Raw genomic sequence first — 144,179 nt, 5'->3', positions numbered from 1 at the left:
GCTGAAATCAAACGATGCTTATAACTGACACACTGTTCTTCATTGAATAAAAGTAAACCACCGAGTTGGGTAATTCCCAGTTACAAGACTGCTCGCAAGCAGTTGAACTATCCGCTTTAGATTAACATCAACAAATTCAGAACAGATAATTCGATAACAGTAACAACACCCACATCAGACTGACTTACAAGCAAGGAATTACATTGAAAGGAAAACTTAATTAATAACCCGCCAGAAATCGTATCAGTGTGTATCTAGTTAAAGTTCCGTTGCTAATAGGGAGATCTTCAGCGGTATCCCATTGAACATTGTGCGATAGACGAAGACTCCTGCTTGTAAACAATTTACTTCTCTTTTATATTTTTTAACAGTTATCAGCCGTACTGTATTCTCTGAAGGCTGGACTTATCATCATTTTAGCGCTTCTCTGACGTTAACAGGACGTTGTGCTCCTGTCCTGGATTTGATTATACTCTGCTGCTAAAACTCGAAAGCGTCTATCATTGCTCGTGGAACTCGTACATGAGGCCATCTTTGGCGATAGAATGTGCTCGTACATTGTAAATGTTGTGAGGCTGGTCTACGATTTTCTATTTTCTCAAGCAGTTCAATGCTGTTTTATTCAACCAAATAGCCTATCATGAATGACTTCATTGAGTTCATTATGGAAGTCTCTGGCTCTATACCATAGGAGTTCTTTGAAAATGAGTCTCAAGCATCTCTTTCATATGACTTGAAAAGATTTTATATTTGTCTGGTGTAGTGTGCCCCAAAACGAACTTCTGTATCTCATGGCCTTAATCATGTGTGCCTTATAAGGTCTTATTTTTGTATTGACGATCACGTTTTCGCTGTCTAGTAAGTCATGTAGGGCATCAATTAATCTGATCGTCTTCTCTTTCTTAACTTGTATGTGTAAGTTGAATATAAATTTATTGTCTATTAATACACCTGGGTATTTGACGTGGTTTGTCCCCTGTATCTGTGTGTTATTGATTTGCAGTCTGCCCCTCAGGTCTGGTCTTCTTGTGGTGAACAGGACTGAGCGTTTCTTACCAGCACTTAGACGCACCATGTTATATTTTGTGCTCTGCTCTCTGACAGATGCCTCTGAAGGCGGCCTATGGCTGTATTCACTCTGCGTCAACATCGTTTGCTAAATACCCCAATTACAAGTTTATAAATTGTAACAGACCGGAGACGACATGTAAAAGTGTATTATTTATTAGCTATCAGCTGTTATGGATATCGTTTAAACTTCTTTTTATTTCTTCTCTTCTTTGCACTACACGCGTAGTAACATAAATCGTATTCCGTATTAACTATTTGTTTGTCACAGTGTCTGGATATACTTTGCTACTATTATTTTATTATGTAAGTCCTAGGTGAAGACTGATTTTGTCACAACTATAGCTATGCTGTTTGGCTAGGTGGACGCTGCTGATAAAGAAAAACCTCGTAAAGAAGTGGAGGAAGGGGCAGCCGAGGATCTCAGCAGCCATGCTTCGGTTGCTGCTTCCAGCAACTGAAGAAAAGATTTATTTGTTCCAATAGTTCTTGTTTGTTTCGGGTTTTTTGTTCTCTTCGAGTTATTTGTTCAGTTTTGTTCCTTGTTATTGTGTTCGAGTTTATTTTTGATCAGTTTTGAATTTTCATTACCAATCTCTTTCTCATTTATATACAAAAAATTAATCTTTTGTTTTTCGTCAACTGTTGTCTAGATCTTTAAGTGTGTTACTGTTAAATGGTAGTTGACGAACATACTTTCTAAGAAGTTCATTTTCCTGTATTTAATAGCAATTAATAATATACTTTCTAAGAAGTTCATTTTCCTGTATTTAATAGCAATCAATAACATACGCTTTGCATTCTGGAAACTAATCAAAGATAGCTATTTAAAATAAAACAACACAGCCTGCTGTCAACCGAATGCCAAACACGTAAGCCCCTCGTCCACAGCACCAAACATATTGTCACCCCACGGCTGGGCCATTTTATGTAGTCGTATAGACGTCTGTATAGTATACTTCTCATTTCGTAGACAGCCAGACGCCATTCAGAGAAATAATATTCAGAGAAAGAATATACAACATCGATTCGATTTGTACTTGAGGCGATTGTGAAGATGGGACTAGTACCCCAAAAATCGATCATGGAAAGGTATATATATATATATATATATATATATATATATATATATATATATATATATATATATATGTGTGTGTGTGTGTGTGTGTGTGTGTATCCTTGCTGCCACAGGATACATTATTTGTAATTGATCACCATATGCAGCTGTATTACCACCAACCACTACGATGTGCGTTCAAGACAGTCTAAGACACTTGAAAACCTCAGTACAGTGCCATAAATAGGGTAAACACGTACCTCCGACAGTGGCGCATATTTTAGCTTAGTTTTCTATACCACGTTCACTTCACAATAACACTCTTCATAAGATGCTGAAAAGCTCAATTTAATTTTATAATTTTTAGAGTGGGTTCGATGAGTGTGTGTAATGAGGTGTAACACCATTTCTCCAATGACTATGGGTAAAATCATGGCCTGGAAATTTGTCCATACTTGTGAACAACTTATATGGGGGTATATAGCGGCCATAAGATGTTTAGGACTCCGTTGGATAAAACACTGATGGAACTTTTCGAAGAACTCTCATAATCTACTTTCTCCTACGAAGCTTACTTCCATGTAGCAGATGCGTACATATCTGAAGATTGCACGTTCGTACCGATATAAATCGGCGCCTTCAGTCTGATGTTTGGGAGATTTGTAATATATTTTCTGTGATTCTCCATACGCCTTCCAAGAGTTCCGTACCTTTCTACTCGTAGTTTGTTTAGGAATATTGTATACATGCTCTATACGAATTTCTCACTTCCATCTTCCGTTGATACACGGGGTAGCTACTTCAGGAAAGGCAGTTAGAACAAGTTAAACTGTTAATAAATGGCAAGCTCTCAGGGAAGAGGTTTGTCTCCCATTATTTTCAGCTATGGATAGCTGTATGGTTCAGTGTGCATAATACGTACGCGTCAATGTAAGAGTACAATTTTTATTCCCTATAGACATGGAGAGTGTTGGCTCTTTAACGTCAGTTTAGTTAATTGTACTGCATCTTGCCAAGATCATACCAAAATTGCGATTTTATCCTGTTTATGCAGCCATGAATATCCCCTAGTGCAGAACTGGGTCATAGGTCGGCACAAAATGATTTTAGCTCTGTTAATCCTGGCACTGCTTGATGTTTGTTATTCGTTGTGTACGCCAGCTGCACTGATCTCACATTATTCGTAACTTTGACTGAGGTCATTTGCGTAAACCTGTTCTGCTATCTTCACCCTACAGATACAGCATCCACTGAATGCGATCAAAACCTTCGGAGGAGAGGTAATGTAGCTTGGCATATATGACATCCGAACTGGCAACCTAATAGAGAGATGAAAAGGCCAACGCCTCTTGAACCGATATGTTTTGTCCGAACTGCGGTGGAACGTGTGAATGGACCACATCAGGGCGCAAAGTTCACATAAGTATCTCTGTCACTGAAATAAAAATATAAAATTTGGAGGAAGACTGCGATTAACGTTCTTTGAACTATTGGTTTGTTGATAGACACGTCTCACTTTTGCTACTCGAAATACGTGGAATGCATAGAGTGAATGTAAAAACTATTTCGGTACCAACATATTCCTGATGCGAAACTAATTCAGCAGACAAACTACTAAGCTATCAAAACACAGACTACATAGCTATGTGGTGCAAGGACAGAAATAAATACGCTACATAAGATAAAATTGTAAGGAGTCGTCCGTTTCGTCGGTCCGCAAGTGTTTGAAAGCACAAGAAAAAGTACGGTAGTTAAATGCTTTCTTAAATTATTCGTCGATTCAATTTGAATGCCATTCTTGAGTAACTCAACGAATAACAAGCGCTTCTGACACTTGGCAATGTATAAATAACCGCAGTAAATAAATAAAAGAACAAATATCACAAGAAATCAGTCTCTATCTCACAGTAAATAGTAATACCCCACTTCAGAAAAAAAAATCAATAGCTCCAATTGTGTCATGAGACTATTTGTCTTACAGTGAAATGTGCTTCAGCAACCAACTAAAGAAAAAGTGCCTGCAATTAGCCAATATATTGGATCCGAAATAAAGCCTTCTGTTATGAATCATAATAAAACACCCTATGCTCAGACAACCACGCAAAGAGAATGACAAACATTACAAGCAAATCATGGTTGTTGTATGTGCGAAATTTTAATGAAACGCAATGCATCAAAAAATCAATAGTTTCCAGTACTTGGTGATGCGTATGATGTTTACAGGAACAAACTGAAACAGACATTTGAAACTCTGGCAGTGAATGTGAGTATAGTGAGGTAGCAAACAGTTATCATGTCAGACATCCCTTACAGAAATCATCAAATAGATTCTTCTTGTGTAAAAGACATTCAAGAAGCAAGGCAGTGCGTAAAGAAATATTTGCCAGTCACTTGGGTATGTATGTTTTTTCTGTTTGCTTTATATCTCCTCTGTTAACTACAAATGCACGCTGATTGCTTCTTTCCTTATTCCATGGTGATACTGTAATTGACATTTTCTCCGCCAAATACCGAAGTGCATTTTCAGTGATTCATTAAATATGTAACGATAATGTGATATAAGTTATACCACTAGTTTTTTTGTTATTTTGTATTTAAGTGTAAATGAAAATGAAGTATTTTAGATTTTCTAGTGTTACAAGCACTTTGGACTGTATGCAGTTTACAAGTATAGAGATCGCTTTCGTCTAGCAGGAAAACGTTTATCTGTGCAAAATTTTGATAAGGAGGAATCGAAAAATGGTAGGGGTCAATCTCTGATGGGGCTCGGTAACGTAATGAAGAACAGACAGGACAAGATATTCAACCAGTGAGAAAGAGTGATAATTTCGAGAAAACTGAGGGAGTTTCTTTGTGACGAAAGTCACAAGATTTTATGTGGAGCATAGTATTATCGTAACGAGTAGAAGAATGCTGTTTGACCATGCAGAGACGAACAGAGTTTTAAGAATAGACACCGATGTTAAGGTTATAAACGAAGAAGAGGATATGCAAGACTAGAAGATTTCAAGCAAAAAGATACAAAGAAAAATTTCAAAAAAGGTGATTCAAGACTGTAAAATTTGACAGTGAATAAATGCATGAGAAAAGAAAAATCAAGCCATCAGAAGTTTGAGAAGAACTAGCAGTCATTACAGAACGCTAGCGTACAGTGAATTTGCTGAGGCTGACTACACTGAATAGTTATCAGCTTTATTTTGATTGAGGGAAGACTATGAACGGCAATAGTAATGTGGATGGTGTTGTGAAAAGTGACTGTTTAGCGGCCTACCATGTTTATAGAATTTGGTCTGAGAATTAACTTTCTATTAAAAAATTACCTGTAATGACGACCAAAGCAAACATTATTTGAAGAGTGTTTCTCAACACATATTTTGTGCAGACGTTAATTATAGTTAGAGACATTTAAAAGACTTTGAAGGTTAGGGAATGTTATCCAAAAGAACAATTGTTGAGCTGATATATTTTTATATTCACTGAAAGAAATATCTGTCTTCCAATTAAATGTTGCTTTCATGTTATTAGAGACTGTATGATTTCTGTATAGTCAATATTTTTCTTGTACTTTAAATTGCAACGGATGGTGTTGGTTAAGTCCTGCATAAAGTTTGCCCTCCCTGGGAAAATGAATAATTCTCAATTATTATACTGAGGTCGGGCTACTCTCAGTGACGATTCTCAGACCCCGACACTAGAATCGAGCAGTGTACTTTATATTTGATGTTTAAAATAGTCAGTTTGTCAGAAAAGCTTCAGGACAGGGTTTTTAAAGAATAGAAAACTGCGCTTGGCAAGTCATGATCCTAGCTCCGAACTAAGTAGTCCCCTTGGCTACCTACTAACGGTTACTAACGTTGCTGGAGGTCTTGGAAGCAAGCAGGGAAATTTTCAGTTGTGGTGCTTCTAAGTTCATTTCTCAAAGCTTATAGGATGTCTGCGATATCTTGATGCAACTTTCCATTCAGTCACCTCTTCATTCGCGGAAACAAGGAAAAAATCGGAAGGCGAGAGATCGGGCGAATATGGTGGATGTGGGATGTCAATAATAGAATGACTGAACAGATACTCGATAACAGATGAATCAGTGAGGTGTCTTGCGTTGTCATGCAGTAAGAAGCAGTCTTGTAAATGCCGCAAATTAGGGCGGCGATGTCGAATTGCTTGTCGCAAACCTTTCAAGACTTCGATGTAAGCAGTTTTGTTCACTGTTTGACCTTGAGGAACATACTAGAGGCGAACTAATCCTTTAGTATCAAAGAATGTGTTCGATATTGTCTTTGTTCTCGAAGATTGTCGTTTGCTACCGGTAGCACCAAACTTAATCACTAACAAAAAATTTTGACAGAAATGTGGACTGACTATCCAGTACTTCAGCAGAATCTCTTCGCCTTCCCTCTTTCTGTTCGTCTGTTAGTGTTTGAGGGACGAGTTTGCAGTAATTTTCCGTTTGCCTAAATCTTCGCATAAAACCTCAAGACACATCAAGATTCAAATTGAGTGATGTCACACGCACAGCTGCAAGTCGCTTGGAATAAAAGCCTTACATGCTCCTCGTTTGCATCGCTATGTACTGTAGACGGGCGACCAGATCGCGTTCGTCTTGATTCGAATCTCTGTCTTCGCGAAACCCTTTGTGTTCTTGAAAGTGCCTCGCCTGCATTTATTGCCCGGTTTCACTAGAGGTTTTCCAAAGCTTGATGCAGAACTTTACACTCACTCTTTGCTCATGATCAGTATCCATTGCGTTAGCGTAAATAATGTGCCAAAAACCCAAACAGTGTGTTGCTAAGCACACCACTGTCACATCGTTAGTTTGTACGGTAACATGGCCGAGGTCATTTCAAGAATGGACACATGCCAGGTAACATAAAAACAACATTTGTCCTTTTTAGTATTGCAAACTCAGAAACAAAAAACCTTGTCCTAGAATTTTTCTGACAAAGGGAGAGATTTAAAATATTTACTGCTGGTTAACTTTTCCTTTTATTGAAACATATTGAATGTTCCTAGGATCTAGCTTTCCTCTGATTAGCAAGATATGAGTAGTAGTTGTGCGTTAATAGATAATATGATTGTCTAACTGTGGCGAGCTTGTAATACCACAAAACGTGTAATCAGATTGATGCAGCTGCCCTCTCAATAAAGTAGCTTAATAATACAAAAAGTATCGCATTTCTGAATATTCATCATGGGCAACTAGTTCCGAATGAAATATAAATGGAATTGACCACGAGAGTATTTAACTTGTTACTTCCACTCAAGGCTTCGAAAAAAGCTTGTTTAGCAACGCATGGTGACTCACAAAAACTGTGCTTCATTTCATATTGGTATGGATTTGAAGTAAAACGTATAAGATTTATTACTTCGACTATTATTGTGCATCATATACACAAAATTCCCCATAGTGACGTCACCTAAAGTAACATGTATCACATGTTGTCCTTAGCACACCCCTACAAAAATCAGTTTGTCGACGGATATTAAAAGTCATGTCAGGTACAGCTTATTCGGTGAATGAAATACCAACTTGCTAAAGCCAACCGCAAGATAAAGCCATTTCATAAACAGAACGCAAGCTATTTCAAAGAATCGTATTCATTGAGAGTCACTCTGTCCTGAGCCAGACAAATTTGCACTAACCAACATGGCCTGCACACTGCCAGCATTTTGCAGTGCATAATGGTTAGATATGCCCAGGAGAGCTTTGTTCTTAATAAAATGTCTGACACCTACCAAGTATTGCTGATTCACCCCCTCCCCACACACACACACACACACACACACACACACACACACATATATATATATATATATATATATATATATATATATATATATAGTGTGTGTGTGTGTATAAAGAGACAAACCTGTTCCTGTGTGTATGTGAAAGCAGCAATAATTTCCATGTGTCATATATATTCCTCAGCATGTGTAAATGCAGGCACTTGCAACAACACATTATTTCACGCTATTTCATATCCATACCATAGTCATGGGCAGATGAATAAGAAGCCTTCATTATTGTTCTGCTTTTATATGGCCAATGACTTTGAAGTTGATTACCTGGTTGGCTGGGGCACTCCTGCGCTAGTTAACCTTATTATGTACAATATCACAGCAGATCACATACAATAGTCAATCAGTGGGTTCAAAGGCGAGAGAAAAAATCCCTAGCAGATAACTGATGTGAAACAAACCGAGTCTATAGAATTTGGCAAATATCCAAATATAATGAACAACTTTCATCAGACGCTCTTAAAACTGGAGAGCAGGCTTCAAACTTTTTTTATCAAGTAAATAGAAGAACACATTCCAAGTTGATCGCTTTTCACAACCTCTACCGCTAGGAAATCGTACTTATTCGCAAGTAGAATCAGAATAAAAATATTTCACTATCCACTATATAGTAGTTAATTTGTTTGATAAATAGTCTTGACAAATTTCTACATGTTCATCCTGTAATTATCATCAATGTCTGTGAGAGCAATTGTATTCTATGCTCTTGAGTAACAACATTAGTAATAATTTTATACATGTAACACTGATCTAGTGAAATGTAAGAAGTTTCTAGGAATGATACTTGAAGGATGTTACCCATATCGAAGACATGATTGCAATATGATTTACATTATTTACAATTAATAATAGAAGTTGTGCAAAACACTTAGATTGAAAAAGCTCTTGCATAAGAGGCAAATGTAAATCGTCACAAAAATTAAAATGTACATGACTTAGTCAAAGCTATGGCCTCATTGTTGTCGTGATGTAAGTGAACATCAACAGCTAATATGTGAAAGTAATACAAACTACAATTTATTTGTAGGAATCGGACTTCTATCAATACCAGCACATACACATATTTTCAAAACACACGATCACTAATAGTCAAACAGTAGGCCTACCCTTTGGTGTGGAAACTCCTAATGCTAGTGTCATGAGGTCTCTCACTGCTGAGTGTCACTTCATAATGCAGCCTAATTTTAAAATACTCAGTGAGTACAACTTTGTTTAACTGGCGAAGGGAGGACAGTTTGTGATATGTTAATTCAACTAAGGAAAACATCATTGCTTAAGTTCTGTAAAGCTGCTGTGAACAATTTTTTCAAGGGGTTTTCACATTTAAAATTGGTGTTTGATTTAATACTCTCTCATCCATTTTACAGATATAAACAACGTTATTCGATGGAATAGACAAGGTACCTGTGTTCTAATGTTCAAGACCGCTGCCAGTGGGACACTGGACATAGTACCAATTGGAAAATACTGCATTTAACTTTTTGACGAATTTCGTGGCCACAAATCCAGCAATGTATCCGACAACATTATTCAGATATCAAGTGAGATAGCTAGATGCATTATATAACCATGATCACTATTTATTAATGCCATCCCTGGAACAGCTGGCAACTGATTGCATTCAACTTCCTCATTTAAAGATTAGTTCATGTTACGCTGAGGATGGCGTCGATTGTAGAACAATTTGCAGTTGTAGGTTTTCCAGTTTGGGTGTGGACCAGAAGTCTCTTTGAAGTAGCTTCAAATTGCTGAGCTCTGGGTGTATAATTCTGACCCCCCACAAAATACCAGGTGATCAAAAAGTCAGCATAAATTTGAAAACTTAATAAACCACGGAATAATGTAGGTAGAGAGGTAAAACCTGACACACATGCTTGGAATGACATGGGGTTTTATTAGAACCACCCCATATTTCTAGACGCGTGAAAGATCTCTTGCGCGCGGCGTTTGTTGATGATCGTGTGCTCAGCCGCCACTCTCGTCATGCTTGGCCTCCCAGGTCCCCAGACCTCAGTCCGTGCGATTATTGGCTTTGGTGTTACCTGAAGTCGCAAGTGTACCATGATCGACCGTCGTCTGTAGGGTTGCTGAAAGACAACATCCGACGCCAATTCCTCACCATAGCTCCGGACATGCTTTACAGTGCTGTTCACAACATTATTCCTTGACTACAGCTGTTGTTGAGGAAGGATGGTCGACATATTGAGCATTTCCTGTAAAGAACATCATCTGTGCTTTGTCTTACTTTGTTATGCTAATTATTGCTATTGTGATCAGATGAAGCGCCATCTGTCGGACATTTTTTGAACTTTTGTATTTTTCGGTTCTAATAAAACCCCATGTCATTCCAAGAATGCGTGTCAATTTGTACCTCTCTATCTACATTATTCCGTGGTTTATTCAGTTTTCAAATTTATACTGCCTTTTTGATCACCCGGTACTTCCAACTGGTCTTGACTAAGTTTCTGTGCCAATAAAAATGTAATTCCTTGTGCAAATCTACTTGTAATGTAGTCATACACAACTAGCGATTAACACGAATGATCATGCATATAAACTCAATTCGTCTTGTGGAATGCACCAGTAATGGGATGAGAAGTTCCGCCTTATGCAAGACACCTTTTTCCTTTTGTTTCACCCATACATGTTTCAGCACTTTTGTGCTATCGTCAGTGGGTTCTATTTTCATTTTTAACTGTAAATTTGTTGTTAACATATTAACATTTGCGTCGTTTACAACATTATGCAAAAGTTGCATTTATAACTTAATTGGCGAAAAGTAACATACCTTACATTATGTTATTGTCCTCTTGTTTTGGTAGCTGTTATGCTACACAATACACAACTTGTCATCTGCAAACAGCAAAACCTAATTTATTTTCTGTTTGTTATGCATTTACGAACGGAAATAAGACTGTATCACGTTTTCTTTCTGTAACTTACAGTTTTGAAGTTGTGGTACGTATTCCTGTGTTGTTGGTGAAGTAAATAGGCTTACTTCTTTGCCTGTGTTCGCGTGGCAATGCAGTTTTTCGATTACTCAAAACATAGGCGAAGTTTTCGCTGCCATTACGTGTTGTTGTGGCTGTGTGGCGTTCATTTGTTTCGTAGCGTGTTCTGCTGGGTGAGGCGCGCGAGTTTGAATTGTATTTGGTGTTAGTGGTGTGTGGTTTATGTGGGTTTGCGTGTGTGTGATGAGTACTGATGAGTACTGGGGCAGAGAGAGAGAGAGAGAGAGAGAGAGAGAGTGTGTGTGTGTGTGTGTGTGTGTGTGTGTGTGAGAGAGAGAGAGAGAGAGAGAGAGAGAGAGAGAGAGAGAGAGACTGAAAGAGAGAAAGACGTGAGAGAGTGAGAGAGAGAGGATTTGTTTGTGTGTGTGTGTGTGTGTGTGTGTGTGTGTGTGTGTGTGTGTGCGTGTGTGTGCGTGTGTTACTTGTATAGTTCTTCTATTGTGGCGAAGAGAGTTTTGTTGCACAGTGATATGTATTCATTGGGTACTTTCTTTCCTTGGGCTATTGATTTTTGGATGTGGTAGTTTTCTTCTATAGTCAATTTTTGGTATAGGCTGCTGCTAGTTTTTAGGATGTGAAGGTCAGTTTCAACGTTTGTTGGGTGGTGGTTGTGTGCTACCAGGTGCTCTGCAAATGTTGAGTGTGTGCTATTGCTTTTCAGCATTGCTGAGGTGTTCATTATATCTGGTTCTGAAGGTCCTGCATGTTTGGCCCACATATACAGATTGACAGCAGTTGCAAGTAGGTTGGTAGATGCCAGACTGGCTGTATTTGTCAGTGTTGGTGGTATTTCTTCCGAGTCTGCTCTGTATTGTGTTGTTGGTTCTGTATACTCTGTTGAGTCCTTGTTTCTTTAGTATATTACCCACCCTATGTGTGATTTTGTTGCTGTGACATTTGTTGCTTACTGTCTGCTGATTTGTTGTGTGATGAGTTGTGTTTGTATGTGTGTGTGTTTCATGGTTATGTGCTATTTGTTTTTGTGATTAATTTTCTCTACTCTCATTGTGTCATATCCATTCTCCTGTGCAATTTGTTTTATTTTGTCCAGTTCTTGTGTGTAGTCATGCTTATTCATATGTATTTTGTTCAGCTTGTGAAGTAAATATCTGAAGCTGGCTTCTTTGTGGGTTATGGGGTGATTGGATTGGTTGTGAATAATGGTGCTGGTGAGTGTGGGTTTTCTGTAGATTGTGAATTCATGTTTGTTGTTTCTCTTGTGTATAGTGAGATCCAAGAAATTAAGTTTTTCATCTGTTTGTGTTTCTATGGTGAATTGTATTTATGGGTGGATGGAGTTATCTTATCATGAAGTTCTTTTATACGGCACAGTAGTTCATCTATTAAGCAAATTATGTCATCTACATATCTGTACCAATATATTATTTTGTACTGTTTTGGTATTACTATTTTGTCAAAGATTTGTTTTTCTATCTGGTTGACGAAAATGTCAGCTAGGAGGCCACTGATTGGGATCCCATGGGTAGTCCATCTTGTTGAGAGTAAAATCTGTTGTTGAATGTGAAGTAGTTCTGTTCTGTGATGAGCCTGAGTATGACTAATATTTCTTGTATGTTTGTTGTGGGTATGTTTCCTTGCAGTTGGAGGTTTCTTTCTATTATATTGATGGTTTCTTCTGTTGGGATGTGTGTGTACATTGAAATTATATCAAATGAAACCCATGTTGCTGTGTTTGGTATGTTTTCATTTTTTATTTTTTCTATTCAGTCACTTGAGTTCTTTAGACTTCTGTTGTCAGTGTATTTGTATATTGTCTGTAGCAGAGTGTGTGTGTGTATTTGGCTAGGTGGAATGTTGGTGCTTTGGTGAAGTTAATTACTGGATGTATGGGTATTCTGGGTTTGTGAACTTTAGGCAATGATTTAAGGGTGGGGGCCTTGGGATTTTTCTGTATCATTTTTTTAATCTGTGTTTCTATGAAAACTGTTTCTGTGTTTCTTAGGGTTTTCTGTAACTTACTTTGGTATTGGTTTGTTGGGTCACTTGTTAATTCTTTGATGTTGTTGCTTTGGATGAATTCTAATGTTTTGTGAATGTTTTCCTGTTTGTTTATGACTGCTATTGAATTACCTTTGTCAGATTTTGTGATGATTACATTTTCTTGTGTTAATTTATTCTGTAGTTTTCTGTAGGTTTTTTCTTCACGAGTCCTAGTGTTTTCTTTTATGGTGGTTTTGTTCTCTTTGATTATATTTCCTATTTCCTCAGCAACTAGTTCTCTTGTTAGGTTTGCATTAAATTCAGGTGTGTTTAGTTTTTGTTGTTGCTTTATGATGTTTTCAGTTTCTGTTACGATATTTTCTACTGTCCTATGTGACACCATTGTGTTAATGTTATGTTTGTGACCCTTTTCAAGTAGGCTGCTTTCTTGTTCAGATAATTTTATGTCTGTTAGATTAATCACTCTTTTGTGAAAGGTGTGTTTGTTGTATTGGTGGTGGGACTGGTGGGTGTTTGTGTGATTTAACATTTTTATGAGTTTCTTTTGTTGGATTGTCTGTTTTCTGCCTATTATGGTCTCAGTGTATGTTCTAACCCTGTATATTAGTTCATCAAAAAAATTGTGGGTATGTTAGGTGATTAGCTAATTCTAAATGTAATCTGTATAATTCAATATTTAGAGTCTCTTTTTTGGAATACAAAGACCAGATTTCTTGCTTTATCCACATGATTTCTGCCTTACGTTTTGTCTGCCGTGCTGCTGGTGACATGTTCTTTTCAGTTATTGTTACATAGTTAGGTACAATTTTATGAGCCATACATAGTTTATTGAACTTAGTGTTGAGTATGGTTTTATGAAGTCTGATGGTTGTGTTCTGATATATGGGATGAGAAGTTCCGCCTTATGCAAGACACCTTTTTTCTTGTGTTTCAGCCATACATGTTTCAGCACTTTTGTGCTATCATCAGTGGGTTCTATTTTCATTTTTAACTGTAAATTTGTTGTTTGAGTGTCACATATTAACTGATTAGCAAGTCTTTATGCACTCAAGAAACATACAACATTATTTGATCATTATGGCGTCGCGTGTAGAAGTGTGTATAAATAGGTCCACGGTAAACGGCTACATATCGAGTATAAATTGTATAAAGTGCAGTAACTACATCGCGAAAGGTATCAAGTTATGTGCAGTGTCGCAAAAATGGATTCATACAAAGTGTTTCGCGGGAACGGAAGAATGGGACGCAAAATGTGACTGTGGCATGGAATGCTGCGATCTAGTAACGGTAGCTTTGTCAAGATACGATGAAGATACGATAACTGCATAGAAGAAAGTGTTACTACATCGCTTCAACAAGACCTTGTGCTTGCAAATCGTTACGTAAATAAGTTAGAGGAACTGATAAAGCAGCGGAATTATAACGATTTAAAAAACGAGTGTAAGAAAACATACCGGCAATTTTCGTTCAAACAAAACTTCTGCTAGTAGTAAACGAAATTTTTCTGGCGGTATAACATCGTCAGTAAATAGAGTGCAAAGAAAAACGGGTAATAAGGACACGACGAAATGTGAACTCAGAAAATAAGACAAGTGAAAGTGAATCTAGATCATCTGTGTGTTCTAACGAGAGAAATGTTTCTCCAAAGTGTACTATAAAAACGACGGAACGAGGCACCTGGAGAACAACAAATATCAAGTCTGTGTATTAGGTGATAGTCATGCAAAGGGTGTGGCCCAAATAATAAATGATCGGCAGTCGCAATTCAGAGTAACAGCCATTGTCAAACCTGGTGCTCCCCTTAATGAAATAGTAAATAATTGTGAAAACTTAGTTAAGACTGGAACATGCTGTGTGCTAATAGGTGGAGCAAATGACATATACAAAAATGAAATCCAACTAGCGACAAGGACACTTCAAAAAACTCTAAAAAAAGCTGTCAGATCTAGATTTAATGGTTCTCGTTGTAAGTGTGCCACATAGACATGATTTAATCGAAGAATCATGTGTAAACAAAGAAATAAAGTCAACAATTAATAAATTCAGGAAGATCTGCTGTGCTTTTAAGTGTGCAACTCTTTTTTCGTTGAGGTGCTAAGTGCCTAGGAAGATCAAAAATTATATGTATGAATACAGCAACTGAAACATGTTAAATATAGTTATCAACTGTTTAGGAAAGCTGAACCAGTTGCTGTAGAGACCTTTGTAAACCTTATCAAGGAACAAGAGTGGCAAGATGTTTATAGTGCTGATACAGTAGACGATAAATATAATGCTTTCCTCAAGACTTTTCTCGTGCTCTTTGAAAGTTGCGTTCCGTTAGAACGTTCAAAACAGGGCACTAGCACAAACAGGCAGCCTGGGTGGCTGACTAGAGGGATAAGAATATCTTGTAGAACAAAGTGGCAATTATATCAAAACGTTAGAAACAGTCACAATATAAATGCAGCAGCCCATTACAAACAGTATTGTAAGGTGCTTAAAAAAGTTATTAGGAAGGCAAAAAGTATGTGGTATGCAGATAGAATAGCTAAGTCTCATGATAAAATTAAAACCATATGGTCAGTCGTAAAGGAAGTGGCTGGTCTGCAGAGACAGGTCGAGGATATAGAATCAGTGCGTAGTGGGAATGTCCGTGTTACTGATAAGTCGCATATATGTACAGTATTTAATAATCACTTTCTGAATATAGCAGGTGAACTAAATAGAAACCTGGTCCCAACAGGGAATCATATAGCGCTCGTAGAAAAAAGTGTTCCGAGACTGCTACCTGAAATGCTCCTCCGTGATACTGACAAGAGGGAGATTCTGTTAATAATTAAATCACTAAAGACCAAGAACTCTCATGGATATGACGGGGTATCTAGCAGAATACTGAATTATTGTTCTATGTATGTTAGCCCAGTACTTAGCCATATCTGTAACTTTTCCTTTAGGAGTGGTCGGTTTCCTGACCGATTAAAATACACAGTAGTGAAGCCACTTTATAAAAAGGGAGACAGGGATAATGTTGACAATTATAGACCTATTTCTATGCCATCGGTGTTTGCTAAAGTTATCGAGGGGGTTGTATATACAAGGTTACTGGAGCATTTAAATTCACATAATTTGCTGTCAAATGTACAGTTTGGTTTTAGAAATGGCTTAACAACTGAAAATGCTATATTCTCTTTTCTCTGTGAGGTTTGGGACGGATTAAATAAAAGGCTGCGAACGTTATGTGTTTTCTTTGATTTAACGAAGGCTTTTGACCGTGTTGACCACAAAATATGACTGCAGAAGTTGGACCATTATGGAGTAAGGGGAGTAGCTTACAACTGGTTCGCCTCTTACTTTAAGAACAGAAAGCAGAAGCTAATTCTCCGCAATATTGAGAGTGGTAGTGATGTACAGTCCCAATGGGGCCCTGTTAAGTGGGGCACTCGCCAAGGGTCGGTGTTGGGGCCACTGCTGTTTCTTATTTATGTAAATGATATGCCTTCTAGTATTACCTCTTCGCGACCCCTCTTCAATAGTCTGGGAATTCTGACATTGCCCTCACAGTATATATTTTCTTTAATGTCGTTTGTTGTTAGCAATATTAGCTTATTCCCAAGAGTTAGCAACTTTCACTCAGTTAGTACTAGGCAGAAGTCAAATCTGCATGTGGAATGCACTTCCTTGACTCTTGTGCAGAAAGGAGTGCAGTATTCTGCTGCATACATTTTCAATAAGCTACCACAAGAACTCAAAAATCTTAGCAATAGACCAAACACTTTTAAGTCTAAAGTGAAGAGATTCCTCATGGTTCACTCCTTCTATTCTGTAGAGGAGCTCCTGGAAGAGCTGAAAAATTAAGCAAATTCCAGTGTTACATTGTTGATTTTCTTTATTTAAACTTACGAATTGTCGCCTGAATATATTTCTTATATTTCATTTTATCTGCTTTCACTATCGTGTTATAATTTCACGTATTGACTCGTTACATGACCATGGACACTTCTCCTTAATGTGGTCCAACGCAACAATAAATAAATAAATAAATAAAATAAATAAAAAACAGATGTACGTATCAGCCAATTTCCGTTCACTTATTTTTAGAATAATTTTTGTTTTTGTAGAGCCTTAGCCCTTCCATTCCTAGGATAATGCGAGTCAATCAACATATTGTAAACATGATTTGCCTGCGAACAGAGCTGGTAGTCCGTGAGGGTCTTCGATTCTATTTCGATGCAATGAATCTTTCAGAACATTGACCTTTAGCTCGATTCCAAATTGTATAAAAGACAGTTTGACTCAAAAGAGACTTTTTAGCTCTGACGGTTGGTTTGGTTGACGCTATAACATTGACCGTCTCAAGCCACCATTATGAAAGGAGAAGCGTCAGATGAGTCGGACAATTACTTAACAGCTCGCAGCAGGAAGACGGAAATGACCGTTGGTGGCTATGTTGACAGTTGCAGCTGTACATAACTTCAGATAGCAATGTATTTTCGTTTTTGAGTAATAGAATGACTGCACATCAATGGGGGCAGTATTGAAGTGCGTCTGGTATATATTATTTTTGGTGGAGTCTGTTAATAAACAAGCATTACGTAATGTGTTTATTTGTTATCCAAAGATTAAGGCCAGGTTCTGATTCAAAATGGGCGAGAACTTGATTTTTATTGAATTTTTTGGAAGGTATATATGTCTTCAATGTTTGGACGAAACAGTTTTTTTAACCCGTGCGTATCGAAAGTTTCTACAGTCCATTGTTCGGAGCAGTGTCACTGCCGCCTTGGGACGCTCTCAGCTAGAGGCGCGCGGCCCCGCAAGAAAACTTGTCGAGTCAAGACGCACTTTCACAAAATACTTTGTATTACGGTACGCATGCAAACATATTTGCCAAAAAAGCTGACGAACAACTTGTGCAGACTGCCGAACGCAGCATATCCAACTCAGCCTAATCGGCTTTTCTCGCCAAGAAGACCGAGGGAATTGCTTTCCAGGAACAATTACAGTTAGAGGAAGGGTTGACATACTGTCCTGGAGTTGAAGACTAAACGCAAAGGGTTGACAGACTAAATGCAAGTTATGAAAACATCTTTTTTGGTCAAGTTATGGCCAAAATTGGTCAAAACAAAATTTTTAGTCCGCCGTATTGGTTAGCCATTTTGAATTTTAAAAATCGAACTTGACATTTGTGTTCAGCGACATCAAAAATATATAATAACATGTAGTTTTTATGCCAACGAAATTGATAATACATATAAAAGTTTTCTCTGAACTTTAAACAGACTTTTTTCTCGAAAAACGATGTTTCACATTGTGCGCAGCATACAATAAAAACGATTCAACCTATTAACTTACATATTTGACTCCCGAAAACCTTGGAAATTTATAGTGATAATATACGAAATTTGTTGATGTTAACTATTTTTTGTAATGCCATAAAGAGTGAAACAAACCCACGCAAACCGAACTCAAAGTTCGAGTTAGCACCATATCGTTACGTTAAAGATTATTTCAATTTGGTTGGGCATAATGCTCTCGCAAATTTAATGTAGTATGGACTGATGCTATACATTTTTGATTTAACGTAACTCCTGAGTGGCTACACTGCACGTAGTCTGCGTACTTCAAACTCGCAGTGCCTTGATCAAACAACAATTACGGGGGCCATTTTACTTTCTCTTGTTGTGAAAATCTAAAATAAAGTTAAAAGTATGATCAATCACAATTCCCAAACAGATCCTTTGTATGTCTTTTCGCTGTCTCAAAAAATGTTTCCAAATTTTTTCTAGTTTTTACTCGTTTGAATGAGAACCTGTCCTTAGTATCACGTCTGGCATCACACGGAGCCATGGATATGCAACCCCGGACAAAATAATAACAAGCAACCATATCCGCTAGCATTGTGGATTTGAGTATGTGCTAAAGGGGATGCGATTATATGTCAGAGTGTAGGCACAGGTAGGTCCCAAGCTGACGCTCAGAAGCGTAATCGCCATTGATATGTGCAGCTGTGAGACGCATTGTTGACTGGAAAAGAAGAAAAACTGTTCGGTAAATTGCTAGTCAACTAAATACGATGCATGCAAAATACGAGAGAAACTTTCTGTTATTCCGGAGTAGCGGATGATAAATGGAGCCAGAGTGCAGCTGTTGTGTTTAGTAACAAACCTGTTACTGAGTGTGGTAACATCTGATAAGGTACCGGGAACGTGCATCTCATGTTAGATAAAACGAACGAGGCAGCACCAACCTTTTGCTAAGGCCTTTTCCTTCTCCGTAGCTACACCTCGGAGAATTCACCAGGTGAACGCCGGAATAGCCCTTGCTACGAGTGTCCTGCAGTGTCAACCTGCTGCTATTTCCCGTGACATCTGAGCAACGCCCTCATTTCGGCAGACATGCGCGCCGTGCGTGGTGTGGTGTGGTGTGCGGAAACTGATGCATCTCGCTGATACATCCTTAATTAGCAGAACGCCGACCGCGCCCCGTTATAAATGTCCCAACAGGAGGACTTAGTTGGTATTTCCCGGATGGTATCATATAGTCGCGGATTCACAGAACCACTGAGCTCCTCTGTTCCTTTACAGCAGTCTGTCTCTGTGACATCAAATGAGATACGGCTAACTTCATCAAATATTAAAAAGGGCCGTAAAGTTGACAATACTGGACCTCTATACACGAATTTCCATCTGTTCGGCGTCGTCCCGAACTCCACCAAGTGAAGTGACACAGTGTTTGTGTGCAATTAGAAGAGCGTGACCTAAATTGTATCACTTTCAAGATTTTATTTAATATATCCCAAACAGTACGTTACAACATTATTTAAACAATCGCATCCTCAACTGCAGCGATCTGGTTCGTGGTATCTGATTAGAATGAAAATTCGCAGAAAAATAAGTACGCTACATTAATATACTAAATCTCTGCAAGTGGTAGAAATTACCAATTATAATAGAACTGTTTCACTTATTTCCCCACCAGTGAACCGTTTGAATGAATCCACATTTTGCATTTCGTGCATCAGATCATTTCTTCCATTGCATCTTGCTCGCACAAACCGCGGTACTACTCCTATATTTCGCGAATTGGTTTCTGTGGTGGTTTTCCCGCAAAGTCTCCAAAACACTTCCCATTCCTCAGGTGCAGCTGTAGCTCGAGATTTCTTCGGCTTTTCTTCGGTTAGCTTTTTTATCAAGGCCAACTCGTCATCTCTTTGGCTAGGTCTTGACGTTTTGCTTGGAAGTTTCATAATTTCCCTCGGATTCTGGGAGATTTCTTGGGTTGGACACATTCAGCCTTCTTTTCGCCTGCCATAGCTTCTGCATTGAAATTATGGCACAGTCTGTTTCGTTCTGCAACATGGAACACAAGTTTTCTTAAAGTACGACACGCTAAAGCCAAACATTATATCTGCAAATTTAAGAATATTCTCTTACAATTATTTTCACTTTCGTTGGAAAACACTTTTGTATCGCCATTTGCGATTTTTTTTTTATTTTCAGCATGCCTGCTAGTTATTGGCTTAGACAGACACTATATGCATGCGTCTTTAGTTGATCCATGATCCCCATTTAAACGTACTATTACAGCTGACTGCAGTTCATCTGAGCTCCATTTCCCGTAACGCCTTTCTGTTGCCGTACCGTGATACAAAATTATTGTTTAATTAATAACTTGTGATAATTAATGCATCTAAAATTCACCAGACCATTTCTACACATTATGTTGCATTAATAAAGCTAACCGCCTTTTTTAAATCTCATTATACGAGCACGTACCTTAAATTGTACCGGCACAATATCCGAAACTAATTGCGGTACGTCATAGGTGGTGTCGCCATTTTATCTTTGTCAGTTGCCTAGAAACGAACCACAACGAATAAAGGTTCTTGGCTGTCTGGAAACTAATATACATCCACCCATAAACAAAACATTATGTTGCCACTTGTAACAGTAATTCTCTTCGCCAATTACGCAAGAGGTTGGATGAAACCTACAATAGTTTAAACGCTGTCTTCAGAGGATCTGTTCCTCAACACACACAACTCATAGCTGACAATTTGGCGCAAAAAAATACAAGGTTCATGCTGATCTCACTAAATGTCGGATAGTACAACATGGACGAATATTATACCAATGCTACGAATTAGAATGCGGCACAATATATGCAACTGTTTACATACAACCACAGAATTGTCGCTTAATACTGGTATGGCGCTATTTCCAGTGTTGTACATATTCTGACAAGTCCACCTTAGTTCTAACGAACTGTACCACATTCGTCCGCGGTTCAGGGATAATATAAGAATGTCTTCCGTTCTCACACATTAGCCGGCCGCGGTGGCAGGTCGGTTCTAGGCGCGTCAGTTCGGAACCGCGCTGCTGATACGATTGCAGGTTCGAATTCTGCCTCGGGCATGGATGTGTGTGGTGTCCTTACGTTAGTTAGGTTTAAGTAGTTCTAAGTCTAGGGGAATGATGACCTCAGATGTTAAGTCCCATAGTTCTCAGAGCCATTTGATCCATTTTTTGTTTTTTTGCCGATACGGAGGGGCATGTGGACAGTACGTGTGGCGGCGGGCATAATTCGTTGATGATGGTTGTATAGTACGCCGTCCTTCTCACACAAGCCTGGCAACAATTTTTGCGGTCAGCCAGAAAGCGATGGAGATCATACTGACCATAGTTTCTAGTGTGCACGGCCACATTCTGATCCAGTCCACTGAAAGAAATGTTTCTTTTCTCTTTCTACTTAGCGGTATCAGGACTATGATTATAAATGAAGGTATAAAATTCTAATTCATACATATATTTAGTAAAATATCTCTCGCACAGTACTTTGAAAGTCACTATGTTCAGTTGACAGTAAATCTTTAAATCCTGAACAGCACTTTTATCAGTTCAGAGGCAACCTCTACAGCACGTTCCTATCAAATTGTCTTTCTCTCTGACTACTAATACTCAAATAAATGCTCACCACAGAAGTGGAAATAAGTCACCATTTGCCTCGAGGATTTGTAATTATCACGGACGACAAACTAACAGTTACTTTAGCGAAGTCTATGCGATCCAGGACGGTGTAGAGTCCTTGCGAGTTCACTATCAGTTATTACATAAAATACGCGTTTTGTCACAGTCCATCTCAGGCGTCCTCTGAGACAGAGCGCAATCCGATGTTTATCAGAAGCAGATCTTACAGTGGCTGATGGTTCAAATGGCTCTGAGCACTATGGGACTTAACTTCTAAGGTCATAAGTCCCCTAGAACTTAGATCTACTTAAACCTAACTAACCTAAGGACAGCACACACATCCATGCCCGAGGCAGGATTCGAACCTGCGACCGTAGCCGTCGCGCGGTTCCAGACTGTAGCGCCTAGAACCGCTTGGCCATCCCGGCCAGCTTACAGTGGCTGAGTGCGAAGTTAACCTTCTTCCTGCCTTCGCGCTGTATTTATATACGTGCCGCAAAGGACGGCCAAGGGAACGTCTTTTGTCATCTGCTTTACGCACACGGCAGCAACCTCTAAACGACCGCTTTTTCTGACACATAATGTCAAATAACAAAGGGGTGAATTAATTTAGAATCTTCTTAAGTTTTACCTGCATTCTGATAAGTTGTTTGAAATCATATAAAAAGTTTCAGCTTGCTTGAAAAATACTTTGCCTTCTAGAATTTTTATAGTGGAAATAACGGTAGATCGTTACCTCTGAACTATAAATTTAATAGAACTTATATTGTCTGTTATTAATAGTATGATTATAAAATTTGTTATAGCTCTATTATTTAGGAGGTTTTATCATGTGCTGTAACCAAAATTTTCTACTATTAAAATTACTGGTACTTAATCTTCTACAAATCGGTATACTTTTGTTACAAATTTGGTTTTCATTAAATTACTCAAAAACTATAAGAGTTAACTGAACGTAGTCTCTTAGTTATTATTTTTAGTTTGACATGAAGCATCACAGAAATTTTTACATTTCTAGGTCTAATATTTAGCGCTTTAAATTTTTCTTAAAAATGTAGATTCTGACTGTAATTTTTATCCTATTATTTTGAAACTTGCACCACTTATTTATGAACTCCATACGCACATTCTGGCCAAGTTCTGGCTTTCTAGCTTTGTTATTTAGCAGCACTTATTTTTTCTTAAAACTGTATTTTAGTGAGAGCTATCGATTTAATTCCCTTAAGACTTGATATTTAAAACATTATTACACTAAAGTACACGAAGACAAAGTTTGAATATAAAATGTAGACTTTTAGTTTTATACTTAATTATGGTCCGCAGTTCGTGCTCTGGCGGTAGCATTCTCGCTTCCCGAGCACGGGGTCCCGGGTTCGATTCCCGGCGGGGTCAGGGATTTTCACCTACCCCGAGATGACTGGGTGTTGTTGTGTCGTCTTCATAATCATAATTCACGCGAATTTCGGTCGGAGGAAGGCAACGGCTAACCACATCCACCCATTACGGTCGGAGGAAGGCAACGGAAAAGCACATCCACCATAACCTTGCCCAGTACAGCGGTGCGGGTCTCCCGCATCGTTCCCCTACGCTCTGTGAAAAAGCATGGGACTTCATTTCCACTTAATTATGATGCAGTGGCGCTACTAGTAGTGAAATGGGGTAAGTCTCGGCATACTCGCTCGCCTCTGTGTATGACACGCGATACAGCACTTGTTTCGCTTCAAGTACACCATTCTCTAGGCTATTGTCAGTTCTCGTGACCAGAGATGCTACTTCCCTGTCAAGTAGCTCATCAGTTGGCCTCGAAAGGCGCTGGGTACGCTCTCCTCGCCAACACCGCTCGGTAGACCCGGACGGTGTGTTGGACAAGCCTGACGGCGCATAACTTCGGTGAACGAAGGGGAAGTGGTGTTACAACTGCGGCAAGGCCGACGGCAGGTAACAGCATGAGGTTATAATACACTACTATCCATATTTTTATCGTATTCCGTCAATGGGAAAGACATTATTCATGGCATAGGAACAACATGATTTTACATAAATTAGACAAAGCTGGAAGTTCGTTGAGTAATAGATTGCTTATTTACAAAGGTCAAAAGTTATTGACAGCACACGAAAATCATATCTCCATAAGTTTTTTTTTTTGTAACGTTTTAATGTGTACATCTTAATCTGTCAATAATGTCACTGCACAGAAGTCCAGCGACAATTACATTTTGCTGCTGACACACTGAGGCTTAATTCATACGCGACAGCTGGATGCGGAGTACCTTGTTTACGTGATGTGAAGTGTTCTCAGAGAGGATTGGTGTTGGAGGTGCATTTTGAGTTCCTGTGTGTGGGAACAGAAAAATGGTTCAAATGGCTCTGAGCACTATGGGACTTAACATCTATGGTCATCAGTCCTCTAGAACTTAGAACTGCCTAAACCTAACTAACCTAAGGACAGCCCACAACACCCAGTCATCACGAGGCAGAGATAATCCCTGACTCCGCCGGGAATCGAACCCGGGAACCCGGGCGCGGGAAGCGAGAACGCTACCGCACGACCACGAGCTGCTGACTGTGGGAACAGAGCGACATCCTTTTGGTTGGACACGTTCTGGAAGGAAGCGGCTTCAGTTCGTTCCCTAGGTAAGGGTACACCTTACATCTGGCAGGGACGTTGTTTACTTGTCCTAATGCTCATTTTGCACAGCACCAGGGATCAGAATTACACAAGATGCACTAATTTTCTGCTCCAACACATGAGCGATCGCTGTTTATCAGTTGCAGATCACTACTTTGTTTTCACCGTAAAAAGACTCTAGCTATCTTTGCTCCTAGTTCATTATCTACTGCTGGCTTTTATATTTAGAAATTTTCTGTCCAAGCCATTATATTTACTAGCATCATTCTGATTACCTGTCATGTGCTTTTAAAAAGCTCATTTAACATACTTTTAGCTTTCCAAATATGATTTAAAATCTGGGCTTAGAATTCATATCATGACATTATTTCCAGTAATGCTACATGCACGTAAAGGTCAGATAAGAGAAAAGTCACTACAACACTTCCCTACGTAAATAAGATGAGCGCAAAAAAGTAAAGTACTTAGTACTAAAAAGTACTCAATTACAAAACAAACAATACTAATCAAAAAAGAGAAGAGGAAATAACCTCTAATTGCAAATTTCTTGTCAGCAATGTACTACCATCCCTGTTGCTCAGCTGTGTTCGTGGACGTGTACTACTGGTGTTTACTTCATGCATTTATTAGTAAATTATGTACATGCATGTGATCATGTTGTGTTCCGATAACATGACACACAGCTCAGTGTATCTGTAGAAATCCTTTCATGTCTTAGGGCGTTATTCTCGGCATATCATAATTTCCGCATTTTTTAGCTGTTCGTGTCCAACCTCTACATTCTTCACAAGGTACCTGTCGTAGATTAAAATTCGTTCAGCATACGAAGCATTCAGCAACATGTAAGTCTACGATACATGTTCGCACACAGAGAAAACAATCATTTACCTATACATATGAGAACACTTGACATTGTAAGAAACATAGAAAATCATAGATAAATGGAAGCTGGTAATGCAGCACACCTTCTTCGAATCAGTTCGGGCCAAATGTATACAAACAGATAAATACCACTCCATCTAGTGTACATTTTGTATCACTGATACGCAAGCGTGTTGCAAAACCAATGTTATTTTAAACCGAAATCCGGATATGTGATGCTTCATGTTTTTTCAGTTCATTCGGTGGTCAGTAGAACAAATCTTCTCGTAGCTGGTGCTTACCTTTCATAGAGTTTGTTTACAGTTTCTGCGTACACTGAAACTTCCTCAAATCTTTGTGTGGGGATAAACCCTAAATTTTATTGGTTTAGGATGCATGTGATGACATATGGTCCTTAATAAAATAGTGCCATCTTGCTGTCTTTTCATTTGAGCTGTGTAGATTGGCGGTGAGTTCTGAGTAAAACGTAATTTCCTACTTTATGGTGTTGCGTGTTTCTGAGATTGTCATAATGTGATTTTCTAAGATGTGCCTGACGAATGAGTGCGATTGAAACGGATATTGCCTTTTTCTTTGTAGAGTTCTGCTTGTCTTGGAAATTTCGGAAGAGGATATACCCACGTGTTGCTTTCTCTGACATTCAAGATCAAATTTCCAGGAAGGTACCACGTGTCATAAATAGGACGACGCTTTACAACCAGCTCAAACAAATCTACATACTGCACCCACCGTGTGTGTTGATTATAGGTGTAAGTGTGTATGAACCTGTTCAATTTGAGAAACACACGTTCGCAAGGATGAGCTTGCGTTTTAAAGTGTGATACTAAAATTATTTATATGTCATTGTCTTGCAAAAAATGTCTCCTTTTATAGGCAGTGAAGTAAGATACATTGTCCACGAGCAGTGACGGGTTTTCCTACTGTGGGGAATATAAACATTTGAGCTTATTTTGGTTATTACTGCAGCTGTAGCAGACTTTTCAGCATACAGCTTTACGGCATTCGCAAAAATGTAATACAGTACAGTAATATGTTCCATATCTCCACGAGCGGCGGTTCAAGAGCTGCAATATAAAGCGGTTTACTTGGCAAAATAGAGTGTAATACAGTCTTGCTTGAGGTACCGTAATGTCCCCAAGAATAATGAGTAACTCAAATAAGTTTATCTACACTTTCAGACGGTGTCCTGTTGAACATGACGTCATTTTTTGAAATACAATTCTATTTCAATTTGCCTGCGTTATTCTCTTTCAACTGTGTTCTGACCTTGTGAGAACGTGGATCTTCTTCCTGTAGTCCTTTCATGTTTCTGCACGTATCAGTGCAGTATTGGGTGTAACGATAGTCTTTCACGAGTAATATGAGACGGTGTGTCACTTGTTCCAGTGCTTCTGCATTTCCCGTAAAACCTTGTGGCAGTCTGGGTGATGTGTCAGCTACAATGTTTTGTGTTCCTGCTGTGTTAATTGCTTCAAATGAATACTGTTATAAGGCCAATGCCCAAGACGGTAAGCGAATGTGTAATAATTTCCACATCAAAGGACACAAAGCTTGATGATCAGTATACATTTTTAAGTTTTTGCCATAAATGTAGTAACTGAACATTTTGATGCCCACACAGTTGTTAGTGTTCCTAATTCTGTCACTGAACAAGAGCGCCCACAAACAGTGAGTGTTCACTCCCAGAGCTGTTCAATTTAACTTCATAGTTACGCTGATCTTGATCATTTTAAACAGACACCAGCCCAAACCTGTGTCTGAAGCATCTCTAGCGACCCAAAAATCTTTGCTCATTCAGGATGACACAAGGTATCAGCATTACCTAATGCTTCTACGACTGCATTAAAGTCATTAGTGCATTCTTGTGTACAAAGCAATAAAGCATTCTTCTTAAGTCAACCTCGCAATGTTGTGCTATTTTCTAATTCGTGTGGAACTAAATATCAGAAGAATGAGCTGAGTCCAAGGAATGGCTTTAACTGCTACTTGGTATTTGAATATGGGAAATTCTTGCTTGTGCCAATTTTATCAGGTCGTATTCCTTGTGACGGTATTATGCATCCTAAAAATTTAATCTCCTCTCTTGCAATCTTAGATTTTTATAAATTTTCCGTTACACCTACGTGTGCAAACGTTTCTAGTGTTCTTTCTAGAATGTGTAAGTGTTCTTCCCAAGTATCTGTTGCTATTCCATCATCGTATAGCGTTACACTTTCTAATAGTTCTGGATCTAGTACTGTGTCTAAAGCTGTGATGAATACTTCACAACTAACGTGAAGTTCGAGGCATAGCAGCCATAACTGGTAACTTCTGCCACAAAAAACAAAAGCCATATACTTGCTCGATTCTGGTGTTAATGTAACCTGCCAGCATGAACCCTTAAATCGATACTTGTAAGGTCTCTGACACCGTGGAATTTCATTAACTGCTCATCAAAAGTTTCATGTTTGGTGCATACAGGTACAATTATTTTATCTATGGCTCGTGGATTTTTTTTTTTTTTGGTCATCAGTCTACTGACTGGTTTGATGCGGCTGTGCTAACCTATTCATCTCGCAGTAGCACTTGCAACCTACGTCCTCAATTATTTGCTTGACGTATTCCAATCTCTGTCTTCCTCTACAGTTTTTGCCCTCTACAGCTCCCTCTAGTACCATGGAAGTCATTCCCTCATGTCTTAACAGATGTCCTATCATCGTGTCCCTTCTCCTTATTAGTGTTTTCCACATATTCCTTTCCTCTCCGATTCTGCGTAGAACCTCCTCATTCCTTACCTTATCAGTCCACCTAATTTTCAACATTCGTCTATAGCACCACATCTCAAATGCTTCGATTCTCTTCTGATCCGGTTTTCCCACAGTCCATGTTTCACTACCATACAATGCTGTACTCCAGACGTAGATCCTCAGAAATTTCTTCCTCAAATTAAGGCCGGTATTTGATATTAGTAGACTTCTCTCGGCCAGAAATGCCTTTTTTGCCATAGCGAGTCTGCTTTTGATGTCCTCCTTGCTCCGTCCGTCATTGGTTATTTTACTGCCTAGGTAGCAGAATTCCTTAACTTCATTGACTTCGTGACCATCAATCCTGATGTTAAGTTTCTCGCAGTTCTCATTTCTACTACTTCTCATTACCTTCGTCTTTCTCCGATTTACTCTCAAACCATACTGTGTACTCATTAGACTGTTCATTCCGTCCAGCAGATCATTTAATTCTTCTTCACTTTCACTGAGGATGGCAATGTCATCAGCGAATCGTATCATTGATATCCTTTCACCTTGTATTTTAATTCCACTCCTGAATCTTTCTTTTATTTCCATCATTGCTTCCTCGATGTACAGATTGAAGAGTAGGGGTGAAAGGCTACAGCCTTGTCTTACACCCTTCTTAATACGAGCACTTCGTTCTTGATCGTCCACTCTTATTATTCCCTCTTGGTTGTTGTACATATTGTATATGACCCATCTCTCCCTATAGCTTACCCCTACTTTTTTCAGAATCTCGAACAGCTTGCACCATTTTATATTGTCGAACACTTTTTCCAGGTCGACAAATCCCATGAAAGTGTCTTGATTTTTCTTTAGCCTTGCTTCCATTATTAGCCGTAACGTCAGAATTGTCTCTCTCGTCCCTTTACTTTTCCTAAAGCCAAACTGATCGTCACCTAGCGCATTCTCAATTTTCTTTTCCATTCTTCTGTATATTAGTCTTGTAAGCAGCTTCGATGCATGAGCTGTTAAACTGATTGTGCGATAATTCTCGCACTTGTCAGGTCTTGCCGTCTTCGGAATTGTGTGGATGATGCTTTTCCGAAAGTCAGATGGTATATCGCCAGACTCATATATTCTACACACCAACGTGAATAGTCGTTTTGTTGCCACTTCCCCCAATGATTTTAGAAATTCTGATGGAATGTTATCTATCCCTTCTGCCTTATTTGACCGCAAGTCCTCCAAAGCTCTTTTAAATTCCGATTCTAATACTGGATCCCCTATCTCTTCTAAATCGACTCCTGTTTCTTCTTCTTCGTGGATCTAACACGAGATAAATACCTCCGTTGGGCTTGGTTACCACTAACAACAGACTACAGTATGGTGATGTAGACGGTTCAATAATGTTCCATTCTCACTGCTACTCACTTTGACCAGGGAATCATACATGTGTTGTGGAAAAATACATCGTGGGGTTGGACTTCCATATTGCAAAGATACGTTTTAATGACACTTGGTTTTTATGTAAATGCCTGTAAATAATGTAATAGCGAATCATATAACGGGATGACTAACATTCTGACTGTCATCTTTGTGTAAGAATTGTGTACAATAAGTCTGTTACTGTTTGCTATGTTTTAACTTTTGTCTGTCCGGAATTACTTCAATAATTATGCCATTGTACGTCAAGAAGCTTTTTCCTACAGAGAAATCAGTTTCTCCCCAGAAAATCTACGCCCATCAGGCAGTCAGTAACTGAATGATCAATATTAGGAACCCAGCTCAATTCTCACAAAAATCTGTATCCTAGCCCCATGTGGCTCGATTCCAACTGCACTCATGATTCGGCATTTCTCGACAGTAAAATAATTAATAGGGCCTAATTCCCTCATCGCATTATACAACTTGTATGATAAGGTACATAATTTTGTCCCTGTATCTATAACAATTGTGTTTGGTACGGCACCCATAACAGCTTGAGTTGTGGCCAGTACCACTTTATTCTTAGTGCCAAAACATTTCGTGTTTTCTTCTGCTAACTCATGGCGAACATACGTGTTTTTCTTATATCTTAATAAGCCGATAGGATCTGTCTGGTTTTACTGCCTGGTTCATTATGGTTCTTGTAACTAACCTGTGACGAAGTATTTCCCCTTTATGATGCCAGTTGAGGTGCGTAATGTTTCATACTGTGCCCGTTCCATGATATTTATTTGTTACTAGTGGTAGATTGGTTACATTGTCTGCTGCACTTCAGAATGTAGCATGGCGTATCTTTGGTGTTTTTTCTTTTTCTTTTTTGTTTGTGTGTGACTTATGACAGTGCAAAGTCATCGTAATGCGAGTGACAGTTTGACTAATACTGGCAGTTATTTCGTTATTTTCTTGCTGCCATAGAGCCATGAATAAGTTTCCGTATGACTGAAATATCATTAGCAATAAAATCTTTGAACAGCGTTTCTGACCAGAGTAGTTATGTGTTTGTGTTTAAATAAAATGCTTCACAACATGGAAACATGAGAAATTTTTTTCACTGCCATTGGATAATAGCTTAGGTGATAGGACAGTGACTTGTTATGCTCTGATTCATGCGTTTTGCTAAACTGGTTGATGTTAGGTACAAAGTTATCAGTGCATGAAATTGTTGTAAAGGCATACACGGCTTCCAGATCGTAGGGCTGGTTGTGAAAAGATACATTCCTGTGTGTTAAATTGTTGTGGTACTTGGTTTCAGAGTGTTCTTGTAACCTCCGCCTCACTTATCGACCTTAATGACAGTGAAAAATTAAACCGCGTGTACCTAATCGAAGTCTGGGAAAAGCAATCGTCACCGAAGTTAATCTGTCGGTAAAGAGGGAGGAAAGGGTTACGTCTAAATGAAAGGAAAAATGCAAATGAAACTGGTGGAAATTAATTTTGAAAAGGGGTAAAGTTAGTAAAGAAAGTAAATGTGCGGCCGTTACGTTAACAATTAACTAGCGGTAATTAGATATTTGAGATTTGGGGGAAATTACGGTCGCCAGTCCTAAGGACAATTACTATAGTAACTGAAAAAAGAAAGGTTATTACACATATAATTAGCTCTAGAAGCGTGGCAACTGAAGGTTGACACGTGTAGTGTGAAAACTGAAAGTTTGTCAGAAGTAAAAAATTTCGCTACACTCTGACTTAATTTAGCAAAAGAATTAATAAAACCGGAAAATCGAAAGTTAATTTAGTGACTGAAGTTAATAGTGAGCTTTCTTTCTGAAACACATCGAAATTCAGTAAAATAAGGTTAGTCTTGAACTACCTCAACAATCATTTCAAAAGCTACTTGAATCTACGCAATTTAGAAATGAGAGATTTAACTTTGAACTTGAATTAAATTATTCTGAACAATTAACAATAGTAAAATTTAGTACGTACCAAGCTGACCTGCAGTCACAGGTAACTAAAATACGGTAACAAAACTCGCACTCTTAATTTGTGCTTGTGCAATCTAAATATTGTAGCCAGCTATGAATACCTTAAGTGAACTTTGAAATTAAAGCAGTGAAAGCGAATGATGCTGGCGTTTGAATTTAAACGACACTCGGGCTCATTTCGGAAAAGGAAGGGACCCTGCTTGGCAATGCAATTGGGACAATGAGCAACGAAGGCTCTTGCTAAGTTGCTGTAAGTTTGTGAAGCAACAATTTTAAAAGTTTGAAAAGCTGAGGTCTGCCATACAGTTCTGAAACTTAACGTGCTTCCACTCTTCCTTGTTGGCTGATTGAAGGTTTGAAGCCGTCGATCGAGGAGGTGGCGACAGTCACTCATTGTCGGCCGTCGCTGTTGCAGAAGCTGGATGTTGGCGCGCCTTCTTCTCGACACGGTCACCAGACGAAACGAGCTCTTGATGTGCGCCAGCTAATGCTTCCCGTCCGCGACACCATGTCAGAAACTATCATCGCGAGTCGAGCGCAATTACATGCTGCCAAACCCCGAAAGCGCGGCAACTCGCGGGAGCTTCACACAACACACCTGCTCCACTGCGCCACCCCAGCCAGACTCCCCTGCTCTGCCCGCGCTCCACGCGGCAGAGTTAACACTACCAAAGTTCCTAAACACTTTGGTTCTCCACACGACCTATCGATGTATTCGTTCGATAGCATAGTTTTCTCTAGGCCAGACCCAGCGTATAAATACAAATAATATTCACAAAACAAACCAACATAAATGCATAAATGTATATATACAAACAGTAAAACAATTACAATATATAAAGAGACAGAAATGTCATATCTTCAGGTGACAAAATAAGGAAAAAAAATTGCAGTGCAATAGGAGGATATGCATTTCCGGCGTTACATTCTTTCCTGTTTTCTAAAACGTTATTGAAATTTGTATACATGTTGTCAAATGAACCTAAATGAGGACATGTACTGAATGCATCGAACTTGAATTCATGTTGCATCGTGTTCATTAATAACGTGACATAGTACGGCCATTCCGGTACTTTTTATGTAAGTTCTTTTAAATTTTTCCAAAACAGTTACATTACTCATATATCTGACAAATTTATCTTGTGACAGTCCTTCATTGTATTTCGTTTAACTACGAATATAGTGTCAACATTTTCATTACAGAACAAGTCATCGTCTGCAAATAGCAAGACAGCAAACTAATTTTCTAGATTTTCTGCATTATTGCAGCCACCTGTCAGTTATACCCTGTCAAATAGTAGGGTAAAGAAATCATATATAGAGTTTTCTATCGGTTTACATACATTTGAATTTTATGCTGAGATATTTCGTGTTGCTTCTTCAAACTTTGTGGTCATTTCAGCCACTGCAAAAAATTTCACTGATTTCATCTTTGAACGGGATCATATCAATTTTAAGAGCGCACTTTTTTTTGTATTAGGGATGGGTATGTCACCTGTAGTGGTCAGTTTTAAGAGTCTGTATTTTAGTATTCACTTCACTTGTTATTTCATTCTTGGAAATGGTCATTTGGGAGGTCATCACATTGGTTAACATTTTAACAACATTTGTTTCAAATCGAGTCCGCTGAAAGCTCGTGCTGGAGGGAATGCAGGGACGGCTGAAGATCGAGCTATTCCGTTCGTCACCATTCGTTTCTCTGTGATAATTGCACATCTTGTTGCACTGTGGCATTTTCGGAATGTAAATTACTTTCACTCACAGCAGCGTTAATATCGTCCATATTTACGTTCATTTTGACTTTGTTGCTTTCTTCGTCGAAAGATGAACTATTAATTGGTTTCTGACATTCCGGTTTTTGCGTTTTCACCATAATAACAAAAGTTTAATGAATCGCAATAAAGCATTATATAGCAAATGATATTTACTAACGATGAAAATACCAACACCGCTGCTGAATAACCATAGCACGAATATCATTTATGTCGATAATGCGGTACGCAAGTACGCGCCAGACGCAACGAGATCTTACATCTTACACCAGCTAAACTGCATGCTGTTAAGATTATTAGTGCTACTGTATTGTATTATGTTGTATGACAGTATGTTACTAACCAAGCTACAAAGTAATAAACTACTGATGTGTTTAAATAACGAAGCATAAGATCGCAGCGTAGCACTCACTACTTCAAGCGGCAAAGCGCAATAATGAATTTTCTCTTACTTCAAATGCCTTCATCCTGGTCCCGGTTTCTTTTCATATTATCCTTTTTTATTATGTTGATTTCAGTTCGTTTTCATTAGGTTTATATATTCATGCAATAATAATAAACTGAGCGATCGATCGATGATGAGAACGATAAAGAATTAGTAGAATGAATACGATGACAATTACACACAATAAGATTTATCTATTAGTTATTCTATCACAGTCGCCAGTGTAAGATGGCTTCCTCAAATATTTTGTAATGTTTTACCAGAATGAAGATTGTGATCCCAGATTGGTGCTCGAAGCGGTGCAACAGAATTTGTGGTCGATTGAATTGTAGGAATCGTAATTTGCATATCACGATGGGGTAGTCGCTCTATGCTGTATGATTAACAACAAAAAATCTCGGACTTGTTCTCTGAATGACTGCAAATCATGCACGTACCATAGGTGAGAATGTATGTGTGGTGTCACCGCCAGACACCACACTTGCTAGGTGGTAGCCTTTAAATCGGCCGCGGTCCGTTAGTATACGTCGGACCCGCGTGTCGCCACTATCAGTGATTGCAGACCGAGCGCCGCCACACGGCAGGTCTAGAGAGACTTCCTAGCACTCGCCCCAGTTGTACAGCCGACTTGCTAGCGATGGTTCACTGACAAATTACGCTCTCATTTGCCGAGACGATAGTTAGCATAGCCTTCAGCTACGTCATTTGCTACGACCTAGCAAGGCGCCATTATCATTTGCTATTTATCTTGTGATGCATGTCCCGTCAGACCGATTGTGGATTAAAGTTAAGTATTCAAGAAACTACGTACTTTACTTGCTAGTCTCAATTACTTTACCTGTTCCAGACCTCACGCCAGCCTGCGTGAGCTTAAACGCGTGCCTTTCGGCTACCCGTCAAAGTGGATTGGCTGTCTTGCCAGTCCACAACAGTATGCAAATCAGTAATAAAATCACGCCAATGGCGAATCGGCGCCACATCGAAGTGTTTTATCTTCCCTGCTAGAAATACTGAAAATTAAAACTAATAATACAAATAATAATGAAGTTAAACATGTGGAAAGGAGGATTAATAATAAAGCAGCACTTAAGTAACTCAAACTAAGTTAGTATATTGTGAACTTACTACGACGACAGCCCACTATGTTATATTATGGAAGTTGAAAGAGGAAAGAGAAGTGCGAACAACCAGGGTTGTCCTAGGAGCTGTCAAAAAAATTTCAATGCTGCTCTTTCTTTTATTACACAGGTAATACAAATCTGAACATCGAGTCTTTGGTCGCAAATGTTTATACAAATTTTTATGTAAAACGTAGTTTTTTTACAAAGGGCTATGACAATTGATGTACTGTTTAGACAGTATTTTTATTGACTCTCCGTTTTCACATAGCCAAGTATGTACTATATTGATTAAAATTCTTTTGGGTATTATGCTGCGTCATTGCTAAAAACTAACAACAATAATAAACTAAAACCGACGTTTCGGCCGAATTGCAACGGCCTTCCTCAGGGCACGACTGGTTTTGCGTGGGGATGGGTGCTTCGATTTATTACAGACTATCGATGTCTGACGTCACTGTTGTAAAACTTTTAATTGGTCGTCTAATATGATTGGCTAGTCATGACGTAAGGGAAGATGGAAGGAAAGAGGCTATTCGTGGATGTCGATGTCGTCAACGATTGGTAGCTGTCCGCCAATCAGCGGTCGGCTTCTGATCGGAATGTTTTCCTCCTGGTGTGCGCGGAAGTGGACTGACAGTTGCTCGACAGCTGTTTGTGCGGCAGCTCTGTATACTTCCACATCCACACCGGCCGCGGAAGCCTACGTTATTATATGTAGTGTATTACTTACATGTGAACTAGAACTAAGCAAGAAATTATCTATCATCAAGCTTTTGTTAAAAAATAAAATTTATTTGCTAATAATAAGGGAGATTAAAGTCTTTTGACAGAACCTTACAGCACTACCACACTCACTATTCTAACCTTAAACAGGTTCATCAATAACATAACAACCAATACACCCTATACAATGATCTGAGATGATTCAGTCCACCCAGACATAAAAATACAGAAAATACAGTATGCGATTATGTTTTTAGCATTGGCTCTGACACATGTGAAATGCTTTTAGTTTTGCCCCCAAAGAACTTGCAACGAAGTGTAGATATATTTATAGTGGGGATCCAAAAGAAATAATAAGGCAATACAGTGCATCTGGTGGTGATCATAGGGTCAGTATTGAAACAAATAAGAACATGCAGCAATATTCATAATGCTTCCATTAAATCACATACGGTTATGTGCTGTAATATTGATAGTGACAGTCCTGCAAAACCAGTACACTACACACAACAGTGTATGACCACAAACAGTATAGCAACACAACAATACATCTTAATGATTTTAGTGTTAGTAGTAACACAAAAAATATAGAAAACATGGCAATGTTACCGTTTTCAAGGTCACTGCCAACAGAAGCAGTACAATACATGAAAGAATACGTGATAACATTTCAAGTAGCAGTGGCATCACAAGTAATATAGAATGTACAACAATGTTTGACAGTTTTTTTGGGGTTAAACAATCAACTATGCATTAATAATTTTAGTGCTAGTGCACACTAAAACAGTACTGCACATACAAGTGCTTCATAATGTTTTTAGTTTCAGCACAGAGACAAACAACCCAGGAATACAACAACTGTGAGAATGTTTCATTTGTGGGCTCTGACATAAGCAGTATGGAACCATAAAACGCATTATATTGTTGTTAATGGTGACACTGCACAACAATACAGAACATAAAATATTTAACACTATTTTTGATCCGAGAAACAGAACATAAAGTAGTGGCTCATAGTGTTTAAGCAGACAGAAATAATAAAAAATATATGGAAATATGTGATAGTGTCTTTAGTTGTGGCACTGCGATGAACAGCAGTACAACAACATGTGATAATGATTTAGCATCAATTTGTATATGAACAATATGAAGCTGACTAAAGCCATACAACGTATAAAACATTGTGCGGTAGCATTTTTAAATTCAGTATTTAGTATTACTGCCAAGATCAAAGCAATGAAACTGTGAATGATAATGCCTTTACTTTGGATCATGTCACAAGTAATACTGAGCCTGCAACAATATGTGATATTGTTTTAGTTTTGAGTCTGACGGAGCACATAGTAAAATATATCGTCACTGAATCAAAGAATACAGATTCACTATGTGAGATAATGATTTCAGTGCCAGTGCAAACTGCAACTACGCAGAACATAGAACATGTGATAATTTTATTGGTATCAATGCCGACATTATCTATATACAAAATGCCACAGTGTATGCTGATTTACTTTGTGTCAGGTACAACACTAACAATGCACTACTTGCAATGGTGTGTGACAGTGTTTACAATGCTGGCAACAAGGCAAACAATACCTCAATACAACAATGTCTTACAATGTTTTTAGTGTCAAGTTGAAGTCAAATAACACAGAGCATACAAACATACGTTGATACAGTTTTTGTTTGGCATTGACACACACAATAATGTTCTTATATGTTTTTAGTATTGACGTCAACATTAGCACTGCAACACGTACAGTGAGATGTGATAAGTTTTTCGAAAGAAACAAATCAGCAATTCAACGATGTTTGTAGTGTAATAAATTTATTAATATGATGTCAACAGCAACTTCAGTTCCACAACAGCAGTGAATATTCTTAGTGCAGGTACTTCATGACACAGATGGCACCTGCATCACTCGTGCCGATGCGAGCTACGATTTGCCTTGGGTGCACGTATTCCGTTCAGCAGCTGCCAGCAGTGTGTCTTCCGTGTCTCGATAGACACTCTCGTCAGACGTACCGAATACATACTCGTCTCCCATGTTGAAGCGCAATCTACACTCCTGGAAATTGAAATAAGAACACCGTGAATTCATTGTCCCAGGAAGGGGAAACTTTATTGACACATTCCTGGGGTCAGATACATCACATGATCACACTGACAGAACCACAAGCACATAGACACAGGCAACAGAGCATGCACAATGTTGGCACTAGTACAGTGTATATCCACCTTTCGCAGCAATGCAGGCTGCTATTCTCCCATGGAGACGATCGTAGAGATGCTGGATGTAGTCCTGTGGAACGGCTTGCCATGCCATTTCCACCTGGCGCCTCAGTTGGACCAGCGTTCGTGCTGGACGTGCAGACCGCGTGAGACGACGCTTCATCCAGTCCCAAACATGCTCAATGGGGGACAGATCCGGAGATCTTGCTGGCCAGGGTAGCTGACTTACACCTTCTAGAGCACGTTGGGTGGCACGGGATACATGCGGACGTGCATTGTCCTGTTGGAACAGCAAGTTCCCTTGCCGGTCTAGGAATGGTAGAACGATGGGTTCGATGACGGTTTGGATGTACCGTGCACTATTCAGTGTCCCCTCGACGATCACCAGTGGTGTACGGCCAGTGTAGGAGATCGCTCCCCACACCATGATGCCGGGTGTTGGCCCTGTGTGCCTCGGTCGTATGCAGTCCTGATTGTGGCGCTCACCTGCACGGCGCCAAACACGCATACGACCATCATTGGCACCAAGGCAGAAGCGACTCTCATCGCTGAAGACGACACGTCTCCATTCGTCCCTCCATTCACGCCTGTCGCAACACCACTGGAGGCGGGCTGCACGATGTTGGGGCGTGAGCGGAAGACGGCCTAACGGTGTGCGGGACCGTAGCCCAGCTTCATGGAGACGGTTGCGAATGGTCCTCGCCGATACCCCAGGAGCAACAGTGTCCCTAATTTGCTGGGAAGTGGCGGTGCGGTCCCCTACGGCACTGCGTAGGATCCTACGGTCTTGGCGTGCATCCGTGCGTCGCTGCGGTCCGGTCCCAGGTCGACGGGCACGTGCACCTTCCGCCGACCACTGGCGACAACATCGATGTACTGTGGAGATCTCACGCCCCACGTGTTGAGCAATTCGGCGGTACGTCCACCCGGCCTCCCGCATGCCCACTGTACGCCCTCGCTCAAAGTCTGTCAACTGCACATACGGTTCACGTCCACGCTGTCGCGGCATGCTACCAGTGTTAAAGACTGCGATGGAGCTCCGTATGCCACGGCAAACTGGCTGACACTGACGGCGGTGGTGCACAAATGCTGCGCAGCTAGCGCCATTCGACGGCCAACACCGCGGTTCCTGGTGTGTCCGCTGTGCCGTGCGTGTGATCATTGCTTGTACAGCCCTCTCGCAGTGTCCGGAGCAAGTATGGTGGGTCTGACACACCGGTGTCAATGTGTTCTTTTTTCCATTTCCAGGAGTGTATTTGCCTGAGAGCTCCACAAACAGCCAGAGAGTGTACTGGCTAGCGTAGCCACATCTTATGCCCGTTCAAAAACTTTCAGGAAGACCGACCCAGTGCCAACATACAGGGCGTTTATTGCTGGCATGTGTTATGTGCTCTCAGCAATGTTCCACATCTTATCTTTGTTGCTAAGACGTATTTCGATAGCAGTATTCCAGAAAAAATAATTCAGTGCAGTTGTAGAAAATATTCGAAGAAATCTTGTTACACTTCAGGTATTAAAGTGTTTCAGGAAGAGAAAAGGACATCAAAAAAATTCCGAGAGCAGGTCAGATCCAGAAGTACTTTCATTTTGTGAACTGTACTGTAAAATATTGAGACCAATCTCCTAAGCACCCATGATTATGTACTATTGTCAGGTACTGACAGATTGTAATAATACCAGTAAACTGAATATTGTTACAGAGAATGAGTGAAAGAAACTGTCGAAATGACACTATTTCTATTAAAGGGAATGGGAGCATTGAAAAAACGCGGTTTATGTCTAGCAGAGATTCTTAGCATTTATTTGAAACAGTATATGAAAAAATTTGTTCCAGAAGTTCCGAAGAAAAACAAAACAATACACTGAAGATGCAATTCAGCGGACATTTAGTGAAATGAAAGTGTTTCACGCATTATCATCCGAAATAAAGAATATCATTGTGATCCTCAAAAGTAACAGTCCGTGTGCAGCTGAAATATGTCCAGTAAGACGTTAACTGCTGTACTCCTTTAATGTGTAATGTTCCTTGCTACATGTGCCTTTCCGAGAATTTTCCCAGACGGACTGAAATACCTAATCGCTTTGCTTTTCTCTAAAGAAAGGTGACGCCGCAGGTACCAACAGCTGCAAGCCATTTCCTTTCCTTGCATCATTGTTCATAATTTTTAAGAAGGTAATGCAAAGTGTGTAGTAATGGCATACATTATCAATCACAGTCTGGGATTCAAAAGCTACTCTAATGAGACAGCTATTTACACTTAAGCTCAGCCCATAATAGACAGCTAGTATTTGCTGTGGGTTACTGAGAACATGTGACGATGATAATCATAATATTCTATTAGGCAAATTAATTTTTTACGGGATACTTGCTTCATCAAATGGGTGGTGAAGTTCCTAAGCAAGAAATACGCAAGAAGCTGCACTAGGATGTTCTAGTGATACGAACTGGGACGCCACATCATCTGCAAGGGGAGAATTCTTAGTGGTTGTCCCATACATTTTGGTCAGTAGTCACAAACAGCCCCTTCTGCAGCTAATACAAGCACTGTTCTCAGAGCGAACAAAGACGCATCAATAGCGAAAATAATAAATGGTGTTTTTGCCAAAGTTGTTATGTGGTTTTGCACAAACAAACTAGCTTTAAACTTTGAAGAAAAAAGAAATCACAGCACATCCAGGTTTATAGTGTGAAAAATACCTGCACTCACAGAAAGGTGTGCGTATTCATTATAAACTAGGAATAGGGTATACAAAACCTATTAAGACATTGCGGCTACGCTACTTCTCCGTAAGGATATTTGCCAACTTTCGGTTGAGTAACATTTCATTCATTGATGTCCTGACGGTTAATGTCATATGGTGACTCCTCACTTACATATAAGAAATTACTTGTAGAAAACACTGTAGCAAGAATTTCGTTCGCACACAAACTTCTGGCATACATCTGTTTAAGCAACTGAAGTTTTTATACCAAACCCATACACTATATTTAGTCACTGGTGATACTGGTAGTTAACAGTCGTAAAATCTAACGTTTTCATAATAGGAAGTGTGATGCTGTAAGTATTTTAGAAAGAAAGATTTCTTCAGTAATAGTGACAGATTTACAGCTCTCTTTTTCTTAAAATGAATCTAACGCGCATGTTTGCTTTCATGGGTGTCCTTTCATGAATACCTGCCACGTTAAATTTGACGGCCATATTATGTCTGCACACTGTCAGATCATCTTCTAATTGACCAGAAGTGGATGTCACACATCCTGTGGTACCTGAATGCGTGCAACTGCGCTGTGTACACGCAGCTTGATCGGTCACGAGAAACCACCCGTACACGGCAGTAGGAATCACAATTATAGCAATATCGTAATGGTGTAATTTACCTAGAACGACAAAATCACACACGACACCGCAGTATTGAAATTAGTAATCAGAATGACAACCAGCCAAGTTTTGTTTCTAGGGACACGAATAACCGAATAAAATTTCAGAAATATAGTGAGTCGACGCTTCATTGCTTCATACACCCACTTCGCATCCACAGGTGAGACTTGCTGCTTCTTACATGAACTCACTCGATCACTGCTGACTTCTTTGTCATATCTTGTTCATTTTAGTTTTCGGTGGAATGACTGAAGAATAAAACTAACGAAGAACTAGCAAAATAGTAGACACCGACAGCAGCTTTTACTGTTTGTAAAATCCGAGCAGAATTGTTGATACACTCTAAGAAAAATAAGACGGATCACGAAGGAATTATCCGAAACCGACCGAAATCGGTAGATGTGACATACATGTACAGACAAACAAAGGAATACAGTCTCAGAATGACTGGATGATTTTTTCAACAAAAGGACCTCCATAACTCGAGCAAGGCAATAAAGCGTTGGTCCACCTGTGGCTCTTACGCAGGCACCTATTCGGCTGGTCATCGGGCATCATTTTCAAGCGGGATTGATCAGCGAAGACAATTCCATTCCAGTCAGTGAGATTCCAGGCCAAAGACGTGTCTGGAGACGCCCAGGAATGCGGTGGGATACAATCCTCTCGCCCGCCATACGGCCCAGTAACCGTGAGTGATTGTCTTGGGTGCTATTTTTTCTATAGCAGGATCCTTTGGCTGTGATCTTCGACACACTTACCTCAAAGCGTTACATCGACGATATTCTACTCCCCGTTTTTTGCCCTTCATGACAGGCCACCAGGGCTTACGTTTCAGCAAGGTAATGTCCGCCTGCTCGTGGGAGAGTTTCTACTGCTTCACGTCGTGCAGCCAAACCCCAGCTTGGCGAGCTAGGTCACCGGATCTCTCCCGATTGAGAACGTTTGGAGTATAATGGGAGGGTCCTCCAATCAGCTCGGGATTTTGATGACGTAATGCGCCAGTTAGAAGTTGGCACGATTCCCTTTCTAGGATATCCAACAATAGACCAATGTGATTCTTGAGTATCTCCCGGCGTACTTGATAATCAAAATATCCACGGGTATGTTGCCGGTCTATAGTGTCCAACGGGCACAATATTTCGGCGATCATACATGTCGCCATCATCAGGTGAACTGACGGACTGAGCTCCTGTGAACGTGCCGGCACGGAGATCCGTACGCTATGGCTGCTCAGAGGGAACTGGGTTCGGTCGCGACGGCGGCCGATTTCAATACCCTCCGCCCGCGGCGCGCTCCCTCCGCCGTCCGCGCCTCGCACCACGGTCGCGCGGTGGAACAGATTGCGACGGCGTCTGAGATGACGTCGGTGTGATGGCTCTGTCCGCCTTGGTCGTCACAACTATACGTTTGCTCGATTTACTCTTGATTAACCCGATCGCTGGTTCCCAACCCTTGCTAAGATTATAGCCACAGTCACGGTTTATGAGGTCGTCATTGGTGCGAATTTCGATGGCCTCTCTAACAACGCTGTCCCAGTATCTCGACGTCTGTACCAGAACCTTCGTGCGGTCATACTCCATGGCGTGATTTTCCGACAAACAAAGTTCAGCGACCGCCGACTTGCTCGGATACATCAGTCGAGTGTGCCTCTCGTGTTCACGGCATCGATCCTCGACGGTACGCATCGTCTGACCAATATACGACTTGCCACATTGACACGGAATCTGGTACACGCCGGCCTTCCTCAAACCGAGGTCATCTTTGGCACTCCCCACCAGTGCACGAGTTTTATTTGGAGGACAGAACACAATTCCGACCCGGTGTTTCTTCAGAATGCGGGCGATTTTCCCCGAGAGTGCGCCTGTGTATGGAATAAATGCAGTGCCTACCTCCTCCTTCGTGACTTCATCTATCTCAACAGGTTGTGCTGCAGTGGTTGGGCGGAGAGCACGTTGAATCTGCCACTCTGTGTACCCATTTTTTCGAAATACAGTTCTCAGATGTTACAATACCTGGGGTAGACTCTCTGCGTCAGAGATAGTGCGCGCCCTATGTACTAGAGTTTTAAGCACCCCATTCCTCTGTGATGGGTGGTGGCAGTTGTCTGCGTGCAGATACAGATCAGTGTGCGTAGTCTTCCGATACACCCCATGACCTAGGGTGCCGTCAGCGCTTCTCTTGACCAAGACGTCAAGGAAAGGTAATTTACACTCCGTTTCAGTCTCCATAGTGAATTTGATGTTGGGGTGTATGGAGTTTAGATGTGTAAGGAAGTCAAGGAGGTTATCCATACCATGTGGCCGGATGACGAACGTGTCGTCCACGTAACGGAAAAAGCAAGTACGTTTCCATACGGATGACGACAGGGCTTCCTCCTCGAAGTTCTCCATGTACAAATTCGCTACCACTGGTGAGAGTGGGCTACCCATGGCGACTCCCTCCGTTTGTTCGTAGTATTCTCCACTAAAAAGAAAATACGTGGAAGTCAAGACATGCCTAAAAAGTTCAGTGGTCTTCTCGTCAAACTTCTGACTAATCAATTCTAGTGACTCTCGCAGGGACAAGGAAACGACGTCAAAACTCACCATGATATCTGACTCATGCAACCTGAAGCTATCAAGGCGCTTAACAAAATCCACGGAATTACGGATGTGATGAGGGCATTTACCCACATAAGGACTTAATATTCCCGTCAGGTATTTGGCCAACAAATATGTATCAGCAGTAAAGAGAAGGCGGCCATTCGTGATCTGAGGGAGCGCTCTGAAATTGTTGTCTTACCGGCTGACAAAGGCAATGCTACAGTTGTTGTCTCCCTTAAGGACTACACTGATAAGATGCAGAGCCTGCTAAATGACGAATCCTACCGGAAGATCAGCGTTGACCCTACAAAGAAGGTGGAGAACAAGACGAGGGCGCTTCTCAAGGACGCAGATTTACTGGAAGGTGACGCTAAGAAATTGTTACCCCAAGGTCCGGTACCGCCCAGACTATATGGACTCCCGAAGGTTCACAAAGAGGGGGTACCATTACGCCCCATTGTCAGCAACATCAGGGCACCTACATATTTGTTGGCCAAATACTTGATGGAAATATTAAGTCCTTATGTGGGTAAATGCCCTCATCACATCCGTAATACCGTGGATTTTGTTAAACGCCTTGATAGCTTCAGGTTGGATGAGTCAGATATCATGGTGAGTTTTGACGTCGTTTCCTTGTCCCTGCGAGAGTCACTAGAATTGATTAGTCAGAAGTTTGACGAGAATACCACTGAACGTTTTAGGCATGTCTTGACTTCCACGTATTTTCTTTTTAATGGAGAATACTACGAACAAACGGAGGGAGTCGCCATGGGTAGCCCACTCTCACCAGTGGTAGCGAATTTGTACATGGAGAACTTCGAGGAGGAAGCCCTGTCGTCATCCGTATGGAAACGTACTTGCTTTTTCCGTTACGTGGACGACACGTTCGTCATCCGGCCACATGGTATGGATAACCTCCTTGACTTCCTTACACATCTAAACTCCATACACCCCAACATCAAATTCACTATGGAGACTGAAACGGAGTGTAAATTACCTTTCCTTGACGTCTTGGTCAAGAGAAGCGCTGACGGCACCCTAGGTCATGGGGTGTATCGGAAGACTACGCACACTGATCTGTATCTGCACGCAGACAACTGCCACCACCCATCACAGAGGAATGGGGTGCTTAAAACTCTAGTACATAGGGCGCGCACTATCTCTGACGCAGAGAGTCTACCCCAGGTATTGTAACATCTGAGAACTGTATTTCGAAAAAATGGGTACAAGAATGGCAGATTCAACGTGCTCTCCGCCCAACCACTGCAGCACAACCTGTTGAGATAGATGAAGTCACGAAGGAGGAGGTAGGCACTGCATTTATTCCATACACAGGCGCACTCTCGGGGAAAATCGCCCGCATTCTGAAGAAACACCGGGTCGGAATTGTGTTCTGTCCTCCAAATAAAACTCGTGCACTGGTGGGGAGTGCCAAAGATGACCTCGGTTTGAGGAAGGCCGGCGTGTACCAGATTCCGTGTCAATGTGGCAAGTCGTATATTGGTCAGACGATGCGTACCGTCGAGGATCGATGCCGTGAACACGAGAGGCACACTCGACTGATGTATCCGAGCAAGTCGGCGGTCGCTGAACTTTGTTTGTCGGAAAATCACGCCATGGAGTATGACCGCACGAGGATTCTGGTACAGACGTCGAGATACTGGGACAGCGTTGTTAGAGAGGCCATCGAAATTCGCACCAATGACGACCTCATAAACCGTGACTGTGGCTATAATCTTAGCAAGGGTTGGGAACCAGCGATCGGGTTAATCAAGAGTAAATCGAGCAAACGTATAGTTGTGACGACCAAGGCGGACAGAGCCATAACACCGACGTCATCTCAGACGCCGTCGCAATCTGTTCCACCGCGCGACCGTGGCGCGGGGCGCGGTCTGCGGAGGGAGCGCGCCGCGGGCGGAGGGTATTGAAATCGGCCGCCGTCGCGACCGAACCCAGTTCCCTCTGAGCAGCCATAGCGTACGGATCTCCGTGCCGGCACGTTCACAGGAGCTCAGTCCGTCAGTTCACCTGATGATGGCGACATGTATGATCGCCGAAATATTGTGCCCGTTGGACACTATAGACCGGCAGCATACCCGTGGATATTTTGAATAGACCAATGTGTTTCTGACTTTTTCAATTTGTGAAGCTCTTTGTCTTGAATAAATCATTCAGTTTTTCTGCAGTTGTAATCATTTATTTTTCAGTAGATGTCCGTCCCATTCCGTGAGTTGGGTTCTTTCTTTCCCTTAATTTCGTTTTTCTTTCTTAGAGTGTATAGTAATGAAGTCATTGTGAACTTAACTGTAGGGGGATAACAAATAGTCCGCAGCCCGTGGTCGTGCGTTAGCGTTCTCGCTTCCCACGCCCGGGTTCCCGGGTTCGATTCCCGGCGGGGTCAGGGATTTTCTCTGTCTCGTGATGACTGGGTGTTGTGTGATGTTATAAGGTTAGTTAGTTTTAAGTAGTTCTAAGTTCTAGGGGACTGATGACCATAGCTGTTAAGTCCCATAGTGCTCAGAGCCATTTTGATAACAGTCGTTAGACTTTCGCCTATTTTTAAATTACTTTCGTTCCTAGCGCCTTATGAGGATCACATAGGAACTAAATTTCCCGTACCTCCAAACGACAGCAGGCCATGCGAATGGAAGTGCCCATTTGAAGAACGGAAATGGAAAAGTGTTAAGTGTCATTTTTTTCCACAAAACGCGTTTTCACTGCTGTCGTGTTCTCTTGAATGTCCTTAGACTTGTTCCAAATGTCAAATTACAGCGAAAATGTTCCGAACATTCATTAGTAAATGGCGCTTGGTCCTTTTATCAAGCAAATTTTGTAATTGGAGTTCCAAGTACCACCTGCGAAAGTCTCCAGAACGTAGCCTAAAATGGTTTGAAGAGATAATAGAATAGGTTTGGTGAATGGACCCAGAGATTTGAGCTTCAGAAGAAAGTTTGCAATTATACCACTAGATAAATGAAGAAAAGTAAGGAAGCTGAACCGATTCCATGTAATTCCAATACCTTAAACTGACTACTCTAATATTAAAGACGCTGTTGAAGCGTTATTGTCAGTGCAGGCAAAGATTTCCAAATGCAGTATGATCAAAGTATCTCAAGCTCGTCCACGTCAAATAGCTATGTAGAAGTTATTACTCTGGTACAGAAGAACGGAAAAATGTCAATTTCTTTGAAAGAGGGAAGATTAAGGCTGATGTTTGGCATACTGTACTTCAGCTGAAGTAACAGCCATCTTTATGAGTTGCAAAACGGAAAGACCAGTTGACGGTATTTCCATTCCTTCCTCAACAGTACTGGAGTTTTACAGTAAATTTTGCGGCACATGATCCCAAGAATGGAGTTGCGTAAGAAACAGAAGTCAATACATAGTGATTTTTCTTGAATTTAATTTTGTCTTTCTCTTGTGAAACCTGAAAAGAAACGTGAAATGGTTTTGATCCGCTACAGTTCCACTGCTGTATTTACTTACTTGTATTATAACAAATAAAACGTTTGCCTCTGTGTTAACGACACTTGAAATAAAAAGTTTCATGTTGGCATTTAGAAACACTCAGTTACCAGTACGGCACTTAGAAAGTTGTAATTATTACTTTTTCTTAATTTCTCTAATTAAGATTTGCAATGATGAGGTGGGAAGCATAATTCTGTAGTATGAAATACCTCTTCAACTTTTTTGGTGCAAATAAGTTATTTATAAAAAGATTCTCCTTACGATTTTGGCACTTGGAATCTTTTCCATTCCAACTCTTCAGCTGTGAGAGACGCACGGCATGGTTGTCCTATGTGACAAGAGACACTTGCCGATCGATCGCAGTGTTCGTCTTATACTGGCTGAAAAGCAGCGGTTGCAATACATTCTCCCTAATACACTCAGGTACTTTGTGTGAACAAGTACTCAAGCATTTCACGTAACAGCATCAATCACTTACCGGTGTCATAATAATCAAAAAGTTTGACGAGCAACCGGCTACTACGTTATTAGTGACAGAAATAATCCGAAGTCGCTAAAATGAACATGAACGAGAAAACACTGCTGGCAGCCATCCTCATCATGGGTAGCCTGGTGGAGCACGTGGTGTTATGACCGCTTACCCGTGAGCAGTGCTGTTACGAATTGAGCCAGGGACCAACACTGACACAGCAGTTTGCATGTTTTCTTTCGTGGAAGAGTTGAGTGAGTGTTAACTGCAGTATAAAGAGGTAACAGTGTGTCGGAGATCGTATTTTTAGTAGATTGGGTAGCATGCAGAATTACAGACCAGTCGCATAATTTGATCTCTTACTATAGTAGAGTCACAATATTTATTGTTGGTATCCGGTTAAATGGATTAGTACTTGCTTTCATGTTATTATGTAACTGTACACAGCAAAGGATGGATAGGGAAGGTCGTAGTAGCATGTGAATTCACGGGGGTTGTACGCTGTCTGGAAACAGAAACGACGTTGGATATGATTGGCAGGCTCCAAGGGTGTTTCCTTGTGTTGGAAGATTGCTCTGGCATCAACTGAGACTTCCTGACAGCGCTGCACATTCGGAAATTTCTAACGAACTAGTTCGTTCTCGCCCGAGTGTGACTAATGGAAAGCCGGCCGAAGTGGCCGTGCGGTTAAAGGCGCTGCAGTCTGGAACCGCAAGACCGCTACGGTCGCAGGTTCGAATCCTGCCTGGGGCATGGATGTTTGTGATGTCCTTAGGTTAGTTAGGTTTAACTAGTTCTAAGTTCTAGGGGACTAATGACCTCAGCAGTTGAGTCCCATAGTGCTCAGAGCCATTTTTTTTGACTAATGGAAACAAGTGGGGTCGTACACCCCAGGACTGTTTGATAAAGCGGCTACTGGGTGTTCAAGTGCCCCCTTACATTTTTGGTACCAATACAAAGTGTAGAACATTACTTAGAGTGAATATGTGCCAGAAAAGGATTCCTCGTCTGTTAGGACTTTGCTAATCTTCCTGGAAGCTTCTGAAAATTTTACGGGTGTCCTGGTCAGTACATCCTCTGGTGGTTTATGGAGCCCCTCAGGCAAATAGATGGCAGACAAGAGTGAAAGACGGGTGTGTATTCACTATGTCTGTCGGGGGTGTCGGCTGATGGGGGTGTCGTTCAAGACATGAAGGAGGCTCTACCAGCGGCTATTGAATACACTCGGTGCACCCGAAGCAAATCGTAGTTCGTGTCAGCATGAGTGACACCTAATGCCTGGGTTCTGAGGTTCTCCTCCTCTGTTCCAACGCTGCCCCTTGGCGTAACGGCGCCTGGCGTCCTTGCCCGCCACTTGTTGCACTTGTGGGCAGGCGCAGGGAATGTTCCTTTTTTCCTTTGAATCACACCACAGTACGTTTAAAACTTTCACGACACCTCCACGTGTGATTATCTTTCCTAGATGCAAAAAAAATCAAACACATAAAGTACACACAGTACATTTTATGAAATTATAGAATGACTATGAGATAAACATTATTCAAATTTATTGGGTAAGACTTTTGAGTAGGAACATACGAACATAAAAATAAAGCATCCAAGAAAACAAACAGGAATAGAAAGAAAACTCAAACACACAAACCACATAGAACACATTTTACGGGACGGCTTTGACACAAAAACATCATAAATTAATTGTGTAATATGCTTGAATAGAAACATAGGAACACAAAAGAAGCTTATCACCTAAGCAGGAACATAAAAAATAAACATGAACATCAGAAATATAGAAACAAATCTTTAATATAGTGAGACACTAGGCCCTTGCAAATTTCAGCAAAGTAGATCTATGTGTGGACGAATTCTTGACAGACAGTGTCCGCGTCGCCGATCATTTCAAGGAGCCAAGATCTGTAGTCAGATTTTATGTTCTTCGCTGAAGGGTATCCAGACTTGTACAAATAAGACGTTGAGAAGGACAGTGAAACAGGTGTTGCTTTATTCGCGGTGTCTGGATATTCACTTATGATTGAGATTAAAAAAAATGGGGAACATTTTCTTTACATTTAGATCTGAGGGCTGTATTCGATGGTATTTCGAAAAGTTGCTCTTTTTCGGAGCTGTTTACTTTTGCTTTTGACACGTTTTCCTCGCCAGAGGTAATCAACCACTTCCAGTCATTAGTCGACATCGAAGGAAAGTATTTGGATACATCTTCTTGCAACTCTGATAGGTGCCCTCTTATGTGTCCCTATATCTGATTTTTTCTTCTGTATTCAACTCAGTTGATGTGGTAACCGTAGCTGGAAAAGCAGGGCGAGTTTTTACTGAAGCTACCGAAACGATTTCCGCCCGTAGTCTTCAACGTTGAAGCCTCTCTATGTAAAGAGCAATGAGCAGTTACTACTTATGTGTTTTTGTTCTGCACAAAGTTAGAAACCTCTTTATATCTCCTGTCATTGTTGCAGCATCATAAGTACATATAGCAATGCAATCCGTCCACTTGAGTCCCTTATCTTGAAAGAAACCCTCAACAGCAGCAGATGTATCATTTCCAGTGGTTGTTGCTTTTAGTTCTCTACAAAACAGGCGTTGCTCAGTAATTTCAGGTTCGCGAACAGATCTCCCAAAAGATAATAATTGATCTTTTCCGTAAATGTCAGCGCTTTCATTTAGCTGTAGAGTAGATTGCGTGTTTGCCAAGTTCTCTACACTTTACTTGCAGTACCAGCTGACATGTCCATAAAACGGCAATAAACTTTATCATTTGACAGACGTACTTCTGAATTATGTTCAACCGCTTACCGTCCCAAGATGGTAGCAAATATTTCTTTACATGCCGGTAAAATTTTATGTGTTTTCTGTCTCTTGTCAGAAGTTTAAAATGATGTCAAAAGGGTTTTAGCTGAGAGCTTTATTCGTTTTTCCATCATGAGAGAAAATGTTTGAATGAAAGTTCACGGACGTTGAAAACGCACCCTTGGTTTCTGAGAGACATTGTAGTAGCTACCGATCAATTGTCTTTTTAGCTTGTTGGGTGCTTTAGAGTAATGACGTCTGTGTTTATTCCGGCGTATGCAGTGTTCAGATAATTTAAGAGCATGCAGCCGGATGGCGTCTACAACCACCGATATTTCGACAGGTGCACACCATCATATTCATCTTAAAGCTTTAATAGTAAATTCCGATAGGAATACACGTAGCATGATAAGCTGTACGCCAGTGGTTGTAGCATATTTTTTGCTGTGAAGAATTCTATCTAGTGACAGTACCTCAGATTCGAAATGAGAGACAGTGTGGGAGAAGATAATCGTCAAAGGAGGTCACCCATATAGTTTGATGCTTTTTTAGAGAACGTGCCTCAGAATCGGTACTGACAAAAAGTTTCAAGAAATTGTTGGAGAAAGTCGCGCGTAAGTTTTCTGTTCAATGTATGATAGTGGGTGAGACTGTAGTTAGCCAAAGTTTGTGGTAACCTGACGATGAAAGTTACTCCAATCCTCAGTAACAAAACTGTAGTGGCACTTCACACTGAGTATGCAAATTATAATCTACTTTCACAGAGCGAGGCCATAATTTGAAGATTGATGTAAGTAAAATTATAAAAACTTGTAAGGAAATTTTTATTGCTGTGTGATGCCATGACCCAGATGATTAGTTTCGGCCCCTTCGCCATCCCGGCCCACTCCCACTTCTATATCTTGTTAGGCCTGACAATATGCTCATGCGCTGACAACACTATCTGGCCTTTTTGGATTCAGACTGCTGCAGCTTTAATCATTTACGTAACCATTGATGGTATAAAGTGTAGGAAACAGCGTCTACATCGGACTATTTCCGCCAAGTGCTTAATTTTTTGTCAGTCACTGCAGTTGAGAAAATATTGTAGTAACAGTAAGAGTATTAACTATCGGCCTAACATTTTAGTTGCAATTCTGACGGAAGAATAGCTCCTTATGAAAGTTTCCAACGCTGGAAAGATCCAGCTGGTACAAGACAGTCCAACAAAAACCTCCAAAACTGACAACTGGATTCAACGGAAGTTTAATGGAGGTGGTATCACGAAACAGTCAAAATAAGAGTAAAAGTTAACTCATGAAACTGTAGTTTCAATAATATTCGTGGTTCTTTACAAAAGGAATCAGAAATTGGGAACTAGAATTAAAACCAAAAGAAAGCTGAATTTATTACCTGATTAATTGCTTTTATTTTATTTTAACTTTTAAACGAAATGCGCATAGAAATTTTAAACAATGAGTCAGAAACTTCAGTTTCATTAATTTTTTTGTGCTGAACAAACTGCCCTAAACGCTCGCATTCTCTCCACAAATCTAATTAAAAGCGAAGCCATAGTTTCTTTTTATTTTTTACTGTTAATGAGCTATAGGCGAACTGTTAAACGCCCATACCAGCAGCGAATGGCATAGTCTTTCTTTAAGCATGCAACATCCGACAGATATGCTTTGTCATCCATACTGAAGAAACCATTTCAGTAAACATTCTTCAACTCGCGGGAAATCGCTTAGCCGGATTAGTTTCCTTTCTCTTTATGATACGACTTCAAGAATCTTATTTTGTACAGGGCTGTGGATGGCGGAATCCTTAAGGTTCTCACTACATCCTCTTTTTTCCTTCTCTACATTCCACGCTGTTAACGCCCTCCTCTTATTCACTTAGAAAACAAGTGTTTCGAAAAGAGCCGAATGAAGAAGTAATGTATATTACTTAACAGCTAAGATCACCTAATTTCACTATGGGGTTGTCTGTCTAACGGCTTCCAGGGGCAACAAAAATTCGGATTTCAGTATTTCAAATAATTATATACCGTACTTAAAAATTTAAAAGCTCTAATAATCTACTCACTAGGTGAAACAATCTTAAGTGCAAAGTATAAAACAAAAAGTCAGATATTAATGGTAGAAAATGTGTATTTGTCGTGAGGCAGCGTAAAAAGCTACGCGCTTGTTGTACAGGATATATTCAGAAAGTGTTAGGAAATGAGAACGCTTAGCGACTTCCAACAAACTTTACATAAATTTCACGTCTTTTCGAAACCCACTGACACCTCTCAGAAAAAAGCTTTATCGCTTACTACATTTTCGCTGTAGTACTATTTTATAGCACCAGGTACGGCGTTTTAATTTACTGCTTCTTTACCACTGGCTTTATTCGTAACACGTTTTGCAGACGGTACAGATGTGGATCACTGAAAGCGCGTACAAAATTATATGACTGTATGACATGCTGATTCAGGGACATGCTACGAGTTTTGTAAAAAATATTGCGTAAAAAGGAAAGTTTAAGCTTAAAAAGTTTCCAAATACTAAAAATTATTTATGCACAATTTTACTAACACCACCCGAACCTTTACCTCAAATTAGTTTTCAGACATACGCTTTGTTCTGTTTTAACCTTTTTTGTTTCCTTGCTTATATTAAAAGTTTAAAGATTTATATCTTTTTAACATACCTATCATGTACATTATGAAACAGTTACCGTAATATTTGCACGGAATCCTATTGTTAAAATGCAAATTAATGTCTTTCAATTTATAACTTACTTTTTCTATGCTCGACTCTAAAATAAACGATTTGACAACAATATGACTTGCCTTTTATAACTTGCTTTTTCTATGCTCGACTCTAAAATAAACAATTTGACAATAATAGGTATTTGCGAAAAGGATCTTAAAGGAACATATACAGGATTTCCGAAATGAATTTTTCACTCTCCAGTGGTGTCTGCACTTGTATGAAACTTCCTGGAAGATTAAAACAGTATTCCTGACCGAGAATCGATGGCCAGTGATGAGGTACTGGCGGAAGTAAAACTGTGAAGACGGATGATGAGTTGTGGTTAGGTAACTAAGCCGGTAGAGCAGTAGCATGTGTAAAGCAAAGGTCCCAAATTCGAGACTCGGTCCAGCACACAGTATTAATTTGTCAGGAAGTTTCGTATAAAGGGGTTATCACTTGGTTTATCAGTTTTGGTTGCGATTTTTTAAAATCTGAAACCAACATAATTTGGGTTTTGGGTCCTAAGTGATATTGGTTTTGCTTGCTTAACGTTAAATATCTAACACATTAACGAATTTTTAAAGTAATCAGAAGTCTGAAACAATTTTATACACTGCAGTTCGAATTTTTATAGAATCGAGGGTGAGAAGATTACTCTAATTACCTAAAAAACTGTCAAAACAATTTGAATTTCCTAATGTTACATAGTAGCTGAGTTCTGATGGTAGAATGGTTGAGGGACGGTCTGTCATGACAACTATCTTGATTTATTGAGCATACCAAAACACGTATGTTTGATTTCACGAGGACTTTTCTGGTGACTTGGCCCCTAATTTGATTTAACGAAAAATGTGCTGATTTTCAAACATTACAATAGTAATTTTTCTAACAACTGACTATTAGAATCCGCCATTTTAAGATCTGTGATGGATTTTGTTTAGGCCATACTTCAACATTACAGCCTACTGAGTCAATCAGATGAAATTTATCTTGAGAATTATTTCATGCTAGATATTTAATGTATTATTGTGATGTAGCTGTGAGAAATGCAATCTAAAGTGATGTAAATTTGCAGTGAACAAAACATAGAAAATAGCTTAAAATATATATATATATATATATATATATATATATATATATATATATATATATATATATATATATATATATATATATATATATGTCAATTAATTACTTGTAATTGTTACTGAATTATATAACAAAGGAAAAGAATTACAATCTAAGAAACATGATTAAGTTAAAATATACAGTGCAGGTTTTCGTAATCTTATCTGGGAGGTTAGAACTTCAAAGTCAGTTTTCAGACTATTTCATATTCCTTTGTTCGATGAACAGCTTGTATTTGTCAATTTTGAATATTCAGATTTTTGAATGCCAGCAATGAAGAGTGTACAAGGAGGAGTTAATACTATGCACACATCAGGCTTGGCGGCATTTCGGTGTCGTTTGGTGTATGAGTAAAATAGTTTTCTTCTGTTCCTTCACCAGTTGGCAAAGGAAAGTGCAGAGAGTTACTGGAATGTGTTTAATCTACCAGAAGGTGAAGTCCTCCAAGAGATACTGTAAGTGCAAGTTAAATAGTACTTTAACTAATGAAACCTTACAAATCATTGCCACACATGTGTGTGGCCCTCTTCCTCGTTCACAGTCTGGAGCAAAATATATACGACCTGTTCTCAAAGCAGATCAAGCTACATGCTCTGGTAACAGCTAAAACTGCTGCTGTGATACGAATAATGGCAAACGATTACATCTCCAAAATTGGCGAGCATACAGCAATACTGTTTGACAATCTGCAGAACTCCACTAGCGTTAACTGGTGAAGCTTCTCGCATGAATATAAGGCAAGTCAAATACTAATCTCTAGGTTCAATCCACAGGCAATCCATGACGCAAGAACGATCAGAGAGCTGAACAGATTCATTAAAACCTGCTGTTCCACCAAGCGATCCATGTTGACAAGCGTTATATCTATGTTTGAAGAAATGGTTAATAATTTATCTCACATGTCTATTGGATGCATGCCTAACATGTTAATATTTCAGTAGAAAATAACGAATGAATAGTCCTGTGCGTGGAATCATACAATCACACTAACCCGGCCCAGGGTGCTTAGAGCCCCTTTCTCTAAGCGCACTTGGGTAATTCTCAGCAGGCGCGTCCATGTCGCAGGGGTGGGTCTGGCTTTCGAGCTGGTGGCAAAGTTCTGCTGGGGACCCAGTATCGCGGGGTGTAACGCTTTACCCATGCCCAGAGTTACGGGTGAAGACCACATCGGCAAGGAAGGCGAAAAAGATGGACTTCGGTTCGGCGGACTTGGCGTATGTGGCACCTCATTCCCAGAGGAACCCAAGGGAGGGATAGACAGAGTCCCTGAGCCCAGAAAGGCAATTGTCTAGTGGAGGAAAACCATGAATAAAAATCACCTGGTCCTCCAAGTTGGGGGTTTAGGCGTTGGATCTGCACTCCACCGTAGCAAAAGAAATCAAATGCAAAACCTCCCAATTTAGCCTCAGAACAGAATGGATCAAAACGGAGACGACAACAGGCACGAAAAAGGATAATGATAATTGCAACATGAAATACACAGGATATTTCTACAAAGAAACGTGAAGTCTTTAAAGAAATAAAGGGCCTTGATGTCGAAATAGTGGGCCTAACAAAAACCAAAGTGAAAGGGCATCGTACAGAAGAGACAAGTGATTACATATACATTTATAGTGGCGTACCAAAGGAACAACGAGCCAAACGTGGAGTTGCCATTGCCATAAAGAAACAACTCAAGAAAAACCTAACCACCTGGGAATATGTCAGTGATAGAATTCTGCAAGTACAGATGAAAATAAGGGGCCATCCTGTGGTGATTATTGTGGTCTATTCACCAAGCGAAGAAAGACTTATTCTACACTCAACTGACAAGATCTCTTGAAAATAGGGGGAATCGCAAAGAAGTCATTTTACTAGGAGACCTAAATGCCAGAACAGGATGGAAAGCTAATGTCAACAAAGTGGGACAATATGGCGAAGAAACCATAAATGATAATGGTGAAAGATTGATAGAATTCTGCATGCAAAATGACGTAAGAATTATGAATGGATGATTCAAGCACAAAGACATCCACAAATGCACATGGACAAAGCCAAGCGTTAACCTCAAGGCCATTATAGACTATGTCATAATAAAGCAAACAACAAAGCTACTAGTACAAGACGTGAGGGCTATCAGAGGTTCAGAGTGCGGATCAGACCATTTTATGCTAATGTGTAAGATATTATTCAAGTTTATCAAAGACACAAAAATTCAAGTGGAAGCCGAACCAGAGAAAGCCAATAATATTCAATATAATTTACAAAGCCTTGACCATAGTTCTACCCGCTTCTTGTACCAGCAAAGGCTAGCAGAAAAACTTGCTGCCATTGAAGAAACCTCTGCACATAAGATGTATGAGGTGGTTAAAGAAGCCATCCATAACGCAGCTTATGAAGCACTGGGAAAAAAATAAATCCTAAAGAGTAATAGAATATGTGATGAATGGTGGAACCACTCGATACTGGAGAAGGTAGAAAGTAAGAAGAAAGCTTATAATAAATGGTTGAACTCAAGATCAGACAACGATTGGCTGGAATACAGAGAGCGGAGAAAAGATGCACAGAAAACAATAATTAAGGCAAAAAACGAAGCCTGGCAGAAAACCGGTGAAGAGAGAGAAAAAAAAGCATGGGCGATACACGAGCAAATAAAGCCTGGAAGGTATTAAAAACAGTGAGAACACAGAATAAAGGTAAAGCAAATATAAACCTCATTAGCAAACAGGAATGGGTGCAACACTACCAAGGACTACTAACTGAGAACAGAGCTGCATTCACTGAGAACCCACCAGGCATTGAAATCAGTAATGATAATATACCACCTATAACCCCAAAGGAAGTCCAAAATGCAATTAATGCCATGAAAAACAGAAAGTCGCCAGGTCCAGGATTAATTTATATAGAACTGGTTAAAGCAGCACCGTCAAAACTCTTTGAAATATTGGCAGTGATTTTTGACAAATGCCTTAGAGGTGACGAAGCCCCAAAGGAGTGGAAAAAGGCAACAATTACGTCAATATTTAAGAAGGGCAATAGGAGGATTTGTGCAAACTATCGTGGTATTAGTGTGATGCCATCCATGGCGAGGGTCTATGGCCGTATCCTAAAAAAGAGGATAGAAGAAGAAATAACTGAATCTCAAGAACAAAATGGATTCAGACCTGGTCGCTCCTGTACTGATGGAGTATTTACCCTCAAAAACCTAGTGGAGAAAAGGACAGCAAGGGGCCTTACAACCCACCTTGTATTTGTAGACATCCAGGAAGCTTATGACACAGTTCCACAGAACAAGCTATGGACAAGTCTAATTGATAATGGTGTGTAACCGAGCTATGTGAAAGCTGTCAGACTCCTCTACCAAGGTTGTACGGCAATGGTTAAATTGAGAAATCAAGAGGTGACAAAGGGACTACGCCATGGATGCACACTTGCCCCTACACTCTTTAAGAGTGTCCCTGTAGACGACGAGATCTTGTTCACTCTATTTTTTGCTGACGACCAAGTGTTAGTAGTTGGAGATGAGGAAGATGCAAATTACATGCTCCGCAAATTAAAAGAAGAATATGAAAAACGGGGTCTTGTCATAAACGTATCTAAAACAGAATATCTGAAATGGGGAGAAAATACTGCTAACGACTTACAGCTCGGTTCTGATACTGTTAAAGGGTGTCATAATTTTAAGTACTTGTGAGTGACGCTGACGTCAAATGGTAGAAGTATGGATGATGTAAACAATAAAATAGTCCAGGGCAAGCGAGCCATAAAACAACTAAATGGTATTCTCTGGAACAAAAACATAACGCGCAGAACAAAACATACCATCTACCACAAAATTATTGAAAGTATCACAACATATGGTGCAGAGTTGTGAGAAATAACTCAGAGGCAGAAAGATCGCCTGCTGGCTGCCGAGATGGATTTCTGGAGACGGAGTTGTGGATACTCCAGACTTGACCATATTAGAGATGACAGGATCAGAGAGGTTATGAATGTCAAAAGCACAATCCTAGACTACATAGAAAGGAAGCGCCTACTCTGGTATGGTCACTTACAGCGTATGCCAGACACAAGATGGCCAAAACGGGTATGGCAATGGACTCCACATCAGAGAAGAATGCGCGGTAGACCTGCGACGTCAACGAAGCAATGATGGCGAGAGGTCTTCATGAAGGAGACTGGAATGGCCGTGAACGATGGAGATAGGGATGCGAGAGGCGGCGGCAGCCGTAGAAACCTCGCTCATATATATACTACTGGCGATTAAAATTGCTAAACCACAAAGATGACGTGCTACAGACGCGAAATTTAACCGACAAGAAGAAGATGCTGTGATATGCAAATGATTAGCTTTTCAGAGCATTCACACAAGGTTGGTGCCGGTGGCGACACCCAAACCGTGCTGACATAAGGAAAGCTTCCAACCGATTTCTCATACACAAACAGCAGTTGACCGGCGTTGCCTGGTGAAACGTTGTTGTGATGCCTCGTGTAAGGAGGAGAAATGCGTACCATCATGTTTCCGACTTTGATAAAGGTCCGACTATAGCCTATCACGATTGCAGTTTATCGTACCGCGACATTGCTGCTCGCGTTGGTCGAGATCCAATGACTGTTAGAAGAATATGGAATCGGTGGGCTCAGGAGGGTAATACGGAACGCCTTGCTGGATCCCAACGGCCTCGTATCACTAGCAGTCGAGATGACAGGCATCTTATCCGCATGGCTGTAACGGATCGTGGAGCCACGTCTCGATCCCTGAGTCAACAGAAGGGGGCGTTTGCAAGACAACAACCATCTGGACGAACAGTTCGACGACGTTTGCAGCAGCATGGACTATCAGCTCGAAGACCACGGCTGCGGTTACCCTTGACGCTGCATCACAGACAGGAGCGCCTGCGATGGTATACTCAACGACGAACCTGGGTGCACGAATGGCAAAACGTCATTTTTTCGGATGAATCCAGATTCTGCTTACAGCAGCATGATGGTCGCATCCGTGTTTGGTGACATCGCGGTGAACGCTTATTGGAAGCGGGTATTCGTCATCGCCATACTGGCGCATCACCCAGCGTGATGGTATGGGGTGCCATTGTTTACACGTCTCGGCCGCCTCTTGTTCGCATTGACGGCACTTTGATCAGTGGACGTTACATTTCAGATGTGTTACGACACGTGGCTCTACTCTTCATTCGATCCCTGCAGAACCCTACATTTCAACAGGATAATGTCCGCCCCAGTAGCTGAGTGGTCAGCGTGTCGGCTTGCCGTCCTCTGGGCCCGGGTTCGATTCCCGGCTGGGTCGGAGATTTCCTCCGCTCAGGGACTGGGTGTTGTGTTGTGTTCATCATCATTTCATCCCCATCCGGCGTGCAGGTCGCCCAATGTGGCGCCGAATGTAATAAGACCTGCGATATGGCGGCCGGACCTGCCCCGCGAGGGGCCTCCCGGCCAATGACGCCAAACGCTCATCATCATCATCAACAGGATAATGCACGAGCGTATGTTGCAGGTCCTGTACGGGCCTTTCTGGATACAGAAAATGTTCGACTGCTACCCTGGCCAGCACATTCTCCACATCTCTCAGCAATTGAAAACGTCTGGTCAATGGTGGCCGATCAACTGGCTCGTCACAATACGCCAGTCACTACTCTTGATGAACTGTGTTATCGTGTTGAAGCTGGATGGGCAGCTGTACCTGTACACGTCATCCAAATTCTGTTTGACTCAATGCCCAGGCGTATCAAGGCCGTTATTACGGCCAGAGGTGGTTGTTCTGGTTACTGATTTCTCAAAATCTATGCTTCCAAATTGGGTGAAAATGTAATGACATGTCAGTTCTAGTATAATGTATTTGTCCAATGAGCACCCGTTCGTCATCTGCATTTCTTCTTGGTTTAACAATTTTAATGGGCAGAAGTGTATTTATAATAGTGCCTGGCACGTGTTTTTGGAATGTCTCATCCGGCAATATTGGCGTGTATGCTTTCTACTCGGCAGACACGGTACTCGGCCAGCGAGCGCCATGGAGCGTGTGTTCGCGGTGAGGCGAGCGGGGGCGGCGGCCGGCCGGTGCTGCCCCCGCGCGGACGGCGCGCTGTGGCGCAGCCTGCGGCCGCTGCTGGCCGCGTCGGCGCTGCTGGGGGTGCCCGCCTCCCACCCCCGGGGGCGGCCGTGGCTGCGAGCCGCCAGCCGCTGCCACTGCGCGGCGCTGCTGTCGCTGCAGCTGTTCGCCTCCACCTCCGCCGTGGTGAGGAGCGCGACATGCATCCATACTCAGGAGTAGCTTCTTAAGCGTCCCCTGAACTGAGAATAATACGCTATTTTGTCTAAAAGTGACATGGTGAGACCGTGGCCTTGTACAGTTAATGTAGGTAGGTAAATAGCGCCGTTACCGGTTTCGAACTGGCAAGTTCATCATCAGACGGCTGTTCACATGATTTTCAAGATACACTTTACATTATCGTCTGACATTTAATTTCTAGTTGTATTGACACTGAGGAGTGAGTCATTTTACAATTCTTGCAGATAATTTTATTGTCTCGTAAGCAGGTGTGTTTGGCGTATCAAGCAGTTAGTTCATGAGCCCAAGCGAATAGTAAACGATTGTGAAAACACACTTGACCTCTTAGCAACAAATAATCCAGAGTTAATAACGACCATCAAAACCGATTCAGGGATTAGTGATACAGGGTTGTCGTAGTGAGACTGAATATTGTAATCCCCAAATCCCCGAAAAATAAGCGAAAAATATACCTATTCAAAAAAGCAGATAAAAATTCACTTGACGCCTTCCTGAGAGACAATCTCCACTCATTCCAAATTAATAATATAAGTGTAGACCAGATGTGGCTTAAATCCAAAGCAACAGTATCGGCAGCAATTGAGAGATTTATACCAAATAAATTAGCAAACGACGGAGCTGATCCTCTTTGGTACACATAACGGGTTAGGTCACTGTTGCAGAAACAACGAAACAAACATGACAAATTTAAACAGACGCAAAATCCCCAAGATTGGCGATATTTTACAGAAGCTCGAAATTTAGTGCGGACTTCAATGCGAGATGCTTATAACACTTTCCACAACGAAACGTTGTCTCGAAACCCGGCAGAAAATCCAAAGAGATTCTGGTCGTATGTTAGGTATGTTAGCGGCAAGAAACAATCAATGTCTTCTCTGCGCGATAGCAATGGAGATACTATCTAAGACAGTGCTGCCAAAGTAGAGTTACTAAACACAGTCTTCCGGAATGCCGTCACAAGTAAATATTCCAGAATTCGAATCAAGAACAGCTGCCAACATGAGTAACGTGGAAGGAAATACCCTCGGAGTGGGGAAGGCTAACCAAAGACTGCGTTTTATTGGCAGGACACTTAGAAAATGTAACAGACCTACTAAGGAGACTGACTACCCTACGCTTGTCCGTCCTCTTTTAGAATAATACTGCGCGGTGTGGAATCCTTACCAGATAGGACTGACGGAGTACATCGAAAAAGTTCAAAGAAAGGCAGCACGTTTTGTATTATCGCGAAATATGGCAGAGTGTATCACAGAAATGATACAGGATTTGGGCTGGAAATCGTTAAAAGAAAGGTGTTTTTCGTTGCGACGGAATCTTCTCATGAAATTACAATTACCAACTTTCTCCTCCGAATGCGAAAATATTTTGTTGACACCGACCTACAGAGAATTGTGAAGGTGGTTCGATGAACCCTTTGCCAGACACTTAAATTTTATTTGCACAGTATCCATGTAGATGTAGATGCAGAAACTAGCAATTTGCCCGTTGCAGCTTCGCTTACGTTACTCAATAAAATAATATTAAACAGTGTAAATTTTTGGATGATATTCTTGTAAAGTAATAGTTTTCCAACGTTCTCCGTGTTTTAAAAGCATGGATCTGTACTTAAACTACGAAATACACTGTATTTTTGGCGGATTATCCTCATTTGCCTAAACTGGATTTAATTATCAAATTAATACAGTATTTAAAAATTTAGAGATCTTCGTCTGTTGTTTTTATATTCACTAATTGTAAAACGCGTTTTAATCCCGGATTAAACGTGAGTGCCTTAAGGAGTTTTTTTTTAATCACTGTTAAAATGTGTGGTCTGAAGCATCCAGAATGCTCCAGAAAGTGGTTTTAGGTCATAATTTTGTTTAAAGAGGATTTCTCGTTTAGAGCTCCTTTTGATCTATACCTTATCGAGTGAGTTGTCCTCCAATTCTTAAGTAATTTAGTGCTCGTGATGCCCATGGTTGAGAGTAAGCTGTTAAAACCTGTATAAAGCGACGGTTCTCCGCAGGTGATCGTGCATACCACTGCAATTTTCCAGGATTACAACTTCTATGTATATGAAACCACTATCCGTGAGTGACGATTAGGTACAGAGTCACGCTAGAGTTGTCATGGTACCGACCGGCTGCGAGAGTGTGTTTTGTGTTTTTCCGAAAAATAGTGGTTTTCTTCTTGACCGAAATGTCTGCTAACCACTGCACATAACGAAAAAAGTTAGGAATTAAATTTCACATAATTTCAAAGAACAGCGAGACGACACAAAAATGGAAAAGAGATTTTGATCGCTCTGGTTCGTTTTCAGATGCTAATGCTTGTTTGGACCCAATGTATTTTGCTGATTCGAATTATCAAAAGGGGTTTAATAGCGAATTGTTGAATCTGTTTGTGAAACGCAAGTTGAAGCCAGAAGCTGTTCCTGCTCTGTACCATCCATCCTCCGTAACCGATGTAGCGGCTAGTAATGAGGTTGACAACAAAAGATAAGTTCAGGTACAAATACGAAAGTTATCCGTTAAAGCACAACAGATTTTACAGATAAATCTAGTATCAACTAATGAAGAAATTAACAGTAGAAACACATGAACTACGAACACAAACAAAGTTGTACATGTGAAATTGTGCCTCTCTGCCAACTTTTAAAAATTATGGAAAAAAGAATACAAAAACTTAGTCAAAAGAATAAAGTTACAGTATCGTCTCTCTTTCTTTGTGCGTAATGCTGACATATTTAAAATAAAATATTTTCAAAAAGTGATTGAAGGTTCTTCTTCTAACTATCAACAACAAGTAACTGTATAAAGAGAATTTACTAGCTTGTGGTACGAGTACACAGGACAGGCAGCGTCTGTGCAATATATATCTTAAAACACGTTTTACGTTTTTAAACAAAAGCAAACTTATTTCTTCATTCAGTTAAGAAATAAGTTATTAATAATCGATGTTTCTAACACTGCTCATGGTGCACGTCCCAGTTGCAAGTTGCCGCCTATCAGTTTGTATGTATCCGGATCCCGCTGCAGCTACTGCCGGGTCTGGGTGCTGACGAGTCCTCTCCATTTGGCTCGGTCCTCCCACCACTTTTCTTCATCCTCTCACACCTCTCTTTTCCACAGATATTCTCACTCCTGTTTTCCACTGTGTTCTTGGGCACCCTCTAGGTCTTTTTCCAACCATCTTCAGTTCTTCCATAATTTTAGGAAGTCTCTGACCATGGTTCTGTTAACATGTCCATACCATCTTAATCTCTCTTTTCCGATTTCTTCTCTCATACTTTCTTGTTTAAGGTCCTTTCGAATATCTAAAATGGCTCTAAACACTATGGGACTTAACATCTGAGGTCATCAGTCCCCTAGACTTAGAACTCCTTAACCCTAACTAACCTAAGGACATCACACACATCCATGCCCGAGGCAGGATTGGAACCTGCGACCGCAGCAGCGTGGTTCCGGACTGAAGCACCTAGAACCGCTCGGACGCAGCGGCCGGCTCTAATATCAACATTCCTTACTCTGTCCATTCTTGTTTTCCCCTTAACTGCCCTGAGAAATTTCATTCCCCCTGCTTGCAGTATCCTCCAGTCCCTTTCTGTCATTGTCCATGTTTCTCCTCCACAGGTGACAATAGGGAATTAATAACTCTTATACATAAGGAGTTTTGCGTTTTCTGAAACTTCTTTATTCGAAATCAGGTGTTTTATTGTTTGGTAGAAGGTGCCTCCCTTTCGTAATCTCCTATTAAAGTCTTTGGTTAATCTTCCATCACTAGATATTTCACTCCGCAAGTAGATGAAACTGTCTACAACTTTGAGAGGTTCTCCATCCAAAGTAATAATCCCGTTCATCCTTTTGGCTCTTCCAAATACCATTACTTCACTCTTACGTCTATTTATTTTTAATCGGTACCTTTTCATTATATCTTTCCACGCATCAAGTTGTAAGTGTACATCTCTCTCTTAAATCGCCCCATATTACCATGTCAGCTGGAAAAATCATCTTTTTGTCTTTTTCTTTTACTGTATCTTTAACTGCCATATTCACTCCTTTTATCACGACATTAAAAAGTGCAGGAGATAGAATACTTCCTTGCTTAAGTCCTTGTCTTATTTCGAAGTATTCAGAGTTCCCCAATGATGTCCTAATTCTACAGTTGTGTCCTCTGTACTTTGTCTTTATTAAAGTATCCATCTTCTATACCTATCTTCTTCATTTCTCTCACAGTCTTTCTCTGTTAACTGAGTCATATGCCTTTTCTATGTCTGTAAAAACCATTATCACCCTTTTGTTATAGCCCCAACTTTTTTCCATCAGTTGACGGATAGAAAATATCAGGTCGATCGTGCTTCTTTCTTCCCTAAACCCATGCTGTTCTTCACTCAGCTCCTTTCCTAACATTTTACTTATTCGATTTAGTAACTTTCAAAAATCTTGGCTGTATCATTCTTTAGAGTTATTCTTCTGTAGTTTTTACACAGTATTTTATTGCCTTTTTTAAAGATGGGAACAGTGCCTCCTCTTCTCCAATCGTCAGGTATTGTACTATCTCTCACCACACTTGAAAGTACTCTATACAGCCAGTGCATTCCCAATGGACCGGCTGCTCTTATCACGATTGTCAGTATTTCATATAAATCAGAATTTCATATAATTATTCACCGACTTTAAAAATTTTAAAATGCTGACATTATCTACTCAAGCGATATAATCTTACTTTGAAGGTTTCACACAGTAAGACAAGTATCATAGAAGCTATATATATGGTTGAGGCAGCTTGACTGAAGGCATGTGCTGGGCTGGAAACGCTTATTACTTTGTAAGGATGCGGCTTTTAATATTAAAATTTATGCCATTCGCTACCGGAAATAGAAGTCCTTGGTGCTTCTTCTGCACTGAATGTCGGCCACGCTATCTGGAGAATAATCCGCTGAATCCAATAACAGACTCACGGCTACCGAGGGTGCCGCATCAGCTAGGAGTGGAAGTCGATGACTCCTTGTTGCGGCGACTCTGCTGCCCGCAGGTGAGGTAGGCAAGCGCCGTCGGTAGCTCTGCTTTCGAAGACGGCGGTAGCCATGATGTGTGTATTTTGAGTCACACACTGTTCTGGGGAGTTCTCGATCCCTCCTAGATTGCTGCCCTCGTTGTTTCCCTCAGGTGGACTTTGATTTCGGATGCCGTGTAGTTGTGCTGAATGATGAAACTGGTCCGCCAATGTGGTATGCCTCCAGATACGTGCGACGTTGGAGTTTAGGGCATCTTCCACCCTGGACTGTAGCTGTGTGGGTAGACCCTCTGTCTTTCCATCAGTGCTGGCTGCTGTGCTGTTGTTAAGCAATGGATATTAGACTCCATCAGCCTTGGCTTCGGACAGCTGATCGTCTCGCAGAGCAGTGAGTGCAACGCCCACAACAGGACAATCTCACGTACTAGATTTTGCCAGATCATAATGAGGGAATCGAGTGTGAACGACTTGAACGCCGTTGATTATACTGACTGAGCGTCAAAAGTTAGTAGGGGGTGGAGTGTTCATCTCGCCGAGAAGAGGCTCTGCTCTATGACGTCATTCACAGTGACAGAATAGATTCTGCTCTTACCTGGTCGTCAGCGGTCTTCAGTTCCGCTACATTTGCTTTACTGCTTACTCAGACTCCCGATAGTCGTTCTTGTGTCCCACCAGATATCTCTTGTGTAACGTTACGGGATAATGAAGGCGGTTCGGTCTGCACTGTTCTGAGTTGCTCGCAGTCTGGTTTAAGACTGGTGGGGTGACTGTTTTGCCTGGCCCAAAACGGTATTGAGATGTTTACGTTGGTGGCTGGCGACACTTCTGCGTGACAAAGTAATGCTGGCTGGTAGAACTTAGAAAAGTTTTTACTCTTGCGTTTCCTTAGTGGCTTTAGCTCGAACGCTGCCCAAATTATCCAATCTATGTTAAGTTAGTGTTTGATAATGAGAGCACTTAGCGACTTCCGAGACAACACAATTTCAAACCTTTTTTTCCTCTCACCTCACTCACATGCTTAACGTTAAATATTTAACATACTAGCTCATCTGCAAAGTAGTCAGATATTTCATGGTGCTTTGTATATAGCTGCTTGAGTCCTTAAAGAATCGGTGGTGGTGTTTGAAGGTAACATATTATAATAAGAAAAACTTCATTTGTGTTTGTTAAACGCATGACTATTGGTGTACCTGCAATGAGGGGACAAATGTTATGAAATACCTTTTAATATCGAGTCGGACCTTCTGTAGCCCGGCTCGGTGTAGCAACTCGACAAGGCACGGACTCAACAAGTCGTTGAAAGTCCCCTGCGGAAATACTGAGCCATGCTGTATCTACAGCCGGCCATAATTGGGGAAGTGTTGCTGATGCAGCATTTTGTGCATGAACTGACCTCTCCATTATGTGCCACGAATGTTCGATAGGGTTGATGTCGGGCGATTTTGGTGGCCAAATCATTCTGTCGAATAGTTCTGGATGTTCCTCATACTGTCGTGGCACATTATTGTCCATAAAAATTCCATCATTATTTGGGAATATCACGAATGTCTGCAGATGGCCTCGAAGTAGCCGAACACAAGCATTTACAGTCAATGATCGGTTCAGTTGGACTGGAGGACCTAGTCCATAGCACGTAAACACTGCGCACATCATTATGGAGCCACCACCAGCTTGCACAGTGCCCTGTTGACAACTTGAGTCCATGGCTACGTGGGGTCTGCGCCACACTCGAACGCTGCCGTCGGCTCTTACCAACTGAGATCGGGACTCATCTGACCTGGTCGTCTGTGGTCCAACTGATACATTCACGAGCGCAGGATAGGCCTTGTCGGCGATATCGTGTTGTTAGCAAACGCACTCGCGTTGCTCGTCTGTTGCAATAGGCCATTAACGTCAAATTTCCCCGCACTGTCTTAAAGGATACATCCGTCGTACGTCCCACATCGATTTCTGCTGTTATTTCCCGCAGAGTTATTTGTCTGTTAGCACTGATAACACTACGCAAACGCCGCTGCTCTGGGTTGTTAAGTGAAGGCCGTCGGCCACTGCATAGTCAGTGGTGAGAGGTAATGAGTGAAATCTGGTGCTCTCGACACCACTAGACATTGTGGATGTAGGAATATTGAACCCTCAAACTATTTCTAAAAAGGAATGTTGTGGTGTGCATACTGTAAGACCTTCGGTATACACACCATCAGATTATTTGACTTGTCGCTCTAACGAAGTAGGGGAGTGTCAGCAATATGGTTGGTTGGTTGGTTGTTTCGGTGAAGAAGTCCAGACAGCGAGGTCATCGATCTCATCGGATTAGGGAAGGACGGGGAAGGAAGTTGGCCGTGCCCTTTGAAAGGAACCATCCCGGCATTTGCCTGGAGCGATTTAGGGAAATCACGGAAAATCTAAATCAGGATGGCCGGACGCGGGATTGAACCGTCGTCCTCCCGAATGCGAGTCCAGTGTCTCAGCAATATGTCTCGTGGTCTTATCGTGGCGCGTTTATCTTCTTCCGTTAGGCCAGACGATAGAAATGCCACTTGCACGCTTAGAGTAGCAGATTGACGGTGACCAACTTTAAACGCAGCTTGATTAATTTTCACACACATTTATTAAAATAATAAAAAACATAGACATTACGCAACTTGACTCTGGATGCTGTTTACAACTGACAATCTGAAGTTCCTTTGTTCTTGGTACGTTAATCTTATTCTCACATATCTCTGATACTTGACAAAGTGTCTATACATTTCTCTTCATGGCTATGTACAGGAATATGATAATCTTATTAGGCGGAAACTGAAACTTGACTATAGACTGGTACAGACAAATGCAGACTAATGTAGACTGACTAATCTGAGGTCTGTACAGTCGTTATAATATTCGCGCATTCAGGTATCACTGCGCGAGTGTGATCCGTGAGGAGAAAAGGTTCTATGTTAGCAGCAATCTCATTGGCTGCATTACATATTAATACGCGGATCGGCGGAAGCAGAATTTGGTCCGTCTTTATGGCAGCGCCATCTCGTAGAGCGGAGACGGACGAGCGCTGCGCCTGCGCTGTCGTGCTTAGCGGGGCGCGCTCTAGTGGGAAAGTTGTCTACGCGCTGACTACGCGGAACTATGTACACAACAAATGTGCCATACATCTAGCTCCAGCTACCATTCCGCGTACGAAGTCCGTTAATTGCCGTGGTCTGGCCATAATCTGCTGACATGAATCACTTGAGTACGAGTGACAACCTCGCCAATGCACTGCCCTTTAATATCACCTCAGTGTCCAATGTTCTGCGTGGTGTGGTAAAAGAGGCGCACGAGTACGAGGAGGAGGGGATTAGTTTTAACGTCCCGTCGACAACGGCGTCATTAGAGACGGGGCACAAGCTCAGATAGGAAAGAATGGAGAAGGAAAGCAACCTTGCCCTTTCGGAGGAACCATCCCAGCATTTGCCTTAAGCGATTTAGGGAAATCATGAGAAACCTAAACCAGGATGGTTCAATGAGGATTAGAACCATTGTACTCCCGACAGCGAGTCCAGGTTACAATTACTACACTGCCGCGCTCGGAGTGTGGTGTGGTGAGATGAGAGGGTCTGTGGTGGCATTGCTACTCACAGCATGTCTTCGTGTGGTACTTAAAATTTGTTGTGGTATCTAACAAGGGAATGGTCAGACTTGTCATGTCGAAACCTGCGTTGCTTTTTTTACCACTGTGAGTTAACGGTGCAAGAAGTCTGTATGCAGAATTTTAGCTGCTGACATGACCTGGAAGTCTGTAAACAATTTTATGAAGTAAGACATTATTGTCGCATGGTTTCCGCGCTTATAACTGCCTCTTGTACAACCCTGACCTCTTTCGCTACGTTATACCAACGCCATCTAGGAACAAGGTGGCGATAGCTACGCGCCGCTCTCTTGCCACAGCAGTCAGAGAGCTGATTCCCCCAGTGAAAGCGATCGTATGATAATTAAACATTCGTGGACAAATATGGCTGATATGTTATCTACAACATTCTTTCCAGATAGCTATGAAATAGACACAAATAAATATACGGTTTAGAACACGTCCAAATTTTATTTCTTGTAATTACCGCAAAAATGCGAAATATTGATACAATGTTCAAAACATAGGTTTTTTGTGCACCAAGAACATACAAGCAAAGACGACATATGACAGCCCTGCAAATCACAGACGTTGTTAGATGTCCGTAGACAAAACTGGGCTGGTGTTAGGAATGAATCAGGCCTAGTATCAGTATATTTCGAGGAGTGCCACGCATATTTAGTCAAACTCTGAAACCGTGGGGAGGAAAATTGATAATGTACTAATGATTGCAGCTTGAGAATATTATCACTGTGATAGACAGGCAATCCCCCCATGAACCATGGACCTTGCCGTTGGTGGGGAGGCTTGCGTGCCTCAGCGATACAGATAGCCGTACTGTAGGTGCAACCACAACGGAAGGGTATCTGTTGAGCGGACAGACAAGCGTGTGGTTCCTGAAGAGGGGCAGCAGCCTTTTCAGTAGTTGCAAGGGCAACAGACTGGATTATTGACTGATCTGGTCTTGTAACAATAACCAAAACGGCCTTGCTGTGCTGGTACTGCGAACGGCTGAAAGCAAGGGGAAACTACAGCCGTAATTTTTCCCGAGGGCATGCAGCTACACTGTATGATTAAATGATGATGACGTCCTGTTGGGTAAAATATTCTGGAGGTAAAATAGTCCCCCATTCGGATCTCCAGGCGGGGACTACTCAAGAGGATGTCGGTATCAGGAGAAAGAAAACTGGCGTTCTACGGATCGGAGCGTGGAATGTCAGATCCCTTAATCGGGCAGGTAGGTTAGAAAATTTAAAAAGGGAAATGGATAGGTTGAAGTTAGATATAGTGGGAATTAGTGAAGTTCGGTGGCAAGAGGAACGAGACTTCTGGTCAGGTGACTACAGGGTTATAAACACAAAATCAAATAGGGGTAATGCAGGAGTAGGTTTAATAATGAATAGGAAAATAGGAATGCGGGTAAGCTACTACAAACAGCATAGTGAACGCATTACTGTGGCCAAGATAGATACGAAGCCCACACCTACTACAGTAGTACAAGTTTATATGCCAACTAGCTCTGCAGATGACGGAGGAATTGAAGAAATGCATGATGAAATAAAAGAAATTATTCAGATTGCGAAGGGAGACGAAAATTTAATAGTCATGGGTGACTGGAATTCGAGTGTAGGAAAAGGGAGAGAAGGAAACATAGTAGGTGAATATGGATTTGGGCTAAGAAATGAAAGAGGAAGCCGCCTGGTAGAATTTTGCACAGAGCACAACATAATCATAGCTAAGACTTGGTTCAAGAACCATGAAAGAAGGTTATATACATGGAAGAACCCTGGAGATACTAAAAGGTATCAGATAGATTATATAATGGTAAGACAGAGATTTAGGAACCAGGTTTTAATTTGTAAGACATTTCCAGGGGCAGATGTGGACTCTGACCACAATCTGTTGGTTATGACCTGTAGATTAAAACTGAAGAAACTGCAAAAAGGTGGGAATTTAAGGAGATGGGACCTGGATAAACTGAAAGAACCAGAGGTTGTACAGAGTTTCAGGGAGAGCATAAGGGAACAATTGACAGGAATGGGGGAAAGAAATACAGTAGAAGAAGAATGGGTAGCTTTGAGGGATGAAGTAGCGAAGGCAGCAGAGGATCAAGTAGGTAAAAAGACGAGGGCTAGTAGAAATCCTTGGGTAACAAAAGAAATATTGAATTTAATTGATGAAAGGAGAAAATATAAAAATGCAGTAAATGAAGCAGGCAAAAAGGAATACAAACGTCTCAAAAATGAGATCGACAGGAAGTGCAAAATGGCTAAGCAGGGATGGCTAGAGGACAAAAGTAAGGATGTAGAGGCCTATCTCACTAGGAGTGAGATAGATACTGCCTACAGGAAAATTAAAGAGACCTTTGGAGACAAGAGAACGACTTGTATCAATATCAAGAGCTCAGATGGAAACCCAGTTCTAAGCAAAGAAGGGAAAGCAGAAAGGTGGAAGGAGTATATAGAGGGTCTACACAAGGGCGATGTACTTGAGGACAATATTATGGAAATGGAAGAGGATGTAGATGAAGATGAAATGGGAGATATGATACTGCGTGAAGAGTTTGACAGAGCACTGAAAGACCTGAGTCGAAACAAGGCCCCCGGAGTAGACAACATTCCATTGGAACTACTGACTGCCTTGGGAGAGCCAGTCCTGACAAAACTCTACCATCTGGTGAGCAAGATGTATGAAACAGGCGAAATACCCTCAGACTTCAAGAAGAATATAATAATTCCAATCCCAAAGAAAGCAGGTGTTGACAGATGTGAAAATTACCGAACTATCAGTATAATAAGTCACAGCTGCAAAATACTAACACGAATTCTTTACAGACGAAAGAAAAACTAGTAGAAGCCAACCTTGGGGAAGATCAGTTTGGATTCCGTAGAAACACTGGAACACGTGAGGCAATACTGACCTTACGACTTATATTAGAAGAAAGATTAAGGAAAGGCAAACCTACGTTTCTAGCATTTGTAGACTTGGAGAAAGCTTTTGACAATGTTGACTGGAATACTCTCTTTCAAATTCTAAAGGTGGCAGGGGTAAAATACAGGGAGCGAAAATCTATTTACAATTTGTACAGAAACCAGATGGCAGTTATAAGAGTCGAGGGACATGAAAGGGAAGCAGTGATTGGGAAGGGAGTAAGACAGGGTTGTAGCCTCTCCCCGATGTTGCTCAATCTGTATATTGAGAAAGCAGTAAAGGAAACAAAAGAAAAATTCGGAGTAGGTATTAAAATTCATGGAGAAGAAACATAAACTTTGAGGTTCGCCGATGACATTGTAATTCTGTCAGAGACAGCAAAGGACTTGGAAGAGCAGTTGAATGGAATGGACAGTGTCTTGAAAGGAGAATATATGATGAACACCAATAAAAGGAAAACAAGGATAATGGAATGTAGTCTAATCAAGTCGGGTGATGCTGAGGGAATTAGATTAGGAAATGAGACACTTAAAGTAGTAAGGGAGTTTTGCTATTTGGGGAGCAAAATAACTGATGATGGTCGAAGTAGAGAGGATATAAAATGTAGACTGGCAATGGCAAGGAAAGCGTTTCTGAAGAAGAGAAATTTGTTAACATCGAGTATTGATTTAAGTATCAGGAAGTCATTTCTGAAAGTATTCGTATGGAGTGTAGCCATGTATGGAAGTGAAACATGGACGATAAATAGTTTGGACAAGAAGAGAATAGAAGCTTTCGAAATGTGGTTCTACAGAAGAATGCTGAAGATTAGATGGGTAGATCACATAACTAATGAGGAAGTATTGAATAGGATTGGGGAGAAGAGAAGTTTGTGGCACAACTTGACCAGAAGAAGGGATCGGTTGGTAGGACATGTTCTGAGGCATCAAGGGATCACCAGTTTAGTATTGGAGGGCAGCGTGGAGGGTAAAAATCGTAGAGGGAGACCAAGAGATGAATACACTGAGCAGATTCAGAGGGATGTAGGTTGCAGTAGGTACTGGGAGATGAAAAAGCTTGCACAGGATAGAGTAGCATGGAGAGCTGCATCAAACCAGTCTCAGGAGTGAAGACCACAACAGCAACACATACAGGAAATTTTCTCTGTTAGTTTTCTGTAAAATGCCTTCTACTGACGGTAAAATTCTCTGTCTAAAGGTTGAATTACGTTCGTCGTGCCGGTTGGAATCTGAAGTATCTCTACTTCTTTGTCAGGGTGGGCTCGAAATTCAGCTTTTAATAAATCAGACCTTTTACGACCTGACTACGAATCTAGAAGGAGAAGAGATTTGTTCCCGCAGAACGGAAGAAAAGGATGACGCATGAAAAGTGTAACGTTTTCATTTCCCATTTTTCCAGACTTCGATGCGGCTACTACATGATTGTTTGCGTAGAACATTGTTCTTTTGACACGTGGTCCAAAACGTCAAGTTGGTTTTTGAAGACACACATATAGTTTAGGCAGCAATGAAGCATCCATACTAATTATGGGCATTATAGTGTATGAATGGGTGAGTGCAGTCGTGGACTGCGCAATCGCCTCAATATGTTTTTCCCCTTTGAATGACAGTGTTCTTTTCGCATACATTTCTTTTTGAAAACCTGACTGATCTGCATTGTACACGTACGATTCACTAAAACTAGCGATCTTATTTTTTGTATTCGTAAGAAAAGCTTCTATCACGTCGATTTGTGTCACTTCCTTTTCCGACCTCTTTCTCCATAGAAATTTTGTTATTTTTCTTGCCACAATTCTATGTGATATTTTGAAGCGACTAATCCAACTTTGAGAAGCTGTAAATTCTTTAGCGCCTTTCGCGTTGGTAATCTCTAACGCCCAATCACGCAAAGTTGTATCGCTGACACTAAATGACTGTTGTCTGCCATCGGTAAATAGCTCAAAAAGTCTCGCATTTATCTCCGTCGTAATTTCCAGTCGACTCTTACGTCGTCCAGTGACTTCTTTTTTCCATCTATACAATTCACGTTCAGAACAGACAAAGCGATACTTATTTTGAACAGCACTGACGCGTAGGCGTTTCTTACCACTTTCGTTCAACCAATACGTCACCGCTTTTTCTTTGTCTGATAAGGTAACATTAGTTGCTGGTGTTACTTTCGGAGACAATTGATGATGGTACGTGGCACTATCACTCGAAGAGTCTTCATGAGTGCAACTTTCATCGGTGTCTTCGCCGTCTGTAGATTCATAGACCGAAATATCGAGTGTTCCAGTTGTATCTAGCGACATGTTTGCGCCATTTACATGCTCGCCTATAAGTTTAACAACCGTGTCGCACAACAGATAGCCTTCACGCGTGTTTCCTGTTGATTGCTTCATTTGACGTCTGTGGTATATCTCCACGGAAAGCAGCAAAATATTTACAGCGTTCGCCATCACCTGTGAGTGGAGATTAAACGTTCACCGTAAAGTGGCTTGCGGAGTATAGATGAACCTGTACAGAACATCTTTCACTTCTCTAACCAGTTTCAGGACGGTATTTTTCCAAATACGTACCAGAAATTTAAAGGACGTGCATGCCACAGAAACGAATATTCGTTTCCCCTTTCCACCAAAACGTGCAGCGATATTCCTCTTTAGTGAACTTCGCGATATGACGGCCGCACTTCCCGATCATGCGCACAACGCTCGTGACTCGCCATTTCCAGGGGTGGCCAGCCGTCACTGCAAGCGCCAAGCAGGAAACACAGCCACGTTCGCGATTTTTTTTTAGGGAACTTCCAGTTCATGTAAGCAGCTAAAATTTTGCATACGGACCTATTCCACAGTTAAATAGCAGTGCTAAAAAAAAGCTATACATGTTTCGGCATGACAAGCCTGACCATTCCCTTGTACGAGGTGCATTCAAGTTCTAAGGCCTCCGATTTTTTTTTTGTAATTAACTACTCACTCGAAATCGATGAAACTGGCGTTACTTCTCGAGGTAATCGCCCTGCAGACGTACACATTTTTCACAACGCTGACGCCATGATTACATGGCAGCGGCGAAGGCTTCTTTAGGAGTCTGTTTTGACCACTGGAAAATCGCTGAGGCAATAGCAGCACGGCTGGTGAATGTGCGGCCACGGAGAGTGTCTTTCATTGTTGGAAAAAAGCCAAAAGTCACTAGGAGCTAGGTCAGGTGAGTAGGGAGCATGAGGAATCACTTCAAAGTTGTTATCACGAAGAAACTGTAGCGTAACGTTAGCTCGATGTGCGGGTGCGTTGTCTTGGTGAAACAGCACACGCGCAGCCCTTCCCGGACGTTTTTGTTGCAGTGCAGGAAGGAATTTGTTCTTCAAAACATTTTCGTAGGATGCACCTATTACCATAGTGCCCTTTGGAACGCAATGGGTAAGGATTACGCCCTCGCTGTCCCAGAACATGGACACCATCATTTTTTTCAGCACTGGCGGTTACCCGAAATTTTTTTGGTGGCGGTGAATCTGTGTGCTTCCATTGAGCTGACTGGCGCTTTGTTTCTGGATTGAAAAATGGCATCCACGTCTCATCCATTGCCACAACCGACGAAAAGAAAGTCCAATTCATGCTGTCGTTGCACGTCAACATTGCTTGGCAACATGCCACACGGGCAGCCACGTGGTCGTCTGTCAGCATTCGTGGCACCCACCTGGATGACACTTTTCGCATTTTCAGGTCGTCATGAAGGATTGTGTGCACAGAACCCACAGAAATGCCAACTCTAGAGGCGATCTGTTCAACAGTCATTCGGCGATCCCCCAAAACAATTCTCTCCCCTTTCTCGATCATGTCGTCAGACCGGCTTGTGTGAGCCTGAGGTTGTTTTGGTTTGTTGTCACACGATGTTCTGCCTTCATTAAACTGTCGCACCCACGAACGCACTTTCGACACATCCATAACTCCATCACCACATGTCTCCTTCAACTGTCGATGAATTTCAATTGGTTTCGCACAACGCAAATTCAGAAAACGAATGATTGCACGCTGTTCAAGTAAGGAAAACGTCGCCATTTTAAGTATTTAAAACAGTTCTCATTCTCGCCGCTGGCGGTAAAATGCCATCTGCCGTACGGTGCTGCCATCTCTGGGACGTATTGACAATGAATGCGGCCTCATTTTGAAACAATGCGCATGTTTCTATCTCTTTCCAGTCCAGAGAAAAAAAATCGGAGGCCTTAGAACTTGAATGCACCTCATAAGAGTGAAACTATTAAGTGATAAGTATCAATTAAAGAAGTACTGGTTTAGAAATGAAAGTACTCGGCACCAAGGACAAGTGACGGTTTCGCCGTGTCCCCAGGTGAGGCTGTCCGCCCTGGTGTTGAGCGGCACCATGCGCTCGGTACTGGTGCCTGCTCTGGCGGGCGCCCTCTGCAGTTCGGTGTCCGGCGTGGCGGCCGCCACCTGCGCCCTGCTGAGGTCCGCCTCCCGCCTCCCGAGCGCCATCTCCGCCATCGAGAGGGTGGACCAGCTGCTCGCCGTAGACCGGCCGCGCGCCTACTCCACCACCCGCACCTACTGCGTCCTCTCGCTCTCCGTGGTCCTGCTCTACCAGGCCGCTCTGGCCGTTTATAAGGGCCTCGTCGTGCACCAGTACGTCCTGTTCCCCTTCGTCGCGACCATCACCATGCTGACACTACTGCAGTTCTTGACGCTGGTACTCACGCTCCGCTACAGGTTTCACTTTCTGAACCGGGAATTAGTCAAGTGTCTAGGTTACACTGGTAACAACTTGGAACTGCTAGACCAAATACATTACTGTGGCGGTACAAAGTGGCGTTCGGTGGACACTCACAGCCTGACAGACCACATCGTCGTGGGCGACGACACACTGTGCGCGCGGCTTCTGCAGCTTCAGGTTGTTTACAAGAGACTCACTCAGTTGGCTTCATCTGTCAACGACATGTACGCAGTACCGATTGTTGCTCTAGTGGTTCAGGACTTCGCAGTCATTACAGGACTGGTTTTCCACCTTCTGCTGGTCGCCTTTTCGGACAGGGAGTACGACGCAGTCGATACCACTATCGACCAGTCTTTCATGGTCCTGTCAGCTCTGAGACTCGTCTGCTTGGCCTCGGTGTGTCAGACGACATCGTCGCAGGCTGCGAGAACCGTAGATGTGGCCGAGGAACATCTTCTACTGAATATGGCAAGTGAGTATATGCACCACAAAATCATCGTGTTATAGAAATGTAAAAGCGACACCAAATGTCAAACGGAGACGGTGTGTAAGAGCACTATTTTAGAGAACCTTTACTGATTTTTTTCGTTCAGTACTGTGCTAGTGGTGCAACACTCGAGTTGTGGAATGAAGCATTCCAACTATTTTACAAGTGTATGCATTACCATCATGGGCTTCTCACAAGGGAACCTCCCCATCGCACCCCCCTCAGATTTAGTTATAAGTTGGCGCAGTGGATAGGCCTTGAAAAACCGAACACACTCTTTCAAATTCTAAAGGTGGCAGGGGTAAAATACAGGGAGCGAAAGGCTATTTACAATTTGTATAGAAACCAGATGGCAGTTATAAGAGTCGAGGGGCATGAAAGGGAAGCAGTAGTTGGGAAGAGAGTGAGACAGGGTTGTAGCCTCTCCCCGATGTTATTAAATCTGTATATTGAGCAAGCAGTAAAGGAAACAAAAGAAAAATTCGGAGTAGGTATTAAAATCCATGGAGAAGAAATAAAAACTTTGAGGTTCGCCGACGACATTGTAATTCTGTCAGAGACAGCAAAGAACATGGAAGAGCAGTTGAACGGAATGGATAGTGTCTTGAAAGGAGTATATAAGATGGACATCAACAAAAGCAAAACATGGATAATGGACTGTAGTCGAATTAAGTCGGGTGATGCTGAGGGTATTAGATTAGGAAATGAGACACTTAAAGTAGCAAAGGAGTTTTGCTATTTGGGGAGCAAAATAACTGATGATGGTCGAAGTAGAGATGATATAAAATGTAGACTGGCAATGGCAAGGAGAGAATTTCTGAAAAAGAGAAATTTGTTAACATCGAGTATAGATTTAAGTGTCAGGAAGTCGTTTCTGATAGTATTTGTATGGAGTGTAGCCATGTATGGAAGTGAAACATGGACGATAAATAGTTTGGACAAGAAAATAATAGAAGCTTTCGAAATGTGGTGCTACAGAAGAATGCTGAAGATTAGACGGGTATATCACGTAACTAATGAGGAGGTATTGAATAGGATTGGGGAGAAGAGAAGTTTGTGGCACAACTTGACTAGAAGAATAGATCGATTGGTAGGACATGGTCTGAGGCATCAAGGGATCACCAATTTAGTATTGGAGGACAGCGTGGAGGGCAAAAATCGTAGAGGGAGGCCAAGAGATGAATACACCAACCAGAGTCAGAAGGATGTAGGTTGTAGTAGATACTGGGAGATGAAGAAGCTTGCACAGGATAGAGTAGCATGGAGAGCTGCATCAAACCAGTCTCAGGACTGAGGACCACAACAACAACAGGTCTCTGTAGACATTCTGCAAGCGCCTATGAATATCTCAGATGGTCTGGTTTTCCACTTAAAGAAACTCTATGACAGCTCTCTGCTTGGAACCCACCTCCTTTACAGACGTCACTTTGAAGGCTGCGTGTAGGGTCGCCATCTGCGGTACTTCATGAAACTGTAGGGGCTGAAGCGGGAATATTCAACAACGTATCACAACAAATTCCGGAGCTATTTGCTGTAAATCATTTGTCTCGTGTGGTACAACAGAATTATTGTGTTTGCTGTAGGGTTTAGCTTACTTATATTCATGATGTTGCAGTTTTCCAGTAGATAAGTGTTATTTATATGCTCTTAAAGAGTTCATTACCTACAGTTAAGGTCACAAGTCTCAAACTTTTCATGTTGCTTTGTTTTTAGAGGTTCTTTGGTTTGAAGATTTTGTGTTGGCTGTATTAAATGCTCTCAAGAATCAATAAAAAGACTGTTTCGTTTTGTTAAATATTTTCGTGGCCTAGGCGATTACCGCTTCTCTCCAGAAATAACTTGGTGAAAGGTCTAGCGGAAACGTGCCACCAACAGCGTGCAAAAATCTTAACGTCACGATTCAGGAGCGTCAGCCGGTGGCGCGCGGTCCGGCGCGGGTCTGCGGCGACCATATGAACTAATTCAGTTGGACTGTGGACCTCGTGCCTTACAGGCCCAGATCTAGGGGGGGCGGAGGAAGGGGAAGAGAAGGGGGGCAAACCAGGGTATCTGCCTCGGGCAGCAGTTTCAGGGGGCGCCAAATTCGTATTTTTGAAGAAACAAGATGGCAAGCGGCCGCCTCACGTGACGGCCGTCAGATGCGTCCGCGCCCGCTGCCGGTCCAACGCTGAATAAACACGGGAATAATCGTCGTGGAGTGCGATGCATGTGTCACGTTGCGTGGAGAGGCGTCGACCGACCTGCGTACGATTGAGTCTACAGCGCTGTTCGGCGTCGTTTACGTTCACGAAGTACACGGAACATAGACAGGCGTTCACTTGCTAGCCTATCCTGCGCCCTTGATCGAACTACCGCCCCGTCTAGGTGGCCCCGTGTGTGGGCGATGTTCTGAGCCTTAGCGTGGTGAGTCGCCATTTGTCACTCTGGAGATGATGTCATAGTATCACAGTCCCTCAGTGCCTTGTAACAGAAATCAAATGTATGTCTGCACCAAGCTGCGTGATCTCGATCATAATTAATCAGCGTTCGTCGTAGGCCCGTTTTGGCGCGGTCCAGCCACTAGTGGATCATCATAGGATATTCCTGGAGGTGGATGTCACACTAAAGCCAGGTATCCTCAATGGTTTGAGGGCAGTGCGGGTAAGCTTAGCGAGTGACGGTTAATTTCCACGGCCAGCGGCTTCTCCACACTCGTTATCGGCGATGGTTGATAGCATATATGTATGCCAAATGGTCCGAAAAAGCGGCAAGCCAAATTTCCACATCCTGCGTCTCAGCAGTGACAGAACGTGAAACATAAATCCGTCAATGTGATTGGCAGAGTGATTCGTGCAGCGTGTAAACAAGGGTCTATGGCCGTGAAAATTTTGCCAAGTGTCCAAAATCAGCAGGTCCCAGATTATCGTGCTGAGCTCTGGGCATGGATTACGTTAAGGGAGCTGGTCTTTAAGTGCCAGCACCCAACTGAAGTCACCCTCGAATATTAAATGTACGGTGCGTCCTTGGAAGAGCGCCACGACTTCTTCTGCAAGGAAACGAGAACGTTCGTGACGTCTGTTCGTGCCAGAAGGTGCGTAGATGTCAACGAGACATATACCCAGGACCATTTTTCGAGTCCCTGGCAGATAATGGGTATTGACCGCCACCACTCCTTCCTGTAGAAGTTAAGGGGCACCGTTGCCTGTGGGAGAGGCGTGGGACAGGCATGAGCGGCAGACGCACATGTCTGGGAAGTCGTCGACATATACATACTTCTCAGAGAAAGGCCATATCGATGGCAGGAGCGTGTAGCATATCCCGAAGCGAAGATACCTTAGTTCGACAGATACTTCCCGGAGGAAGGCCATATCGATGGCAGGAGCGTGTAGCATATCCCGAAGCGAAGATACCTTAGTTCGACAGATACTTCCCGGAGAAAGGGTATATCGATGGTAGGAGCGTGTAGCATATCCCGAAGCGAAGATACCTTAGTTCGACATATACTTCCCGGAGAAAGGCTATATCGATGCAGGAGAGTGTTGCATATCCCGAAGCGAAGATACCTTAGTTCGACATATACTTCCCGGAGAAAGGCTATATCGATGGCAGGAGCGAGTAGCATATCCCGAAACGAAGATACCTTAGTTCGACATATACTTCCCGGAGAAAGGCTATATCGATGGCAGGAGCGTGTAGCATATCCCAAAGTGAAGATACCTTAGTGCACGTTCGTATAGTAGTAATGTCGCAACGCGGTAAGTTTGTAGTCGGCCCATCGCACCCTTGTTGGCCATCGGCACCAGCGTCAGTGATGTGGGTGCGTCGCATTATGTCAGGTTCAAATGGCTCTGAGCACTATGGGACTTTACTTCTGAGGTTATCAGTCCCCTAGAACTTAGAACTACTTAAACCTGACTAACCTAAGGACAAAACAAACATCCATGCCCGAGGCAGGATTCGAACCTGCGACCGTAGCGGTCGCGCGATTCCAGACTGTAGCGCCTAAAATCGCTCTGCCGGCGTTATGTCAGGATGACTTATCGTAGTCACCGACAGCGGCAGAGGATCACCACTGTTCGGATGAATCACTGGTGCGGTGTCTGACACTATGTGCCATGAGTCTTCTTCAGAATCGTTCGCCCAGACTCCATGAGATACCGTCGACTGTTGATGGAATATCTCTGTTGTGATTCCTGGGACACACTTCGCGGTCACTACAGGCCAGTAATCTGTGGCGAATGTCTCCATGCGATAGTGCCTTAGAGAGGGGTCTGAAGGACTGGAGCCATCGCCAATGAGAACTACACGGTGTGGTGCTACTGCGACTCCTTTATCGCCGTCTCCACCGTCAGACTGTGAAACGTCCCCTTAGAACAATTTATGAATTACTGTGCTGATAAACCTCTACGTTATTTGATTTTCAAACAGCTGAGCAAAACTGAACGTACTCAGACATTGCTCTCTTTATTTATTCTGATCAAGACTAAACTGATACACAATATTTTTAGTGCAACGCAATCTGACTTTCAAAAATCCCTACAAATGAATGGCCCTGACTAACAATAACCTATACCTTTCATGAATCACTTACCTCACGAAAATCTTCGTTACTCGAACTACTGCGTACAGCGAGCGCCAATACTGCCAGCTAAATAAAAGATTCTAACTACTGAAGGCACTAACTACTGATAGGCATAGTCAGCAAATGAAAGATTTTGATAGAGAACAAAGAATGTATTTACCTTAATAATGTTCAAAAGTCATAACATACAGGGTGAGTAACCTAACATTACCGCTGGATATATTTCGTAAACCACATCAAATACTGACGAACCGATTCCACAGACCGAACGTGAGGTGAGGGGCTAGTGTAATTGGTTAATACAAACCATAAAAAAATGCACGGAAGTATGTTTTTTAACACAAACCTACGTTTTTTCAAACGGAACCCCGTTAGTTTTGTTAGCACATCTGAACATGTAAACAAATACGTAATCAGTGCCGTTTGTTGCATTGTAAAATGTTAATTACATCCGGAGATATTGTAACCTAAAGTTGACGCTTGAGTACCACTCCTCCGCTGTTCGATCGTGTGTCTCGCAGAGCACCGAATTACGTAGGGATCCAGAGGGAACGGTGATGGACCTTAGGTACAGAAGAGACTGGAACCGCACATTACGTCCACACGCTAACACCTTTTTATTGGTCTTTTTCACTGACGCACATGCACATTACCATGGGGGGTGAGGTACACGTACACACGTGGTTTCCATTTTCAATTACGGAGTGGAATAGAGTGTGTCCCGACATGTCAGGCCAATAGATGTTCAATGTGGTGGCCATCATTTGCTGCACACAATTGCAATCTCTGGCGTAATGAATGTTGTACACGCCGCAGTACGTCTGGTGTAATGTCGCCGCAGGCTACCACAATACGTTGTTTCATATCCTCTGGGGTTGTAGGCACATCACGGTACACATTCTCCTTTAACGTACCCCAGAGAAAGAAGTCCAGAGGTGTAAGATCAGGAGAACGGGCTGGCCAATTTATGCGTCCTCCACGTCCTATGAAACGCCCGTAGAACATCCTGTCAAGGATCAGCCTAGTGTTAATTGCGGAATGTGCAAGTGCACCATCATGCTGATACCACATACGTCGACGCGTTTGCAGTGGGACATTTTCGAGCAACGTTGGCAGATCATTCTGTAGAAACGCTATGTATGTTGTAGCTGTTTGGGCCCCTGCAATGAAGTGAGGACCAATGAGGTGGTCGCCAATGATTCCGCACCATACATTTACAGTCCACGGTCGCTGTCGCTCTACCTGTCTGAGCCAGCGAGGATTGTCCACGGACCAGTAATGCATGTTCCGTAGATTCACTGCCCCGTGGTTTGTGAAACCCGCTTCATCGGTAAACAGGTAGAACTGCAACGGATTCTCTGTTAATGCCCATTGACAGAATTGCACTCGATGATTAAAGTCATCACCATGTAATTGCTGATGTAGCGACACATGGAACGGGTGAAAGCGGTGACGATGCAGTATGCGCATGACACTACTTTGACTCAGTCCACCGGCTCTCGCAATGTCCCATGTACTCATGTGTGGGTTCATGGCAACAGCAGCTAACACACCAACTGCACCCGCTTCTCCTGTGACGGGCCTGTTAAGGACCCGTTTGCGTGCTACGACCATACCTGCTGCATACAGTTGGCGGTAGATGTTTTGCAATGTGCGGCACGTTGGATCCTCTCTGTCCGGGTACCGTTCTGCATACACCCTGCAGGCTTCAGCTGCATTTCGTCGACACTCGCCATAGATGAGTATCATCGCCACCTTTTCGGAGTTCGAATACACCATGGTCACAGTTCCTACAACACTACACTATCACAGACGTCTGGTAACCCGGTGTACTACAGTTGGTCTGCGTGCGAAGACGAATGCAGAATAATAATAGCAGCAAACGCTACATACGGACACTGCGACAGCGAGACCAAACCACAACAGTGCACTACAGCCACACTCGTAAACACGGTCGTCATCGTAAACAAGGCCCTGCAGATGCTGCTCGCCGACCGTGGCCCGTGTTTGTTACAACACGCAACTGAATGTTGGAGGTTTCAAGCGTCAACTTTAGGTTACAATATCTCCGGATGTAATTAACATTTTACAATGCAACAAACGGCACTGATTACGTATTTGTTTATATGTTCAGATGTGCTAACAAAACTAACGCGGTTCCATTTAAAAAACGTAGGTTTGTGTTAAAAAACATACTTTCGTGCATTTTTGTATGGTTTTTATTAAACAATTACACTAGCCCCTCTCCTCACGTTCGGTCTGTGGAATCGGTTCGTCAGTATTTGATGTGGTTTACGAAATATATCCAGCGGTAACGTTAGGTGACTCACCCTGTATATATATATATATATATATATATATATATATATATATATGTATATATATACTCCTGGAAATGGAAAAAAGAACACATTGACACCGGTGTGTCAGACCCACCATACTTGCTCCGGACACTGCGAGAGGGCTGTACAAACAATGATCACACGCACGGCACAGCGGACACACCAGGAACCGCGGTGTTGGCCGTCGAATGGCGCTAGCTGCACAGCATTTGTGCACCGCCGCCGTCAGTGTCAGCCAGTTTGCCGTGGCATACGGAGCTCCATCGCAGTCTTTAACACTGGTAGCATGCCGCGACAGCGTGGACGTGAACCGTATGTGCAGCTGACGGACTTTGAGCGAGGGCGTATAGTGGGCATGCGGGAGGCCGGGTGGACGTACCGCCGAATTGCTCAACACGTGGGGCGTGAGGTCTCCACAGTATATCGATGTTGTCGCCAGTGGTCGGCGGAAGGTGCACGTGCCCGTCGACCTGGGACCGGACCGCAGCGACGCACGGATGCACGCCAAGACCGTAGGATCCTACGCAGTGCCGTAGGGGACCGCACCGCCACTTCCCAGCAAATTAGGGACACTGTTGCTCCTGGGGTATCGGCGAGGACCATTCGCAACCGTCTCCATGAAGCTGGGCTACGGTCCCGCACACCGTTAGGCCGTCTTCCGCTCACGCCCCAACATCGCGCAGCCCGCCTCCAGTGGTGTCGCGACAGGCGTGAATGGAGGGACGAATGGAGACGTGTCATCTTCAGCGATGAGAGTCGCTTCTGCCTTGGTGCCAATGATGGTCGTATGCGTGTTTGGCGCCGTGCAGGTGAGCGCCACAATCAGGACTGCATACGACCGAGGCACACAGGGCCAACACCCGGCATCATGGTGTGGGGAGCGATCTCCTACACTGGCCGTACACCACTGGTGATCGTCGAGGGGACACTGAATAGTGCACGGTACATCCAAACCGTCATCGAACCCATCGTCCTACCATTCCTAGACCGGCAAGGGAACTTGCTGTTCCAACAGGACAATGCACGTCCGCATGTATCTCGTGCCACCCAACGTGCTCTAGAAGGTGTAAGTCAACTACCCTGGCCAGCAAGATCTCCGGATCTGTCCCCCATTGAGCATGTTTGGGACTGGATGAAGCGTCGTCTCACGCGGTCTGCACGTCCAGCACGAACGCTGGTCCAACTGAGGCGCCAGGTGGAAATGGCATGGAAAGCCGTTCCACAGGACTACATCCAGCATCTCTACGATCGTCTCCATGGGAGAATAGCAGTCTGCATTGCTGCGAAAGGTGGATATACACTGTACTAGTGCCGGCATTGTGCATGCTCTGTTGCCTGTGTCTATGTGCCTGTGGTTCTGTCAGTGTGATCATGTGATGTATCTGAACCCAGGAATGTGTCAATAAAGTTTCCCCTTCCTGGGACAATGAATTCACGGTGTTCTTATTTCAATTTCCAGTAGTATATATATATATATATATATATATATATATATATATATATATATATATATATATATATATATATAAGTTCATGACATCAGTTCTAAAAATTTACTCTCTCTGATGGACAAACGCCCAGATCACCCGCTCTCAAAACTACACCATCTCACTCCCCGCATCCGTTACTGCTGGCGGCTCACCTCCAACGGCGCAACGCTACGCACTGTTCACATCCAACTGCTCAACACTACAATAGCGACTATTCCAACAATGCCAACCAGCCACAGACAGCACACAGCACAGTCAGTGATTTTCATATAGAGCGCTACGTGGCGTTACCAACATAAAAACCTAAACAGCCTACTTACAACTGTTCACAGTCCTTTCAAGACGTTCACAGGATGCAGTCGTCTGACGGAGTACGCTGCCGTTGTTTGGTGTCTTCGCAGGGAATGCTGTTTGCGGACGTGTGTCTCAGTATTCGAATGGGCATGGATCTCTTTGACCGCTCTGCTCTCGGTAAGCAAGGCTGCAGTTGTTACCACCTGTGCGTCAGTATCCATCTTCCCACCCGTGTCCTCCTGCAAGGTCGGCCGTTGATTGTCTTCTGAATAGGGCGCTGTCGTAGAGCATGCGTCCAATACTTCTGACTCCGCCTTATTCGTCCTGTAGGAGGCGTCTGTCTGACGGGTGTCGACTTCGGAGTCACAGTTCCACCTGTCGGGATTTGAACAAATCACCGTTGTAGACACGTCGACCTGACGTGTCCGACTTGGTCACAACCGGGGTAAGTACATGGCTGTCCATTGTAAATAATAATCGCCCTACAGAGGTCGGTGACGAGTTAGTACGGCACTTGTTTCGCCAACTCAGTTTCAATCCGTCGTACTCCATTGAGGGTATGTCCATTTTTCAGCCATATGGCTGACCACTTCGCCGTAAGATTGGAAAGCAGTGGTGACAGCGTCCGGTGGTACTTTGAACGGGTGTTGGAAAACTCGTAGTGTACGGAAGCCGAGTCCCGCGTGATCGATAGAAACGGATCAAGTATGACCATCAGAGTGTTCGAATTTCAGATTCTTCTGTTGTACACATCGTCACTGACTTACTTGATGTACACGAACTTGTACACGACACTACTTGTAATAGAAAGGCGGATACCGATGACGTCCTGTGGGTCAAAAAGTTCAACTTCAAATGCTTCCGGCCTGCATGATTGGGTTGAAAACTGATCTGTATAGTGGTTTGCTGTATTAGTGCACCATGTTATGTCCACTGTGATGGATTCTTAGTTAGTCCGACGAAGAAGTAAACAACTACGCGCGCACGAGACTCCGCAGACGGGACGTAAACAGCACGTCCGCGCACGAACTAAGGCTGACTTAGCCGAATGAGCTACGCAAGAACAACCTACAACCCGCCCGCACAGCTTTATTTCCACAAACACCTCTTCTCCTGCCTTCCAAAGTTCACAGACATTTTCCAGAAACTTTCACATCAGCAGACACTCTGATGCAGAGTAGAAATTAATTCTGTGAAGTTTGGTTGTTCGGGTGTTAGGGGGTTAGCATCAGCCCAATCGTCTTCTTCACCAGCGAGGGACAGGGAGAGCAGTACAGTTTCAGGTTAAGTGCCGCTCTGCAGTATCTGTATACTCTTATGCTGAGATGTGACTGTCTTACGGTCTGTGGGAAGGAGAAGCCTATGACGTGACAACCAGGGCGGACGAAGACACAGCGCTATGTTCTATTCGGGGTTAAACCGAGGACGAACGGAGACCGGTTCGACTCTCAGAGTTGGGTCGGCTTAGAAGGCGAAGAAGAACACTGCAGCTAAACGATGTCGACATGTTTCGGCATACTAGCAAAGGTGCATTCGAAAGCAAGTCATTTGAAAGAGTTTAAGTCAAAACTCTTCCGTTTCCGAAAAAAGATTCAAGCCAAAGTACGTAAAGGAGCCGTTTCGCAGGCCATTTCTATGCATGTGGTTTAGCTATAGCGAAATTTATACATCTGATTGTGAAAAAAGACGAAAAGTGACAGGGTACGTCCTTATGAAATCAGATACCACAGCATGGTTATCGATGCAGACTGTAGGCGCTTTGGTCTTTTTTTTCGAGTAAAATAAAAAAAAAATTTCTAATATTTGTGAAGATGAAAAAGCGATGGAAAGTGTTACGTAACTCTTGCTGGAATGTATCAGTTTTGTAAATCGTGTAAGATGGGCTCACAACACATGTACTTATGATCTTTAATGGACATCAGTTAACGTCACATACGAGATGAAGGCATCGCAAGTATTAATAAACGTTTACGAACGTACGCTCAATGCACGTGTACTACGAGAAGAAGGAAAGACGTGTGTGCTACCCGGGAAGAGCAGAACAACAAAGAGTGGGGGCGCGAGTGGAAAACAAATTTAATCTCTCAATTGAAGTTCACACAGGATCTGAATATAAACAATGTCAGACGGAACTGTACGCTATGTCCCTATCACAGTCACTGCACACTGTCACTTCAAGTCTGTACATGTCGGTAGTTACAAGCGGTGAGACCAAACACCTTTTTTTTTTCTTTTTATGAGTGGAGTCCCTCCACGCCCACACCGGCATGTCAGCCAACACAAAAGGTCTACTGCCATATCTGCATATTAATTAGTTCTCGCTAAGTGAGGTCGAAAACTGAACAAGGGGTAGCGATTTGAAGGTCAGAGGAAAAAAAGCGCCAAGGCAAGAGCCACGGAAAAAAAAACTTCTGCGATTGTTGGGTCGGGTTGTAAGAGTAGTAGCGGTTTTCTTGGTAGCTGCGACAGGTCACGCAAGGGTAGGGTCTTTCAGTAGTGGGTATCAAGCATTCAGATATGTTTGGCGTTCAGCAGCGGTGTTACTCGGCAGGATGGATGGTGGGGGTAAGTTCGTACGGGACTATGGGACCAAACTGCTGAGGTCATCGTTCCATAGGCTTACACACAACTTAATATAATTTAAACTAACTTACGCTGATGACAACACACACACCCATGCCCGAAGGAGAACTCGAACCTCCGACGGGGGGAGCCGCGCGAACCCTGGCAAGAGGCCTAAAGACCGTGCGGCTTTCCCGCGCGGCCCTACTCGCAAGAGCAGCTGGGTACCGGTGTTGGCTTCGCGTCACCATCAACGTACCTGTAACAGGTGGGTTCATCATTGTTTAGTGTCCGATAGATCATATATTGGATTCACAGTGCAGGGTAGTGTCGGCAGTTTGTATGTGCGTTACTGTGTGAGCTTGTCGGCTTGCCTGCTGTAGCCTGTAGGTCGGCTTTAATAGCAGCTGGCATATCCAGTCAGTGTTGCTGACTGGCAGTGGCTTGCAGGTGTTGTCGCTTGTGGGTGTATGTTGGCTCGCCATAGGTGGTTATGCCCTCGCTAACAGTGTCTTTGGCTTCCATCTATGGTTGTGATCACAGTCGCCCAGAGTAAGGATGAAAGGATTGTTCGAATGCGTCGAGTTCCTGTATAGTCAGTCGTGTGGCGAGTTTTTTGAATACTTCCTTTTTCAAGGTGGTAGTCATTGTGAAGATCCATGGCGCGGGTGTAGCGTGGAGCGTTGCTAATGATGCGTAGCACTTTGTTCTGTATGATCTGCAGGCTCTGCAGGCGTGTAGGCGCTGAATATCCCCAGTCGGGAGCTGCGTACGTCATCAGAGGTCTAATCAGTGTCATGTATAAGGACCTCGACACCCCCCCATTCAGTGTGCTTTCCCTGTTGAGCATTACGTAGAATTGTTTGAGCCTCAAGTGCGCTCTGTTGGCAAAGTATACGGTGTGGTCCCCCCCCCCCCCCCCCCCACTTCAGTTCCCGGTTCAGCCAGATACCGATGCATCTTATTTTCTCTCGGAAACTTCCTGGGCGTTCATGTAGCGTTACCTGTTTACAGTGTTGAGGTTTGCGCAGTAGCTTCAGTCTGCGTGTGGACAGAACTACTTCGCACTTTCGACGTTTACTTTGAAACGTCATCGTTGCAACCAGGGCTCGGCAGTTCTGAGTGCCGCCTGTATCCGTGAATTTATGTTAGATAGTTTCCAGTCTCGTGCAAGGATAGCTATGTTATCCGCGTAGATGGCTAACGTCGAGTTCTGTGTTGCTGGAAAATCATTAATGGAGAGGATGAATAAGATGGAGCCCTGAATGCTTCGCTGGCGTTCTGCAGTTTGGATACCGTCTTCTGTCGTTTGTTTGCCTAGCACGTCAGTGTTGAAACATTTCTTCCTGAAACACAAGTATATGAGATGTACGAGTCCATCGGGTAAAACAGCATCGCTCAGCTTGCGTAAAAGGCCGGTGTGCCAGAGACGGTCGAAAGCTTTCTCGATGTCCAGGAACACGGCCTCTGTGGCTGTGTTCGTGTTGTAGCTGTGTCTTGTTCCTGAAGCCGAATTGCTTCGGTCTTCGGGTGTCATTGGCGATGCAGTGCCTAGTGATGCGTTTTGTATTTCCTTCTCAACAATCTTGATGAGTGAGCGTAGCAGACTGATGAGTTGGTAATTTTGTGGAAGGGAGTGGTCTTTCTCTGGCTTTCTGAACATCAGGACTTGGTCGCCTTCCCGAAGTCAGGGAACCGTTGGTGTTTTAAGATGGCAGTCGTCATATGTGCAACGTATTCTACAGCTCTACCGTGAAAAGGAGAACACTGTTTTGAATGCCATTGAGCCCAGAGGCTTTTCCCAGCACTAGTATGCTTGATAGCCCAAGCAATTTCGTTTGTAATAGTACGTCTGTTTCCATCGCGCGTGTGCTGGGCTACAAGTCGTGTAATCTCGTGGTCCGTTTCAGCTGTGAGTGCCAGGTCTGGAGGAGCCGAATTCGGAATGAGGAACGCTGCAGGTGTTGTGGCCAAAAGCTCTGCCTTCTCCTTCACGGAGTATGCGGGGTCGTCTGGTCCTTGTAGAGTAGGAACGTAACGTTTCTTCTTGTGGAGCGACTGGCTAGATTCCGCACGCCAGGGCGTGTGGTATCTAGCCCTGCGAGTTTCTGCCCCGTTTCTCGTTTCTAAATGTTCGTATTCTCTCCCGTATTGGACCCTGGAGTCTGTTGACGTGCAGTTTATAGAACGGGCGCCTGGTACGCTACCAGTATCTCCTGAGGCGGTTCCGCATTGAAATAAGGCCCAGTGTCAAAGAAATAGAAAAGCAACTGGAATCACTCAATAGAGGAAAGTCCACTGGACCTGACGGGATACCAATTCGATTCTACACAGAGTACGCGAAAGGACGTGCCCCCCTTCTAACAGCCGTGTACCGCAAGTCTCTAGAGGAACGGAGGGTTCCAAATGATTGGAAAAGAGCACAGATAGTCCCAGTCTTCAAGAAGGGTCGTCGAGCAGATGCGCAAAACTATAGACCTATATCTCTTACGTCGATCTCTTGTAGAATTTTAGAACATGTTTTTTGCTCGCGTATCATGTCATTTCTGGAAACCCAGAATCTACTATGTAGGAATCAACATGGATTCCGGAAACAGCGATCGTGTGAGACCCAACTCGCCTTATTTGTTCATGAGACCCAGAAAATATTAGATACAGGCTCCCAGGTAGATGCTATTTTTCTTGACTTCCGGAAGGCGTTCGATACAGTTCCGCACTGTCGCCTGATAAACAAAGTAAGGGCCTACGGAATATCAGACCAGCTGTGTGGCTGGATTGAAGAGTTTTTAGCAAACAGAACACAGCATGTTGTTATCAATGGAGAGACGTCTACAGACGTTAAAGTAACCTCTGGCGTGCCACAGGGGAGTGTTATGGGACCATTGCTTTTCACAATATATATAAATGACTTAGTAGATAGTATCGGAAGTTCCATGCGGCTTTTCGCGGATGATGCTGTAGTATACAGAGAAGTTGCAGCATTAGAAAATTGAAGCGAAATGCAGGAAGATCTGCAGCGGATAGGCACTTGGTGCAGGGAGTGGCAACTGACAACATAGACAAATGTAATGTATTGCGAATACATAGAAAGAAGGATCCTTTATTGTATGATTATATGATAGCGGAACAAACACTGGTAGCAGTTACTTCTGTAAAATATCTGGGAGTATGCGTGCGGAACGATTTGAAGTGGAATGATCATACAAAATTAATTGTTGGTAAGGCGGGAACCAGGTTGAGATTCATTGGGAGAGTGCTTAGAAAATGTAGTCCATCAACAAAGGAGGTAGCTTACAAAACACTCGTTCGACCTATACTTGAGTATTGCTCATCAGTGTGGGATCCGTACCAGATCGGTCTGACGGAGGAGATAGAGAAGATCCAAAGAAGAGCGGCGCGTTTCGTCACAGGGTTATTTGGTAACCGTGATAGCGTTACGGAGATGTTTAATAAACTCAAGTGGCAGACTCTGCAAGAGAGGCGCTCTGCATCGCGGTGTAGCTTGCTCGCCAGGTTTCGAGAGGGTGCGTTTCTGGATGAGGTATCGAATATATTGCTTCCCCCTACTTATACCTCCCGAGGAGATCACGAATGTAAAATTAGAGAGATTAGAGCGCGCACGGAGGCTTTCAGACAGTCGTTCTTCCCGCGAACCATACGCGACTGGAACAGGAAAGGGAGGTAATGACAGTGGCACGTAAAGTGCCCTCCGCCACACACCGTTGGGTGGCTTGCGGAATATAAATGTAGATGTAGATGTAGATGTAGGATTATCTGGAGCAGGGCTGTCGAGTGTTGTTGTGTTGTATGTGGAATGGTGTCAGTCATTGTGTCTTGGACAGCAGTAATAAGAGCCTCCACTGCCTCATCAACTTGTTGTGTGTTCTTAATTTCGTGAGTGTCCGGAATACGATTATGAAGCGTTCCTTGAAGAGGGTCCGATTCGCGCGCTTGCAGTTCAGTATTCTGCGTGGTTCTTTCCTCTTCAGTGTTTCTTCCTTGTGCAGTATTACAGGCCTGTGGTCTGGGTCCAGATCGTTTCCAAGCGTAAGGTTCAGTGTGTATGTGATGCCCTTGCTGAGGGCTATGTGTAACATGTCTGGCCTGTGTCGGGCCTGTACGGGCACGTACATGGCGGACGTCCGGCGGGGCGTGCGCTTTTAACACGTCCGGGAGCTGGACTACACAGGCCGCTGGTGAGCCCGCGGTGGAGTGGCACTGCGTGACTGGCCAGTAGTCGGTAGTGCATTATTCTGGTCACGGCAACTTCGCTTTATGGCCTAATTGTGAGTTGCGCCGCTTATCATTAATTTCTGTAACGCTTCAGAAGACTGTTCCAACACACAAACACACACACACACACACCATCTTCAGAGCAATATTCACTGCTAACTGATCAGATATTGTTTTGATATAATCTACAGCTACATCTAAATACGTACTCCGCAATCCACCATACGGTGCGTGCGGAGGGTACCTCGTACCACAACTAGCATCTTCTCTCCCTGTTCCACTCCCAAAAAGAACGAGGGAAAAATGACTGCTTATATGCCTCTGTACGAGCCCTAATCTCTCTTATCTTATCTTTGCAGTCTTTCCGCGGAATGTAAGTTGGCGGCAGTAAAATTGTACTGCATTCAGCCTCAAATGCTGGTTCTCTAAATTTCCTCAGTAGCGATTCACGAAAAGAACGCCTCCTTTCCTCTAGAGACTCCAACTGTAGTTCCTGAAGCATTTCCGTAACACTCGCGTGATGATCAAACCTACCAGTAACAAATCTAGCAGCCCGCCTCTGAATTTCTTCTATGTCCTCCCTCAATCCGACGCTCGAGCAGTACCCAAGAACAGGTCGTATTAGTGTTTTATAAGCGGTCTCCTTTACAGATGAACCACATCTTCCCAAAATTCTACCAATGAACTGAAGACGACTACCCGCCTTCCCCACAACTGCTTGTCCCACTTCTTATCGCTCCGCAATGTTACGCCCAGATATTTAATCCACGTGACTGTGTCAAGGGCTACACTACTAATGGAGTATTCAAACATTACAGGATTCTTTTTTCTATTCATCTGCATTAACTTACATTTATCTATATTTAGAGTTAGCTGCCATTCTTTACACCAATCACAAATCCTGTGCAAGTCATCTTGTATCTAGTCATCTACAGTCATCTACAGTCACTCAACGACGACACCTTCCCGTACACCACAGCATCATCAGCAAACAGCCGCACATTGCTATCCACCCTATCCAAAAGATCATTTATGTAGATAGAAAACAACAGCGAACCTACCACACTTCCCTGGGGCACTCCAGATGATACCCTCACCTCCGATGAAAACTCACCATCGAGGACAACGTACTTCGTTCTATTACTTAAGAAGTCTTCGAGCCACTCACATATTTGGGAACCAAAACCCATATTCTCGTACGTTACTTAGGAGTCTGTTGTGGGACACCGAGTCAAACGCTTTCCGGAAGTCAAGGAATATGGCATCCGTCTGATACCCTTCATCCATGGTTCGCAAGATATCATGTGAAAAAAGGGCGAGTTGCGTTTCGCAGGAGCGATGCTTTCTAAAGCCGTGCTGATGCATGGACAGAAACTTCTCTGTCTCAAGGAAATTAATTATATTCGAACTGATAATATGTTCGAGAATGTTAAGGATATTGGTCTGTAATTTTGAGGATCTGTCCTACCCTTCTTGTATACAGTCGTCACCTGCGCTTTTTTCCATTCGTTCGGGACTTTACGTTGGCCTAGAGATTCGCGATAAATGCAAGCTAAGTAAGGAGCCAATGCAGTAGAGTACTCTCTGTAAAACCGAATTGGAATCCCATCAGGACCTGGCGATTTGTTTATTTTCAACCCATTCAGCTGCTTCATGACCCCAGGGATGTCTATCACTATGTCCTCCATACGGGAATCTGTACAAGACTCAACCGGCGGTATGTTATGTTTGTACGATCCTCGTGCGTGAAAGATTTCTCAAATGCTAAATTTAAAATTTCAGCTGTCGTCGGTATGTTTGTACGATCCTCCTGCGTGAAAGATTTCTCAAATGCCAAATTTAAAATTTCATCTTTCGTTTTGCTGTCTTCCGTTGCCAGGCCACACTGATCAGTGAATGACTGGATGGAAGCGTTCGACCCCCTTACCGATTTTACGTAAGACCAGAATGTCCTTGGGTTTTCAGCAAGATCTTTTGCTAAGGTATGACGGTGGTAGTGGCTGTATGCTTCGCGCATCGCTCTTTTTACAGCAGCACGAATCTCTACTAACTTTTGTCTGTCCTCATTCTCCCGATCTTTCTTGTACAGCGAGTGCAACTGCGTTCGCTTCCTGAGCACTCTCCGAATTGCGCTGTTAAACTACGGTAGGTCTTTTCCGTCCGTCACCCACTTTTTCGTCACATACTTCTCCACTGCGTGATTTGCAGTGTGTTTAAAATTTGCCCATATTTCTTCCAAGTCCATCGTACCCGAAGTAAATGAAGTCGATTCATTTACTAAGTGGGATGCTAACAACTGCTTATCTGCTCTTTCTAGTAAGAATACTCTCCTAGCCTGCTTAACAGACTTTTCAACTTTCGTAACCATAGTCGTAATGATAACATCATGATCACTATTCCCCGTGCCAACACTGACACTGTCGAAGAGGTCTGGTCTGTTCGTGGCTACCAGATCTAAAATATTTCCATTACGCGTTGGCTGTCGATTTAGCTGCTCAAGACAGTTTTCGGATAATGTGTTGAACAGTAATTCACACGACGACTTGTCTATACCACCTGTAATGAATCCATAGACATCCCAGTCTATACTAAGTAGGTTGAAGTCGCCCCCGACCAATATAGCATGATCCGGGTACTTCTGCAATGCAGACTGTAGACTCCCTTTCAGTGATTCTAGAACTGTCAGGGGGGTACCTGGTGGCCGGTAATAACACGCAACAATTAACTTTATTTCTCCTACCCCTGTTAAACGTGTCCAGATAACTTCACAATCACACTCTACTTCGACCTCAGTAGACACAATATTTTTCTCAACTGCAATGAAGAAATGAAGACACCATCTCCTACGGCGTCTAATCTGTCTTTCCGATACACGTTGCAACCCTCACTAAATATTTCAGAACTTCCTATCTCAGGGTTCAGCCAGGTCTCAGTCCCGAGAATAATTTGCTTCCTGGAGGACAGTAAATTCAGGAACTTTATTCCGAACACTGGTAACATCTTGATAGCTGAAGTGTCTTTACACTGAGCGCGTCCTGATTTCCCTGCCTGCACGTCCACTGGTGAGTGTTCATCAGGACACCTCGCACTACTGCCTAGCCTAAAAAAAACCCATGTGCACGCCACAAGTACTCTGCTACCCGAGTAGCCGCTTCCTTTGTGTAGTGCACGCGTAACATATCTAGGGGCGTCCTACAATTCTCCACCCAATAGCGCAAGTCTAGAAATCTGCAGTCAAGACCGTCACAGAGTCAACGAAACCTCTGGTTGAGACCCTCCACTCGGCCCCAAACCAAAGGTTCCCGATCCACTCTGGGAACGATGCTGCAAATAGAGAGCTCTGCTTGCACCCCTCGTGCGAGGCCAGCGGTCTTCACCAAATCCGCCAGCCGCCCGTACGAACTGAGGATCGCCTCAGAACCCAAGCGACAGGCATCATTGGTGCCGACGTGAGCAACTACTTGCAGACGACTGCACCCCGTACGCTCGATAGCCGCAGGCAAGGCAGCCTCCACATCCTGGATGAGGCCACCCGACAGGCAAACCGAGTGCACGTTGCAATTCTTTTCAGCCCTATACGCTATTTCCCGAAGGGGCTCCATCACCCGCCTAAAGTTGGAGCTCCCAATAACCAGCAAGCCTTTGCCCCCGTGTGCCTGCTCGGGCCCTGCTGAAGGAGCGGCCACCTGCCCACTGAGAGGATGAAAGGGCGAGGCCGGCCGGCCAGCCTCCACATTGACCCTCCGCCTCGAGCTACTCGAACGCGTTGCAGTCCGCCACTCACCCTGAGGTGAGGGCGGCCCCAACGCGCCGGGTACACTAGAAGCTGCCTCGGCGGCTGAGTCAGCGGATGCAGCAAGCGACACCTGGGGTGTCTCAAGCGACGCGCCAGACCCTCTGCCGTCGCTGCACCTCAACATCATCCCCTAGGGCTGCCGGTATTTGGCAGAAATGTCACGATTCCTCGGATACGCTTATGAATTCGGGTACACATACCCCTTTCTACGCTGCTATAGTCCACTTGTAGCCGACAACAGATTCAAGCGACGAGTTTTCAGTTAAATGGGCAGCGGTGGATACTGGCGAGTTGAATCATCTCGCGTACGGAGACGCCGAAGTCGGAGATGACGTCATAGGACCCAGCTGCCGAGTGTAATACTGGTATACAAAGGCTTAATAATCTGCAGTGTACATCACTTTCCACTGCTTGTTTTCATTTCGGTATATTTTTCACCGTATTTGTGTTATAATGTGACGCGCTAGGGAAAGCGTATAAGCTGACCAGAGGCGAATGGCGAATAATTACCGCGACGATACGGGCGACAAGTGGGGATCTCCACTGACATCATCGAATTAGACGACGAATGGTTTGAGATTGCCCTGTACCAAGGAACTAGCATCTCCGAAATGCCGAACCTGGTCGGCTGTTCGAGTGCTACGTGGTTTAAGGATGATGAAATCATTAGTAGGCTACAAGTCACATGACGTCCATGCCTCATCACACAACCTGAAGGCCGGAGACTTGCTCATAAAGCAGGATAAACGACTGTCTGTGGTATACTTGAACAAAGTGTACAATGCTAGGGCAGGCACAAGTGTATCGGAGCACACCATGCAGCATATATTCTTGAATATATAGCTTCGTATGAAGACTGTACCATTTATTACGACTGCAGTGAGCACGGGATCTTCGAGACTGGAACAAGTCTTAGCCGTATAGGATTAATCACTTCTTACATCAGCTCGATGGTCGTGCCTGGATACTGTGTCATCCAAGAAAACGGCTGATGCCTTGCGCCATAGACATAGACCGATGGGGGAAGTGTTAAGATATGAGGGACATTCACCTGGACCGACACAATGTTAGGCTACCGTTAATCTTAGAACCATCTGAAGAGAGAAGGACTAACAGAGGTAGTATAATGCCTGCTGCAATCTTTCTGTTTATCTCTCTCTCCCTCTCTTTCTCTATTTGTTTCTTGAAGATACACTTTGCAGTAACATCAATCACAGAACCGTGGCGCACAGTGTTTCGCGGCCATGAATCAGACGGCGTTCAACTCACGGCAGACAGGCGGCGATGCCACCGCCGCTAAACAGAGCAGGCGCGAAAAAGCCTAAACAGCTTCTACAGTAACCCTAGCAACGCCAGCCGGCCTGCATACGGAAAATAGTCGGAAGAAAAAAGCCAGTATACGAGACCCACGAGAAAGACAGGCCGTGGCGCGTACGTCACGAAGGTAGTCCTGCGCTCGGTCGCTCAGATCAGCAGACAAACTACATTTCTACACCTGTTAACTCGTAACTAGGCGTGTCCGTACAAAAGAAAACTGAATCTTCTACTGGAACCCGCTATCATGGAATCTTACTCTTATTAGTCCTATAATGATGGGAAGTCCGTGGGCCTACTTACAATTTGTTACGGCTGTACTGGTGTACAATAAAATAAAATCACGCGAAAATGATTATCAGTTGCATAAGGCACCACTTCCAGCATGTAATGAGTACTGTTAAGCAGATGAGACTAAATGGTACAAGCAAGCCTTTATACCATTTATATCGAGTACTGATCTTAAATTAAATTTTGCTGTAGTACTGTTCATCAGTAAAACTTCATAATAGCAGATTCCAGTGGAAGATGCAATTGTCGTTATTACTTACACGCCGAGCTGCGAGTTAACAGGTTTAGAAACGCATTTTGTCTGCTGAGCTGAGCGAGCGAGCGAGTTCAGGACTACCTTCGTGACGTGCGCGCCACGGCCTGTCCTTCACTTGGGCCTCGGCCAGTGTAGCGATGACGTAACAGCGGTGCCTTGATCTCTGATGTATGCAACCCGCAACACCAGACTCATACTCACTCTGCTGCTGTGGAAAACAGCGTCAGTGAAGAAAGGTCTGGCCTCACAGCTTAGGTTCAGCCTTGTGTGGAGAGAGTAAAGAGCGAGAATAACACCCAGTTTTTCGAGAGACTGAAACGGATTCATACGGCGCAGGACAGGGCAGCCCGGCGGTGTCTCGCGAGCTGCGGCAGCTGTCGCGACAGGCGCGGCTCCGCCCCGTCACCTTCAGCGCCTGCTCGCTCTTCACGGTGGACGCCGGCCTGCTGACCACGATGGCGGCCACCATCCTCACCTACACCGTCATCCTGCTCCAGTTCATCGCCTCAGAGATCCAGTCACCTTAGCGGATAACAGTCAGCGCTGCCCTGAGAGTTATCTCTGAGGTAAGCTGCCTACATACCCATTGTCGCTAATCTCAATAAATAGTATAGTCATATACTGTCTGAATAAAGTGAAGTAGTCATAACAAAAGGGAAAGAAGAAAAGAAACTTGGCAAGTTGAGAGGATATGTGAAGCTACTGCAGCCATTAAAAAATTATGCTAAGTTTTCGAACAACATGGCAATATGGGCCCCTTATCAGTATGACACAGCATCCCTTCTACCCTCTACCGAATTATTTACTTGTGAATCGTATCATAAAGATATTTTATCCTTTCATGATTCAAACCAGACCACAACTGTTGAAAATGATGCTTCATACTGGATACTGACATTGGGATGGAATTGACGTTGAAGCTCCCCCACACATGTTCTATTGGGGGCAGATCTGGCGAGATCACTGGCTATGTAAGTACCTCAAGTCATGCAGAGAGTGCTATGCGTGGACGAACGTTGTCCTGTTGATAAATGGCACCAGATACAGTCCGATGAGAGGTAACTCATGGCGGTGCAGAATAACCTCGATGTACTGTTGCATCATCAGAGTTATCCATATCACTACCAGCTGTGATCCAAAGTGGTACCTGATGGCTCCCCACACCTTAATACCGTTGTGCCACTCCAAAACACTGGAAGATTGGAACCTCTTCCCAGGTAGCCCTGCCATACTCACCCACGTTGCTCATTTGGGGTTGTGCAGAACCGCGAGTCATCATTGAATGGAGTGCAATGCCACTCATCAGCAGTCCGTGCTTCCCAATCATGGCACCATTCCAAACACTGCCGTTTGTGTTGTGATATTAACGGCAGCCTACACATGGGACAGTATTTCCATAGTCAGCTGGTGCTAGTCTCTGACCAATGGAGCAGGATGATGCAGAATGTGGCAGGGAGTCCATTACTTGTTGTCAGATGGCACACGTGGGTCAGAAGGATTATCGATGTGCATAATGCACAATACAGTGACCATCTGTTGTAATGGTCAGACGCAGTCCACCAGAACCTTGATGATGAGAACGTCCCCACCACGTTTCCGTGCAGTCCAAGTTATACGCAACAAATCTGGACGTTGCATGATTCGATCGGCCAGTCACAAGGGCACCCTCAATCAGGGCCCTTTCAGAGACTTTTAGGTGCTGATAATGCTGTCTCAAGTTTGTGGCACAACTTGACTAGAAGGAGGGATCGGTTGGTAGGACATGTTCTGAGGCATCTAGGGATCACCAATTTAGTACTGGAGGGGAGCGTGGAGGGTAAAAATCGTAGAGGGAGACCAAGGGATGAATACACTAAGCAGATTCAGAAGGATGTAGGCTGCAGTAGGTACTGGGAGATGAAGAAGCTTCCACAGGATAGAGTAGCGTGGAGAGCTGCATCAAACCAGTCTCAGGACTGAAGACCACGACAACAACAATGCTGTCTCGTGTGAGTACCCAGTATCTTCGTGTCCTGTTCAGTGATTACTCAACTTCTGACGCTGTTCACACCATTTTTTTACCCTATCAGATCCGATGACTACCATTAACATGAGGTATACTACTCCATTCTGATGGCTGTTATACCTGTCGCAGAGAATCGCTCTCCAAATCAGTTATGCACCCACCTACCGCGTGTATGTATACGAAGAAACACTGGCGTCAGATAATGTCTTTTGGATGCTTTACTTTTTATCAGGTAGAGAAAAATACAGATTAAGCAATTTCCGGAATAATTTAAGTCTTGTAAGTGAATCACAATTTGGGTTCTGAAGAAGTAGAGTTAAAGAATCAACTCATAAAAGTGGAACTTATTGCCCTTGACAAGGATGAATGTGTCACAGACATATTTTTAGGAGTTGTGAAGGCTTATAGTACTGTTGACCATAATTCTGTACCCAGAATTATCAGGATTGTTAGGGTACAAGAACTACAGATCACAAAAAACCTTAAACCTCTATTAAGTCTGAACTATTAGTGAAAAACTTATCAGAATTAAAACATTAATATAGGAATACATTAGGTTGCATATGAAGACGAACACTGTTCCTAACATACATCAATGAGTTCCCAAACAGGGTTAGCCATAAGGAATAAATTATGTTTGCTGATGACAGCAGTATTACTGTCAACAATAAGACAAGAGAATAAATGATATCGTCAAGGAAGTTTACAAATGGTCAATAGGCAATAAAGTGACATAGGTCACAAAAGAAAACAAATAAGAATTTCAGTGTAAAGAGGGAAAATGACACTGTTAAATTAAATGTAGATTGTACCTCTATAGACTGCGTAACGAACACAAACTTTCTAGAAGAGATATTGATTGTCAATTAGTTGCGTGAACACAAAAAGGTACTTGCAAATAGAATGTCATCAGCAAGTACGCCATTAGAAGCTTGTCATCAGTGTGCAACAATCAGTGAATTTTAATTACTTACTGTTCACATGCACACTCAGTTCTTAGCTGGCAAAATGCATACTGTATAAACACAATTTTCAAATTTCAAATTTCAAATAACAAAAAAGTGCCATAAGAACAATAACAAAAAAATGGTTGTCGAGCTCATTTTAAGGATCTATTCAAAACACTGGATCTAAGTACACAATGTCAATGTCAGTGCACATAAAAGAATAACATTATTAATTACTACATGAACAACTGTATCCATGACCATGGAATGGAACAAACTGTACGCATATGCTGAACTTCTATTTATCAAGAATGTATAAACATAGCCCGCATCTCGTGGTCATGCGGTAGCGTTCTCGCTTCCCACGCCCGGGTTCCCAGGTTCGATTCCCGGCGGGGTCAGGGATTTTCTCTGCCTCGTGATGGCTGGGTGTTGTGTGCTGTCCTCAGGTTAGTTAGGTTTAAGTAGTTCTAAGTTCTAGGAGACTGATGACCATAGATGTTAAGTCCCATAGTGCTCAGAGCCATTTTTTTGTGTAAACATAAGGCTCAAAACAACATTTTTATACCAAGAAATAAAACATTGGCCAAGGAGATAAAGAATTCCTAAAAAGAACCTATAAAGGTACTCAAAATTATCTATTAGCTATCTATTAAGCTTACATTCTATACAGCATAAGATTACTTAGATAACCCAGAGTGTGGTAATAATTTAATGCAAGTAAATAATAAAAATAATAATACTAAGACATCTATCATTTCTCACAACAATGGAAGTGACTCAGTCGAGTACAAACGGAGTCATTGAATATATGGAGCCACACTATGTGAAATGTTATAGAAACCAATAAACGTGAATAGCTGAACGTCTACAAAGGTAGTACAATGAGTGAGAGTTTCCCTCCAATGTTAAGCTGGGTTAAGCTCTCGCGAACTTCGGAGGTAGGCTAGTACATCGACAAACTGACTTTGCTGTTTCAGAGTTTGCAGATATGTTGCATCATGTGGCAAAGTGCATCATCTCGCTTAGTATTATTGTTTTGTGTACATAGTATCAGATTACAAAATTATATTTAGTAAACAGCTATCTAAATGAATTAAAACAAACAGATGAGATTGACCATCGAGTGCAAAATTCTACATTTTAAATATAGTTTTCTTCTGTTTTCAACAGATCTTCCACAAAATAGCACTCGTGTAGTTTTGCACAATCTCGGAGTGCCTCTGCACTGATATATTTCCACTCTTCAGACTTTTCTTGTACGGCACTCAAGTCCTCAGTCTGTTGACAAACATCCATGTCATGTACTGTCTCTCGTGACCGTCAGCAGGTACCTTCTTGAAATCCTAGAGTTAAGCTCCAAGTACTGTGCCAGCTGATATCTAGGATGCAATGGAAACGGCTATCCAGTCCTCAAGAGGAGCTTTCTTGATCTGAATCTAGGCGTCTGGATTTCATAGGCGTGCAAGAGACTTCAGATGTAATTTATCCAGTTAATTCTTCTCGACAACTTCTGATTCTGTCCTTCACCTGGCGTCTGTAGAGTGAAAGAAGGAAAAAAACAGGAGTAAATAAAAGGAGGAAAGATTGAAGGACCACGAAAAACCTGAATCTGGATACTTGAGCGAGGGTTTGAACCGATTTCCTCTTGAATGTGTATTCAGTGATTTAATTGCTGCGCGAACTCGCTCAGTATGACATCTGAGGGTGTTATGTTCGTAATTCAGCGAACAGCATGATTCAGCTGCCCCTACCGCTGACGTTTTGTGCAGCCCACAATCTTGTAGCTAGCCTTCATAAACCACACTCGAGATTATCATATTCTCTTCCACGCTCGAGGAAGTTACAGTAAAAATGAGCAGGGCCTCTTTGCACGAAATTTAATGTAGTTAAATTTCGTACTGGAACACGTTTTCGCTGTAGGCCACGGTTATCAAGCCGGCCGGTGTGGCCGAGCGGTTCTAGCCGATTCAGTCTGGAACCGTGCGACGGCTACGGTCGCAGGTTCGAATCCTGCCGGGGCATGGATTTGTGTGATGTCCTTAGATTAGTTAGGTTTAAGTAGTTCCAAGTTCTACGGAATGATGAGCTCAGATATTAAGTCCCATAGTGCTCAGAGCCATTTGAACCATTTGAATGGTTATCAACTTATTCAAGAGAAACGCACAAAAGTGGCCTCCAAACACACCTCTAACCCTCATTCATCCCTCACTACTCAGGGTTGTTAGTATGTTGTTCGTGCCACTCTTTCCTATCACTGGACAGAAATTTTTGACTACGTGAACTATTCCCTATTTTCGACCTTCTTTGGTCTCTATTTATTGGGCTATTACACCACTAGCATAGTCGGCTACTTCATTAGCATTATTAATTCGAACGTGCCCGTGAGAGTAATTAACGAGAAACAACTTTTGTAAACGATATGCTAAATCTAATGACGTTGACAATTGGAAACAAACTTAAAAGTTACGAGCACAGAAGTTTCGTAGTCAGAAGCCCGACGAATACAGCGATGTAATTGCTTATTTTATGCTATCAAAATCAACAAAACAGCTAGGTAAAATTTACACAAACGTTATTTTTACAATCTGTACATGCTCGACTATGGCGGTTGCTTAATACGACCAGTCGATGAAAACCAATAAAAGGTCGAGTGTTGGGAATAATTCGTGCAGTCGCAAATACTTGCACAGTGGTAGGAGGGAGTGCCGTGAACAACATACTAGAATTCCTGACCCGATGAGGCTGTGGTAGAGGGATTGCGTTTGAAAGTCAGTTCTGTATGTTTTTATTATAAAACTCGAAAACTACGGCCTCTAGCGAAAACAAAATTTAACTAAATCAAATTTCCTACAAAAACGTCATGTTCTTTTCTCTCTCTCTCTCTCCTTCTTTTAGGATTAATAGCTTGAGCATAGCGTGCGCGTGCGAGAGAATATGAAAATTTCACGCATGGTTTGTGAAGGCCAGATGTAGCATAGCGTGTTGCATAAAACGACAACGATAGGGGCAGCTGAGTCACCCTTTATATTGCTGAATGTCAGTTGTCGTAAGTACCTGTCAGAATTCGCCACGGTCCGTTCAGAGGAGGTTCTATAATTTCTCCAGTCAGATGCTGTGCATTCTTTTGCACAGAAACACAAAAAACGGGTCATGTGCAGGTGACGTTTTTCCAAACAAACACACTTTAACTTCATTTTAACAGTCAAGCTTCACTCGCAGGTACATATGTACGTTACAGTAAGATAGAAAATGATCTCTTCACTCTAAATTGAGATTTTCTGCTTCTCAGGTTATGTGCAGAGCTTTGTGATTGTGCAACATTGACAATCACGAGTTTAACATGGTAATATTTTGTCAAGTCTTTATGCGTGTTCACCAACTCATCTGCGCCTTCTTACGTGTCTTAAACTGTGCAGAATGTCCTATGTCACATGTGTAGAAGAAAGATCTTGTACATACACCAATTAGTTGGTTGTTCGTCTACATTTTATACAGTAGTGGGGACAGATTTCCCACGTGTGGGGGTGTAGGTAGGTGGGGGTGAAGGGATCATTTTCTGGTTCAGCACATTGCCCCCTACATCCTAAATTTTGTGGTGGATGTATTCCACTCTCTGTCTACTTCTACATCTTTTACACTCTACAGCTCCGTGTAGTACCATGGAGGTTATTCTCTGATGTCTTAACACATTTCCTATCATCCCGTCCCTTCTTCTTGTCAGTGTTTACCATATGTTCTTTTCAAACCAGTAAATTATTTGAACATTCGATTCGCCGGGAAAAGTTGAGGTGCCCAAGGGTTACTGCTGCAGTGGATGACCGCTACCTACGGATTATGGCTCTGAGGAACCCTGACAGCAACGCCACCATGTTCAATAATGCTTTTCGTGCAGCCGCAGGACCTCGTGTTACGACTCACACTGTCCATGGCGAGGTCAATCTTTGCAACCACGACACCATGCAGCGCGGTACAGATGGGCACAACAACATGCCGAATGGACCGCTCAGGACTGGCATCACTTTCTTTTCACCGATCGTGTTGCATATGCCTCCAACCAGACAACCGTCGGAGACATGTTTGGAGGCAACCTGGTCAGGCTGCACGCCTTAGACACACTGTCCAGCTAGTGCAGCAAGGTGGAGGTTCCCCGTTGTTTTGGGCTAGCACTATGTGGGGCCGACGTATGCTGCTGGTGGTCATGGAAGGCGCCGTAACGGCTGTAGGATACGTGAATGCCATCCTCCGACCGATAGTGAAACCATATCGGCAGAATATTGGCAAGGCATTCGTCTCAATGGACGACAATTCGCGCCCTCATCGCGCACATCTTGTGAATCACTTCCTTTAGGATAACGACATCACTCGACTAGAGTGGCCAGCAAATTCTCCAGACATGAACCCTATTGAACATGCCTGGGATAAATTGAAAAGGGCTGGTTATTGACGACGTGACCCACCAACCACTCTGAGGGATCTACGCCGAATCACCGTTGAGGACTGGGACAATCTGGGCCAATAGTGCCTTGATGAACTGGTGGATAGTATGCCACAACGAATAGGGGCATGCATCAATGAAAGAGGTCGTGCTACTGGGTATTAGAGGTACCGGTGTGTACAGCAATCTGTATCACCACTCTGAAGGTCTCGCAGTCTGATGGTACAACATGCAATGTATGGTTTTCCTGAGCAATAAAAATGGAAAATGATGTTTATGTTGATCTCTATTCCAATTTCTGTTCAGGTTCCAACACTCTCGGAACCGAGGTGATGCAAAACTTTTTTTGATAAGTTTATTTTCCTACAGTACACTATTCACTTCCAACCAGTGCTGTACTCTAGAAGTTCAGTCTCAGACATTTCTATGTCAAAAGTGAGCCTATGTTTAGTATTACTAATCATTTAGCGAGAAATGGTACCATTTCCTCTGCTAGCCTGTTCCCACCAGAAAGCTAGTCACATGTGTGAGACACATCAGTGTTTTTTATTCCTTATCTTTGTTTCATAGGAAGCAACTGTAGCCACCAAGCATTCAATCTAAAGCATGTCAATTGCAATATCCTAAAAAGGCTGTAATGCGTATCAGATAAGCATCTACTGGACACGACGCATCACAGTCCAAATGGTGAAACTTATTATTGAACCATTATTGTCCACTATAATAGACATCTTCAGCCACTCCTTGGCCACAAATGTTTTCCTTGAGTCGTGGAAACATGAACTAGCTAAACCACTACCACGTAAGGACGTTGCCACAACACCCAGTGATTACTGACCCATATGCACTCTTCCTGAACTGTCCAAGGCCTTAGAGTATGTAGCTGATAGACATCTACACTCATGCTCATAAATTAAGGATAATGCTGATACATGGTGAAACAACGCTCTATTGGGCGGTTTGCGGGTTCAGATCACCTCGGGGTATGACCATGCGGTGCATTTGACCTGCGGTCGTCGCACGGTGGCGCTGGCAGCAGTCCGCATAAGCAGAGGTGTGCTGATGCATGTCAGAGTACCGTGCAGCGAGTAAGTGTGCAGACGTTTTCAGTGGAGCTAATGGTGACTGTGTGTTGAAATGGCTCAAAGAACACATATTGACGTTATGAGGGGTAGAATACTAGAGCGACTGGAGGCTGGTCAAACATAGCGGGTAGTATCATGGGCCCTCTGTGTGCCACAAAGTGTGAACTCAAGATTATGGCAACGATTCCAGCAGACAGGAAACATATCCAGGTGCTACAGTACGGGACGTCCATAGTGTGCAACACCACAAGAAGACCGACATCTCACCATCAGTGCCCGCAGACGGCCACAGAGTACTGCAGGTAGCCTTACTCGGGACCTTAGCGCAGCCACTGGAATAGTTGTCTCCAGACACACAGTCTACAGACGACTGAACAGACATGGTTTACTCGCACGGAGACCTGCAAGGTGCATTCCACTGAACCCTTGTGACAGGACAGCCCGTAAGGCCTGGTTCAAGAACACGATACATGGTCATTGGAACAGTGGCCCCAGGTTTTGTTCACAGACGAGTCCAGGTATAGTATGAACAGTGATTCGCGCCGGGTTTCATCTGGCTTGAGTCAGTAACCAGATACCAACCCCTTAATGTCCTTGAAAGAGACCTGTGTAGAGGTCGTGGTTGGATGGTGTGGAGTGGGATTACGAATGGTGCACGTACACCACTGCATGTCTTTGACAGAGGAACTGTAAGAGGTCAGGTGTATCGGGACGACATTTTGCACCAGTATGTCCGCCTTTTCAGGGGTGCAGTGGGTCCCACCTTCCTCCTGATGGATGATAACGCACGGCCCCACAAGGCTGCCATCGTGGAGGAGTACCTTGAAACAGAAGATATCAGGCGAATGGAGTGGTCTGCCTGTTCTCCAGACCTAAACCCCATCGAGCACGTGTGGGATGCTCTCGGTCGACGTATCGCTGCACGTCTTCAAACCCCTACGACACTTCAAGAGCTCTGACAGGCACTGGTGCAAGAATGGGAGGCTATACCCCCGCAGCTGCTCGACCACTTGATCCAGAGTATGCCAACCTGTCGTGCGGCCTGTGTACGTATGCATGGTGATCATATCCCATATTGAAGTCGGGGTACATGCGCAGGAAACAGTGGCGTTTTGTAACATATGTGTTTCGTTACGGTTTTGTCAACTTATCACCAATACCGTGGACTTACAGATCTGTGTTGCGTGTGTTCCATATGTGCCTATGCTATCAGCACCTGTTTTGTGTAGTGCCACATTGTGTGGCACCACATTCTGCAATTATCCTTAATTTATGAGCATGAGTGTAACAAACTATCTAACCAAAAACAACCTACAAGATGAATGTAACCAGCTTTCCATAAACATCACTGTACAACTTTTGCCTTAAGGAAGGTAACGGATGAGCTGAAGCTTGCCATGGATGCACAAGAGGCCACTGCCATGTGCTTCTTAGATTTCAGCAAAGTCTCTGGACTGTCGACTTCGACATTTTACTTGGCAAACCTACCAGCCTAAACATCCCTCCAAGTGCAGTCCAGTGGTTTCACTCGTACTTGACGTCTCGCCAGCAATTCATCCTGTCCTGTACCATAAAGTCATAGTGCATGCAAGTAGTATCAGGTGCCACCAATGTACGGTATTACGTCCTACACTCTTTTTATTGTACGTAAGTAATGTGTAAACAGTTCTGTCCCACTACAAATACCATATGTATGCTGATGACCTCCAGTGCGAATCTAGTAAACTTGCAGACAGCTATGGAGAGTCTCGTTAACGACCTGTGTTCATTATCAAACCGGGCTCAGGATGTACGGTTAAATCTCAACCCATCGCTCTACGCCCATTATCCAGAAATATCGGGCATCCCTACCATCTTTAACCCTAAACGGGACAAATATCAACTTCAGCCAAGAGCCTAGAAGTAATAACACATGAAAATCTAAATTTGACTGAGTATATAACCACAATGTGCAAGAAGGCTTCAGCATCTCGCCATGCTCTACAAAAATATAATAAGCTATTCCCTCTTGGGCTGAAAAAGGAACTTGTAAAAGTGCTTACACTTCCAATTATTGATTACAGCGATGTTATCGTACAAAGCCTTCCTCAGGAAAGCTGACGGCGCCTGCAACTAGTTATGAATGCTGTGTTCTTTACATCTGTGATGTTCGATTCTTTGATATTATTTCACCATCATATGCACAGCTATCCTGGCTGCATGCGGAGAAGCATAGAGATTTCCACAACCTCTGTCTTATCAACGGACAATGTCCCTCATATGTCTCCTCTGCCTTAATTCTCTCGTCTGAACAACATGGCAGAAACACCCGTTACCCTCAGAGCAAAATCCTTCCCGTCCCACTCCATCGTTAAACCAATTTCTCGAAGTCCTTCTCAGGAGCAGGAAACCGACTCTGCAATAACCCCCCGCATCACATTGGAGAACTGAATAACATCTCCAGCTTCATACGTTAGTGATGTGTCTACCAGAGCAACAATAAAAATGACCATTGTTACTGTGTGCACTCGTTACCCCTTTTCTATTCCCAACGAGATCTTCCTGTTTACCCAGAATTCTTAGCTGGTGCAATCTCCATAAATTTCGTTTCCCCAGAACTCGCTCTATCACAAAACATTTATCTTTCTCATCTCTAAATTCTTTTCATATCTGCCACTATAATTATTGTTGTTGTTATTATTCAAATGGTTCAAATGGCTCTGAGTACTATGGGACTCAACATCTGAGGTCATCAGTCCCCTAGAACTTAGAACTACTTAAACCTAACTAACCTAAGGACATCACACACATCCATGCCCGAGGCAGGATTCGAACCTGCGACCGTAGCGGTCACGCGGTTCCAAACTGAAGCGCCTAGAACCGCACGGCCACACCGGCCGGCTGTCATTTTTATTGTTACTATTATTAGTATTAGTGGCAACAACTGAGGTAGTACAAGTACTATCAGCATTAACTTTCTTAGTTCATGGTCTGCATTATTTACTCACATAGCCACTTCAGACACCCAGATCAATCTAATACTATCTGTCGTCTTAAAATTATTTTTTAGGAAGTTATGATATTAAAAATATACTGTATGTGAGAAAACCTCATGCGATTGAAGAGAGGGCGTAATGGCCGTAATGAGATCTGATTAGATATATAAATGAAATAAATATTTCGGTGCAAGTCTTAAAATTTTTGAGGAGGTGTGAGGTTGTGTAGACGAACAGAGAGGTAAGTTTAAATACCTCGAGTACTGAGCGATTCGTTTTCTGTCAGGTTTGGAGGACTTAACTTTAGTCCCTATCTGGTCGCAAGGTCCGCTGTAACTACTTTAGATTTTTATTAAATCTAATAATTACTTTTACCCCATTATTGGTAACATACCAGTACTTTTAATGTGCCGAATTATACAGTTTTTATAATTATGGCACGCCTATTTTTCTCAAGGTATCGTTGAGCGTATAACTCTTAAATCCACCAGACCTTTAGAATATTTTACGTTGCTTCACAAAAGCAGAGTGTAAGATGTACATTTTTGTTCGTTTATTGTCATGTAAAATTTGTATGTATTCATAATAATGGGCGTATGGCATTGGTGGCCGGGAGACCCCTCGCGGGGCGGTTCGGCTACCGCTCCACAAGTTCTTTAACGCCACTACGGCGACTTGCGTGTGAATTACGATGAAAGACACACAATACCCAGTCATCTCGAAGCAGAGAAAATCCATGAACCAACTGGAATCGAACCCTGGACCCCGTGCGCGGGAAGCGAGAACGCTACCGCAAGACCACGAGCCGCGGACTGTTTTCATGATATTAAATATTAACAATGACAGTTTCAGATCAAAATGGGCCGTGTGTGGAGGCCGAAATCGACCATGAATTACTTATCAGCAACTGGAGCGGTCTTTAATAATTACGCTTATGAGCCTGTTAACTACAGCAAAGTCACGGGACGCCCGAAGCGATTTCGTGGAAGATAAGGATAGCAAAATATGACGATCTTATCTAGGACTGCCCGCGGGCATGGAGGCGGCGTGACAAGCAGTAGTGCGGCAGTGCTGATAGCCGTCATGGACTGGGCGTATACCGGCAGGTGGCAGGGGGCGGTCCGTGCGGACGGCGCGCTGGGGGCGGCACTGTGGCCGCTGCGGGTGCTGTCGCTGGCGGTCGGGGCGGCGCCGGCCCACCCCCGGGGGCGGCGCTGGCTGCGGGCCGCCTCCCGCGGCTACTGTTCGGCGTTCCTCGCGCTGCTGGCTTGGCAGGCGGGGGCGGTGATCTGCGGGTTTTGGCGCATCATGCGTGGGGCGGTGTGCCAGTCCTTCTTCGCCCCAGCGCTGGTTGGCGCGGTCGCCTGCTCCTGCGGGGGCGTCGCCTGCCTGCTGGCCGCCCTGCTCGAGCGTCGCGACGCCTTCGCGCGCGCCCTCGCCGCCCTCGAGGTGGTCGACCAGCTGCTCGGCGCAGACCGCCCCCACCTCCACCGCAGCACTCTGTTCTACTCCGCGCTGGCCGCGTCCCTAGCGGCGCTGTACCACGTCTCGCTCGCCGTCTACAAGATGTTCAAGGACGATTATGTGCTCTTCAGTCTCGCCGGTGTCGTGGCGACGGTGACTGCGGTGCAGTTTGCGACACTGGTGACGCTGCTACGTCAAAGATTTTGCTTACTGAACGAAGCGCTGATAAGCACTTTTGGTGTCAGTTCCGATATCTGGGAAGAACCGAATGAATCGTGGCCGTACTGTGCCACTAAACGGACGGTGACACAACGACACACGTCCGTAATCGGCCACCATACGCTTCATCGACAATGCCTATGTTTCGAAATTATATACAAGATGCTCACGCACGCGGCTTCTTCGGTGAATGACATGTACGCCGTCTCCATCGTCGCCATTGTTGTCCAGGACTTCCTGTTGCTAACTGGACTTGCGTTCTACCTGCTCATTACCGTCTCCTCGGCAGCCGTGCTAGAAGTCGAGGCACTTGTGGACCAGTCGTTCATCGTGTTCGCCGTAGCAAGGCTCGTCTGCTTGGCCACAGCCTGCGAATCAGCAGTGTCCCAGGCGAAGAGAACCACGCAGCTGGCCGAGGACATCCTTCTGTTCCACAGAGCGAGTGAGTGATTGTCTTTCTGGAATTTTCTTAACTTACTATTTGCCGGCGTGTTTCCTGGTGTGACGAAATGGTGCGCTGACAGTTATGACTGGTAACCGACAGTAGCGTGCATCTCGTCTTCATTTCTACCAACGAATTTATACGCAACTACGTATTTTTCCTCTTTACTACAGTTCTACATTTACATCCATACTCCGCAATCCACCTGACGATGTGTGTCGGAGGGTACTTTGAGTACCTCTATTGGCTCTCCCTTCTATTCCAGTCTCGTATTGTTCGTAGAAAGAAAGATTGTCGGTGTGCCTCTGTGTGGGCTCTAATTTCTATGATTTAATCCTCATGGTCTCTTCGCGAGATATACGTAGGAGGGAGCAATATACTGTTTGACTCCTCGGTGAAGGTATGTCCTCGAAACTTCAACAAAAGCCCGTACCGAGCTACTGAGCGTCTCTCCTGCAAAGTCTTCCACTGGAGTTTATCTATCATCTCTGTAACGATTTCGCGATTACTAAATGATCCTGTAACGAAGCGCGTTGCTCTCCGTTGGATCTTCTCTATCCCTTCTGTCAACCGTATCTGGTACGGATCCCACACTGGTGAGCAATATTCATGCAGTGGGCCAACAAGTGTACTGTAACCTACATCCTTTGTTTTCGGATTGCATTTCCTTAGGATTCTTCCAATGAATCTCAGTCTGGCATCTGCTTTACCGACGACCAACTTTATATGATCATTCCATTTTAAATCACTCCTAATGCCTACTCACAGATAACTTAGTAATTAACTGCTTCCAGTTGCTGACCTGCCGTATTGTAGCTAAATGATAAAGGATCTTCCTTTCTGTGTATTCGCAGCACATTACACATGTCTGCATTGAGATTCAACTGGCATTCCCTGCACCATGCGTCAATTCGATGCGGATCCTCCTGCATTCCAGTACAAGTTTCCATTGTTACAACCTGTCGATATACCACAGTATCATCTTCAAAAAGCCTCAGTGAACTTCCGATGTTATCCACAAGGTCATTTATGTATATTGTGAATAGCAACGGTCCTACGACACTCACCTGTGGCACACTTGAAATCACTCTTACTTCGGAAGACTTCTCTCCATTGAGAATGGCATGATGCGTTATGTTATCTAGAAACTCTTCAATCCAATCACACAATTGGTCTGATAGTCCATATGCTCTTACTTTGTTCATTAAACGACTGTGGGGAACTGTATCGAACGCCTTGGAGAAGTCAAGAAACACGGCATCTACCTGTGAACCCGTGTCAATGGCCCTCTGAGTCTCGTGGATGAATAGCGCGAGCTGGGTTTCACACGATCGTCTTTTTCGAAACCCATGCTGATTCCTACAGAGTAGATTTCTAGTCTCCAAAAAAGTCATTATACTCGAACATAATACGTGTTCCAAAATTCTACAACAGATCGACGTTAGAGATACAGGTCTATAGTTCTGCACATCTGTTCGACGTCCCTTCTTGAAAATGGAGATGACATGTGCCCTTTTCCAATCTTTTGGAACGCTACGCTCTTCTAGAGACCTACGGTACACCGCTGCAAGAAGGGGGGCAAGTTCCTTCGCGTACTCTGTGTAAAATCGAACTGGTATCCCATCAGCTTCAGCAGACTTTCCTCTTTTGAGCGATTTTAATTGTTTCTCTATCCCTCTGTCGTCTATTTCGATATCTACCATTTTGTCACCTGGGCGACAATCTAGAGAGGGAACTACAGTGCAGTCCTCCTCTGTGAAACAGCTTTGTATACTTAATTATTACTCCTACACTATCCTCGTTTAATGCACCGACATCGTCAGCTACCTATGAACCACTTCCACCGTTCCACTATGCCTAATCCCCCATCTTTACAAACGCACATATTTAAAACAATTTTTTTTAACTTTTCTTTGAATTTTACAAATTGTAAAAACTTGTGCCTTGATGCTCCAACGAAACAAGTTGCGGAAGTAGCTATTGCTTTTGTGAATAGATACATGTGATAAAGACAAATTCATTCCGCCTACAAAATTTCGACCTCTACCTCCTGTCACCTCCAGTATTGTTGACAATGCAACGGATGCGGTTCGCAGCATGTTCCATTAGGTATGGTTCTATTCTTTTCCATCCCTACGTAGATAGTTATTGTCATACACTGGTGTCCAAAATTAAAGTAACCAACGGAAATCTTGAAAGTTTGTGTTAATGTTGCCAAAGTAGAAACGATGTAAAGAATATAGAACGTAAACGACTGCAACATGCACAACGGTAAACGAAGATGTTCTTCGTTTCTTCTTACTTAACGTATTGGCACACACATTCCGACAACTGGTTAATGTTGCTCAGTATGATGTGTGACCACCTCTGGCAGCAATATAGGCCTGGCAACTACGGGGCATGCTGTGGATGATGTCATCAAGCTCATGTTAAGGCAATAACGCCCATTCTCCCTGCAGAACTGCTCGCTGTCTTGGAGAGGGTTTGGCGGTTGCCGCCGGCATAGTGCATCACTGCCATGCTCGATGGTATTCAGATCAGGAAAGCGACCAGGCCACGCCATGCGTGCAATACCTTCCGTTTCCAGGAAAACATCGACCACCCGTGCTCTATGAGGTGCAGCATTACCGTCCACCAATACGAAGTCCGGGCCCATATCACTTCGCACAGCCGCAAATGAGGTCCCAAGATCTCGTCACGATATCTGACAGCAGTTAAACTTTTCCGATTCAGCCGTACAGTTTCATGAAGAGGTGTTCGAGTTGTCAACATAATCCCCGCCAGCATCATTAGGGATCCACCTCGATATTGGTCTCTTTCCACAATGTTTGGTTCCCGAAATCGTGTTCCACGTCAACTCCAGATGCGAATTCACTCTCCAGACCAAATCGGGACTCATACGTGAAAACAACATAGGCCTACTCTTCGACCGTCTAGGTGGCGTGTTGATGACTCTACTCTAGACGTTCCCTTCTGTGAGGACGCGTCAGAGGTAGACATGCAGCGTGTCTCCAACAGTAGTCGCCACTCTGCCAAAGCCTCCTGCACACCGTCTGTCTCGATACAACACGTCCAGTGGATGTTGCGAGCTCATATTCCAGTTGCTGTGCAGTACTAAGGCGCTACTGTTGTACCCTTACAGTCAAATATCGGTCCTCTCATCTGAAGTCACACGTGGTCGGCCCTTCCCTGGTCTTCTGGACGCAGTATCGGTTTCTATAAACTGTCGCCACATGTGAGAAACAACACAATTCGCATTAAACCAGAGGGGACAAATCAGGTTGCAAGTGTCCTGATTCCTTTCTTTCTATGGCTCTCCACCGCAGAGAGTCTGGTAGGAATCTTCTCAGTGCGATACTGCACCATTTGTGATGTGCACATAGTGATTGTCGCGCAACCCACCAAACACTACATCGTTTCATATATGCCATGTCGTCATCGTTGGCATGGTTGTCCGTTGACCAGAATGGCATCTTCCGTGCAAAACACGATCGTCCGGACATCTGGTTGACTGTTGGTATGATTATATCGTGAAATAGACACAGGACGGAGAAATAGCCTTTTTTTGATTTAATTTTGGACTCCAGTGTATTTCATACATTCTATAAATACTTTTTGTCTCCTTTTTCTAACTATTGGCGGTCTGGAGATGACTACAGGAAGCTCAAAACACGTTACCGCGTTATATACCCATGTGATTGCATCAAATAAATACAAAGAGTAACATATCTTTCCTAATCTGCAGCCTGTACAGCCAATACGTAGGACCTCAAGTAACATGACAATCTGTTGCATAACTTTTTTTTTATCTTATGACCTAGGTTTTCATACGCTCTGTAACTTTTCCTAGAAATACTCATTTGGTATAAGTTGTCTCACACTGTATCTGGTCATAGAAAAACTAATTATGTTTGGAGTAGATTTCCGGGCTGTTAAATAGAGCAACCCCCTCCAGTATCCAGGGAACCCTTAAGTCCAGCGCGTTATAAAAGCGGACATTTTTATGTTCAAATTAGCTACGGACATTAATATACTGTTGCTATGGCGTAAGTATTTTGGAATTAATACTGTCTTATTTAGGTGAGTGCCTAGAGGCTTCTCTCATTACTGTTTTTCGTTTTCCAATGACCACGATGTCAAATCTTCATTCCATACTTCCAGCTAGTAGTTCGCAATACCATTACTTTTTCAGGAATTATTCTGGAATATTTGCCGAAAATTATACACATTTTGACAGTCAGTCGATATCAGCGATCATAGGCCCATTGTGAGACGTTCCATCTGCCAGTGTAAAAAGTCACATTTTCTGTCGAAGGAGTGGTCTATAAAGATTAAACCCCTTTAGCTTCCACATCCCGTAGCGAGGATAGATGACATTCCTGAAGACAAATTCCTATCCCCATTTCTTTCCCGAGACACTCCACAATTTGTTTGACGCAACCGATTTCTTATACCCCGCATATACACGTACAATATGTGTCCAAAGGTATCCGCACAACTATTAGGGGACGTCAGCACGGCTTGTGTTCACCCTTCATGTTCATGATAGCTTCAGCTCTACTGGGGACCCTTTCAATGAGGTTTCTGCATACCTGTGGAGTAATGGGAGCCCATTCTTCCTCAATATCCGAAACCAGAAGTCGACGTTCTGATTCATCCCAAATTCGTTCCATTCGGTTGATGTCGAGTTACTGGTCAGGCCAGTCCATGTCAGGAATGTTATTGTCCCCAGAGCAATGCCTCGAAGATGCTGCTTTATGACAGAGTGCATTTTCCTGCTGAGGCAATCATATCCCCGAACTGTTCCTCTACTGCGGACTGTACACAATGCCGGAAAATGTGTTGACATTCTTTCGTATTCAGCGTTTTATGAAGCACACCACCTCCTCTCTACAGCAGAGTTGTCACTGTACATGACAGAAAGTAACCTTCTCCAGTCGTTCGTCAAAAGCAAACCTTTCAAACAGGTTACCACAACGATAGCTTGATTCATCATTCCAAATCCCTCGCTTCCAGTGATCCGCTGTCCAGTGGTGTCACTCTTTACATTACATCAGGGGTCAGTTAGCACCGACTACAGCTGGTCGGCCATTCTATCCCATCCTTTTTAACTCCATACGCACAGTCATTGTGCTAACTGAACTGTTGTTGTCACACTGGAACTCACGAGTCCTCCTTGAGATGAATTCATTCACTTTTTTGCAACGACTGTGCGCAATGCTCGACAATGCCAGTCCGTCAGTATACGAGGCCTTCCTGGTCTTTGTTTAGCTGTGATTGTCCCTTTGCATTTCCAGTAGACAATTCCATCACGGCCAGTCGACTTAGGGAACTGTCGAAGGATTGAAATGTCCCTCATACATTTGTTGCTCAGGTCATATCCGATGACTGGTCCAGTTTCGACGTCACAGAATGTTCTTGACCGTCCTGTCCTGCTGTTACTGACAATGCTCCCGCGTCCTTTTGCACTAGAGAGCCAAAGGAACTGGTACTCCTTGCTAACATCGAGTAGGGCCCCGCGAGCACACAGAAGCGCCGCAAGACGACGTGGCATGGACTCGGCTATTGTCTGAAGTAGTGCTGGAGGGAAATGACACTACGAATCCTGCAGGGCTGTCCACCAATCCGTAAGAGTACGAGGGGCTGGAGATCTCTTCTAAACAGCACGTTGCAAGGCATCAAAGATATGCTCAATAATGCTCATGTCTGGGGAGTTTAGTAGCCAACATAAGGGATTAAACTCAGACGAGTGTTCCTGGAGCCACCATGTAGCAATCCTGAGCGTGTGGGATACCGCATTGTCCTTCTGTAATTGCCCAAGTCCATCGGAATGCACAATGGACCTGGACCTAAATGGATGCAAGTGATCAGACAGGATGCTTACGTACGTGTTACCTGTCAGAGTCGTATCTAGACGTATCAGGGGTCCCTTATCAATTCAACTGCACACGCCCCACACTATTAAAGAGCCCCCACCAGCTTGAACAGTCTCTTGATGACATGCAGGGTGCATGGATTCATGAGGTTGTCTCCATACCCGTGCATGTCCGTCCACTCGATACACTTTGAAACGAGACTCGTCCGACCAGGCAACGTGTTTCCAGTGATCAACAGTCCAATTTGGTGTTTATGTGCCCAGGCCAGGCGTAAAGCTTTGTGCCATACAGTCATCGAGGGTACACGAGTGGCCACTCGGCTCCGAAAGCCCATATCGATTATGTTTCGTTGAATGGTTCGTACGCTGACACTTTTTGTTGGTACAGCATTGAAATGTACATTAATTTGCGGAAGGGTTGCACTTCTGTGACGTTGAACAATTCTCTTCAGTCGTCGTTGGTCCCTTTCGTGCACGATATTTTTCTGGCCACATCGATGTCGGAGATTTGATGTTGTACCGGATTCCTGATATTCGCTAGCCACTCGTGAAATGGTCTTGCGGGAAAATCCCCACTTCATCGCTACCTCCGAAATGCTGTGTACCATCGCTCGTGCGCCGACTGTAACACCACGTTCAAACTCACGTAAATCTTGATAACCTGCCATTGTAGCAACAGTAACCGATCTAACAACTGCACCAGACATTTGTTGTCTTATATAAGCGTTACCGACCGCAGCAACGTATTCTGCATGTTTATATATCTGTACTTGAATACGCATGCCTGTGGCAGTTTCTTAGGCGCTTCAGTGTAGCTTGGCTGCTGGCGGAACTGCATTCAGCGACCAACTGCAACTTACTGTGGAGCTGAAAATATTATTCGAAATAGAGCAAGGCGGTAAAAAGTGTGTGCATTACTTGTAGCGAAAGCGTACACAAAAGAAAAGTTTAATATGGCGTATAGATAAATACTAATACAGGGTACTGACGAAATTATGGAAACACCTCATGCTTGACGTAAATGCAGATGGTGCAGATGGTAGCCAAACCTGCAGGCTGCGCTTTTGTATCTGATCACGAACGACCGCTGTGCAATGTTCTCAATACACTGTAAGTGTCAATCACGCTTACAGCAGTGTTGTATAGTTGTGAGTGAATTTTGTCCGAGCTAAGTGAAATCGAAGGTAGGGAAATTGTTGTTGCTCGTGTGGCGGGTGCTCCTGGAAGAATGATAGCCGTAGTGTTTTGTGTTTCAAGAGGAACGTATCGAAGATTGATAATGCATGCAAGGAAAGCGGGAAAACACCACTCGCTAAGTCACAATGCGCACCAAGGTGTGTGTTGAGTGATCGTGACGGACAGTTATTGAAGAGGACTGTGGTGAAAACTAAGAGAACAGCAGTTGCAAAAGTTACTGCAGAAGTGAATGTCGCACTCACGAATCTTGTCAGCACCAAACAACATGAAGGGAGCCCCATAACCTAGGAATTACGTGGCGAGCTGGTATTCCAAATCTACTTACCAGTGATGCCAATGCCCGTAATAGACAAACTTAGCGCAGATGCCGTAAAACCTGAACGATGGAGCAGTGGAAGAAAGTCATTTGGTCGGATGAGTCTTGTTTCACAGTGTTCCCAACTTACGACCGAATTTACGCCACAATAGCGAAACATTGCTTTCTTCGGTGATGATCGTGGTATTCCATGGGTTTCATGATTACTCGGCGAAGTCGCGTTACTGCCAGGGAGTATGTGACCAATAAGGCTGCTCACGTCCATACCATGTACAATGTTTGCTCCCTAATTGTGATGCTCTGTTGCAAGACATGAGGGCCCCTGTTCACACAGCTCGCATCGCCTTATTTCGTGAGCACGAGGATAAATTTCCGCGTTTCCCCTGGTAACCATAGTTACCAGATCTCAGTGCTGTTGAGCCTTTCTGGTTTACTTTTGGGAGAAGCTAGCGTGATCGCTATTCACCTTCATCATTGTTACTTATACTTACCACTAATTTCCTGGAAGAATGGTATAAGATTTCATTGAAATCATACAGGGCCTATGTGTGTCGTTTCAGACAGGACTGAAAGCTCTTTTGAATGCCAATAGTTTTTCTATGCTGCATTAGACATGGCAGTGCCTCGTGTTTTTGAAGTTTCCCTATTTTTGTCCACCTCCTGTACTTTTGCGAAGTCGATGTGACATAAATACTTTGATTACATGATAGGCAGTCAAAAATTAACCACTGAAAACCGTCTCAGACGTTATACAGAAGCCGTCAAATTCGTAACTTTACTACACAGTCTCATAACCCGCCCATTAATAGTTATGAGAGAGGGACTGAGTTGCACAAAGGCTCGCGACCGTAAGAAGCACGGATGAATATCTTTATTCACACGGACCAATGTTTCCGAGCCTACCACAAAGGAATTCCTTGTTTCTGTACAGTCTAAATAAGCAGGTAGCGTGAGAAATTAACTCCGAAGTAAATAAAAAGTAGCAGACCCTGGAAGAAACGTTAAGTGAACCATTCGTGGAGACGTGGTTTATCTCAAGAGCGTATGGCAATCTCATGCCAATAAATGTCGGAGCATAATGAAACGGCGTATCTGCGTCCGTTCTACGCCAAACCTAAATTCACAGTCATGTCACTTCCGGCAGTCAGTGCCCTCGCTAACTGAAATTCGTGATAAGCCCCCGATTGGCTCTCTCAGGTCAGAGTCCTTGAGCTCCTCCAGGCGTACCACATATGGCTACATGTATGTATATACGGCAGTGAGCTAAGCAGTGAAGCCTGTTATAAGTGCTACACTTTGGAAGGAAACAGAAGGCCGGCGAGTGGGGCGGTAGTGCAGTAATTAAACAAGTCGACCCAGGTAGCTGAGGTGTTTCATTCTTGATCCTACTCTGGATCACTGCTGCCCCTCTGTGTCTGCTTTGGTGAATGTTCAGCGAACGCTTGTTTTTGAAATGTTCTCATTTATGTTCATAACTTTTGATTCTGTCCTTTTTGGACCAATGTTCCCTAACTGAAATTTGTATATTTGTCTTTTACATCGTAGCATAAAATTTGTTTCATCAAATTACACAATCGGTTGTGACAGGGATTCTCAGTAAATTTTCCTGATGGTATTGCTGGCACACGAGGGTTGCCCTGGAAGTAATCCACCGCAGTTTTTTCTTCAACAGTTCTAAATTGAACATAATGGGAATGACACACACGAAAGAACGGTGTTTTATCCACACACCCTACTTTTCCACGTAATCTCCATCCCGTTCTATGGCCTTCCTTCAGCGCGAAACAAGATCGTGTATGCCCCGTCGGTAGCAATCCCTGCCTGGTGTCGGAGCCAGTGCTTCACTATGTGAATCACCTCCTCATTGTCCTCAAAATGTCTTCCACGAACGGCGTCTTTTAATGGCGAATGACAACGTCAGCTCGCAGCAACATGTGAAGTGTGACAGCCGTGGATGGTCTCCCTGACCGCTGCAAATCGTGGAGGTCCGCCGAACCGCCTTCTGATGACCTCACCCTCCATGACTGGCGACCAACTGTACTTCTGTTGACAGCAGATGCTCCACAGACTTTGCACAAGCGTTTGCGAATATTCCCCACAGTTTCTTTCTCTAGAGTGAGAACTTCAATGACGGCATGTTGCCTGTAACTTACATTACCTACTGACGCAATTTTGAAACTGTCCTGCAGCTACGCTATCTGTCGGAAGTGACAGAAACTTGTCGCGCTCGCTCAGGCGACTTCAAATAACACATACGTTAAGTTTCGCATTTGTAGCATTGTTTTCGGCAGAAAAAAAATGCGGTGAATTATTTTGTGGGCAACCCTCGTACAGTCCGTGCACCAGACATCTGAAGGTTCAGTGTTAATTCGGTATTTCAGTCCAGCAATGTCGAGAGGTAAGAATAGATGAATTATACATTGCCTTACAAGACGTGAATGGGTGGTACCTTCATACACGTTCACATCATCGGCAGATGTAAAAATAACTGGAGTAGCAATTATCTGTGACAGGTAGAATGATAGTACCTTTATCTCGTACCCTTAAAAGGGGCAGTAGCGATTATAAGGAACGAGAAGAGCGTCAGACGTTGACTTATCCCTGCGAAGGATATGAAAATGCTGTGTAACTGTGTGAAACAGGGGTATGAACACCCGTCAGTTCGAAATGGGGCTCTTTCTGAGTCTCTATTTACCCGCCCAGTCAAATTCTGCAGTATCCAGATTTGTGGTGTATTCCTATGTAATTGCGGCCCGATATTGGATCTCATAGGTACGGGAGAGCAGTCAATACTCGTTGGTAAGGTTTCAGTCAACCAGCCGATCACACCAAGACTGCTTTACATGTTGTTATATAGCACATTGTAACCCCTTCGCATCTGTGCCACCCATCCCAGAACAAGTAACAGCTTTTGTGCAACATTGTGTGTCATTGAGCATCAGTGGTCGGAGACTAGCAGCAGTCGGAATAGGGAATTACTGTCCACTGTGTTGGCTGTCGTTTGTACCACAACGAAAACTGGTGCGTTTCGAGTGGTGCCACGACCGTGAAGCTCGGACTGCTGTTGGCTGACGTCGCATTGTGTTCAGCGACGAATCGCGCTTCTGCACGACCCCTTATGTCCATCGTCGGTGAGCATGGCGGTGATCAGAGTAGAAATCTAATTCGTGAAATCTTTTACAGAAGGCACAGTGCTGTTACTCCTTGCATCAAAGTGCGGGCAGCCATCGGGTGTGACTTCAGGTTACAGCTGGTAGCCATGTATTAGCTCTTACGTGACAGTATCGTGATGCTAGTTTTCAAGACAACAATGCTCGTTCACGAATGGCACCTCTATCCATGAAATATCTGCGTGATGTAGAGATACCCTCGTGGCCAACAAGATGGCAAGATCTGCGCTCGATAGAACATGCGTGCAGTAGTCAACTCTGTCCCAAGATGACAAGGACCAGTTACGACAGACAATAGCCGTGTCCCAGGTTGCCTCAGGAGAGGATACGCCGATTTTCTGACACCCCTCCCCAACGAATCAATACATGTATCCAGACCATAGTAGTTGCAAAGTTGTACTGTGCACATACTGCCAAGTTCACCGTAAATTTTACAGAATTTCGTAATCAGAGAATTAACACTACGTACCCTCTCTAACTGTGAAGTTTTTTCGGTTTCTACCTCCCCTTCTTGGTCCTTCGTGTATTTTTTTCTAATTAGCACTACAGGAGCATTTCATAATTTGAATTCGATTACCAGAGATCATTTATGAGTCATATGGCAGCCAAGTGTGTAGTGATTCTTTTATTCAGTCTGTACGGAAACTGGTGCCGCCGAAACAAGCGGTATGTGACGTTTAAGTCACGCTCTACGTAGAGTCGAATGAAGTTCCCTGAAGCTCGCCACTCTAACGGATGTAACAACAGGACAGAAATCCCCAATCATTCTATTACATTGCATAATTTCGCTCTTATACATCAGCACATATAGGGGCAGTAGGTACCAGAGTTCCATCACAAAAACGTTGCTAGCTGTATCTCCGCAATTAAAGAACTGCGACCATTCACTATTCGTGCAGGTGAAAATTGATTGTACTTACCTGTTTATAATGAGTGCAAAATTATTTGAGATCGTAGCTGTCGGCTAGCCAACTACATACATTACTTCTGTGACAAAGAAGAGAGAGAGACAGATCTGAATCAAGAATAAAAGGAATGTCTGCGCCCAGAGAAGCAAGTAACACGCCGTACAGTACCTACTGGTTATCTAAAGGGAGTGATACTCCTACAGCTATCAAGACTGATGCTTGTCGCTGAAGATAAAGGCCCCTGAGGACATGTTTTGGAGCTCCTGCAATACGGAAAAGCGCACACGCACACCACCAACGCAAAGCAAAAGTAGTCAAGAAACTTGGTTAAGAGGACGAAGCACATCTCGCAGATCGGGCGCTCTGAGACATCTAACTCTACGTTCAGCAGACAACAATTTTTAGGAGAAGCTATTTTATAACGAAAACGCTTGCGCCATCATTTTGTTCGTGAATTGTTATTTCACCGTCTTCGCAACACACACGTCAGGTGGAGGGGGTTGTCGGCGGTAACACTTGCTTTCCAGCCAGCAAGATTTAAAATATAAATAAGTGCCGGAATGGGTTTTCCACTTAGCAGTGTAGTGTGCATTACTTTGAAACTTTCTGGCACACGTGATATGTGCGGCACACTCTAAGATGCCTGCAAAAGGCAAGGTTACAGGTTCGAGTGCCAGTCCAAAAGGAAGTTTAAAGATAAAAATGCTAAAATACGTATGACTTACTACTAAAAATTTTGAGACCTCTTTTTCTTTTCTGTTGAGAGACAAAAGTAGATTTTTTCATGGTTACGTAACGGAAGTCCGCTTCTGTGGCTGAGTGTTGAGCATGGCTGGCTGCCATGCGGGGGACCTGGGATCGATCCCCAGTACTGCCAGGGAATTTTCCTCGTGGGAGGACTGGCACAGTGTGCACTCGGCCTCGTGATGCCAATTGAGGAGCTGCCTGAGAACAAGCTGTTCCAAGGTCAAGAAACCCGACAAAGACCGGGAGAGCGAAGTGAAGACCACGTGCGTATCCAGGAACATTATTGGCAGAGGACGACACGGCGGTCGGTCGATTGCCAGTCTAGAGCCTAAAAGCGGAACTTTACACAAATAAAGTTTCCATTGCTGTTCGATATTTATAGTGCTGGTACACGACTTGAGACGTGAGAGGGGTTTGTTAGGGAGTAGGGATCGATGAAAAAAGGGGTATTTGTTGATTTGAGAAAGGCAAAAGAAAACTAGTGGCAGAAGATTTTGTGGGAAAGAGGCTAGTGCATCCTGAAGCCAGCTGATGGAAAAGGAAGAAGAAGCAAGGGGAGAATTGAGAGGAAAATTTATATTGTGTTGGAGCTAGAGCGATGCATAGATCTCTGAACGGATTTCGTGATCAGATATGGCGACATCTACATCTGCATCTACACACATGTTCCGTAATATACCGTATGGTGCGTGGTGGAGGGTACCCTGTACCACTACTGCTCATATCCTTCTCTGTTCCACTCTAAAATAGAGCGAGGGAAAAACGACTGTCTGTATGACGCCTTACGAACCCTAATCTCTCTAATCTTAAGTTCATGGTCCTTGCGCGAAACGTACGTTGGCGGGAGTTGAATCATTCAGCAGTCAGCTTCGAATTCCGGTTCTCTAAATTTTCCCAGCAGTGTTCCTCGAAAATAATGTCGCCTTCCCTCCAAAGATTCCCATTTGAGTTCCCCAAGAGTTTCCGTAATACTTGCGTGTTGTTCGAACCCACTGGTAACAAATCTAGCAGCCCGCCTCTGTACTGCTTCGATGTCCTCCTTAATCCAACCTGCTGCGAATCCGAAACACCTGAACATTACTCAACAATGGGCTGTACCAGTGTACTATATGTAGCCTCTTGTAAAAATGAATCAAATTTTCCTGTAATTCTCCCAATAAACCCGACGTCGACCGTTCACCTTCCCTACTATAGTCCTTACATGCTCGTTCCACTTCATGTTGCTTTGTAATGTTACGCCTACTTGTTTCATCTACGTAACTGTGTCAAGGACCACACTACTAATACTGCATTCGACAATTTTGGATTGTTTTTCGTGCTTATACGCATTAATAACTTTAACAGCTGCCATTCATCACACCAACTAGAAATTTTCTCTAAGTCATCTCCGACAGTGACTCAGCGGCGACGCTTTCCCATAAACCACAACAGAATCAGCAAACAGCCGGAGACTGCTGCCTGCCCTGTGCGCTGTATCGTTTATGTGTTTAGGAAATAACAGGAGTCCTGTCACGCTTCACTGGGGCATTCCTGACGATACCCTTGTCTCAGATGAACACTCTTCATCGAGGACAACACATTGGATACTTAAGATGTCTCCGAGCCACTCACATACCTGGGACCTTTTCCATATGCTTGTACCTTCGTTAACAATCTGCAGTGTGGCTCCGTGTCAAACGCTTTACGGAAATCCAGGAATATAGAGTCCACCTGTTGCCCTTCATCCATGTTTTGCAGGGCCTCATTGAGAGAAAAGGGCAGTCAGAGCTTCATAGGACCGATCCTTTCTAAAACGGTGCTGATTTGTGGAGAGAAGCTTTTCCCTCTCAGGAAAATTTATTAAATTCGAACTGAGAATAAATTCAAGTATTTTGCACCGAACCGATGTTAAAGACATTAGTATGTAATTTTGCGGGTCCGTTCTCCATTAAATTAAGCGATTTTTTTAAGAATTTAACAGCTTTTATATACTTGAAATAATTTTAAAAGGAGGTGTAATGAATGTAGATGACGTTGGTAGCACTGCTGAAAAACATTTGCTGGCAAAAAAGGTGTATCCTATTTTTGTGTTAACAGATAGTGTTTTGTTTATTGTCAACTTAACCTCACTTTCCCGTTTCCTGTACATGTGCTCAGTACAATATCTATTTGTGCTTATAAAAACTCTGCTGACAGGTTTTGTTATATTTGTGGTGATTTTGTGATTAAAAAACATCAAAGAAACATTAGAGACTTTGTGAAAAAGGTTTATCTATCATACTTTGGATCTAAACTTGGTGATCAAGATAAATCTTGGGCGCTGCATAAGGTATGTTATGTACGTGTTGAAGATCTGAGAAAATTGTCGAAAAAGGAGAAAAAACCTTTTAGACTTGCTGCTCCTATGATATGGAGGGAGCCAAGAAATCATTCCAATGATTGCTGCTTTTGCAGTGTTGATATTGCTTGTCATAATTCGAAAAACAAGAAGGTAATAACTTCCGTCTGCCATCCAACCAGTAGGGCATGGTGTAGATTTGCCGGTTCATGAACCTCCTAATGATTTAAATTCTTTTCCAACAGAAGTATTTTCTGATGTACAATCTGATTTAGATGAACCAGATGACGATGAATTCCATTGTAATACAGAAAGTCTAGAGCCAAGATTGTTTACTCAGACCGAGCTTAACGATTTGGTTAGATATGTGGGCTTAACGAAAGAAAAAGCTGAATTGCTTGGCTCTAGATTAAAAAAAAAAAGAACTTATTGGCAGTTGTAACCAGCATATACATGTATGGAGAGAGAGAGAACGCAACAATTTTCCAAGATTTTTCAAGAAGAAGGTGATTTAGTTTACTGCTCAGACATTCCCAGTCTGATGAATGAGTTTGGTATTGAATACAAATCGGAAGACTGGAGTTTGTTTATTGATTCATGCAAAACTAGTTTAACGGCTGTTTTATTACACAATGATAATACGTATGCATCTATACCTGTTGGACATTCTGTACATATGAAAGAAAGCTATGAAAACGCAGGAATAGTGCTAAATAAAATAGGCTATTCTGCTCATGGTCGGATGATATGTGGTGATCTAAAGGTAACATGCATCATAATTGGTCAGCAAGGTGGCGTTACCAAATTTCCAATCTTCTTGTGTGAATAGAACAGTTGGGCTATGGATCAACACTGGTGCAGAAAGAACAGGCCTGTGAGGGAGTCATTAAAAATTGGTGAGAAGAACATTCAACGCAAAAGCCTTGTAGATCCAAAAACGTACTCCTGCCACCTCTACATATAAGGTTAGGCCTAATGAAACAGTTTGTAAAGGCTTTGCCTACAGACGGACCATGTTTTAAGTATCTCTACCAAACGTTTCCTCACCTTTCAGAAGCTAAACTAAAAGAAGGCGTCTTTGTCGTATCTGACATTAGAAAATTGATGTTTGATGTTAACATTGAATCCACAATGACCTTAAATGAGAAAGAAGCATAGGTGTCATTCAATCAAGTCGTTACGAAGTTCTTAGGACCCAAAAAAGACCCGGAATATGTTTCTATTATAGCTACAATGTTAGAGATTTAGGATGTTTAATCAGCCTGAAAGTTCACTTTTTGAACAGTCATCTTGATTACTTCCCAGACAATATGGGATATGTTGGTGGGGAGCAAGGAGAGTGTTTTCACCAAGACATTAAAGTGATGGAAAGACGCTACCAAGGCCGCTGGAACACCACCATGATGGGGGACTACCGTTGGTCACTTCAGCGAGAAGTTCAGCAAGCGACTCATCATAGAAAAAGCTACACAAGAAGCTGCAAAGAAAAAAAGAGAAAGAAAATACAAACCATTTCCAGCTGACAAGTGAAATCTCCATTAACACATATCATTGTTTTAAGTAGCTTACTGTAAATACAAATCATGCTTATGTTGTAACAAGGGGTTCCATTAATTTCCCCGTTTACTGTATAGCATAGGATTTTTGTACTATATAATAAAAAGCATACTGCTTGAAAATTATGGGTCATACAAAAAAACTAAGGCTAGATTTGGATTCCGCTAATAAAAGTCTATAAAGATTAGCTACCACAGGAAAAAAGTATTTCAAAAAAAATTTTCATTTCTATGATTGAACTAGATGATATGAAACCGTCATAGCTTCAGAACGGGTCGCGTTAGGATATTCAAACTGCACGGTTGGCGGCGAGGCACGCTGAGAATTTCACTGAAGAGCCGAAGAAACTGGTACACCTGCCTAATATCGTGTAGGGCCCGCGCGAGCACGCAGAAGTGCCGCAACACGAGGGGGCATGGACTCGACTAACGTCTCAAGTAGTTCTGGAGGGAACTGACACAATGAATCCTGCAAGGCTGTCCATAAATCAGTAAGAGTACGAGGGGGTGGAGATCTCTTCTGAACAGCACGTTGCAAGGCCAGCGGAACTGTTTAATCTCAAAAGAGTGCCCTGGAGCCCCTCTGTAGGAATTGTGAACTTGTGGCGTGTCGCTTTGTCCTGCTGCAATTGCCCAAGTCCGCCGGAATGCACAATGGACATGAATGGATGCAGGTGACCAGACAGGATGGTTAGCATGTGTCACCTGTCACAGTCGTCAGGGTTCCCTTATCACTACAACTGCACACGCCCCTCACCATTACGAAGTCTCCACCAGCTTGAACAGTCCCCTGTTGTCTCCATGTCCGTACACGTCTATCCGCTCGATACAATTTGAAACGAGATTCGTTCGACCAGACAACATGTTTCCAGACATCAACATTCCAATGTCGGTGTTGCCGGACCCAGGCGAAGCGTAAAGCTTCAAAAATGGTTCAAATGGCTCTGAGCACTATGGGACTCAACTGCTGAGGTCATTAGTCCCCTAGATCTTAGAACTACTTAAACCTAACTAACCTAAGAACATCACAAACATCCATGCCCGAGGCAGGATTCGAACCTGCGACCGTAGCGGTCTTGCGGTTCCTGACCGCAGCGCCTTTAACAGCACGGCCACTTCGGCCGGCTGCGTAAAGCTTCGTCTCCTGCAGTCACCAAGGGTGCAGTAGTGGGTGTTAGGCTCTGAAAGCCCATATCGAAGATGTTTCGTTGAGTGGTTCGCAAGCTGACACTTGTTGATGTTCCAGCACTGAAATCTCCATCAATTTGCGGAAGAATTGCATTTCTGTCACGTTGGTACCATTCCTACAGGACGTTTTCCACCCGCAGTGATGTCGCAGACTTGATGTTTTACCGGATTCGTGATATTCCCGGTACACGCTGCCTCGGAGATGCTGTATCCCACCGTTCGTGTGCCGACTACAACATCACGTTCAAACTCACTTAAATCTTGATGGCCTGCCATTGTAGCAGCAATAAACGATCAAACAACTGTGCCAGACACTTGCCTTAAATAGCCGTTGCCGGCCAAATCGCCGTCTTCTGGCTGTTTACATATCTCTGTATTTGAATACGCGTGTCTATGCCAGGTTTTTTCGCGCTTCAGTGTAATTTACGTTTTTCTTCTTATATAGTTCAACAATCGCCACCCTGTGGTTACCGCTGTTCATTGTTGACCTGCAGACGGCAGCGAGGAGCGCGTGCGCGAGCTGCGCAACCTGGCGCGGCTGTCGCGGCGGCAGCCGGCGGCCTTCAGCGGCGGCGCGCTCTTCTCCCTGGACGGCCGGCTGCTGACCGCGGTGGCCGGCACCGTCGTCACCTACACCATCATCCTGGTGCAGTTCCTCGCCTCGGAGGCCGTGCAGGGCTGCCACCGCTAGGCGGCAGCCAGTGGAACTCAGCTGACCAGTGAAGGCGTTACCGTGTCGAGTCCCTTTCTCTGTTTATTTGGCCAGCGTTCAGTGAACCATTCTGCCAACAACTCATTAGAAACACAGCAACATATGGACTGACAAAAGACAATTAAAATGGCAAAAATAAAAACATTAGTTAAAATTATTTTACAATTCCACAGAAGTATGATAAAATCTTTGACATATCACCTATACTGGGTGGTTATATGAGGGTAACTAAAATATATATATATATATATATATATATATATATATATATATATATATATATATATATTAAATCCATCTTTTATTCTACATGTTTAAAAGTTCTACAGTGTGTAGATACATCCTTTAGCAACAATATATTCATTTCTCCACATAATTTCCATCCCTCTCAACTCCCTTCCGCCATCTTGCAACCAGCGCCTGTATGCCCGCACGGTAAAATTCTGGACCCACCTGTTGGAACCACTGTTTGGCAGCGTGCACAAGGCAGTCATGTTCTTCAAACCTTGTTCCACGAAGAGTGTCTTTCAGTTTCCCAAAGAAATGATAGTCACATGGAGCCAAGTCAGGAATGTAAGGCGGGTGTTTCAGTGTTGTCCATCCGAGTTTTGTGATCGCTTCCATGGCATTTTGACTGACATGTGGCCGTGCGTTGTCGTGCAACAGCAAAACATCCTGCTTTTGCCGATGTGGTCGAACACGACTCAGTCGAGCTTGAAGTTTCTTCAGTGTCGTCACATATGCATCCGTATTTATGGTGGTTCCACTTGGCATGATGTCCACAAACAAGGGTCCTTCAGAATCGAAAGACACCGCAGCCATAACTTTTCCAGCAGATGGTGTGCTTTTGAATACTTTTTTCTTGGGTGTATTTGCATGATGCCACTCGGATGATTGCCTATTCGTCTGTGGTGAAGAATGATGGAGCCATGTTTCATCACCTGTCCCAATTCTTCCAAGAAATTCATCTCCATCATTCTTGTACTGTTCCAAAAGTTCGCAGCATATCGTTTTTCTTGTTTCTTTGTGAGCCATGTCAACATCCTGGAAACCCACCTGCCACAAACCTTTTTTAACGGCAACACTTTCAGTATTCTGCCAACACTTGCTTCCCATATCCCAAAGTAGAGAGACAATTCGTTCACTGTGATGCGTCTGTCAGCAGTCACTAATTCGTTAAATCTCTGCACATTGTCTGGAGTGTGTGCAGTACGAGGCCTGCCGCTGCGAGGACAATCGTCAATATTGCCGTGCCCGCTTTCATCACGTGTGGTGTGCGTACAGTAAGACCTTCGGTACTTTTTTTTTTTTAAGAGGTGGAGCCCCTTCACTCCCACACCGGCATGATAGTCAACTCAAAAGGGTCTACTGCCATCTCTGCATAAGGGTTAGTATTCAGTAATGTGAGGTGTCGCAGGATGTGGGTACTGCGATGTTTGCGTACTTCTGGCTAAGATTAGCCATTTATACGCGCTCATCTGGAGCGCTCGGAGATGGGTGACCGCGTAGCGGCACCACTCCTCGCTCGTCGGCCGTGCGGAGAGGCTGAGTGAGGGTCGTGGCTGCGTCTTCCCCGTGTTGTGGATGATGTTGCCCAGGTCCTTGAGCGTCCTCATCGCCCTGATTGCCCACTCGTCGGAGCAGAGCTGCTCGGAGCCGATGGGCTTCGGTGTCGGTGCGGCGCGTTCCGTCTTCTTCCTCCTCGGAGTGTCCGCCACGGTGTGTCCTGCCGCCGGCTGCTCCGCCGGGGGAGCGGCGGCTGACGTCTCTTCTCTGCCTGCTGCGTCTGCCCGGATGTCATGGGCCATCTGCGAGCGCAGCTGCCGCAGCAGGTTGCATGCCTCCGTCGTCTCTGCGGTTAGGGTGGCCTCGAAGGCCGCCCTGTCCTCTTCCGTGGCGGCTTTGAAGGCCGCAATCGCCTCCTCCGCCGCCGCCGCCGGCATGGCGCGCATCTCCTGCACTTGCGGCACCTGTTCAGCCGCCGTCGGTGGCTGGTCACCCGCCCCACTCACTGGCGCGATATTCCGGCCGCCTGTTGGCAGTGGCAGCAGTCTTCTCGCCTTCCGGCTCCGCCTACTTACGGCAGCGCTTGCGGCGCCCTCGTCGTCGTCCCTCAGGTTGTGCCTTTCCGCCGGCGCAGCCACCACCGGTAAAAGCCGGGCAGCCACGCCAGTTGGCCACGTGTGACCCGCCGCAGCGAGCACAGGTCGGCGCTGCTTCTCTTCTTCTGTCACAGTCGCGGGTGTCGTGCGTGCCAGCGCACTTCACGCATCGTGGTGAGTATTTGACCACCTGCCCCTCGGCTTGGCACCTGAAGCACTGTGGCTTGGGGTCCGTGCCCAGGGGGAGAGCTTCGGCTGTCACCGGGAAGCCTAGAAGCTTCCTTAACCCGAAGATGTCGCCGCCGTCCGCCGCAGTACCCACTGCGACGATGAACAACGGCGGCCTCTTCCTGTTCGTCCGGCTGTGCAGCTTGATAGTTGCACCCCGGAATCCTGCTTGTGTCAGCCCTTCCTGGGCTGTCTCCTCGTCGATAATCCGAGGCAGCCCCCTGATCAGGGCCTCGGATTGCTTCTCGCGCTGTCTTGGCGCCGTTGTCTTCTCCACGCTGGGTGGATCCACGATGTGGGCGGCCACAGCGCTCTTAAGTGCGCGGTGGTCGGCCGCACTCGCTGCCTCTAGTTGGATGATAGCGCCTGAGTCAAGAGACTCGACGCCAACCTCCTCGCTACAGCAGCTGCCTATAACATCATATATCTCTGTCCATGACCCTCTAGTCCACTGGATGTACAGATGGGGGGACAGGTACATGAAGTTCTTCACGCTTCCGATCCGCATTCCTGCTGGGTTGCGGCGTCGGCGGCTTCTCCTCAGTGACTGTCTTCATGCTGTGACGCTAGATAACACGACAATCTGCAGAGTCGTAATAACGACACACGACAATTTGCGCTAGCGTCGCGTCACACTCAGAGGACGGCTTCGCAGCTCTTCTTCACGCCTGGAGCAGGTAGCGCGCTTCACCAGAGATGCGCGCGACTCCACTGCCCAGCTGCAACTCCTTCGGTACACACACCATCAGATTATTTGACTTGTCGCTCTAACGAAGTAGGCGTCAGCAATATGTCTCGTGGTCTTATCGTGGCGTGTTTAACTTCTGCCGTTAGGTCAGACGATAGAAATGCCACTTGCACGCTTAGAGTAGCAGATTGACAGTGACCAACTTTAAACAGAACTTGATTAATTTTCACACACATTTATTAAAATAATAACAAGCATAAAAATAACTTCACTTGGTTCTGGATGCTATTTACAATTGACAATCTGAAGTTCCTTTGGTCTTGGTATGTTTATCTTATTCTCACATACCTCTGATACTTGACAAAGTGTCTATACATTTCTCTTCATGGCTATGTACGGGAATATGATAATCGTATTACGCGCAGACTGAAACTTGACTATAGACTAATGCAGACTAATGCAGACTGACTAATCGGAGGTCTGTACACTCATTATAATACCTCGCGCGTTCAGGTATCACTGCACGAGTGTGATCTGCGAGGACAAAAGGTTCACGTTAGCAGCAATCTCATTGGCTGCGTTGCATATTAATACGCGGATCGGCGGAAGCAGAATTTGGTCCGTCTCTAAGGCAGCGCCATCTCGTAGTGCGGAGACGGACGAGCGCTGCGCCTGCGCTGTTGTCCTTAGCGGGGCGCGCTCTATTGGGATAGTTGTGTACCCGCTGACTACGAGGAACTATGTACACAACATCACGTAACCTGCTTGCTAACTGTACTGTGATCGACACCAGCATCTTCGTACACTTTTTCAACCTCTTGTGCATGTTTCCCACTGTCTCGTTTTCGGAGCACAGGAATTCTGTGACAGCACGTTGCTTCTGACGAACATCAAGTGTAGCAGCCATCTGCAAGACATGTTGTGACGGCGTCACTCACCGGAACAGGTTGAACTAAGTTTGAAAACAAGTGGGAAGGATGTATCTACACAATGTAAGACTTTCACAAATGCAGAATGAAAACAATATTTTTACAAAAACAGTGTGCATTTCTTTTGTAGTGAACCTCGTAGTTCAACTTCCCCTGTTTAACACATTAAAACACAGAAGATAATTACCATATGAGTACCAAACTTGGTTGCATTTATGTCAGTGACATGGGGAAGAGAAATAATGCAGAATCAGTTCAATTGAAACACTTTCACTGTGCTGCTACGACACATCATACGATTACAAGTCGGTACCATTACTGCTACAAAAGGGCCTCAATACAGCGCCCATCTGCTCAGCACAACGAAGCTAGTCCGCAGGTGTGCTGGCTACTTCTCTTGATATGCTGTGCTTCAAATCAGCACATGTGTGAGTGCTCACCTGGTAAACCCTGCCCTTCCGGTATAGCCCCGTAAGCAGAAACAACATGGAGTGAGATCAGGTGACCGTGCCGGACAAGCATTTGGAAACGTTCGGCTGATAATTCGGTCGTTTCCAAATGTGTGTCGGAGAAGCTGGTGAACTTCACGAGCGACGTGCGGTGTGGCCTCATCTTACATGAAAACTGTTGAATTCAGTGCGTCTCTTTTCTGTAGGGCGGGCACGACACGCTGGCGAAGCATGTCGCAGTAACGCTTGCCAGTCACAGTGCATATCTTTGGTCCTTGAGCACCAACCTGTCCAAAAAAGAGTGGGCCAACGAAGAACGTAGCCGTGAAGCCACACAATTCGTTGACACGTTCAGCAAACAGAGGAATTTCATGCGCAGTGACTGGAGGTGAAGATCTCCACACTCGGCAGTTCTGTGTGTTCACCTCACCCTTTAGAGAAAATGAGCTTCCTCTGTCCATAGGGTGATCCAGCGCCAGCCTTCGTCAACTTCAATCCTTGCGAGAAATTGGAGACCGAAGTCAATACGTCGTTGTGCGTCCTGCTGTCCAAACTTTTGAACACTATAGCTCTTGTACGGATACCATTTCAGAATGTTTCGAAGTACCTTCTGTACAGCGGACCACGGGATGTTCAACTGTCGTGATACAGCAAGCGCACAGCCTGACGATAAAGAATTGCGCTCAGCGTTGTCTACCACAGAAACAGCGATTTCATAAGCCACCTGTGGTGCAGCCGGTCATCGGCCTCTCACCAGAGCGATGCCCAGTTCTCCAGTTGATTTGAACATGTTTCACATCCTCCGCACAGCACGTGGAGCTTCCGTAACCCTTTCAGCGGGTGATATTCTCGAAGTGCAGCTGCAGCGTTACTGTTGTTTTGATAATAGAGCTTCACCAATAATGCCCTGCTAATTTCGTCCAAGTTCATGTTGACACATCAATAAGTCCACTGCGACTGGTGAGGTGTGTGAGAGTATGAATCACAATGACTGATCACGGCAGCTGGTGGCCATAGTTGAAGCTGGACAGTGGCGCTATGATGCATGAAAATCATATACCCCATACTCTGTACATTAATACTACCAAGTTTTGTACTCGTACGGAATTACTTTCTGCGTTATAACGTGTTTAAATAGGGAAAATTTGATTATAACCACAGAATAACATATTAAAAGGTTCTTTAAAATTTTATTATAAGTGTTACTGATAGTTTGTATTTATTCATTTTTCACTGCAAATCGCTTTGCTTGGATTGCCTGAAAGGTAATTTGGGAAGCTGCGTTTATTGTTGACAATGAAACGAAACAGAAGCTAATTTGATTGCATGATGTCCAAGATAGCTTACTGAGTCGCCTAATAAAGGAATCCAGATTCTAGCAAAGGTCCCTTCACAAATTGTAACACTCTGTTTCATACTTCTTCACTTCCCTAACAAAAAACGCTACCAAGTTTGGTACTCGTACGGCAATTATTCTCCGCGTTATAACGTGTTTAAATAGGGAAAGTTTAATTATAACCACAGAATAACATATTGAAAGGTTCTTTAAAAATTTATAATAAGTTTTACTGATAGTTTCTATTTATTCACCTTTCACTGGAAATCGCTTTGCTTGGATTGCTTGAAAGGTTATTTGCGAAGCTGCGTTTGTTGTAGACTATAAATGGAAACAGAATCTAATTTGATTGCGTGTCCAAGATAGCGTACTGAGTCGCCTAATAAAGGAAACCAGATTCTACCGAAATTCCATTCATAAATCGTAACACACTATTTCATACTTGTTTTCTTCCCTGACACGAAATTTGACAAAACGTTAACTGATTTCTGTTCGTGTGAAAGTAAGTCCCTTGGAATCTAAAATGTAATTTCTTTTTTCTCTCTTTTGGTTTACCTTTTTCGCAATGAAGAACTCTCGGGAAAGTGCTCTGCTGCTGCTGCTGCTATTGAAAGCTACTAAAAAGGCATGTCTTACTTACTGAGCGGCAAACTAACTACAGTTGAAATTCGTGTGCAGTGAGTCCACGTAATGCGTCTGCATTTCAAACTGCAATTGTGTAACTTTATCTAATGAGTGGCAAATATTTACAAATGGATGATTACGAGGTAAATTACAATAATACTCATTCCTTTAAAAAGTTTATTGGAAATTTAGAAAAATCGCATCACTTTTGTAAATTATAATCAAGAATTGCAGTGAAATGACAAACTATGAAAGTACATTAAAGTTGTTTGTTCAGTAGTGTCGTGTTGAAACTATTATTACAAAATATATATGTTCAAAGTAGATTACAAAAGGCTGTATTGACAGAATTCGCCTTTCCCGTCACCTAATTAAGGCAAGTAAAATTTAGTGTTACCTTATTATGAAGTCTTCAACAAATCAACCAAGAAAATGTTCCTCTCTCGCAGTACATATATCTCAGTTCATATTCTAAAATAAGTTTCCTTAATAAATACAAGTTTCCATCACTTTTCCCATGCCACTTTCTCAGCCGTGGCTCACTTCTCGATTATACAATGTGGACTGTCTATTTGCGAACAACACCCACAGTCCAACATACAAGTCGTGACACTCCGCCTCTTATTTGTTACCCACCGCGATTGCAGAGCGCCAAGCGACTAACAAGTTACACTATTGAGTTCGGGGAGATCTTGTAAAAGCGAAAGCGAGTAGTAATTGTTTATATTGGTCAGTATAATGGTTTTTATAAACTGGAGCGTCTGTAGCGCAATAAATTCCAGCAACAACGAGAAGAAGACATAACTTTTTTTTTAGGTTTTGCATGAAATAAGTGTTTATATTCTCTTGTTTTCAGCGGAGTAAGCTGCGATTATACATATACTCGAAAGTATTTTTTCGTTATATAGTTGTAGCTTATGTCACTGAATTAGGAAGATTGGCTGTTTTTACACGTATTTTATGATCATTCATGTCTGTTGATAATTTACTAATGCTGTAAAGGAAAAATGTAATGAATATATCCTTAATTAACTGGAAAAGTAATTAAAGAGGAACTTCAATTTTGCGGATGGTTCCTCGCCTCTTGGGGCGTTAGTGCCGCATCAACTGTCGGACTGAACAATTTTCACAAAAGTGAGTGTCGCGACTGTACATGTTAGACTATGCCAGCATCCCTGAGTGGCGGTCGACACAGAGATGTTATTGCAGATGCGCAGAGTGGCAGACGTGGACTTGAAACAGACGTCCGCTATCATAAATAGCCCGGAACATTAGGTTCAACGCATTTATACTTTCATGGTTCACCGCGGTCATACTTCCCCGTGATGTCAATCTGATGTGCCCGTGACCGGTTTTGACCGTTGGGAATATATATAGACTTTTGTAGTCGTATCCCAAATAGGATCGTGTGCTTTGATTGTGCGGAGACGTAGTTGTTTCATTAAAAATGCCAGCTTGCGTCGTTTACCGGTTTACTGATCTATGTAAGGTTTTAGAGGAATCACATTTCATTCGTAAGTGGAGCCGTTCATGCAATAGTTTCTTCTGTATACACGAATTACGGTTCCGCTGTTTACTTTTACTCTTTCCTGTACTTTTCGCTGCCTTCCAAACCACAAACACACCGACATCCGAGCCACACTGTATCAACGTCCTCATCCCCGCACGACACACGGCTACGTGACTGCTATGGTTGTTGGTGAAGCATCCTATAACTTAAATCCCACTCGCCGATAATTATTCATACTTCACATTTATTCGTTCCTTAAAAAAGATTATGGTTAGAACAATCGGAGACAGCAGTCATTTGTGTGTGTGTGTGTGTGTGTGTGTGTGTGTGTGTTTGATTGTATGTAAGAGGTTCATTCAAATGAAACCTGGACAGTGCGTCTACCTTTGCCTTACACGTAAGGTAGCGCCACGTAACTGCGGGTATGGTGGCGCCATCTACTGGTAGAGAGACTGACGCGTGCGCACCGTTTGATGTTGCATAGCGCCAGCGTGGTTTCACTCCGAAGAGAAGGTGGTCACACGAGGTATCGCCCACTATCGAACATGCAGGCGAGTAAGCGGGAACAACGAGGAGTGATTCGATTTTTGGCGGCGGGGGGAGTTGGAGGCCGTGAAATGTTAAGACAGATGAAGGCCGTGTACGGTGAGTACAGTCCGAGCCGTTCAAGTGTTGAGAAATGGCGCAAACGATTCCTTCAGGGTCGATAGTCGCTGGAAGACGATGTTCGTCCTGGACAGGCTCATTGTGTTATTTCACCGGAAATGATTGCGGAAGTTAATGCTTCAGTCTTGGACAACCACAGAACCACCGTGGACGAGATCCATCCGTTACTGGGTATTAGCGTGGGCACTGCCCACACAACAATGCATCAACACTTGAACTTTCGAAAAATCTGTGCGCAGTGGGTTCCCCACCAACTGACCGCCGAACAGCGCCGTACTCGAATGGCGTTATCTTTGAGTCATCTGCAACGTTATCAAATCGTTCAAATGGCTCTGAGCACTATGGGACTTAACTTTTCAGGTCATCAGTCCCCTGGAACTTAGAACTACTTAAACCTAACTAACCTAAGGACATCACACACATCCATGCCCGAGGCAGGACTCGAACCCGCGACCGTAGCGTGCAACGTTATCATGAGGAGGCATACGGCTTTCTGTCGCATATTGTCACAGGTTACAGAACATGGTGTCAACATTTTGAACCGGAAAGCAAGCTTCAGAGAAAGCAGTGGAGACATGCGACTTCACCACCTCCAAAGAAATCAAAGGCCGTGCAGATCTGTTGTGGTAAGATCATGATGTCCTTTTTTGACCACAAGTGCCCACTGCTTGTTTAGTTCCTGGAACGGGTATCCACCATTAATGCCTAGCTCTATGAAGCCACTTCACAGAACCATCATGACGAAACGCCGAGGCATGTTGTTTTGGCGGTGCTTTATGTATTGGTTTTTATGTATTATGACAAGTTAAAGTTGTGCCTGCATCACAAATGGAAAATTATTTACATCAGTGACTCAGTTGTGGTGCTTCCTTCAGGTAATCTGCCCGACACGGTGTTTTTTATAGTATAAGAAGCCACGACACACACATGACAATGTATAACTCGAAGTTATGCGAACGATTAAAGCATACTGGTATTTCTGTCTCAGGGTGTATGGCGTAAGCATACAACGTTTTCTATCTCAGGGCCTTAAACTTGTGGTCCAATATGTAACTAAATTCCAGCGATATGACTGTATTTGGTGTTAAAGTTGATTTTTGCTTTTATTTTTTCTTTTCGGATAATGCAAGACTAAGGAGATTCTCGCGATTTCGTTAAGCGAGGACCGAAAAAATTTACTGAACTCAGTGAACTCAAATATGATTCGATATTGGAAATATTGATTACTTTTATTGTTGCAAAGGTAGAACCGCTAATCAAGAGAAATGTCCTACATTTGTTTTTATTTGTCAAAACTAGAGAATATTAAGGTATTTGTTACGACTCTGGGCCGTTATCATTTAGAACAACGGCCCTGACCTCTGCACCAACGTTCATCTATAAAATTTGCATAAAGAAATTAATTTCACCACTTCATAAATATAGGAGGTGTTGCATATAAAAATTGACAACACTTTTAAGTAATATTTGATTATATTTACGCTAAATACTACATGAAATTTATACCTTTTCATGCCTCGTCACAAAATGGCTCCTTACACTACAAAAAAAGGGAAGAGAAGGAATGTTTTCGCAAAAACTCAAAGATTGCCGTTACATTCTCAGATCGTATTAATTGATTACGGAGTCTTTGTTATTTCTCTGAGAGGAGATAATATTTATATCTTTGAAAGTTCACACAATACCATATTTCGTTACGATGTCAGTTTTGGTATCTTTTCGAAGTTATTTAATATCATTTCTATCACGTTAAGTGGCGTACCGCCACATTTTCTAATGGCGTTATCATCCTGTATGATAATGCTCGCCCACTCACGGCCAATGTCGTGAAGACGAATGGCAGCAGTTTCGATCCCGACTTTCTTGTGCTTGGACCTCTAAAACAAGCTATTCGCTGACATCGATCCGCAACGGACGACGAAGTATGGGATTGGGTCCAAGCCTGGATCCGACAGCAGCCTACTAGCTTCCTCAATGGTGGAATCGACCGCCTAGTGTCGCAATGGGATAAATGTGCCAACAGTTTTGGCGACCATTTTTGAGTATGTGTACTGTGTATAACTGCATTTTTGAGTTAATAAAATTGTCACCGTTTCTTTACGCTATTGACCGGGTTTCATTTGAAGGCCCTAGTATGTGTGAGTGCGGATTGTTTCCTTCCCGAAGCAGGGTTAGTCGAAAACTCATATGAGCACTCTTTTTGTCATTCCTGCCTGCTGCTCGACGAGTGAGTGGCTGTCAAACCTCTTCACATTATAGCTACTCCCTCGTGAAATTTTTTTTAAATAGTCCACTGCACTTCAACAAGAACAAGGATATACATAATTACAATACCGGGAGAAAAATATTAAATTCTTTATGCCACTTTAAGGTTGTCTGTAGCACGAACAGGGATTCACAATGCTGCAACCAAAAGTTTTGATCACTTACCAAGTGATATAAAAAATGTCTGACAGGCAGCAAAGTAAAATTTGAAACTAAACTGAAAATGTTTCCCTTTGACAACAGCTCCTATTCCACAGAAGTTATCTATTATTGTAATGTTGACTTACATACATGTTAAAGCAAAATATCCACTTTACTGGGATATAAGCATTTGAGATAACTTCTCCTCTTCTGCAGAAGTTATCTGTTATGACTAGGAATTACTGACTAACAATTTTTAATTAAAAAATAAGAAAGAATCTAATAAATTATCAGCATGGAAGCATATACACAAGAAATGGATGTTAAGATAAAATGACTCGTTCAACATTAGCAACATTTATTGTGTAAATGATACGTGGGCCATGAAACTACCAAACTAACTATTGGTGTACCAGAAAATATGCAAATAAACTTCTGCACTTTGAAAACCTCAAAATGAAATTAAAAAGTAAAATTAACCAGAGAATCGAAGTAGATGTACATTCCAATTGCGATATGTTTATTTACTCCTAAAATACTGACAGAGTTTCTGGCGAGAAGTATTGCCGGTAAAGAAGCAAACAGGCTACCACTGGAAAGATAGGCCTGTATGGTACGCAGGTTAGGCCTTAGTTACTAAAAAAATGACTTACACTCATGTTAAAGCAAAATATCCATTGTACGGGAGTCTAAACGTTTGAGACCATTCCCTTAATCACATTTATAGTAGTAAGCACAACGCTGCAAGATGTTTAAAAAATTATATCGTTTTTCACCTTGTAAACTGCTAATATTGGTCACCCACTGAAATACGAATCGCAGTTAAGACCTCAGAGTGAGAAGATGTGTAAACTACAGTGAAACTGATGCACTGACAAATTAATAAAACAAAAACTCTATTATGCATGGGGGTACACATTAAAAATGCTATGCATACGAGCTGAAAGCGGAAAATGTAACGAAGGAGAACCACTACCAGTAAGCTAATAAGCATTTGTTTCGGAGCTCCAGCTTCGTTTGCTGTCGATACGAATACAATAAAAGTGGAACTGAATGGATTATGAAAGCATGCTTTTCACATCACTTCTTCCCTTCTTGCTTATTCGGAGTATATCAACAAAAAACAAGTTACATCAGAAGAAACATTCGAAATTGCCTGCCCGACACTATGTTATCCATGTAAGCACAATAATTTTTAATATTTAAAACAGTTGTTGATTGAGTATGATAGAGGTTATGAACAAGATACAGACATTAGTCTTCTAATGTTGGCAGGGTGGTGAGGATGTTCAGAGGACAGCATAACGTAATGTGCATGGAGCGCAGACCCGACATCCTGTTGGGTATCAAAACGCTGCCTACCATCGGTCGTAAGGACATTAATCAAATTCCTCCGACGGTGGCGTCGATTCGCTATGACATAACACGTAGATGGACGCTTTTTCACTAACCCATCGTGTGTGCGCGTCCTGACCATAGCTCCTTTAAGGTAATGATCATAGAGGATGTGAGCTGTGTCTTGGCACGTTTCACTATCGTCTATGGCCCTGGCAATTACGACATCATAGTACATTCCCGGAGAATGGTGAAACAGAATTCCTGAGTCCGTCGCCGCCACACCGCAACCACCCTTACGTAACCAATCAAGACCTTACGGAGGGCAGGCTTTGCACAGAGCACCCACCAAGACACGTCAGACTGGTAGACTGGCAGGCATAACGGCGTCTACGACAAGCTGCCCACGTGGTCTCGATGATATGCCGGCAGTCGGGTGAAGTAAATTTGCATAGTACACAGCCGCGCCACGCCCTTTGGCAGCAGAGACTGATGGCACATATATATGCGTCATGGTCAGAGAACGCAAAGGGCCAGACTTCAGTAGCCACCGCGCGACGGCTACGGTCGCAGGTTCGAATCCTGCCTCGGGCATGGATGTGTGTGATGTCCTTAGTGTGGTGTCACCGCCAGACACCACACTTGCTAGGTGGTAGCCTTTAAATCGGCCGCGGTCCGTTAGTAAACGTCGGACCCACGTGTCGCCACTATCAGTGATTGCAGACCGAGCGCCGCCACACGGCAGGTCTAGAGAGACTTCCTAGGACTCGCCCCAGTTGTACAGCCGACTTTGCTAGCGATGGTTCACTGACAAATTACGCTCTCATTTGCCGAGACGTCATTTGCTACGACCTAGCAAGGCGCCATTATCATTTGCTATTTATCGTGTGATGCATGTACCGTCAGACCGATGTTCATCATTAATGGATTAAAGTTAAGTATTCCAAAAGCTACGTACCTTTTTTCTAGTCTCTATTCCTTTAACAGTTCCAGACCTCACGCCAGCCTGCGTGAGCTTAAACGCGTGGCTTTCGGCTTCCTCTCATAGTGGCTTGGCTGTCTTGCCAAGTCACAACACTTAGGTTAGTTAGGTTTAAGTAGTTCCAAGTTCTAGGGGACTGATGACCTCAGAAGTTAAGTCACATAGTGCCCAGAGTCATTTGAACCATTTTCAGTAGCCTGCACCCCACTGACAATATCGCTGAAGATGTAAACACGATCGAGTCGGCTGGAAGAAAGGCTAGTGAAATGCGTAAACCCCAGACGATCGCCATGAACGTGCTCCCAAGAATCCACAAGGCGGAGGTGCTGGAGAATTGTCGCCAGTGCCGCGCACGGAGAGCGACGTGGTAGTTGGTCCTTGGGTGCCTGGCTGCAGTTGAAGTCACCCCTGCCGACCCAGGAAGGGAGATGTGATTGCCTCTGAAAAGAAGGTGGAGTGTTAATGGCGCATAGACATTGAGGATCCTGAAACTTCCTGGCAGATAAAAACTGTGGGCCGGACCAAGAGTCGAACTCGGGACCTTTGCCTTTCGCGGGAAAGTGTTCTACCATCTGAGCTACGCAAGCACGACTCACGCCCCGTCCTCACAGCTTTACTTCTGCCAGTATCTCGTCTCCTACCTTCCAAACTTCACAGAAGCTCTCCTGCGACTAGATACTGGCAGAAGTAAAGCTGTGAGGACGGGGCGTGAGTCGCGCTTGGGTAGCGCAGATGGTAGAGCACTTGCCCGCGAAAGGCAAAGGTCCCGAGTTCGAGTCTCGGTCCGGCACACAGTTTTAATCTGCCAAGAAGTTTCATATCAGCGCACACTCCGCTGCAGAGTGAAAATCTCATTCTGGATTGAGGGCCCTGACGCAGCTAAACGTGAGCGACAAGTGTGGCGAGCTGCCGTCGCCAG

This window comes from Schistocerca americana, chromosome 2 (genome assembly GCF_021461395.2).
Source record: "Schistocerca americana isolate TAMUIC-IGC-003095 chromosome 2, iqSchAmer2.1, whole genome shotgun sequence".
NCBI lineage: Eukaryota > Metazoa > Arthropoda > Insecta > Orthoptera > Acrididae > Schistocerca > Schistocerca americana.
This window is presented reverse-complemented; position numbering follows the sequence as displayed.